Genomic DNA, 133,245 nt, shown 5'->3' on the forward strand with positions numbered 1-133,245 from the left:
TTAATTAGAGTCTGCATGACAGGTGTCCAAAGCAGAATTTAATGGGTAGAATTAAAATTAGTGACATGGTAGATTAGTACAGAAATTGTGTCTTCCAGAAGACAGAGGAAAGGGGAAAAATACTTTAACATGAGAGGAAAGATTATTATCTAGGGAATTCAGATAACTAATTATGAACTACAGATTTCCTAGGGGAAATAAAACAAACTATAGTTGGATAGAAATGATAATCCAAAACATGATGAGAAAATGGCTTTGAAGGCAGAAAAAAAATTACTGTCTTTGAGATGCAAAAGGTTCTTTAGTTCAGCCAAAAGTATTCTCAAAAACCTTACTAGTGAAATGTTAAAGTTACAAGGAAAAGTGAATGAAAATCAACATGAATCTAGCCAGAAAAAAAAATCTATCCAAAAATGAGCAAAATCAGACAAGATTTCAACTTCTTTCCATAGTGGTCAATGCCAGAAATGTTACAGGGTGGAGATGACAAGAATTTGAAAGGAAAAAAAAATCTATAAACCACGAATATTGTACTCATTTTTCATCTCTTCAGGCAACAGAAGTTCATCTAAACACAAAGACAGATACCTACTATCTGAGGACTAACTTTCCTTGGCTTAAGTTACCTGAAATCAACCATGATTTGAAAACATTAAACAGAAACCTTCAGCAATAAGCAATTCATAAAATATGAGCACAGACTGTGAGTTCTTTGAAGTCAGGGGCTGTCCTATGAAGATGTAGTTTTCAATCCAGCATCACTTCGATGTTTATTGGAAAGATGCATCTCAGGCATAGTGGGTTAGAATTTACATCTTATCAAGGTCTGCAGAGCATCTGTGAAGGCACCTTCAGATTGTTGTTGTTGTTGTTTTTTATTTATTTTTTGTCCATTGTAGGGCTTGAGCTCTGGGCCTGGGCACTGTACCTGAGCTGTTCAGCTCAAGGCCAGCGCTCTACCATTTGAACTACAGTGCCACTTCAGGTTTTCTGGTGGTTAATTGGCAATAAGAGTCTCATGGAATCCCAATGTTGTTTTGATTTGCATTTCTTTTATGGCCAGAAAAGTTGAGCATTTCTTCATGTGTCTATTGGCCATTCTTATTTCCTCTTCAGAGAATTTTCTCTTTAAGTCTTTAGCCTACTTATTTATCGGGCAGTTGTTTCTTTGAGGATTTGTTTTGGGGGGCTTTAAGTTTTTGAGTTCTAAGTATATTTTAGATATGAGGACCTTGTCTATTGTATGGCTAGTGAAGATCTTCTCCCAATCAGTGGGCTTTCTATTGATCTTGCTAGCTATGTCCTTTGCCTGAAGAAGCTCTGCAGTCTCATGCAATCCCATTTGTCCAACCTTTCTTTGATTTTTTTTGTGTGTTTCTGGGTCTTTATTAAGAAAAATTTGGCCTGTGCCAAGGAGCTCCAGATTTTCTCCTATTCCTTTCTGTAATGTTTTCAGGGTGTCTGCTTTTACATCGAGGTCTTTGATCCATTTGGAGCTGATTCTGGTGCAGAGTGATCTATAAGAATCTAACTTTAGTTTTTTACAGGTATTTAATCAATTTTGCCAGCACCATTTGCTGAAGCTGAAGCACTCTGGAAAGCAGTATGGAGGTTCATCAAAAGACTTCTCATAGAGTTCCCCTATGACCCAGCAATCCTAATTCTGGGCATTTACCCAAATGATCACAAACAAGGCCATACTAAAGCTACCAGCATAACTATGTTTATTGCAGCATTATTCACCATAGCTATGATATAGAACCAACCCAGATGCCCCTCAGTAGATGAATGGATCAAGAAAATGTGGTATAATATATACAATGGAATTCTATGCTTCCATCAGAAAGAATGGAACCGCCTCATTTGTTAGGAAATGGAAATATTTGGAAAAAATCATATTAAGTGAAGTAAGTCAGACCCAAAGAAATACAGGTCCCATGGTTGTCCTTATTTGCAATAATTAGTATACATCTAGAATAATCTTATCAGATGATCAAGAAAGCTCAAAAACTATGTAAATATGACCATATATAAAATGATGCTAAATGAAATGAACCTCAAGATATGAACACAAGAGGTCTTTCTCTGTTGTTGTTGTTTAAATGTACCATGTGATTTTCTTTTGTTTCTTTTGTGTATTCTTCCCCCTATCGTATATTCCCTGTTGTCACTCTTTTTGATTTTGGTATCCTACATCTTGTATATACATTTATCGAATTTTGGGAAGCGAAGGGGAATGACAAAATGCTGAAACAAGAATACAGGATGACCCATTGCAACAATGAGACTCACAAGACACTCAGTTGGAAACCAACTTTACATCTTTGGGGGGGGGCAGAGGGGAGGGAGGATAAGGGAAGTGCGGGAGGGAAGGGATAGTAGGATAAAAACAAAGGAGGGGGTAACAATGTTCAACAAGAAATGTACTCATTACCTTACTCATGTAACTGTAACCACCCTGTGTATCATCTTTACAATAAAATATTTTTTTTAAGTCTCAGGGACTTTCCTGCCCAGGCTGTCTTTGCACCACGATCCTCAGATCTCAGCCTCTTGAGTAACTATGATTACAAGTGTAATCGTAGCATCCGGCACTTTCCATTTTTAGTGTCAGTGGTAGGAGGAACAAATTATGTAAAATTTCTTCAGTTGTGACTTGTCAAAATACCTCTATGTGAGAGAGCTGAAAGAGACTGGTTACTTGATTTAGAGAACACCTGCTACCCGACAGTGAAAAGAGTTTGGCAGTCCGGCCAGCCTAACGTGAAAATACAGGGAATTGTGAGGCCTGGGAGGACATGGCTCCATTGCACAGGGAATCTGAGTCAGCTGCAGTACAATTCTGCTAGATTTTGGCCTCAGCTGTTGCTTCCTATGAAACCTCTTGCTTTTTAAACGTTGGCAACCAATTTGTTTCAAAATTTTCTCCCAAGGTGTGATAGTTGATTTTTACCTCTACTGGTTTATGGGATACTAATAGCTAATGAAGCAAGAAGCATGATATCTGGATGTGTGTATGAGAGGGTATTTTTGCCTGAGAGTGGACTTGGTAAGAAAGCCCCCCTACCCCCAAGTAAGACAGAGAACAATGTGGCAGGGGCCAGGCATGGAAGCTAAGAAATACACTTCTAACAAACAAGACAAAAGGTTAAAAAAAAACAGGAACAAAGAATAAATCAAACAAAAAAAACCCTCTTGTTTCCATTTCTTGGAGTTCATTTTGATAAATATCATTTTATTTTGATTCTATTGCACATAGCTGTTGGGCCTTTGTGATCCTCTCCTAAGAATAGCCTCCTTTTGGTCTCACGGGTGAATGTCTAAAGACACGTATACTTTATCATGTTAAAGTGTTTTTTTTTTATTTTACCATCCAGTGTGTTTATTTGCAGATTTATCAGCACATTCTAGTTACCACCAATGAGGGAAACTGTCTTTGAGAAGGTAAGGAGGGGGAAGAGAAAGGGAGGGTCAAAGAGTAAACAAATGCAGCAGTGATATTCACCAGACACCATACTGAAAATGAATTATACAATTTATGGATGAGGAAGAGAGGGAAAAACTGGGAAAGAGCAAGGGAAGGGGTAACACCATTCAAAACACCATCCACAGCCCAAAGGTCTCAAGCCTTCTGCTTTTACTTACATAATCAACTTCTCTAGTTCTCAAGTTTTCTGATCAAATCAAGTTACACCACCAGTCTTCCTGGTTCTTCCCTTGTACAGGGTAAATCATGGGATGTCTCAACCTATATAATCAGGCAACCCAGTTCTCATAACAAATCTCCTCTTAAATATCTATCTGTTATCTATCTCATCTGTCCAGCTACCGATTATCTACCCATCTATCTATCCTATGTCTCTATGATCTATCTTATTAGTTCTACTTCTCTGAAAATCTTGTGCTGGGCCAGTAGGCAAAACACAGCACACGTTGGAGGGCAGATTCTATCATCTTAGAGGTGGAACAATTCTAAGCTGAGCCAATATTTTCATACTATAGTAGAAGAGGTTGATTCCAGTTTCTTGTTCTCAAATGTGTGACAGAGTAGGTCCAGTTTAAGTCATGCATTAATTTTCCGATCTTGTATTAGATACTAGGCCCTGCTGTGTTACAGAGCTTTAAAGACACTTCAGGTGGAAATACAGGGGTTGGGGGGCAGGGAGAAGAGGGGCAGGCTCAGGAAGTTTCCCTGGAAAGGCAATGAAGAATCTCTGATTTAATATCCAGATGTGTGAAATGCTTGTAAGCCCTGTGGAGTATTGAAATAGACACTTCCTTCAACACTAGGCTTGTGTGGGGAATGGGTCAGATGACAATGATCGTACTGAGAGTTTGTTTTCCTAAAAAAATTCTAAGGACCGCCTAAATTGGCTAGATGAAAGTAAATAAGAAAGAGAGACATGGGAAAGGTGATGTAACCATGCAATCCTGGGTAAAAGGAAAGTTGGAAGGAGGTACTGCAAAGGAGAGAGACAGGAGGCAGCAATGAATGGGCCAGCCAGTTAGTCAGCCTTGGGTTCTTCACCCACTATGAAGATAGCATAGCTCTGGATACTAATGATGTAACCGTGGATAAGACTGGTCAAATTCCTGCCCTTGTGATCTCCCACCACTTTCACATCACACGCGCTACAGTCCGTCTTTGCCTCTTGATATTGTTGCCTCCCATCTTTACATCATAACACCATCCTGTTTTTAAACTATGTTGCTCCAATGTGTTGGCATTTGACATCCCTTTACATTAATTGTGCTGGACTCTGGGTCTTGACAGACTTGGGTGTCTCAGAACTTGGGAACGTCAGTGGCAATCACTGTGAACATCATCAAATTTCCAGGCCCAAGTGGTAAGAGGTGTATCTTCTTGATCAGTTTTAAGTTGGACTCTGTCAAGGAATGTATTGTTTTTTCTCCTTTTCCTTAAACAGAATTGTTGTAAGGGGTTGCCTCCCAAATTTTGTCTCTCAGATTTCTAAATTCAAGCAGGAATCTTCTTGGAGTAGAAGTAGTCCTCTTTGGTCTCTGAGCATCTCTTGGTTGGAGATATTGCTTCATTATACCTCATGTTGGTAGTAACTTCACCTTAACTGTAGTCGGCACCTGTTAGGACAACAGAAATTCTCTAATAAATGGGCACAATTTCTTATTTGTATGAGAGAGTCATGTTTAGCTCATGTTCTTTATCAAGAAAGAATATCAGCACAAATGGTGGTTTGTGACTGACGAGAAGTCTTGGTGAATTTCCATTCTTTACATCTATAGGGGTAAATTTCTCTGAACAATGCCATTAATTATCATTGCATGGGTAAATATCTGCATTCATATGGGTAACAGTAAATCACTGAAATAATTCACCCATGGGGCATTAATAATGAGTGTGGTTACTTTTTCCGGGAATTTACTTTATTTTTCCCTTTAATATTTCTAGTATATTCAAATTACTTTAACCAGAGTGACAATAACAAAATTTGACCATGTCTGTTTAATATACCCACAAAGGCCAAAATGTCTACTAAAAGGGGGCTCATGGTGTCCGCACATTTCTTCTTATGGGAGGTTTGTGGAATTCATTCTATATATGTACCATTGTCTTATGAGGGAAGTTAATACAAGCTCTTTCTTTGTATGTCCTGCTCCTGATCCTGGGCTTTCTCATGTAGCATTGGTCATTCACTTCTGGAACTCAGACCTCCCCCAAGCCCTTTACCCAGCTTCTTTCTTGCCTTCCTTTAATGATTTCTTATTTAAAACATTTCTTAAGAAATGTTACTGGGGTTTTATTGAGCATCAGATATTTGGATGCAATTGCCAGTAAATTGTCATTACTAAATGGAAGAACCACAGATCTTGGAGCCTTTGAGCCCTGTTCAGCTAAGAGACTACAGTTAAAAGTCCCCAGTTAAGTACCTACCTTCCAGCTTTCTCTCTGTGCTAGTGGCACACAGGTCCTGCTCATTGATTGAGCAATCAAAAGGCTAAACATATAGACAGCCTTGAACTCCTAGACTGGTTGGGCCTAGCTGTCACCATAAAGAATATCCTCAGGGATTCCTAGGGTATAGTATCTGCTCTGATCTACTTTCCATGCTGCTTGGCACAGTGACTTGCATGTTGAGAGGCCTCAAGGCATTTATTTGCCAAACCTTTTAGTAAATAAAGTGTTTTCCCCCCAATGTCTCCTCTCCCCTCAGTATGGATCTGTCCACCCACTTCAGAAGACATTTCCTCTGGAAATTGTCAGAGGAAACTCTTCTTTCTTGAATGATTTGTTGTTTGCAAAGAGGGAAACAATTTTTAAGTAAAGAAGTATATCATTTTAAAGATAATGGCATAAATAACTGCTAATAAGACCATACAATTGATTTCTCTCAGCCCATCCTTCCTCGCAGGAAGTGGTTCATAGTGTGGTAGATGCTCTTGGTTGAACAGACACTGAAGGCTAGGCCCACTCTTGAGGACCAAAACATGATTAGTCTTAATTAGCTCAAGAAGATCATTCTGGTGGTATTATCTTTGCTAGCAATTGGTTTGGTAAAAGGATCCCTACCAATGGATGTAAAGAGGGTGGCAGAATAGGATAAGAAAGTTTTCTTGTTTGCACAGAGATGTCAATCTTGTTCTGGCCTTCAAGTTTTGGTGTATGAAGATAATCCAGTTAGGAGTGTTGCCACAATCTTTTCACCATATGGAGACAAACTACAAGACAATAGCCAATGCCCTCAGGACAGCAACAGCAGAACTCTGAAAAGAATAGGATCTTTGATCATGTTGTGGAGTCTCTAAATTAACCAACCCTGGACCTGCCATACCTCAGACTACTTCTCCTTTGTGAAAATTATACCCTTTATTGCTTAGGCCAGTTTCAGTTAAGTCTTTTGTTACTTAGAGCCAAAAGAATAGACATGAGAAAGCCAACTCTGATCAGAGAATGCCAAGTGTGCAAAGATCAAAAATAAGATGGGTGAACTGAAATGGTTTAAATGGCAAATAGTCTGTGGGGATCTCCAACAATTAAATCTTCCAGTAGCTGATCATGTTCAAATTGTAGGAGGTAAATCCATAGAAGAAATACTAATCTAAGTGTTTTGACTTTTTATTTTTCCAGGGGAAAGCTCTGGTGAATTTTTTGGGGGTGTCCCAAATTCTATCTTTTTGTATGAAGAGCCAAGTTGAGGAGTTATGCAGCGTTTTTTCATGTTGAACTGAAAGGAAGAAAGAATGTATATTAACCTGTGCACAGGGATTTGGTTGATACAAGAAGAGAAAACCCTTGTCTAGGCAGATATGGAGGAGGAAGAAGATGGAAAGGTACTGGTATTTGGTGCTTTGCTTCCTATCAATCACATAATTCAACACATCTAACATAGAACACTAATGAAAATCGTGAACCCATTTTAAATGGCCGAGTCTAAATTAACAGGTTTAAGTTTTTTTAAGTGTCTTTGAGGTTCAGGGCACTACGCTAGGTGCAAGAGGTATATCAGTGAACAAAACAGACATATCTACTCTCTTAGAGCTCATATTCTAACTGGGAACAACAAAACTATCCAACAACCATAACAAAGAGTTATTTAATTAGATCTGATACCTTTTAAAACAAATAGGAGGAAGTAGTCAAAGCTAGATTGGAAATAAACATACATACTTTTCACCACTCTACTCTAGAGTTCTGTTGTAGTTCTTTGACCATGGGAAATCTACAAAGAAGCTCTTTTCATGTTAGTGATAATGAACAATTGGGTCTGGGCCCTTCCTGAGGCAAAGGAGACCCACATGTGTGACAGGTCTTGAACATAATGAGATTCCCCCAGGAAAACATTTAAGGATGGCAAACAAGCCCCAGTGGAAGCCACAACTCAGCAGCACATCCTGGAGGCTGCGATTTTTCTCTGTGTTCTGAACTTGGCTTTTGGAAAAGAAAAAGACACAAATTAATTCCAAACGCCCAAGAAAATGGCTTGAGGAGTGAGCAATGCGTGCATCTGATTTACACTGGGGTTGGCTCCTTAGGGGGCTGACCATCCACTAGACCAGCGATCTACTTTACAAAGTTTGGGCAGTTGTAAATGCAACTCTTCCCATCAGTCCCTGTCTAACACTACAGAGACTTCCCGAAACATTCGTGTGTGTTTTCTTGTTCCCTTTTCTCAACTCAGAACCGGGAAAATATTCAATAAGTAAAATTACCCATGACATATAATTTTATCCACATTTCTCACTAACATTGTCTCCTCTAGACTTCAACAACTAGTTGAGGCCATCAGGAAGGGATTACCATTGTTATGAAATGTGTATAATTGATTATACGAGATTCTCATTAGCCTTGGCATCTGGCAGACTCCTCATGTGTCTGAGGGGTCATACACGCACACACGCACTCACGCACACACACACACACACACACACACACGTGTGAAAAGAGGTAAATAGAACAGTGCCTCCCACAGAGTAGGTAATCAGCAAATGCAGAATTGAGTTATCCATTTCTCTGCCCCATTCAGTCCAAAGAGAGATGCTAGGAAAGAGAAATGTCTGTAGATGTGAGAAGACATGTTGGTTGAGTGGGGGTGATCCCTCCTGCACCCATATGTAGGAATCTTGATTCGGGCCTTGGCCAATTATTGTAATTCCATTTTCCTGGCCAAAGTGATTAGCTCAGAGAAAGATAGAATCTTAAGTAAGCTAGTAAGGTTCTCCCCTGAGAATGGTTTATGCTATCTGAAAGAAGGTTTGCTCTTCTACCTATGCTAGCAAACTGATAGACTGTGAAGCTGGAGCTTCAGCAATTTCCCATCTATATGCTGAAAATGAACCTGGGGTTGAACCAGATGAAGGATCCCTTGAGAGGTTATTTGAGTCCCTGGCTATAGCTTCTCCTTCAGCTAGCTACACTTTGCCAGTGATCTGAATTAATGCATTTCCTTCTTGGCTTCAGCTAGGCTAAACTGAGTTTCTGTCACTTGAAACCAAATCTTTGTCAATATGCACAGAATATAAAAGCATGCTATCATTTATTGACCACCAACCATATGCCAGGCATCATACAGAGTCCTTTATAGAGTGTGTCTTATTAACTTTTTGCAGAACGTGTTTCAGAACAGCAAGCTAAGACACTGATAGAAAGATTAAATACTTGAACAACATCATCTGACCAGCAAGTGGTGTAGACTAGTTTGTGTTTTTCCTCCCTTATACACTGTCACTAGCATAGTGGGAAGTGGACTTGGGTTTTGAGTTACTTAGTAGTGACTCTTGGATGTTCATTTATTCATTTGGAAATGGGAATTAATAATAGCTCATGAAATAAAGTATATGGACAAGATTGGTATACAGTCCATACTGATTTGTGTGTGTGTGTGTGTGTGTGTGTGTGTGTGTGTGTGTGTGTGTGTGCTCATGTGTGCACATGCCAATACTAGAGCTTGAACTCAGGGCCTCATGCTCTTGCTTAGTTTCGCTCACAGCTAGTGTCCTACTATTTGAGTCATATCCCTACTTCAGGATTTTTGCCACTTATTTGGAGATGAAAGTTTTTCAGATTTGTCTGCCTAAACTAGTATTATACGGTAATCCTCCTATATGAAAGATATGAGTGTCCCGTATAGCCAAGATTATAGGTGTATGGCATGTGGTCTGATTCTTTTTTTTTTTAATTAAGAAAACAGCTTTATGTAGCTGTGTGCTGGTGGTTCACACCTGTAATCGTAGCTACTCAGGAGGTTGAGATCTAAGAATAATGGTTCAAACTAAGCCCTGGGCAGGAAAGTGCATGAGACTCTAATCTCCAATTAGCCACCAGTAAACCAGAAGTGGAGCTGTGGCTCAAAGTGGTTGAGCACTAGCTTTGAGCAAAAAAGCTCAGGGACAGTGCTCAGGCCCTGAGTTCAAACTCCATGACTGGCAAAAACAAACAAAAATTTGTGAATATGTAATTCACATATTGTACAATTCATAACTTAAAATATAAAATTCCATCATTTTAACATATGCACAAATATACCAATAACCAGCACAATTTTAGAACGTGTTTATCATGTTCCCTTTAGCGCTCACCCTCTCTCACCTTATCTTCCCACTCCCACCCTAGCCCTAAGCAACTACTGACTCTAAGGATTTCTCTGTTTTTAAACTTGCATAAGTGAAAACATGATATATCATCTTACGTGATTGGCTTCTTTCATTTGTATACAATTTTCATGGTTTATTAGAGAGAGGTACTTTGTTTTATTATAGGAAAGTCCTTGACTTCTGTTAGAATTTTAAAATCTTTTGAGAATTATATAGTTGGTCTGCAGTTGTGGTAAAACAGAGTTCAATACTACAGAGAGAGTAGGGGGAGAGAGAGAAAGAGAGACAGACAGACAGATAGACAGATAGACAGACAGAGACAGAGATGGAGATGGAGTCAGAGAGAAGAGAGGAGAGAGGGAGGGAGAGTAGGAGGGAAGGAGAGAGGGAAACTGATGAAAGTAAGACATCCTTCTTCCCTGAAAATATAAGTATGTAAAAGTTTCCAAATATTCCTATAGCTTTGGAATCCCATTCATAGAACTCAGTGTAAGTTTAAGTAATTATCACCAATTAAATGTCTTTCAACAGGCTGTTTTCTGTGTATATGTAATTGAAGAAATAAGCCTCACTAAAGCTGTATCTATAAGTAGACAACTTGTCAGGGAAGTTGTTGTCTACTTTTAGACAACTGGACTCAGGACCATGGAGTCTACTACCATCTCAGACAACAGCTAAACAATCAGAACTACTGGGCACAACACCATCATGAACAGCAGCTACACAGGTAGATCACCACCATCACCAACCATCCCCTAGATCACTGTCACTAACAGTAGCTGTGCAAGCAGGTCCACTGGGTATATCATCCTCACAATAGCAGCTTCACAAGAACTTTCCTTCAGGACTTTATAAAGATGAGAAAGGATTATATGTAAATGGCTCAACAGTGTATAGTAGACTTAAATGTGTACAGTTTGCTTATACCATAAGTTATTAATGATGTACAGAAGGTTCTGGTAAGAGTTTCTGAGTTCGCTTACTAGTTCCTGCTGTAACCCGATCAAGTATGGCTAGGAAAGTGGTCTCTTTTTTAGAGGAGTTGAGGTTCTGATAATCATTGAGATCCTTCAGACCAGCATTCGCATTCTGTCCTTAGAATGTGGCTCTTGTTACTACAGAAGAAACTTTTTTAATAGCATAGGAGCTCCTATTCAGATAATTGAAAATATTGTGTTCATTTTGGGTTTGTTTTTTTTTTGATGCTGAGGATAGAGTTCTAGACTTCGTCATGCAAGGTGAGTGCTCTATCACTAAGCGATATCCACAGCCTGAAAAGATGACTGTGAGAGGGAAGTGCGTGGGTATACATGTATTCATGTAGTATGTATGTATATGTGTGTACAAGTACATGTAAATATTTTATTTTTATTTACAACATATATTAGGCTCATCTAAATATTTCAGCTTGCTAACATTATTATGTCTAATGTTCAAAATTCTTTTTGGCATGACTATAACAAAATGTAGGTATTCATTTCATGTGAGGCATCTGATTATTTTTCTTGGACTGGCTGCAACTATAATGCATTACCTACAGATTCTGGGTTTGTTTCATTGCAATGAATCAAGGTCTAAAGGCATTTTAAGGTATGAGTGCAGAAATTTCCCCCTTCCAGTGGTTTTATTATTTTTTATTTTTGGTCCACATCTAATCTGACAACAACATTTTCTTTAGAGATTTGCCTCCTTCCAACCTTCCAACATGACTGTTGGAAACAGATCTCGTTTTACTTCCATGTTTCACTTCAGAATATTCAAATCATTCCATTATTACAGTAACAAAACCAAGACACTGACTTGATCCTTCGAAGTGGATTCAGTCTCAACTGTTTGAGCCAAAATAGTGAAGTATGTTAGAAACCAGTCTGCTTGCTGTTGGTGTTAAGGGAAGAAGGCATTGTATCTGTCCTATAAACAATATAATCATAGGTAGGGCTTTGACTTTTGTGTATAGGTATAGATTCTCTACAAAATATATATTTACTTTAAGAATCACAAGTCATTTGATATTTACAATACATACAAGATCCCCCTTTAAAGGAAGCCTCTGGAGTCTTTTTCTACTATCACTAAATTCCTCCTCTGCATAGCTGTTAGAAATCATGAAGTTGGCAACTTATCTTCCATGCATTTCTTCCTAACTCCTGCTCCCCCAGAGGCTGACATCTGAAATCAAGACTATCCTGGATAGAAAAGTCAGAGAGACTCTCATCTTCAATTAACGAGAAAGACCAGAAGTGGAGGTATGGCTCTAGTGGTAGAGTGGCAGCCTAGAGTGAAAAAGCAAAGGATGTCCAGGCCCCAAGTTCAAGCCTCAGTACCAGCATGCATGCACACCTATGCACACGCACACATTAATATATTCTATAATATAATAATATTAATATTACATAGTGTATATAATTATATATGTGTGCTAATATTATATATGTGGTTGTCCCACAGTTCTCTTGTTCTCTATTTCCAGTGCCCTGTCTGTGCTAAGAGTCTACCCAGACTTTGACACTTTCCTCTCTGTTTCCTGAAATGTTCTCTGACCCAGTCCAGCACCTTGTCCACCTGGCAGTCACTTGCACCTGCAAGTCTTTCTTGACATGGCCCTGCCCACCCTTCCATCCTCCTTTGGGTTAAATTTCTCTTCCTCTGCACTTTTTGCCTTCACTTTTTGTTTGATTTGGGTATTGGATCCAGGGTCTTGTGCACACTTGACAAATGTACTACCATTTAAGCCACATTCCTGCCTTTTTGTTTGTATTTGCCTTTTGAGATGGACTCTCAAGTCTTTGGTGCAGGCTGGATTTAAACTCACATTTTCCTGGCTGCGTCTTTCCTAGTAGTTGGGATTGCAGACCTGCGCTACCATTCCCACTCTTTTTTCAGTTCCCTGTGTATCTTTCATTCTTTTCTGCCTCCAATTGTCTGTAGCTTTCAATACATCGCTAGCACTGTTCCTCTTCTGTCATCCAGGAGCCTTTCTCTGAAATACAGCCTGAACACCCACCCCTCCTGCAGCACCCAACTGATGGAGCTTTAGGCTCGCGAGGGCAGGGATCATACTTACTGTGATGTGATCTGGACTCATCCTTAACATAGCCCCTGGCACACAGATGCTAACAATTATTCATTGGAAAATAAATGCACATGGCACTCTTCTCAGATGTATGTGTGTGTGAATGGGGACTCTGGGTAACAGAACCCTGGCTCTGGAGCTCTCAAGCAGTCTGGTTAGTAAGATATTTGTGGAAGGGAAGCCTGTTCATGTGCTTTCTAGATTATGTGATACTAGGGGCAGACAGCCTTGAAAGCTACCACGAATATATCTTTTCTCATTTCTTCCTATTTTCATCTCTTACGACGTTTGTGGTAACAGTTGAGAGCATCATGGATTTATTCTCTTGAGGGGGTCCTGGAGAGTTCCATCACTTAGTTTACATTTACATTGGCTACTTGCACCACCCACTGAAGACAAAATGCTATTGGCAAAAACAGCTGTGGCGGTATCTGTTGAAGCCTGGCATCCAGGCCAGCCACAGAAACGTCAGTGCTTCCTCCTTTGGCCCTTCTGGCTCTTCTGAAGCGCCCTTTGCCTGTCACTTAACTAATGTTGCCAAGGAAACCTGGGCTTTAGACACTTGGGACAACAGCTTGGACGTGGTCATTGGGATTCTTGTTCATAGCTGCACACGTTTTCTTTCTCGCTCTCTTTTGAACCTAGAACAGACAAGATGTTGTTTCACATAGCTAAAACAAAAAGGTTGATTATAATCAACATATAGAAGCCTGAGGATCCTGGAGGATCTCAAGTTTGCTGCCAGCCTGGTCTGCATAGTGAGATGCTGTTCCAGGTTTTTTTTATTTTTTTTAAGTTGACACATGTCCACAGTCAAGGTGAAATGACACTCATTTCAGCTCCTTGTGCTGGTATATGAATTTCTTTTGGTTTTCCCTGTTTACTTCTTTTGAAAGAATTTTTGTCATTAAGCATTTTTTAGTCTTGGTTTCCCCTTGATGTAATGTGTTTTCAAATGGCACAAAAGGAAATTATTAATAGAGTCACATACTTACTCGACAAAACTGGATTTTTCTTACTGATTTTTGGCAAACATGGAAAAATTATCTTAGTTTGGTAAACATTTTCATCCTTTCCACTGTTTAAATGAACACTAGTGATCGTGTCAATTGTCACACGAAGAGGCCATCTTTCAACAGCTGAACAAAGCTGTATTGGATACAATGATAACTTATTTGAAGAGACTAAAGGACAGAGACAGCATTATCTTATCAGCACACTTGAAGATGTGCTTGCTTGTCCTGATGAGAATTCGTCTCACCAGCATTGACATCGCCACCAGCAGTAATTAGCAAATTGTGAGTAGAAAGAGCTAGAGAACAAAGTTAGGAGACAAGCATGGGAAAGACAAAGACACAAGAGGCAAAGAGCTTACAATTCCATTGATCAGGTTTACTTTTCGATATTCCTGAGACTTGTACCTGATACCTGGCTATGTTCTCTGACCAGCTGCTCCCCCCTATCCTGGAAACATGACCACATGTCAGAATTACAGAGAATCCTTGGGCTTCCATCTCTTGCCTAGTCTTGCAGACTGACCTCTGTTTCTTCTACATCATTTCAGGATGCTCTGCTCTTAGGCTTGGAAGCTATGTGAAGCTGTGTCTTTACAAGAACAAGAAATTCAGGCTGGGAAGGTGGCTCAGTGGTAGAGTGCTTGCCTAGCATGCATGAGACCCTGGGTTCGATTTCTCAGTACCACATAAGCAGAAAAAGCTGGAAGTGGTGCTGTGGCTCAAGTGGTAGAATGTTAGCCTTTAGCTGTAGAGCTAAGGGACAGCGCCCAGGCCAAGTTCAGGCCCCATGACCGGACCCAAAAACAAAACAAAAAAACACCAAGAAATTCACAGAATCAAGTCTAACCTCATGTTTAAGCTGGTTGTTGAAATGAGGTTGCCTTGGTATACTCATTTTCCTTTTAAGGACCTATCAGTAACTTCCTGTATCTTCCCTTAAGCAGACATCCTTGGCTAAAAAGAGAAGCTGGTAATTTTAAAATAGCCAGATATCTGGTGATCTTTCAAAGGCATAATAGAGACCTGTGACACATTGCTATGGTGCTGGCCTCCGCTTATGTTTTCCATCTTCCTTCGGCAGACAGAAGAGCTAGTCTGGTTTATGATGAGTTTTGTGTATGTTTACTGGAAAATGCTCTGCTTTAAAGAGACCTTTCACCTCAACCAAGCGCACATTGCAGGAAAACGTTCTCCACTGACCTGTGTGTGCTTTAATGCGGCAAGATTCAGACACAGGAGGATGTGACTTTTCCACACGTTTGCAAAGCAGAGTATTCCATTTCTTCCCAGATGCCAGGCCCAAGTGTCTAAATAGATAGTCTGTTGCAGTGTTTGATAAGAAATGTACTCATTACCTTGCCCATGTAATTGTAACCCCTCTGTATGGTATTTTCCAATAAAAGAAAAAAGAAAAAAAATAGTCTGTTGGCTTCAATCAACCCTAGCTCTTCATCACTTGGTGATATACTCAACCATATTCACTCCTTTAAAGAATCAGGAAGTGATGCTTAGGTTAGAGCAAATGATCTGAACTACTCCAAAGGAAGCTCATTGCTGATTGGAGCTATTGTTTATGTTTATGACAGGGTCCACATAAACTATTATGTTTCAAGTTTAGTATGTGTAAGACATATCAGAGGCTCCTTGCACAAGCACAAACCAGACAGCTATTTCACTCAGTAACCACCCAAACACCCCCATCTTTAAAATACAAGAGGCCAACCTGCCCGTAACCTCCTCCGCAAGCGCTGTCACTTTATTTATGCATTTTCCGGTGGTGCTTGGTACTGAACTTGAAAGCTTCTTTTTATGTGTTCAGTTTGACAAAACAGGATGCAGAGAACATATTTGAGTGTAAATCTCTTTTCCTGGGTAGATATGTTGGAGATAAAACAATAGTTCAACCCTGTTGGTGTGGGGCATCCGTGCAGGTAAAATGGGTGTATTGGTAGAAATATTCCCCTTCCTTTGCTAGCCTATGTCTGGGTTTGTAGGTCTGTGTCTCAGTCATCAGATCAAACAGGGACCCACGGTTTATAAACAGTAAACAATGCCATCGAGTTTAAAAACTCCTAAAGGCAGGGAGCAAAAAGAGCAGGGCATAGAAGTCTGCCGTGGGTGTAAGCAGGGCAGCTGCATTTGGGAAATCTCCCTGGCAGCAGGGGTGTGGCAGGATGGTCATGTCCGTTGGGGTCACTCATTATTTTGCAGTCAGAAAGTGCCTGGTGAAAGGCTTAAGGAGAAATTCAATGCAGTTTGCTTTTATCTGCCTTGGCAATTGATGTCTATACAGAGCAAGCCCGGCTCCCCAAACACTCCAGCCTGTTTCAGATACACAAGATTAAGTAGCTAGTGACATTCAAGACCAATTGGCCCACCCAGGAGGACCGAAACCAGCGGAAAAGCTGTCGGATTTTGCCTTTTCTCCATTAATCTTGAAGCTTTTCAGTGGTGCCAGGTCACATCTCCATCAGACAAGCTAAGAAGAGTGTCTGACCGCCACTCTCCACACCCTTAACCCTCACACCCCAGAGTAACCCCTTCATTGCTGAGCTGGTCACTCCAAATTTGAGGGTTTCCCTTAAAGGCCAGAAACAACTCTTTGAAGAACCCATCACCTCATAACGCGGAGGGAAGCCGGACACTTACTTACAACACAGTTCTTCCTTCCAAGGATATAGCTATGTACAGAGAGTAATCAGCTGCCCTCCAGAGCCAGGGCCCTGGGCAGCCACTGAGGGACACAACAGTGTTTCTTCCATAAATTGGAAGCTTCCTTGACTCAAAGAAGCATGTCAGAAAGAAGGAAGAAGATCATGGAGGTTCCATGATCGAAGTTCGTATTTAAACAAGTGACCTGACCTGGGTGAGGGTTCACCAGTGAAGAGCTCAGGGACCTGACTGGAGTGGTAAGCAGTACCCCCTCATTCAGCGGAACCCCTGCAGAATTAGGATTTTGAAGAGCGCCAGGCTTGGCAGGTAGGAGGGGACCTGCAAAGGTCAAATACACAGAACTGAGGTCTCTTTGGGGTTTCTGCCTGTGGGCAGGGGAGAACCTTGCTGTGGTATTTTTCTTGTTTGGAGTCTTGGTCTGTCCCCAATAACAGGAATGTACAAAAGTGCCGGGCTCAGTTCCTTTAGCTGGGGGAGATTTATGCCAGCAGATATAGACGGATCTGCTTCTGAAACCAAATTGTGGCCTTCACTACAATCACTCACAGCTCATGTAATTTTAACACAAGCAGTCTCTCTCTCTCTCTCTCTCTCTCTCTCTCTCTCTCTCTCTCTTTCTCTCTCTCTCACTCACTCTTCTTGTCCCCCTAACACATACCAAAAAAAAAAGAAAGGAAAACAAGATTAAACAAATGAAAACTCATTCTTCATTAGGCTAGATCCTTCTTTGGGTGAGTTCTCTTGTTCCTATCAGTAAGTGAGTGCTTTCCACACCTCCCACCCATCTACTTACCCTCTGCCGACAGTGAGGGCTCAGCTTCGCCCACTTGCAGTGATTGGAATACAGGCCTCTGAATGATGTGGTCACTCAGAGTTGGTCACTTTCCACCAGTCCCTGGCTCCTTTATAGATCTTGTGTTAACCAGAGGAGTCACCCTGTGTCTCAGACATCCTGGTGAACCAGGCTACCACTGAGAGTTAAGGGCATTATTTAATGATATTAAAATGGTAATGAGCACAGGTACCTGTGCGAAGGCAGGCTAGCATTGAAACCAGTCTCACCTTCTCGTGGGAAACAGATATAGATATGCTCATCTTTGTGTCTGTGGACCTCTCTTTGCAAAGGAATATTAACTTCTAGGGAAACAAACCACAGGTGTAATTACATCTAGGCATAATAACATATATTGACCAACACACTTATCACTGTTAGATAAATTTCATTTTTCCTAATTGACTGTTATTGACTACTTCAGTAAAGAAACACCAGCAAAACAGTTCCCAGTACAAACGATGCATGGAGTTACATGCATGTTCTGACTAATGCACTCAGTATACAAAGCACTGAGGTTTTTGTTTGGAATGTAAATATCTAGCATCAGCATGAACCAGCCTCTACTATTACATTTGAGAAAAGATAAGAAGTTCCACAATGAGAGCCTAAGTCCTGGAGGGCAGGTGTTTCGTCTGGGAATTTAACAAAACAGGCTTTGTGTGATCAGTCTTTCTAGGAAGGACCAGCACTCAAGATCATAATCACGCTGTACACTGGGGCTGGCCATGCTTTTGACACCCATCCCTACAAATGCATCTGCCAAACTCTGGGGCCCAGGGAAGTCTTCGCCAAGTAAGTAACTGGTTTAGGAATTGAATTAAAGTCTAGTGAGGTAGCTGGCTTCTAGCCATAGGTGGTCAGTGACATAGGTCCAAGGGAACAGCTTTCATTGCATTCTTTTCCTTTAAAAGCATCAGTATGTCTTTGCACCCTGGGTTTAATTCAGAATTGGGTGAGTTCCACCTCCTATTAGAAGCAGAGGGGAAATCACACTTCTTGCCTGCCAGTACCTGGGGACAATGGGGGGACACAATCTACCCCATAGGACCCCTCCCGCTATGCTGTTATAAGTATTCTCTCTTACTTCTAGAGAGGAAAGGTGAAGGTCAAGCAACTTTCTTCTGTAGTCTCCATCCTCATCACAGCCCACCTGGAGAGGCTGAGATGTTCGATGTTAGGTAAACTGGCCTTTTTGAGTAGTGGTCAGTGGGTGGGCTTACAAAGGTCAAGACCAGTTACAAACCACCACCACTGGGTGGAGGGGTGGATGACAATGTTGAAAGAGGTGACATTGGCCAAGATGCATTGCTTTCATAAACTGTTTTTTTTTTGTTTTTTGTTTTTTGGTCCAGTCGTAGGCCTGACCTCTGGGCCTGGGCGCTGTCCCTCAGCTCTTCAGCTCAAGGCTAGTGCTCTACCACTTGAACCACAGCACCACTTCCAGCTTTTTTTTCCTGCTTATGTGGTGCTGAGTAATTGAACCCAGGGCCTCATGCATTCAAGGCAAGTGCTCTACCACTGAACCACCTTCCCAGCCCCTCATAAACTGTTTTGTAAAATGGCAATTCCTTTGTACAACTACCTAAATGTAATCAAACAAAACAAAATAAAACAAAAAACACCATCCCAAGCTCTCTAGACATTCTCAAACCTTGAGGATGTAAAGAAGAAGATGCTTTGCCTTAGAATTTCATGGACTAAGAACACATTTTCCCTCCCTCCTATTCATGTTAACTAGGTCTAGTTTAAATCATTTCACCCAAGGCTGATTTCTGACAGATGGAAATGATTCTCAGTACTAAACTCTAGCACGGTTACCTTCTTTTTCCATAGAATCTTCCGGAGCAAAAAACTGAGCATTAAATGTGGGGTCAAATTCACAAAACCCATACTTTACAAAAAAGAAGATATTCTCTATTCCTTGATTACTCCGTGTAAAATTTTGTTCCTTGTAGGAACACATGTGAATTTAAGATCAGTCAATCAGTGTTACAGTATACCTTCCTTAATAAAATCCAATTTAATTTAAGGCTTGCTTTTGTCTTACAAAAGAAATGTTGTAGGCAGTTTAGGTTTAGAAATGGAATGGTTGGGGAAAATGCAGAGGCCCGGGTCACCTGGTCACATGTTTAACTTTTTTTCGATGATTGTGAAGAAGTTAGGCTTTTCTAAAACTTGTCTCCTTTTCTTACATCCCATCTTGTTCTAGTTTTCCTCCTCCCCCTGCCCACTTTTTATTGACATCAATTAATTTTACAAGAGGGCTTCATGTTGACATGCCTACATGTGCATACAACATGTCTTGAGTATACTAACCCCTCCGCCCCTCTCTCATCCTCACTCCCCTCCGAAGCAAGTTTCTTGTTTCATTGTCACACATGTACATTCGGTATTTGGACCATATTCATCCTTCCTCATTCTCCAGTCATCTATGCTCCCACTAGTATCCACTCCAGGCCAGGACTTACTTTACATTCTTGTTATTCATTTTTGAGCATATGCTAATTGCTCAAGGGATGTCGCTGTGCTACTTTATACCTGAATATGCAGTTCTTGAATTAGACCCCCTTTCTTACTCTTATTTTCTCCATCCTCAACACTCTCTTTTTCATACCCCCAAATCCTCAAACAATCCTACAATAAGCATGGTCCCTCTCTTTCCCTCTCTCTCTTTATATTTTTAGGTAGATAGATAGATAGGAATATGTCTATGATCCTGTGTGTTTACATGTCTAGCATTCACATATGAACATTTGAAAACATGCGACTTTTATCCTTTTATCCCTTTCTTGACATGATAATTTCCAGTTACCTGCAAACGACATCATTTCCTTCTTTGTTATGGCCAAATAGTATTCCATTATGTGGATATACCACATTTGCACAATCCGTTCATTAGCTGTAGGGTATCTAAGCTGTTTCCAAACTTGGCTATAGTGCTGAATTGAACATAGGTGTGCAGGTGCCTTTATTGTATTCTGACTTACTTCCTCCAGATATATGTTTGAGAGTATCCCTGAACTGTATTGTAATTCTATTTTTTTACATTTTGAAGAAATGTAAAGTGATGCCTAGAGTGACCTCAAAGTCATGATCTTGCTTTGCAGTACCATTCTATTTTTCTCCCATTCTTAACCATACCTTCCACAGTCTCCTTATTCCATTTTCATCTAGCTCACAAATATTCAGTTCTTTTCCTTTCTCCTTTCTAACTCAAGGTGTCACAATTGCTAGAAGCATGTTCTACTGTTGACCTATGCTCTAGTCCTTTTTTGCACTGGTTGTTGTTATTATTATTATTTGACATAATCTCCTTTCCTGGGTACAGACCTGGAACATGGTCCACCTAGTTTTTCACTTCCCTCTATAGCTGGTATCCTGCCTAGCTAGGATTATAGGCATGAGCTACCAGTACCCTACCGCAAATGCTATTCTCAAGAATAGTTTAATGCAAAAGAGACAATTTCCAGCATTTCCAAAAGATTGCTGGAAAATGAAACATTTGTTCATAATTAAGCATGAATATTATAAAGCACTTAAAAGTACAATAGTTTCGTTGACAAAATTCTTTCAAAATAATTGACTCAGTTGGCTGTGGAGAAAACGTTTTGAATGGTGAGCAAGTCAAGAGGCCCAATCTGAGGCACCTCATAAGTCTGTACATCCCTGAATTATGTTCTTAGATCATCAGCAAACTTGAGTTTTGAGTGATACTCCTCTGGATTGTCAATTAATCACCTTTACAGAATCAGGCTTTAAAAAACCTTTAGGTAAACTGGGCACTGGTTACTCTCAAGAGACTGAAATTTGGGGACATGTTTCAAAGTGAGCACAGACAGACAAATCTATGAGATTATCTCCAACTAGCCATCAAAATGTCAGAACTAGAGGTATGGCTCAGAGTGGTAGAGTGCCAGTTCTGAGTAAAAAAAGCTGAATGAGAGCATGAAGCCATGAGTTCAAGGCCTAGTATGAGCAAAACAAAACAAAATAAAACATAAAACCCTTCAGGTAAGGTCTGAGGGTAGAAAGGTGATGAAGGTAATACAAGAAAGCTACCATATTCTTTCTCTCTCTCTCTGTATGCATTATGCATCAATATGTATATATAGTGTATGTCCCGAATTATTGTACTGCTTCATACAGGTTCAGAAGCAAGAAAAAGGATGTGCAATCTCATAATAGGCAGTTAGAATTACATAACTGAGTCTTCCCTTTGAATTGAATTTGCTAGCTTCTAGCACGCATGGAGAATGTCCAGCTCAAGGGTCATATAAGGCCCTCAAAATCATTTAGAACATGACAGGGCAGACACTATGCTTCTCACAAGCTGCCCTCAGCCTGTATTGAAAACATTGTGTGGCCTGCCAATAATGTTATAACTAACCTTGGCACAAATATGGTTCCCCACCCTGAAGGCTAAGATGTGGGCTCCATTGTAGTAACCTTCTTTTGCCAGAGCTTCTTGGTATGATTTTTCTCCCTTTGCTCTTTGTCTTTTTCCTGCATTTTTTTGGGGGGGGTCCGGTCATGGGGCCTGAACTCTGGGCCTGGGCACTGTCCCTCAGCTCTTCAGCTCAAGGCTAGCGCTCTACCACTTGAGCCACAGTGCCACTTCCGGCTTTTTTCTTTTTGCTTATGTGGTGCTGAGGAATCGAACCCAGGGCCTCAGTGAGCATGCAAGGCAAGTGCTCTACCACTGAGCCACCTTCCCAGCCCCCTTTTTCCTGCATTTATAATTTATTTTAGTATTCCTGAGTTTTCTTGGATGCAATCTCAAATTAAATACAGGAATTAGGTGAGTTAAGTTCTATGAAATAGCCTGACATCATTTGGTCTCAGGCTCTAAAGTCATGCCAAAGTGTGGATATAATTTTCAATAGCCAGTGGCACCCCTACCATGAAGAACTTGAAAGTTGTCTGTGTTGTTTAGAGAGAGGAGGGGTTAGGTAGACTCGGATGGTACTGGAAGCACTTGGAAACTTCTTTTGCTTTCCTAAGTGCACTTGAGTACCTGGAAACCTTTCCACAGAGTGGCACATCTTTAAGAATTGCCCTCAGCCTCACCTTCTTTGACAGCTTGCTTCTGTGACCCACTCTCTGATCCAGACTTCTTTCCAGCAAGAAATCCCATACTCCTAGTTGCTTCTCACCAGGCTGTCCTACCATCTTAGAACTGGAGTGGTTTGTGATTTGATGCATCTCAGGGCACCTTTGAGGAGTTTCTTCTGACCAACCTGTTCGCAGCTGCCCGCTTCCTGTTCTCTGAAGCAGCTGCTCTGGTGTCCTGGCATTGTTGCTCTGCTCACAGCAAACAATCAATCCCTTTTGCAGCTTCCATCCCAGTTCACAGTGTTTCTTCACTAGCCACATTCCAGGATCTGGGTAGACACAAGTGAACAAGCTTAGGAAGTAAATGTTGTCCTGAGCATGGATTGGAGTGGTGGAGTATCAGCACAAAGTGATACTCACTAGACACTGTAGAAAATGAACTGGATATCTTATGGGTGGGGATGGGAGGGAAAGACTGGGAGAGAGCACAGAAGAGGAGACCTAGTTCAAAAAGAATTGTACTCATTACCTGATTCATGTAACAGTAACCCCTCTGTATATCAACTCTGCAATGACAATTAAAAAAAAAAAAAAACTCAGTGTTCAAGGCAGCATCGTCTCCCTCAGGTGACCGCCTTCTAAGTAAGTACTTTGGAACCTGGTGTAGTTCCAATACAAGCCTCTTTACAGACTTGGAAATGCTTTTTTAACTTTCATCTTTTTAAATTGCTATTGTAAAGGTGCTTGCTTTTCAGGAGACAGGAGTAAGAACACACAGAGAATGACGAGACAGGTACAATTTGTCACTTTTGTCTATCGTATGTGGGAAGTGTGTTTGAGAAATTTCCTCTCTGAGCATCAAAAAGGGGAAGCTGGTCCACTCCCTCCACAGTCAGAGAAAGTCAGAGCTGGGTTTGTGTCCCTCAAATGTCACACCAGGTTTCTAAACACTTGTAAAAGTGCAGTGTAGCAAGTAGAACAGTGGGTGGAGGCTGGGTGACAGTTTACTGGATGAGCAGCTTTAGTGGGACAGTAGAACTCCAGCGCAGAAGCATTTGCCTTGCTTGTCTGCATACTCTTCCCCTTCTAGCTGCGGATGAAATGTACAAATGTTTGTGAGTAAAATAAATGATACTATGGAAAAGCACTAAAACGGGCACTTGCTTATCCACTGAAGAGCTCCAGGAATATTTTGCTTTCACTTGAAAGAGTAACAGAAACATGCTGATGGGATTTTTTTTTCTAAGCCAAATATCCCAAAGGATTTTACTTATCCTGCTCCTGCTTCCTTATTCCTGGAAAATGTTGACCTCGACATTGTTTTGGCTCTTCATGTTCACCTTGAGATTTTGCTTTGGCAGTAACTTCTTATTGTGGTTTAGCTGCAATGTCTGGGCAGTGAGAAGAAGTGATATTTGTATTAAGACTAATGCAAGTGATGGCCCTAGAACCAAGAAAGTCTACTCTTGCGTTTTTCCCACATACTTCTTCCAATAGGAGACAAAGGAATGAGAACTCTTGGAAATGTTGGGAGTTTTCTTGTAAGAGGAGCGGCATCAGCAACTAGGGATCTCAGCCCATTTTACTCCCTCTGATTCTTCGCCACTAGTAATCGCAGTCAATGAGCTGAGGATAGAAAATGTATTTCTTACGTAATCCTCAGCTTTTCTTTTAATAAAAAGCATACTTTCAACTGATATGCTCCATCATTTGGCTCATTGCAAAGGGAATATTCTGGTCTGTCCTTCAAAGTGAATCTTGCTGAGTTCCCAGGGCTCATAATATCAGCAGACATTCAAAAACCATCCTGGGTTTCCTTCCCACTACAGATAAACCAACAGCACTAATAGTATATAAAGCTATAGCATGATTATTTAAAATTAGTCTTTGTTGTTGTTGTTTGTTGGTCCTGGGGCTTGAACTCAGGGCTTGGGTGGCGTCCCTCAGCTCTTCAGCTCAAGATGAGTGCTCTACCACTTGAGCCATAGTGCCACTTCTGGTTTTCTGGTGGTTTATTGAGATAAGAGTCTCACAGACTTTCATGCCCGGGGTTGGCTTTGAACCACGATCTTCAGATCTCAACCTCCTGAGTAGCTAGGATTACAACTGTGAGCCACCGGTGCCTAGCTTAGTTTTTAACTCTGGGATGATTTTAAATTTATACAAAAGTTGCAAAGTGGTAGCTAGGTTTCTGGATGCTTTTCACCCATGGTCTTCTGCTGTTCATCTTCTATTACCATGGTCAGGTTTTTATTTTGTTTTGTGTTGGCTTTGTGGTACTGGTGTTTGAACTCAGGGATTTGTACTTGTTTGCTTATTGGACTGGTGTTCTACCACACAATCCAAGCCTCTACCCTGGCTTTCTGCTGGCTATTTTGGAAATAGAGGCTCCCAAACTCTTCTGACTGAATTGACTTTGAAGAGAAATTGTTTGGGCCTCTGTCTCCTGGGTAGTTGGATATAAGCATAAGTGATTGGTCCCTGGCCAAAGTTCAGCTTTTAGAACTGAGAAGTTAATATTAACAGATGACTACTAACTACAGTGCAGACTTCATTCAGATTTCAACACCTTTTTTTTCCATTAACAGCAACTTTCATCTCCAGAATCCAGTCACAGCATCACATTACTATTTCCAAGCCAGACAATAGTTTGTTATCCATCTATTTGCTCACTTAAAAAAATATCCGCAATGATCTCACTCTAATTAATCTTTTTTTGTGTTTAGGATTTTGAACTTCTGAAGTGCTGAGATAATGGCTGAGTTAAGTTCCTAGGAGGATCTCCATGTGTTAGGGCAGAAGAGCTGGGCTGAACATACATGGCAATTGATGGGGGAGTATAGAACTTTAATTCAGTTCCATTCTGTTTGGTCCACATCAGCTCCTGAAGTTCTAAGCATGTTTGCTTAGAGCCACTTGATGGAAGCTTTTGGGTATGACAGGAGAAGAAACCTCAAAAGCTCAAAAAGCTTATGCCCTTTGTTGAGACTTATTCCCAGGAAATGTTTAGCCACAACAGAGAAGACAGCTTTCAATTTTTAAGGCCCAGTGGTTTTATGGGGAAAATAATTTGGAAATTTTTTAATGCATTAATCATGTCACCTGTCAACTAAAGAGCAAACACTGTTTTTATTCAATTACATTTTAATTTTTTCCATTCATATGGATTGTTTGGGGGAAATAAATAAAACATGGATAGCTAGCCATTTTGTGAGATCTAGTCTATAATTAACAGGGTGCATGAACAACAGAAAGCAAGACAGTTTTTTGTGTGTATCAGCCTGTAATCATGAGAATATGAAATACTGCAAAAAATGACTGTTTCATTCATTGCTTTCAGTAGCATGGGAATTATCCTTTTTAGGGACAATAGGGAAAACTTTCTTTTCTTTCTTTTTGGCAACTGGATATGATCTTTTCTTCTTTGCTTTATTTAAAAACTATTCCTAAGACATACAACTAAAATTAGAAATTCATTGAATTGTGTGTGTGTGTGCGCGCACGCGCGTGCACGTGCACATGCACACTGTTACTATGGCTTGAACTTAGGACCTCTCTCTCTTGCTTGGTTTTCTTGCTCATAGCTGGCACTCAACCATTAAAGCCATAACCAGCCATGCTGGTCAATTGGAGATGGTCTCATGGGCTTTCCTTTTTGGGGTGGCTCTGACCACAATCCAGTAGGTCTCATGCTTCAGGGTAATTAAGATTAATCGTGAGGGGAGGTGGGGAGGGTATAGGAAGGGATGGGAAGGGGAAATAAAGAGGAGGGAACAATGCTTGATAAGAACGTACTCGTTATCTTGCCCATGTAATTGTAACTCTTTCGTATGGTATTCTCGCAATAAAAAAAAAAAAAGATTAATCGTGAGCCACCAGTGCCCAGCTAAGATACCTTTTCTGAGGGGAGGGGAGATGAGAGAAGATAATCATGAGAGTGAATATCACCAAAGTATGCTTCATGTATGTAAGAAGGTACTGTAATGAGACATACTATTTTGTAGACTCAATATACTGTACAGGAATGAAGAAAGTGTGCCAATGATGAAAACAAAAAATAATTCAGAAAATTAAAAAAAATAGTTTTATAAAGGCATAGTCAGCATAACATTAATCACAGGCTGAATTCTGCCTCTGTCCTAAAAGCCAGATTATCTCTGATTATTAGAACTGTACTATGGAGGGCTGGGAAGGTGGCTCAGTGGTAGAGCGCTTGCCTTGCATGCATGAGGCCCTGGGTTTGATTCCTCAGCACCACAGAAGAAAAAAAGCCGGAAGTGGCGCTGTGGCTCAAGTGGTAGAGCGCTAGCCTTGAGCTGAAGAGCTGAGGGACAGGGCCCAGGCCCAGAGTTCAGGCCCCACGACTGGACCCCCCCCAAAAAAAAGAACTGTACTATGGATTGAATTATGAGTCCAATTTATGTATTAAAGCCCTCCCCCCACCCCCCAGGGTGATGTGACTGTACTAGGAGATGAAGCCTTTGCGGAGGTAATTGCAGTTAACTGAGTCCAAAGGGTGAGATCTGAATCCAATGTTGACTCATGTTATAAGAAAAAGATACCTGGAGCACAGGAACAGAGAAAAGGCCATGTGGAGGGGGAATGGGGCTGTGGGAAGGGAAAGGTCATCCCCATCCATAGAGATAGACCCCACCAGAAGCCAACATACTGATACATTTTTCATGGGACTCTAGCATCCAGAACTAGGAGAAAGTCAATTTCCATTGTACTAGTCTGTGGCATTTTGTTATGGTGCCTTAGCTGACAAACACAAAGTCCTTTCTTTTCCCAGTTTATGTGTAATGTTTACCTAAAGAAGCAAAATATCGGAGAAACAAAGGAGGAGGTAACAATGCTTGATAGGAAATGTACTCATTACCTTATTCATATAACTGTAACCCCTCCGTACAGTATTTTACAATGAAAACATATATAAAAAATAAAAAAGAAGCAAAATAAAATTCAACAAACAATGGAAACAAACCAATCATTTTGAATCTGCTTGAATTCTACATACCCTGGAAAAAAGCAAAGCCAGATATGTGTAGAGCACCTCAATTTTACTTAGGTACCTTCACACAACAAACACTCTGAAGAGAACAAGAAATGTGCGCCACATTCAATCTTTGTAACTAGCAAGCTTATCATTTAACAAGGCACTGAGAATTATTTCACACACAAGATTTTGTCAACCCAGCGAGTGTTCTTCAGTCCAGCGCACCAATGAAGACAGTTGTCACTCTGTCAGTGATCCAGAGTCTGACTCTGAACTTTTCCTTGGTCATGATCATTTGGCCCAGTATATGTGCGGAATTTTGTACTTCCCTTCTACCATTAGCATCATTTGGATTCTTTCAATTCCATTTGCTAACAAAGAACTTTGCTCATAGACCAAAATTGTGTGGTCTTTAGAACAATGAGCCATGTCTATCACTGCCCCTGCATTGTAATGTGCTCTTCATAACTATATCCTAGAATTTTTTTTAAAAGGGAAATTTGAATTTCTTACTTTGATGGCCAGGATTGAGTTGGCATGGGGTCGGAACTGGTACAGTGTAGCTGGGATGGAATTCATTCCAGTAGCTTGCATTTGTGAATTGCCTTGTTCCCTCCTTAACAGGTAGGAACGTATGGTGTTCATTTTTGGAAAGTGTGGGAAGATTCTGACTTAATTGGTATTTGTTGTAAGCTTGCATTTGCTTCTTTTCAATTTCTCTTTGCCTGCCTGTGCTCCGTCACCGGAGGTACCTGGTACACAAATCTAGAGCCAAATCTAGCTCAGAGGCAGCTGAACTTTTGTTCTCAGAAAGGCCCTTCCTTTGGCTTTGTGACATCTCCTACAGGAAACAGATCTTTGCACTCAGTCCTAAATAAGCACCAAGACCCAGTTGTACACAATGTGTAAACTAGATTTTCTATTTATGAATGATGAGGCAGTTAAGGGGTACATATGATTTGAAAAGTAATTTTTAATCTATCTAAGCATATCTTTAATCCTAAACATGCCATTGTATTCACTCCTGAATTTCTATGTGTTGTTAGCTTAGAGAAACCAGCTGGATGTTCATATTCCAGGCTGGCTGGGACGATTTAGGGTCATGAGTGATCTGACAGTGGCCAGTGGCCAGGCAGATGGTGCCCACACCCCATCCCTTCTCATAAGAGGGGTGTTGGAGATGGGGCTAGTTTGGGAAGGAAGTTGGTAAGTAGGAAAGTTGTGAAGAGTAAAAGAAGGCTAAAAAATGTGAAGATGAAAGATGTTAAGAGCTAAATTAATATTTTTCAAAGGCATAAGCAACTGGAAATAAAATAAAAACATTTAACTGTAAAATACAAAACATATGTATACTGAATTAAAATAGCAGTTTTCTACATATCCTGATTGCAACATTCTGGATTAATTCATTGGAGCCAAATGAACTTTCCTTATTTTCTCTGGCCCTTTCATGCTGATGTCCTACAGTATACTGGGTCACCTTAGTGGATGTTTATGAAGAAAAGGGTGTTTGCTGATGTGAAGTACATTACAACTCCAAGGGGTCCTGGTCACAAAGCAGCTACTATATACAGTTGCCACTAGAAAGCAGCATGGAGGACTTAAGGTCCAGGCTCCAGCTGCAGATGATTGTGCTCAACAAACGTAGTTAGAGGATTTTGCTCTGTCATTACCAGGGATGTTAAAATGCAATTCTCACAGCATTACATGTCTCCAGTGGGACAGGTAGGGGTGAGTAAGGAAGCTGGACTTTTCTATTGTAAATAGAATTGCTGAGCACACTGGCAACACAAGGTGACTAAATTTAGGTGAAGTTATGACCTATTGTTTCCCTTTTGCCCCAGAGATAGTCCCTAGATTAGAGAGTCAACCTCTGGTCAGACATTCCAAGTTTTGGCTTAGGTCAAGGAAGTCACCATCTCATGTGCAAGCTGTCCATTGGAGTTCTGGAATGTTCTGCTGCTCATGAGCTGGGTGATATTAAATTCTCCAGATGGACATATTATCTTTGAACATATTATCTCTGTGTTTGATTAGATTACAAGTTTAACCATGTTTCTTCAAAATTTACCTAAACTAATTCTTTTTTAAAGATGCTTTGGGGTTTTTGACATGTACCATGATGAATGTATCATGTATTATAGAGTGCCTGCAGCAGGATCTCACCAGGGTCTGCAATCATAGTCTATAATCAACATGTTAATCATTTCTGCAGCAAAATACAGGATTATTTGCACTAGATTATGCTAAATAAGATCATAAATTGTCTTAAATCAGGTTTCCCTGGAGTTTCCTCAAACCCCCCAACCAGATATAGGTATCAGAACTTTCTGAATTTTGGCATTCACGTAGGATAAAGTACTATGTCCAGTTCTTATAACTTAGCTAAAACTCCTAGAGTATAATTTATGAGGGACTATTGAGGAATGAGTATTAAGTAAAGCACAGCATTGAGATCAAGAGACCCATAGTTTGCATCCTTGCCACCAATGAACTGGGACTTGGTACAAATGAACCCCTATTTTCTCACTTCTCCCAGAGAGGTTCTGAGGATGAAATAATTTATTACTTTGAACACAACTTGGTATATTGGAGTTTTGTTATCTTCTGATTTGTGTTAACTTGCATGTTTTATTGGTTTGTCTATATGAGAGAGGGAGTAGAGTTGGTGTAGAAAATGAGAAATCACCTGACAGAAGTCACTGGTCAAACTGTTCTCTTCCTAATATCTGTCCTACAGGCCTGCTCCAGATATGGTATTGGTTACCTTCTCTTTCTGCCTAAGTCTGTACTGAGACCACTCTATCGACAGACCTGGAGCTATCATTCCATTTACACATTAGATCATATAAAGAAAAGCCAGTTGAATTGTCCAGAAAAGGGAAATCATTGCTATTTGCCACAAAAGTTGGCTATGCTTCTGTCATTAATTTTTAGCAGTTATAGGTTACTAGAGACATGGAACACCAAGGATCTATCTTGTGATTAAACTATAGATTTATTCTAAGTGAATCTAGATGAATTGATACCAAAATGAAACGGAAAGTTATCATAAACTCACTCACTCATTTTTCTTACAGCCCGGGAAATTCTGTGCAGGATTTTGGAGTTTGCATGCCAGAAGTATGCTCTTACTCTTTGTCCAGGAGTTTTGTCTCATTTGTGACTCGTTGTGGTCACTGAAGTAAGCCACTAGTTCCCAAGTGAAGATGGCAGGAACAGAAAATTTCAGCTTCAGTCAGAGCCGTTTAGCAAAGTGACAAGCTAAACTGACTCTGTCTCATATACACACCAGATATACACGGCCTGAAGGTAATCTTTTACCATTTTTTTAAAAATGACTGAGCGTAAAACAAAGCTTTATGATATGGAACTTTCCATTTGTGGTATCATGTCAGTGCTCAAAAAGTTTCAGGTTTTAGCTGGGCACCAGTGGCTCTAGCCTGTAATCTTAGCTACTTAGGAGGCTGAGAATCAAAGCCAGTTCAAAGCCAGCCAGGGCAGTAAAGTCCATGAGAAATTTATTTCCAATTAAGCAGTAAAAAGCTGGAAGTGGAGCTGTGGCTCAAGGGATTGAGCAGTAGCCTTGAGTACATAAATCTCAAGGAGAGCCCCCAGACCCTGAGTTCAAGCCCTAGGACCAGCACATACACCCATACCACACACACAAACTACATGCACACAGATACGCATGCATGCATGCATGTATGCATACACACAGTTTCAGATTTTAGAGCATTTGAGGTGAAATTTTCATGTTAGGGATGTTCAATGCGATATGAATGTTTTAAATTCTTAAAAAATCCTTTTTGCAGTATTAGGGTTTAAATTTAAGCATGTTTCTAAGCTGTTTCTCTACCACTTGAACTACTCTACAGTCCTGCTTTTTAGCTAGTTATTTAGAGATACAGTCTAACAAACTTTCCTGCCCAAGTTAGTCTGGAATTGCCAATCTCCGTATCTAGCCCTAAGTACCTAAATTACAGACATGAACCATTGGCACTGAGATTTTTAGTTTCTTTTAGTAATAAACTGAAGAGAATTTACTTACTTTCTTAATCCTGCCAGATCTGAAAAGATGTTCAAAATGGAAGAAAAAGTGCTATGGCTTCAGGTAAGCCATTCTAAGCCTCGTTCACTTACTAATTTCATTGGATTTTTCCCTACAAAGAATTGCTCTAGGCTAAGTACTTGTTTGCCAAGTGTCGATTTTGAGAATATTCCTATAGTAGTATTATTAACCTTTGTGAAAACAAATAGAATTGTAATTTCCAGATATGCCTATGCTGTAGTAGTAGTCTCTGCTCCTTTTTCTGCTTGTTATTTCCTTGGTTTTGATGAATACTATCAGGATCATCAATTCAGAAACCCACCCACAAAAAACAATGGTCACCCCATAAGCAAAGAATCTTGTCATGATTCTAAAACACTGTATAAGCAAGTTGCACACTCTTAATAACTTCCAGGATTTTCTTGTCACAGAAAGATAGTTTCTAATGAAAAAAGAAAATCACTAAGTCACATTTTTTAAGGCTGTTTGGAAAGACCAACTCACAGTAACTCAACGAAGCAAATCTAAAACAGTTCTTCAAACATGTGCACGATACTAGGTGGGCCAGTTCATTCACGTCTTTACCATAGGCTTCTTTAGTTCCAACAGGCAACTCTATAACTGTGATATTCTTTTCTATCATTTCAGCTCTAAAACTGGGTAACACAGATCCCTAAGAGAAAACTATAAGGCAGTATAAACCTATTTATGGTTAGAAACACAATGGGCTTTTGTCTTGCTTTATAAGATTTTTCCATAGTGATAGTACTACCAAGATGCATTCTTACCAAATCTTGGACCTAGATTTTACTAAACTCTTAATTAGGGCTTTTGAGTTTGTGAAAATAATAGTAAATAAAAGAAGGAGGTTAAATTTGGAAGTAATTAGACAAATCCATGATGTTGATTTACTTAAAAACCTACCTAGTAATTCACAATAGCCAAATCAATATGCAATTTTTACAATTCAAATCCAAAAAAAATGTAACTGCATGAAGACATTTCAACCATAGGAGAAATTTGATTAAGGACTAGATAGTATAAAGTATCATAAAGGTAAAATGCTAGGATAGATGGAAATTGCTTTCAACTATACAAGAAAAATGCCAGTAACTGTAGAAAAGTATTTATACCAGTTTAATCAAAACACAGTATATGGGAACTCACAAGACTATTCTATTGTCATGGTTGAAAAAGTTGATAATACAAACAAAAATCCAACCTAAGGATGTGGCTCAGCATGAAGAGCATTTGTGTAGTATACACAAGACTTTGGGTTGGAGCACCAATCTTACAAAAATCAATCAATCAATCAATCAATCAATTGCATGGAAGAAAACACTATAGTCTTCTTCATAGACAAGCTTTGGTTTTTCATACTACGTACAGTCAATATGTGCATCTGGCATAGGTGACTTAAACTTCATATTCATTCTTTTTCATTCACTTTCCCATGAAGATCCATAACAAGTTGGATCATAACTTGTATTGTTTAAAAGAGATGAGCTGTGGATACCTGGTTTCCTGAGATCCTTACAAGAAAACTAAGGTTAAGATTCTTTGCATAAAAAGAGTAAAATTTCATTTGCAAGGATCGTACAATGAGAATGGTGAAAAACTGCTAGTTGACAAGGTGTTAGACTACGTTTCCAAAATAAGAAAACATATTAAAACATTCTTATCACAATTAGATTTTTTATAAACAAGACAGAATACTGTTTTGCATCATTCTGTAAATAAAAAAAATTTAAATGAAAGGGAAAGTACTAGTATCTTTGTTTTTTTTAAGTTTAAATTTTATTTGGAAATAATTCCAAATTCTAAAAAGCTACAAGAATCAGCTGGGTACTAGTAGCTCATGCCTATAATCCAAGCTCCTCAGGAGGCTGCATCTGAGGATCAGGGTTTAAAGCCAGCCCAGGCAGGGAAAAACATTACAAGAATCAAAATACTATAAGCCCACCAGTGTAATCATTCTGTCAATTTAACTACTGCTAACATTTTTATCCATTTAGTTTAAATTTCTCTCAAGTTCTTTCCCCTGTTTACATACTCATACAATGTGTGTATAGCTTTTTTCTGAACTATTTAAAAATAGATTGTATGTGTCACGTTCCTTTACTTCTAAGTACTTTATAATGTATATCCCTAAGTACACTTTTCACAACATTTATCGGCAATAAACTTAACTGAATACATTATTTTTATTTAATTTCAGTATTTCAATTTTATCAAATAGCTAATTGTGTTCTTTGTAACATTCTCTACTAGTCTAAGATCATTCATTCCATTTAGTTGGCACATCTCTTGAGCCTGTTTTACTCTGCATGTTTTCTTTGTATTTTAAGATGTAGAACTTTAAGTTCACCTGATGTTATATAAGCTCAGGATATCATATCTGGGGATATCTGAAGTTCATTTGACTTCCAGTGGCAATGCCGCTTTTGTTCAACTGGTCAAGATGTTGTCTGACCAAAATGAATACCAAGAAATTGAAACAAGCTTGAGGGAAATCAGGGCCAGGGGTGAAGGGAGAGGGGAAGGGTGGGCAAATGCAACCATAATACTCAATGTACATTAGACATATGTGAAAATAGAACTAGGAAATATTAGGAGATGGATGGGGATGGAGTCCATGGGGAATAGGACATATGGAATAAAATAGGTGACACTAATGGAAATTCGCTATACTCACAAATGAGCATGTTAAGTTCAAAATAAATTTAAAAATAATCAAGCTACTGTCATTCAAAAAAGACATCGTCTGACTGTTCATTGCCATTGTTATTATGTTTTCCCATGCAATCATTGGGAAGAGTCAGGGACTATGCAAATATCTTTTCTACTGGGGGAAACATTCTCACTAGGTTTAATCCATCGAGAAACCATGCTAGATCTAATATTTTTCAAATGATTTTACTAAAGTATAACCTAGATAGCACAGAATTAACTTCTCATGGTTGTTCAACTGTAATTTTGAGTTTGTGGCCATCATCATTACAGCTTTGAACATTTCCAACATCCCTCCGCAAATATGTACCTCGCTTTTCACTGTTTTCTTTAAACCTTTACATGTTTCCTGTTAGAATTTAAAATTTTTTCCTCTTTGATTTCTTCAATGATGCAGTAATCATTCATAAGTGAATTGTTCAATTTCTCTGTTTGAATAATTTCTGTTACTATTGATTCCTAAATTGTTCCCCATTATAATCTGATAAGATAGAAGAAAGTATTTTAAGTTTTGTGTATGTGAAGACTTGCTCTGTGACCTAAAATGGGATATATTTTGGGAATACTCCAGAGGCAGTTGAGAATGTGTATTCCACAGTTGATGGATAAACTATTCTACAGATGTCTGTTGAGTATATTTGACCTATGGTGCAGTTTAACTTTTTTGTTACTCTCCTCCAACTTCCTGCCTCTGGGTGATCTATCTGTTGATGAGTGTGGTGTTGAAGTCTCCACTATTACGCTATCTGGACCTATCTTGTAGTGTTGACGCGCAATGAGACCACTTAGTCCACAGTAAAAATGTAAAAGATTTTGAGTGAAAAGTGCTGACACCCAGGACCACACCTGGAGTCGGAAACCGCACCCAGGAAACGGCCCCGAGGGCCAGCCCACATTGGCTTTTAAGCATTTTGGGCTAGGGCAGGAAAAGGGGGAGCCTGGGTGTTGGTTTTAGCCAATGATTGTTACAAGAAATTCCCACCTTAAGTTAAAATTTTCTGCCAAGGTTTTGCTGTCTTGAAGCAGGAGAATAGAACAAAGGGTGGTGATGGGTCAGCTGGGTTAGGGCTCCCATTGTTCAGAAAACAGCAGAAGCAGAGTTACAGAGTTATAGGGTTCCGGAGTTATAATTACAGTTACTAGCTAACATACCTAGTTAGTTACCAGGGAAGTCTTATCCACAGAAAATACACTTACATTTATATATTAAAATCATTCATTATCCATTTTACACGATCCAAGTCAAATATTATATTCTATCTTTACTTCCTCCACCATATCAATCTCTTCCTTATATCCAGTAGCATTTGTTTTATAAACTTAAGCACACCAACATTCAGGGCATACGTATTGATAATCATGTGTTAATAAGATGTATTGATAATTTTTTTTTAAGTTTTTAGTGGTACTAGGGCTTGAATTTAGGACTTCATACTTACCAGGTAGGTACTCTACAACTGAGTCATATCATTAGTCCTTTATGCACTGGTTGTTTTTGACGCAATGTTTCAATTTCCACTCAGGCATGTGCTTGGATTGTGAACCTCCGACTTTAGGCTTATCTCCATTGAGAGGAAGTCTTGTGAATTTCCTGCCTGGGCTGGCATAGAATTAATCTCAGCCTCCCATATAGCTTGGAATGACAAACACATGCCACTTTACCCAGCTCTGGGTTGAGAGGGATTTGTGAACTTGTTTTTTGCCTGGGCTAGACTTGAATTATGATTCTTCCAATCTTACCTTCCAAGTTACCAGCATATAGCCATTGCATCTTCTTCATGTGTTATTCCCTTTGTTAATATTTAGTAACTTTCTTATTTCTTCTTGCTAATTTTGGCTAATATTAGGTATGAGTATAGCAACTCTTTCTTGCTTTTGATTTCAACTTGCTTAATGTTATTGTTACAAGCCTTTCACTTGTCTCTTGGAGACAAACAACAGCTGTATCTTGTTTTTGAATTCCATCAAACAATCTAAAACCTTTGTGGGAGGAGGAGTTGGAGGTTAGGGCAGTGCTGGGATTTGAACCCAGGGCCTTATGCTCACTTGGCTTATTTGCCTAACTGGTGCTTTACCACTCGATCAATGCCTCTATCCTGGCTTTTTGCTGGTTTTGAAAATACAGTTCTGTGGACTTTTTTCTGCCTGGTCTCACTTTAAACCACAGTCCTCTGAATCTCACCCTTCTGCATATGTAAGATTACAGGCATGAACCTTTGGTGACTGACTTCAATCTACATATGCTAATTGGAGAATTAGGACCACTTATAACTATTATTGAGAGATATTCACTATTTCCTGTGATTTAGCTGGGCTTTTGTACAGGTTGATTTTTGTTTGTTCTTCTTTTCCTCCCTTGTTCCTGTTAGAAATCTGCTGCTTTTCACCGAACTGAACATTTTGATTCTTTCCTAAATTTTTGTTAATCTACTTATTATAAAATTTATTTCTTGGAAGTGGCACTGTGGCTGAAGAGGCAGAGTGCTAGCCTTGAGCTGAACTGCTAGGGACAGAGCCCAGGCCAGAGTTCAGGCCCCACAACTGCAAAAAATAAAAATAAATTATTTCTTCCTGAGCTTTCCTGTTTATAACTTTCTTCCTCTCCTGTGTGTAGGTATCTTCTTCAATGATGGCTTAGTGGTCATAAATAAGTGTAGCTTTTGCTTATCTTGAATGATTTTTATTTATCCAACATTTCAAAGGATAATATAGCTGGATATAGTAATCTTAGTTGGCAGCTGTTTATTCTCAGGATTTGAAATAAATTATTCCATGTGTTTCTGGCTTTTAGAGTTTGCACTGAGTGGCCTGATATAATTCTGATTTTGCTTTTGTAAATGAGTTGGTATTTTTCTCTCATAACTTTATATATTCTTTCTTTGTTCTATAGTCAGTATTTTAGCTATAATGTGACATGGAGAGGTTTACTGGTCATGTCTATTTAAAGTTCAAAATACCTTCTGTATTTGGATGTCCATATCTTCCCTAGATTTGTTAATAATTTAACTGAATAGATTTACTGTGCTTTTAGTTGGTTTCTCAGCTCCTTCTTCTTCCCCATACAGTCTTAGATTTGATGTCTTGATTTTGAAGAACAGAGAAATATTTCTCATGCAGCACAGGCATGTCACAGGAAAAGGCAAAGTAAGTATTTCAGCCCATCTTTTGGGTACAGACATGAAATTTGGATTTGAGAAGAGTAAGAAATGGGTAAGTGAAAAATATGCATGATTGTTAAACAGTTGAAGTCACAATGTGACTTGGTTGATTGTTTCCACTGTTCTGGTTCTGTGAGAGGCTCCAAAGAAATAATTTTCACTGTTTCACTTGATTACTCCTACTCCAAGATGCCTCCTCATCATTTGAGGTAACTGTCCTCACTTCAGAGATGATCTGTCCAATGAAGCTCTGCTATTCCTTTCTTTGGGAATAGTGTTGGTTCCTGTCCTAAAGATGTTTTGGGTCAATCTTTTCTTGATTTCAAGGTGGCTCAAAGCAAGGGTAACAGATACAAAATGACAAGGTAATCTTTACTGTCCACATTTTTTTTTCCTTTGGTAGGTTGTAGGGTTTGAACTCTGGGCTTGGGCACTGTTCCTCAGCTCTTCAGCTCAAGGTAAATGCTCTACCTCTTCAGCCATAGTGCCACTTCCAGTTTTCTAGTGGTTTATTGGAGATAAGAGTCTCACTGGCTTTCCTGCCCTGGCTGGCTTTGAACCATGATCCTCAGATCTCAGCTTCCTGAGTGGCTAGGATTACAGGCATGAGCCACCGGCACTCAGCCTGTCCTTATTTTTATCTCCCAGCAGAGTTGAATTAGCAAGATGCTAGGCATTTTCTAGCCTGGTTCTCTAATCTTCTCCCTGTTTCTCCTGTGAATTAATTCTGAAGGCTTCTGTACTTTATTTCAGTTGTAGTCACAGAAAAATCTGACTTCATGGTACCAAATTTGAGTGTTAGTCAACTTTCTGTTACTGTAACACAATACTTGAGGAAATAAACTCATAAATAGAAATGTTTATTCAGGCGTCTCTGTTCCATGGTTGTATGTCATAATGGAGAGAGCATGACGGAGCAAAAAGATACTCAGCTCATGGGCAGAAGGAAGAGTCTGGGATCCAGATACTCTCTTTAAAGTCATGTCCCTAAATGACCAGAAGACTTCCTACTGTTCTTCCTATCTTAAAGTTTTCACCACTACTCAATAATCCCAAGCTGGGGGCCAATGTATTAACACTTTGGGCCTTTGGGGATTATTTAAGCTCCAAGCTATAACACCCATCAAAATGGGTTGAAGCTATGATGTAGTTTTGTTGTTATTATTCTTGTCTTTCCTCAGATACATTAGGAAATTTCTGTTTATGTAGATATACAGATTGACCTACACACATAGATGTATACATTCACATATATATTTTAATAATCAGTTTATACATATTTTAATAATCAGTTTATACTAATACATTCAATATCTAGGTCATCCCATTGAAATTCTCTTTTTTCCCTATTTTATATTTGTATATTTCCCTTTCCTTAATTAACAGTTTAGCTCTCCTAAAATATCAATACACTTACTCAACTGCTCAGATACAATGAATAAATCTAAATTTCAGATTTTTTTTTGTGCCTATACTGCTACCACACTGCTGAGCACAGGTGGTTCACACCTGTAATCCTAGCTACTCAGGAGGCTGAGATCTGAGGACCATGGTTCAAAGCCAGCGTGGGCAGGAATGTCTGTGAGACTCTTATCTCCAATTAACCATCAGAAAACCAGAAGTGGAGCTGTAGCTCAAGTAGTAGAGTGCTAGCCTTGAGCTGAAGAGCTGAGGGACAGCACCCAGGCCCAGAGTTCAAGCCCCATGACTGACAAAAGAAAAAGAAGAGGAGAGAAAAACAACAACAAAAAATACCACCCTTTCAATTAATTTGTCTAAAATTCTCTCCTGCTTTCCAACCCTATCCAGTATTATGGACATAAAATAAAAAAACTAATGTGTTCAAACTAACTTGAGTAAGTTTTTTCTTCCTCTTCACTGATGGTATGTTTTCATTTAAAATACATGTTGAACAGTTTTTTTGTTGTTGTTATTTTGCTTCCTCCCCCATCTCCCCTCTTGCTGTACCTTGTGCATCTTAACTTTATCTGTTTTGAGGAGGATAAGGGGGAGCAGAGAAATGGTGAGACTCACTGGACACTATGTTGAAAATGAACTATACACTTGTGGGACAGGAGTGTCAGGAGAGAAAAACTGGGATCGAAAGCTAGACAAAAAGTAGGCATAGTGTCATCTAGCATTCTCAACAGAAATGCTCAAGAAATGAGTGTGGTTTTCCCATAGCCTCAGAAAACATGTACTGTTTGCTTTACTGCCCATCAGATGGTCACTAGAATAAATTCATATTCCCATGCATAGATATATAAACAGAAATCCAAATCACACCAAAAAACAAATGCTTCATCAAATAAGGTATGCTAAGAATTTCATTTTGTTTGGCTTTTATGCAATTACGGAAAACTAAAGTATCCTATTCTCTGTTGCTTGCAGATGTCTATTCTGAGTAATACTTCTTCCAATATTTCCTCACTTTGCCTTGCTCTACACAGACCATCCTGGTTATGGTACAAATGATTATGAGAATGAAAAAAAAATCTGACTTTTATATTATTCTGTATGTGACTTCTAACAATATATTCCCAACTAAGCAACCAATTAATTCAAGCACTTTAGATACAGTACTGATTTCATATGTTCCATAAATTTACTTATAAAGACAAAAAGTATTTATTGTAAGGAAATCTTGAACTTTACCTGTACTTTGCTATGCTGGTGAGAGTGTGTGTGAGTGCGTATGTGTGTGTTACTGGGGACCAAACTCAAGCCCTCATTGATGCTAGCCAAACTTTCTATCATTTAGTTGCATCCTTGGCTTATTGTAGTTTCTGAAAACAAAACAATGATAGTAACAACAAATACTAATGGAGTTAGCTAGTATATGCTGAAGAAATAAAGAATGAGAAAACATTTCACAGTCTCTACTGAAAACCTAATTTAGGCAGGTACAATCAAAAGAGGGCAATATAATTTTGTGAAACTTTGTTAGGCAGGTGGGCTCTACATTCACAAAGCATCCACTCTTAGATTATGTACTTTATGATGGAGAACTCTGATACATACCACTGTAACAAATGACTATATTTAACATGACTGGAAAATGATTCTGTCCTCAGAAGGGACTATTTGAGAAGGGCATGTTATTTTATGTAGAGGGAGAATATTCTTAAAGTGTTCAACTTGACTAAAATAATGAGCTAATGACCACAGAAATCCAAATTATAGAAATTCTACAAAATGCTAACCCTGGATTTTAAAAAGAAAAAAAATGCATGATGTTATTATGAAAAACAAGCACTGAACTGCTTAAGATTAGAGGGGACTGGATTCATTTTATTATTATTGATGAAATCCTGGGTTTTTACAAATTAATATAAAGAATAATATTAGAGCTAGTTGTATTGGCAAATGGCTATAATCCTAGTACTTGGCAGGTAGCAGAGGCTTATAAATTCTTGAACAGTCTGGGTCATAAAGTGAAATGTTATCACAAAAACAAAAGGAAACAACCCTAAAAAAGTCAATAGTGGGAACCATTTGTCTATTAGTTTTTATTGTAAAAGGGTAATTGTAATGTATAACAATACATTTTTTCTTAAAAAAATACATCCTGAAATATTTAGATATCATGTTTACATTTGTGTGTGTGTGTGTGTGTGTGTGTGTGTGTGTGTGTGTGTGTGTGTGCAGTCCTGCGGTTTAAACTTGGGGCCTGAGTACTGTCCTTGAATTTTTTTGTTCAAGACTAGCATTCTACTACTTGGCCACAGCTCCACTTCGGGCTCTTATTGGTGGTTAATTGGAAATAAGAGTCTCACAGACTTTCTTGAACTGGTTTGCGATCCTTGGATCTCAGCCCCCTCAGTAGCTAGGATTACAGATGTGAGGCACAGTACCTGGGCAATGTCTACACTTGTATATAATGGGAAGTAGGAGGACAGAAAGAGAATCTAAGAAAATGTAAACAAGTAAACTTAAGTGAATTTCCTTTAAGTGTATGTTCATTTTCAAACTTTTTTATTTTTGTGATAATATAGTGATATAAATTGGGAGAAAATGATATACATTATTATTACTAAGTACAAAAATTGACACACATTGTCCACAAAATGTGCATCATGTTTTTTCACGATAATAAAATATCCTGGACTAATTATTGTTAAATGACTTGAACAAATGAAAAGCCAAAGCTTCTCATCAATTTGTTAGAGATTCCATAAGCCCCAATATTGTTTCTTCAGCCCAGATCCCACCCCTAATCTCAAAGAACAGTTGTCAGTTTCTATATTGCTGTTTCTCTGCCCTTAATTTTGTGAAACTAGGATTTCTCAAAATCAAATGTAAGGCCAACAGGAAAGTTGAAGCTAACGTAATCCTACAAAGCCAAAAAGGGTATATATGTAATTTAATTAATAAAGTAAAATTTTTAGATTTGCTAAAAGGTAGCAGGCTTTCAGCAGAACTCAAGTGGTTTTATGGGAAAACTGAATCAAAGTTGAACTCTATGCATCTTAAGCATTAGCAGTTTTTCCTCAAAAGATGATTACCTTGGAACTACATACCCACTGATGCCAAGTCTATTGTAGGTATTTACGGGTATAAATAATTATACTGCATTTTATGTTTGGGTATAATGTGTTTTGATTTTTGTTTGTACTTTGGTACTTTTTGGCTTGTTTCTTTTCTGATCTATCACTTGCTTAGGAGCATTTAAATTTCTACAAATTTTTTAATCTCCAATATTAATTTCTAATTTCATTTCAGTGTGGTATGAAAGGGTACACATACAAAACCACACATCTGTACAAAATATATCATACATGAGGACAGATAATGCATAGTTTTATATAAATTTCAAACTTACATTTGTTAAGATCTGTTTTGTAGCACAACATATAGTCTACCTTGAAAAATATTTCAGATGCACTGTTGGTTAAAAAGTTTTGTCACTGGAAACTGGTGGCTCACATCTGTAATCCTACTCAGGAAGCTGAGATTGAGAATCATGGTTCAAAGCCAGTCCAAGTAGAAAAGTTCCCGTTAGACAATTATCTCCAATTAACCACAAAAACTGGAAGTGGAGTTATAGCTCAAAGATGTGGAAAGCTAGCACTGAGCAGAAAAGCTTAGGAACAATGCCTGGGCCCTGAATTCAAGTCCCATGACTGATAAAAATATCTTGGTGCTGGCACAAAAGCAGGCCCAAAGATCAATGGAACAGACTAGAAGACCCAGAAATGAAGCCATATATATACGTACAGTTGACTGGTATTTGACAAGGAAGCCAAAATTACACAGTGGAAAAAAGATAGCCTCTTCAATAATTGGTGTTGGGAAAACTGGACATCCATATGTAGAAAATTAAAATCTGTTTGTAACCATGCACCAGTATCAGCTTGAAGCCGATCAAAAACCTGTGTCAGACCTGAAACTTTGAAACTACTGTAAGATGGAGTAAGAGAAGTGTCAGAACTTACAGGCATAGGAACTTTTTGAAGTCCCGGGGCTACAGTAAATAGGAGAGAGACTTGACAGATGGAATTGGATAAAAATAAAAAGTTTATGCACAGCAAAGGGCATAGTTACTAAATTATAAAGACAGCCAATAGACTGGGAGATACTGGCAATACACCTGACAAAGGCCTAATAGTCAAAATAAACAAGGAGCTCGAGAAATTAATCCCCCCAAAGGAACAAACCAATAAATAAATTGGCTAAGGGAGACTTCTCAGAAGTAATAATGGCAAGGAGACACATGATGAAGTGCTCAACATTCCTGGTCATAACAAAACAAAATTAACAACTGCAAATCAAAACAATTTGAGATTCCACCTCACTCCAGTTAGACTGGCAAATGAGAATTAGAACTACAAATGCAGGCAGGGATGTGGGGAAAACTGCACTGTTGCTAGGAATGTAAACTAGTACAACCATTCTAGATAGTGACCTGGAAAACTCACTCTTTGGTATTTACCCTGAACATTAAAAGTCAGGATATGGTACAGACCCACTTGCACATCCTTCACTGCTGCACTATTCACAATAGTCAAGCTATGAAAACAGCCAGATGACCTAAAACAGATGAGTGGATAAAAAAAAAAAAACAACGTAGTACAGATACACAGTGGAATTTTACTTATCAGTTAGAATAAGATTATGTCATTTACAGGGAAATGGATGGAACTAGAACAAATCATTTTAAGTGAGGCAAGCTCCGAGAGACAAATGTTTTCTCTCATATGTGGAAGTCAGACTTAAAATACAAGTAGACATGATAACTTACACAAAACTCTAGGCATTCACCCATGAACAGTCAGACTAAAGGAGATTCCCTTGGGGGAGGAACCCAAAGGCATAATTCTGCTAAACATTTAAAATACTATTTATTGAAAAAAAATCCAGGAAATGGAAACATGGTTTTTGTTGTTGGTGGTGGTGGTCATACTTATTTTTATTGTCATTTTTAAGGCAGGGTAAGAAGGAGATGCAGAAATGGAGGGAGTAAAGGTGCACAAATGCAGTTGTGGTATTCAGTATATATTAAGAAACATGTGGGGGAAACTGGGGGAAAGTGGAGACATGTTCAGAAAGAATTTTACTCATTACCTAACTTATGAAATAACCCCTCTGTACCACACCTTGATAATAACAGTAACATATTTTGAAAGCTCTGTATGTATGTATGTATGTTAGATCTTTTTGGTTTTGCAATTCAGGTATAGTCATTCTTAATTAAATTTTATTTAACTACCCACTGTTAAAATATACTGAAACTCCGTTCTACTCTTCCTACTTATCCCTCCCCCCTTCAGCTCATTATTTGTTCTCTATATTCAAGTGCTCTAAACATTGTGTACATGTACATATTTTTAATGGTTATGTCCTCTTGAAAACTGATTCCTTGAGCATAATGACCTTTATCTCTACTCTCTTTCAGTTACCATCTACATGGAATATCTTGTACTTTTTCACTTTCAGCCAGTGTGACTCTTTAAAACATACAAGGGTCTTGCAGTCAGTGAAAAAAGCTGACTCTTAGTTTATTTTTGTTTATAGAACTAGTCTTTTTACTTTAGTTTTTAACATTCAAGGTTATTAATGATGGGTAAGAAATTACTACTACCATTTTGATGTGTGTGTGTGTGTATTGTGGATTTGTCTTCGTGGGCTGGTTCTGAACTGAGATCCTCAGTTACCAGCTTTCTAAGTAAGTAGCTGGGATTATAGTCATAAACCACAGGTGTATGGCTTTCTGATAGTTTTAAAGTCCCCTTTTCCTTCTTTCCTCCCTTCTCTCCTTCCATTTCTTTCTTTCTCTGTGGCTCTTTTTTAGCACTTTGACGTTTAACCTTTGTAGTAGTTATACCTTAACACACTACTTTATTTAAATGCATCTGACCTCTATGCTTTCACATGTATGCATGACAATAATTATTGTCCTTTTCTTTACACTTTAACTTCTGTAAGCATTTCCTATAATGCAGGTCTAGTGGTAATAAATTCAGCTTTTGTCTGGGACTTTTTCTCAATTTCTGAAAAATAGTTTTGCTTGGTATATTTGGCTGGTTTTTCTTTGAACACATTGTCATCACATTCTCTACAAGGTTTCTGTTGAGAAATCTGGTAGTCTTAATGGTAATTCTCTTATATGTGGCATGATGCTTTCCTCTTGCTACTTTAAGTTTCTTACTTTTAAAGATAGTTTTGTTACAATGTGCCTCCTGAAGGATGTGGGGGTTGACTGGAAGAATTTTGAGATCTTAATATGTCTCCCAAGATTTGGAATTTTTCGAGTTGATTTTTGCTGTTAAGCTCTAAACTGTATTTTTATTTAACTGACTTCTTCAGCTTCAATATTTGTTTTGTTCTACTTAATGACAGCAATGCTTGTGTTGAATTTTTCCTTCAGATCATGAATTGCTTCTTTTTTGTTTTTTTTGGTCAGTTGTGGGCCTGGGCACTGTCCCTCAGTTCTTCAGCTCAACACAAGCATTCTACCACTTGAGCCACAGAGCCACTTCCGGTTTTCTGGTGGTTAACTGGAGATAAGAGTCTCATGGACTTTCCTGCCTAGGCTGGCTTTGAACCACGATCCTCAGATCTCAGCCTCCTGAGTATCTAGGATTACAGGTGTGAGCGACCAGCACCTGGCTCATTCAATTTTCTTAACATCATTAGAGTTCTCTTCCTGGAACTTTGTAAGTTTGCATATCATTAGAATCTTACTGTTCCTCTGGGCTCCAGTGACTTACACCTGTAATCCTAGCTGAGATCAGAAAGAACATGTTTCAAGGTAAGACAAGGCAGAAAAGTTCTAAAGACTTCCCAACCAACTGCTGGGCATGGTGGTGCAGGCTTGTCACCTCAGTTGTGGGAGTCTGAAATTGGGAGGCCTGAGGTCCCATGCTATCCCATGTAGAAAAGTTCATCTCAGAAGAAAGAATCTGAAAATAACAGTTCACTCCTGTTATCTGAGCTATGATGGGAAGCCTAAAATAGGCAGATCACAAAAGTAACTAGTGCAAAAAAATGGTCTAGAGTTGTGGCTCAGTGCTAGTGACTTTCTAGCAAAGGCAAAGGGAAATTTAAACTCTGGAACCACGCACACACAGAGAAGAAAAAAAATGTTTCTTTGGCATTTCTTTGCTTTTTAATGTTTCTTATGTTCCATTAAGAAGGAAAAAAAATTCACCTGCAGATGAGCCTAAGTATGCCAGTTAGAAAAGGGGTGGTGGTTCCATTGTGTACAGCAGTTATGTCTGTGAAGCTTCTTCAATTGTGGTCAATGTCAGTAATGACTGTGGGCACCTCAGTGGTCTAGGAGCTACAGTGCCTCTAGGTAACACTTTAGAGATCTTTTTGTCCTTGTTTTCCTCATAGGCGGAAGTCATAGTTGAGGGATGACTTTTGATGTTGGATCTGAACTTTTAGACAGCCACAGAGGCTCTGAGGTTGAGGGAATAGATGTCCAGAACAACTAGATGTAAAGTCAGGTTCCTGAACTCAGAATCTGTGAAAAATCCCAAACATCTGAGGCTGGAGTCCCAAGCCACTGAAAAGGCTAGATTTGTTGCCCTTAGGTACATACACTTCAGCAGCTTAGGCCCAATGCAGTGAGATGGAACCCTGTTTCTCACCTAAGAGGGCAGGAGACAGCACTGGCATAGCTTAGTTTCAAGGGAAAAAGGGTATTGCAGAAGGTTGAGATCTTTCTCACTTTTTGATATAGACATTTATTGCCATAACAATTCCTCTTAGAAGATTTTGCTGAGTAAGTTCTGTATGTTGGGATACCATTCTTTCCTCAAGGTATTTTTTGTCTTTTTTATTACTTCTATTACCCATTGGTCAGTCAGAAGAATCTTGTTTAATTTCCGTGTATTCATACATCTTGTAACTATGAGCTATTAACTTCTTCACAGCTAATTCCATTTACCCTCCATTTGAATAAAATTCTAATAGTTAAAGCATGTACTTTTTCAAGTAAGTAATTAAAATGTATTTTTCAAGTAAAGCTTAAGATAGCTAACACATAAATTCTAGTGTCTTCATATGTGTAATTATACAAACAATTCACTTGTAAAATAATATGTTCAAGCAATATATTAGAAGTTAAAATAAATATGAAAGAACAACTTTATCATGACAATTAGTAAACATTAAAATCCCTATTCAAGAGTTTCTCGTTATCTTTCCTAAAATATTCTCGCTGTAGACATGGAAGCATTTGCTGTCCCATCTCACTCTTACAAACGCCATTTTTTTTATTATTTGCATTTAACAATATAACATCATTCCAAAAAGTTCATATATTTCCTGTTTATTTTTGTTTGTTTTTATCAGTCCTGGGGCTTGAACTGAGGGCTTGAGCACTGTTCCCTGAGCTTCTTTTGCTCAAGGCTAGCCCTCTACCACTTGAGCCATAGCGCCTCTTTGGCTTTTATGTGGTACTAAGGAATCACATGCAGGGCTTCATGCATGCTGGGGAAGCACTCTACCACTAAGCCACATTCCTGGCCCTATCCTGTGTTTTAATAGCTATATGCAATTCTATGAATTTCCATCCCTTTTTTAATAGACATTTAAATTATCTCAACTTATTAACTTATAGAAAGAATTCTGCAGTAAATCTTTGTTATTGGTTTCTGCATACAACTTTAGGCTCTTAGAAGAAAAGTAGATTTTTTTTTTTAGAATTAAATAAAGCATGTATTTAACATTTGAAAAAGGACTGCCAATGTGTTCTCAAAACCAAAATTGTACACATTTGTACTCTGATGCATTTTCTTGAGATAAATGTGCTTTTTGGTTGGATTTACCAAGTCCAACTGTGCACAATGTAACTTTTGAAAGATCAAAGGACAGATTAACAATGGAAAGAAATTATCTGCCATTAGTCATCCATATTTCTTGTAACAAGGATAATCAATAGTATGATTTCTGCAGACAGACATGGGTGACATGGATTGAATTTTGGACCTGTGTGAGTTTTTAAGTATTTTAACCCTTGAGTTGTTCTTTTTGCAAAAATGAAGGAAAATAATAGTTCCTACTTTATAAGAGTTATGAGGATTAGTATTCAAAGTGTTTATCAAAAGATCCTAACAATAGCATGTGCTTCCCTATTAATCATTTACTTCATATGGTTTGAACAAGAACACATTTACTTCTAGTTTCGAAGTATAGTTTCAAAATACCCCAAAATGATCTAAATTTTATTTTGTCTGAATCAATTCTAAGAATAAAAAAATCTTTAGAGTTGAGCATGGTGGTGAACACTTGCAATTCCAAAATTTGAATAAGGTAGAAGGTTCATGGATTCAAGGCCAGCCTGGATTATTATAGCAAGAAGACAAAATTCACTGAAACCTCACATTACCATGAAAAAATTAGAATGGAACATAATTCGACCAGTTTGACAAAACCTTTGAAAATGCAAAGTTGTAAAACTTAAAAGAGAAAGTTAACAATATGGAGATTTAGTTTTAGGTTAATCAGATTTAATATGACAGAATAAAAGAATTTCTAAGGTTTTAAGCAGTATTTTAACAATGAGGGCTGATAGTTTATAAACAATTTTAAGTTAGGGATGGCTGAAAAAGCAGCATCAAACATCAAGGCTGAAGCTGATTTCAGTACAAAGCTGATTTTAAGTACAAAGAGTTCCTAGAGGTATGATCACCTCAAATCTTCTCTATATATAGGAAATTTTAACATGTTCAATTTGAGACATAAAAAAAACATTTAAAATAGAAATGGTACAATGTATCCGAGGTTTGAAGGTCAAATTTATTAGGAGATTAAGAGATGTATTATACATGGACTATAAATACTGCACAGCTGACTTTATTCACAGTCAAGCTAAGATAATAGTCAGTGCCAACCTATTTTGTGGACACTCTGGTTCTTTTGTTCCAAGAAAAGTTTGCACCATAAGACTTGGACTTGGGTTTTGGAACCTTCTTCTCTTCCACGTCATAGCTCCATCCTAGATGGGGGAAAAGAAAAAAAACCCAAACAAATGAACAAACAAAAACCAAATCCGAAGAAACAGAATTAATGCAGATACTTTAAAAATACAGAAATTAAGAGGCTTTATAATTTAATGTTTATTTATCAATAAGAGTAACTGTTACCATATCTGAAATATAAATACTTAGTAATTTGTTCCCTTAAAACTCTGAGTGGCAAGAGTCCATTGCCCGAAGATGATTTATCATATCTCAAATTAAAGATAAAACTATGATTTAATGTTTCCTAAGTCAATATTCTTTGCTCTGTTAGTGATGACTATATATTATTCAAAACTTAGATTTCTCTGTGACTTAGCAAGTCTTTAAAAACTATAATGAGAAAAACTAGACACTATAATGTATCTCACTGTTCTAAAATCTGCTGTCTTTACAAATAGCTTGGAACTCATTTGAAATAGGAGGGAAAACACAAATCATAGCTGGACTCAGTCATGAGAAATTACCACATTCAACCTCTTTACTGACAAAATTTCCAGAAGGTTCAACAGTTGCTTCAAGGGACCATCCTATTAGGTAGAATCATGAAAAGTACTCCATATCAGTGCCAACTCTTAGACTGATCAAAAGCCCACTGTGTGATCAGAATCTCTGGTGGGTAGCTAAACTAATCTTAAAAAGTTTAATTGCAGAAGCTTTACTTGTTATGCACAGAAAAGCTTCACTTGTTATGCACAGAAAATTTTAAGCTACTAGTCAAAACTGTCTATTCTTTTCTGAGAATTTTTAATAGTCTCTACAACCTTTTCAGTATTTTATAATTCTGAAAACTGGATTTATATATGTCTACCTTCTGGTTTAAGTCCTGTTCTTCAGTTCCCCTAAGATAAAGGTAACAACTAAATCAACATCCCCTTTCTTGAAAAGAGTTAAGCAACACCTGAAACTTAATCTTCTAATATCCATTTTCCTAGTGGTATAATTTATCACATGCTTTTCTCTCAGGATTTTTCAAATAATCATCTTGAGAAATAGTAATCCTATATAAAATATCCAAACTGAGCTTTATATTGTCAAGAATAAGTGAGCTTTGGATTTTAGAAGTTCGAAAGAATTTTAGTGATTCTTTATGAGTATAATGCCTGCTGCCATGAAGCTTAGATATCGACAATTCCTCACCTGGAATTAATTACATTTTGTTATAAAAGTAAAACCTACAAAACTCAAATCATCAAGGCATACTACTGTGATTTTTCCAAAAAAGGAAAATCATGAAACAAAGGAGGAGGCAACAATGCTTGATAAGAAATCTACCTTGCCCATGTAATTGTAACCCTTCTGTATAGTATTTTCACAATTAAAAAAAAGGAAAATCGTAACATTTAACACAATATTCAAGTTAATCTTACATTCCCACTGCTGAACACCGTGCCTTGAGGAACCTATATAACTATATATGTATATATATCTATATCTATCTATCTATCTATCTATCTATATCTATATATATATATATATATATATATATACACTAGTCTCACTTTGCATGAATATAGAGGTTACAGAACTCCCAGGCAACTTTGGCTAAAAGGACAAAATAAAGAATAAGAACACTTGAAAAGACATCAAATATGTACTTAATGATAGGCAAGTTACATTAATGACACTAATCTTTTCTATTTCCCATTTGAAATCTGACCCTAAACAGGAAAAATGTAATATATTTATTTCTATACTCTATGCTTAGAGTATAGAAATGTAGGAATGAAACTGCAAAATGTCTACATTTCTATCGAAGAATATCTTTCAATTCCAACAATCTTTTTTTTTTTAAAGAAATAACCCAAACTTGTGTTCTGGGGGGAGGTCCGGTCGTGGGGCCTGAACTCTGGGCCTGGACACTGTCCCTCAGCTCTTCAGCTCAAGGCTAGTGCTCTACCACTTGAGCCACAGCGCCACTTCCGGCTTTTTATTTTTTGCTTATGTGGTGCTGAGAAATCGAACCCAGTGCCTTGAGCATGCAAGGCAAGCGCTCTACCACTGAGCCACCTTCCCAGCCCTTAAACTTGTGTTCTGAAATGAGGTTTTGGGAGTTGCCCTCTGTGAAGAATGTATATATAAAGGTATAGTCTACGACAATGGTCCCATATGTTGTCTTACAAGGATACTCAAAACCGGCCCGTGTTCTTCCTAGCTGTGCAGCAGAAGATCAAAGCAACTAAGTCCAAGGCAGCTGCCCCAGAGATGGGATAAAGCTCCTAGGCCTGCCATCATTTCCCACTGTGGAGAATAGCCATATGGCATGGATTAGCCACAAACCCAACCACTAACACCTAAATGACAAGAAGCTGACTTGCTTTGCTGTTTCACACATTGGAATGCTTTCACAAAAATATTTTGAACTTTAAGCTCTAGTGTTAGAGAAGTACATCTGGTAAATTCTTTCAGCAAACTTAAAATGTGATCTGTAATATTCAATGCCCTCCCTCCCCACCAGAATTATGTTCGTTTGTTTTATAGATCTCTATACTGTGCTTGGAATATTCTGTTTCCTATTATTTTCTTCTGTGTAATCTTTCAAACACAAAAAATGACTCCAAACAAAATCAGACCACAATAAGTAACCTATAACTTCTCTAGAGACAGAAAAAGAAAATCCCACTTATTTTTATTTATAGAATCATTTCACTTATGGATCGGTAGTGAAGAATACAAGGTGACACTCATCAGTTCTTGTATTGCTTCTGGTAACCTAATTCTGTTCCTGTGAAAGGTCCTTCTCCATTAATGGTATGATCACAAATCTTGATGCGCACAGTTAATAATTTGTAAGTACCACACAATATGAATAAACCAGCATAAATGGAATTGACTGCTAACCAACGCATGGAATCAGAATAGCAAAGTTTGGGGAAGTTAAAGTAAGTTCATAGGTACTTGGAATGTTTCAATTCTTCACGAGGTTGTGTACTGATGTCATACTTAGCTGAAAGCAAACTGTAACCCTAACTTATAATTTAACACCAGGAAAGAAAAAATAACAGCTTTTTCAAATATTTCACAATAAAAGTCCTTCAACTTTGAAATTGCTCAGTACCTAATATGGGGGTGGAGGACAGAAAGGAATAAAGGCACTATTTCTTTCAGAAAATACTATGGAATGTGTGCCATATGATTTCTGAAATGTTGACAAAACAATTCTATCCATAAAAATCAGATATGATTCCAACAAACAAATAAGGTGAAAACATGGGACACTTGAAATATTCATTAGCTTAAGTGTCTACACTTGCTATAGATATGACACCTTGAAAAAAACCTCAAGCACATTGGATGTGATCATTAATTTAAATCCCTTTAAATTTTTTCTTTACAAATAATAATATATCTCTTCAAATAGTAGTATCTTTTCAAATATTATTACATACAAAGCAGTAATTGGAACCACACTATTCAAAATTTGTAACAAAACACATTGGGATATTAATTAATTATTGTAGCTTTTAGGTTGTCAGAATATATTTTGTCCCCTGGGCAAAAACTGCACACAATCAAAAGTCATTCCCAAAGATTTTGATACTATTCATTGGAGTGTAAACTATATATAGGGATTTCCTGAATTCTATTTAACTTATCATATACAAGAAACTACACTAAGTTACCACGTATAATTCTACCACTATGAGAAAAAATTATTTCAGAGTTCTAACAGGAGACCTAACGAATAATCCCCTTTCTTCCCTCCTTCTCTGTCCTCTGTCCTTCTACACTCTAGGACAAGGGATTGGAAAGAAAGCTAGGGAGAAAAAAGTCTTTATAAATTGTAGGTATTCACAAATCCTCACTTGTCAATTTAATTACTCATTAAAATTTATTTGTAACCCCAAAATTAATACCAGTGATACTTCTGTGGTTATTTATGACATGCACAGAATGGAAAACAATTGAGTTGCCCAACATGCGCATTTCTAGCTGAGGTCAAGCAAGGTAATGCTCTGCCTTGTTGAAGCTCTCACACTGTAAACAAGTGCACTTTTCAAGGTCTATTTAGAGGTGCATTTTTGTTTTGTTTGCTTCTTGATGATTTCATCATTTACAATGGCCCCTAAGCATGGTGCGAGAAGGCTGATGTGACAATACAGTATTTATAAAGTATATAAAACACATAGTACTGAAAGAATGTGTAGAGGCTTAAAGGAATCCAGCTTGTCATTTTCCTCGAAGTAATTGTTCTGTTATTTGCTATATAGTGTATAGTGTTCCTAGTGACTTTATAGAACACAATTGTCATGAAAAAGGTGAATGGCTATAACTAGCAGATATACTAATTCTGTCCTAACAAACTGATATAACTGACTCTTCCCCTACACCCCTTGTAAACTCAGTTTTGCTTCCATTAGTAATTTAGTTCAACATCTCTTTTCTTCATATACCTTTGTGTTATCTTGACTAATGGTTTGAACTGTTTAAAACATCTGCTTAGCTCCTTTGTGTCACATGAGCAAAATAAGTTCTTCAAAACATGTTCATTTTATAAGTCATGTTCGTATTTTTTCTGGACATTTTCTCTCAACAGTTTTGGAGGTGTTCATGGGATATCTAATATAAACTCACTAACCAAAGGCAGGCAAACTTTTCTACCACAGAGAGAGTAGATCTACATGTAAGCTCAAACATATCTTTTCTGGTTGCAAGAAATAAATCCAAAACATCAAGAGAACATTGCTGATTCTGTTTTTCTAATTTTAATTTTATGACTTATTTTGAGAAGTCATAATCTGACCACTGATGATCCTAATAAACAGCATAGTAGCTTACAGAGGCCTTATTCTCTACTCCACGAGGACAAATGATTCTGGTTTATAAGTCTTTTCCATTTTGAATTCAAAATTAAGAATTTGTACTCAATGAAAAGACAACCTTTTTGCCATGAACCAGTTAAGTTTCTGTGTTTATTAACCTAAGGCTGAAAGTCTAGAATTGAAGTTATAAACTGTGTGACTGTACATCATCAACATGTCTATAATTCAGAAAAACCTTTACTTCTTTCATTGTGTGCAAAGGTTAGCATTTTTCTACCTCTGGATAGCACTAATAAATTAAATTATAAAGTGTCTCCTTAAAGAAGTCTATTCTGATCTGCTCATAGGAAAAAAGGCTACCATGTAAATGGAATAACCTTAAAATTCTCAGAATTTCTAATATACATATTCTAGATTTTAAAAGTACCTTAAAGGAACTAAGACAAGCATTTCATGTTTGTGTAATGTAGGTAATCTTTGGTAACAACATTTAGTAATTTTGATTTAATAAAAACCAGCTATGTTTGCTCTGACTTATCAGTGTTAAACAGAAGCACTGATTTTTATTCTACTTATGTTCTTCGGCCTTACTGACGGCTAGTATTACTTCTAATATTTGTAGTCACGAGAAATTCTTTATTTCAGCAATGATTTTCAAGATTATTAGTTTACTAAGTTAAATATTACTGGATATTTACTAAATATCTAGATAATTTCTAAGAACAGTAGAATACTGAACCAACCAATATTATTAGATTCTGTCCTATTACTCAAAAGCATGGCACTTTGGCACTTGAGGAAAGAGAAGATAAAGAAAGGCCACTGCAGCTCTTATTCGCTGAATGGTCACAAAAGGATTTCCTGTCCTTCTGAAAGAGGTCACAAAGACCCTGTGTGTCCTACCTATATGCATGAAAAGGAGTGTCACAGAAAGATACAGAAGATAGCTGAACAAATAGACTTGGTTACTTAATACTCCCCCTACACAACCACACTTTTGCACAACTATGTACCACTTCATCAAATTTAGCATAAAACACACAGCCTTCCAATGTAACATAAAATTCATATTGAATACATTTTTGTGCTTTCTCTTTAATCCGTCCTCTGTTATAGTGGTCCTAATCAGGAACCTATTAATGGCTAAGAGACCTTTACACCCAATAATTACTAAATAAAAAATTAAGCTTATATAATCTAGTTTCCCCCTTTTATATTCTAGAAGGCTATTCCTTTGAGTTAGTTAAACTATATGCTCATTTTTATTTTTTCTGCTTTTTGTTTTTTGGTCGGTCATGGGGCTTGAACTCTGGGCCTGGGCACCACTGTCCCTCAGCTCTTCAGCTCAAGGCTAACACTCTACCACTTTAGCCACAGTGCCACTTCTGGCCTTTTCTGCTTATGTGGTACTGAGGAAATGAACCCAGGGTCTCATGCATGAGAGGCAAGCATTCTACCACTAGGCACATTCCCAGACCTTCAACATGATCATTTTTGCCACTAGGAGAACCTAGACTATAAGGAATACACACAACCATAGAAAGTAATGTTATATATACTGATGAATTTCTATTAGTCAACAAAAATGTTTATTGTGTAATTTTTCATTATCCTGGTTTTTCTATGAAATCAAAAGTAATTTTGATTAAAAGATGACAATTATATACGTGAATTAAACCCTACTAGAAGTAATAGTGACATACAAGTTATTATTTCACATGGAAGATAGTGAAATAACTTGGTAAACAAGGTAACAGATGTGATTTGCTTATTGTTGGAAAAAAGGAATTCTTAATGTTATAAAGTAGGATGCCTGCACCAGAAAGAGAAAAACAAATGTAAAGGACTAAATCTGAGTTGGGATTCAGGGAGTTATATGAGATTTGAAGGGAAGGAATTATATTTCCCTTGAATTACATTTTTTGCATTACTACATGCAAAAAATAAAAACCTATAACATCTCTTCAAATATTATTAAGGCTTGCTCTATTTTGTTGGGCTTTTTGTTTCTTTAATTTACTGTATAATATGGAAAGTAATTCTTATATCTAATCTTCCTAGGATACAAAAGTCCTGGCTTATCACAATAACTTTAGAAGCTTTCTGCTGACTTCAAGTTTTTGGTCAGTTTATATATGAGCAAAGGTCTTTTACTATTTTAATACTCTCTGTGTTTCTAAGTTTTTTTTATGACTTTCATTTCTTAGTCAGCTATGATCCATCCTATACTTAGCCTAATGCCTACTTTTGGCAACTTCTGATTTATTTCTGTGGTACTAGAGCTTGAACTCAGGATAAAGGCACATACTAGGTAAGTGCTCTACAGCTCATAACTTTTGATTTTTGCTTTCTCTAAGCTCTTTGAGCCACAACACCACTTCTAGGTTTCTGTTGGTTAAGTGGAGATGAGTATCATGGACTTTCCTGCCATGGTTGGCTTTGAACTGTGATCCTCAGATCTTAGCCTCCTGAGTAGCTAGGATTACAGGTGTGAGCCACCGGCGGCGCCTGGCTATTATATCCTAAATGTTAAAAAATGAAAGGCAAAATACAACAAACTTTAGATTCCACAGATGGCCTCTGGAAAATTCAGAGATATATTCTTTCACTCTGTGAAAAAAAATATTTAATAAATAAACTAGGTTTAGGTATAAACTAGGTTTAATAAATAAACAAGGATGAGGGGCTGGGAAGGTGGCTCCGTGGTAGAATGTTTGCCTTGCATGCATGAGGCCCTGGGTTCGATTCCTCAGCACCACATAAGCAAAAAGAAAAAAGCCGGAAGTGACACTGTGGCTCAAGTGTTAGAGCGCTAGCCTTGAGCTGAAGAGCTGAGGGACAGTGCCCAGGCCCAGAGTTCAGGCCCCACAACCAGACCGCCCCCCCTCCAAAAAAATAAATAAATAAAAAAGGACGAGCTGCTGAAGGAAAGATGTCAAGAAAAAAAAAATGCTTAATTACCCTGAGGTTAAATTTGATGGGTAAAAGGTGAACAAATAGCTCTGAGATTGTGTCTTATGAGATAAATTCCTAGAATATCAATATCCTCATTGTCTATGATACATTCCAATTATCAGAGATTAAGTCTTGCATCTTTAAGGCCACTAAATATTAACTTAAGAATCTGAACTTCAGGAACACACAAACAGATACTTGGAACCTACTCTGGAGTTGGTTTATTGAATAATCTCTTTAGTTAATGTCCTTCATAATTTTGATATATTCTTGGTATATGTTTGGCACATTCATTTCTCAAGAATTTTTTCTCTGTAGCCTATTAAAAAATAAAATATAGCACTTTGGCATGTCAGACTTAAACTGAGGCTCTGATGCTATCTTTCTGGCGAGCTCCTCACCTTCTATCTTTTGTTCCTTTTTATCCCACTGAAACCAAAATTCTTCCCCCAAATCTGTTCACAACATTGAAAATTCTGTTCCTCTTAAATTAGCCTTACAATGATTGAAATGTTATTCTGACTCCCCTGGCTTTCTGTATAAGAGCTGACCATAAGGATATTCTGAGACTCTCCTGGAAGGGAAGCTGACCTCTACCCAGGAGAAGTACACACTGAGTAGCAATGAATCTGAATACACAGACCCCCCTGGATTCCCTTTTGAGATTACAGGCTATATTCCTTTAGTTTAATCACATTTCTACACAGCTACCAAATTTTCATCAAACAAAAGCAAATGTTTTCATTGGGTCTTTCAGTCTTCATGCTGTGTTATGTAAAATTGTGTTGTTTTCTTGGCTTTGATAGTTCCCTGGAAGTTCTTTCAATCAGCTATAGGCCAGACTGCTTCCTTTTTAACAAATACTGTCAACACAGAGTCCCATGGAAAAGAACTGCACCAGAAAATTTGGGGGTTTGATACCATCAGTTAATTTTAAGACCATATCACTGGATTAAGTAGGGGTTTTCAGGACTGTAGTCAAGAAGCAGATAAATTTGTGATCCAGTGAAACAAAAATTATGCAAGATTAAATGAACCGATGAGTGATAACTGTAGTTTTATGTTTAGAATAATAATGATACAGTTTTGTCTTTGTCAACATATTAGAAAGTCCTTTTTTCTTCCTCTTAAAGTAGCTAGATAACACATTCTAATTAAGTAGTCTGCTTTGCAAATTGAAATATTTGTGTTCCTTCTATAGAATTTAGTATTAACTACTCTTATTTTCATGGCAATTAAAGTACTTGTATAAATTCAGTAACAATTTCATGTATTGATTATGGCACCAAGGCCTTACCTAGAATGACATGTTTGAGAATGATGCTCATTTGCACATATGAACAGATACTTTTAAGGAATTCAGCTCTTCCAGAGCTAACACAAATCCAGGAACAGTGACCTGGCACCCTGACTTACAGAATTCTCAGCTTTACAGGTAACTCTGGGTTAATTTGGGTATCTTAAGAAGGGCAGATATACTCAAATTAATAGGTATTGAAGAAGAAATCTGGTGGTGAGATCTTAGTTTGGGCTACTACAAGAGACTGTGGGATTCATTATGAAAAGGTTCAGTAACACAAGCTTAGAAAAGTTTGACAGAGTAACACTTTTGCATCACTTGTGTAACTAACCAAGGACAATGGCATACCAATCTCATCATAAATAATCTTTCTTCAAGATTATTTTCCTATCAAAAAGGGAAGAGGCAAACACTTTTAGTATCTGTGTGTTTTGAGGGGCACACTTGGAAGGGCTAACTACTTGGGAGGCTGAGGAAGGAAAATGACTTGAGCCCAGGAGTTCAAGATTGGTCTGAATAGTGACACCATATTTCTAAAGAAAAAAAAAATTGAGGGGGGAGGAAAGAAAAAAAATTTTAAATAGAGAACTATATACTACCTCTAGCATATCTCTTCTCTTCCGCCTTCTCAGATTTTTGGCTGTTTGGAACTCTTTATGCCAGCAGTGGGCTTGAACTCATGAACTCCTACTCTTAGCTTTTACTGCTCAAGGCTGGCACTCAACGACTTGAACTACACTTCCATTTTCTACAACTCTTTTAAAGTTATATGTATAAAAACTCCTGTCAGGTGTCCTACTGTTCTGTTTTAACTGATACCTCTTCCCTAAGAAAAAGACCAATTTTTAATCTTCATTTTCTATTCACTTAAAATTTATTTTGCTTTTATAACATCTGCTTTGTTTTGTTTAAAATAAATTCTTTCACTTATATTTTGTACCTTTAGGAGAGTCAAGATTCTTACTTTGTTTCACAAGTTGACTTTTAACAGCTATATGGAAGTCACATTCTCCTAAGAGGTTAAGGTAGATAGAATAGATGCTACTCAAAGTGTCCACTTCTGGGAGAATTCAAAGTTTTGAATTCCCTCTTCCAACTGCCTCTTTTTAGGATCCTCGGCACTATTTTCTTCTTGGCTTCTACCTTCTATTATTTCAGAAGTGGGTTTTCCTCCCCAATAGACCTACTTTTTCACAGTTTGTCTTCTATCCTTCTTATTATGGAGAGAAACCTTCCTTTATTTGAAGAATTTCAAAGAGTTTTTTCTTTTATTGTGAAAATACCATAGAGAGGGGTTACAATTACATGGGCAAGATAACGAGTACATTTCTTATCAAGCATTGTTGCCTCCTCCTTTGTTTCCCCTTCCCTTCCTTCCCATACTTCCCTTCACCCCCCACCCCACCACCCCCCAAAGTTGTAAAGTTCGTTTTTCTGACATAACGACTTGTACATCTCATTGTTGCAATGGGTCCTCAAAGAGTTTTTATAACTAACAACACTGAGAAAAAAACAGGAGGTAAAATGCTATATTTGAGAAGAGTCAGAAAGTTGCAAATCAGATCAAACAGGAGTGAAAAAAAATTCTGGTTTTTATTACCATGTAAATGGTAGTAGATTTTAGTCTTCTACCATTCAAATTTTCCACAGCTGTCTTTCACCACCTCTCTCCAAGATATAGCTTCCTCCCATCCTTCACAAAAACACAAGGAAAGACAAAAGCCACTAGGGTGAGAAAGGTGGACCTTTTAGTTCACAAAGCACTGAAGTAAGGTTCATCTACATTTCAGAAGAAACACCACATGTTCCTTTTTTTCTCTTTTCTTCAAAAAAAAGGTTGTCTTTGAAGAGTTCCTCAGAATAGAGGCTAAGCTTAAAGGGAATAATTAGGGTAAAGCCCTGGGTTAAAGCTAAAAGACATCACATTCTTCATAATATTCTTTGCTTTATAAATATGTTGAGAACTGGGAGATTTGGTGGAGTAGATGATAAGGAAAAAGGAGAAACAAGAAGACAGAGCCGTTCAGTCTCTTCTTCATTTCCCACTACCCAATTTCAAAGAACCAGCCTTCGTGAGGAACTGAGGTGTAAAGGGAACTATGTTAAAGAAGACAGAAGAAGAGGGAACTCTGCAGGAATTATCAATAGCAGAAGGAAGAAAACTACTTTTTAGTTTTAGAGGAAAGGCATTTGCTTATAAAAAGATCAACCTATACAACATCTTATTTAGTGAATACATAAAAATAGATGACTAACAGAGGAAAATTTTTTTTTTTTGGGTCCGGTCGTAGGGCCTGAACTCTGGGCCTGGGTACTGTCCCTCAGCTCTTCAGCTCAAGGCTAGTGCTCTACCACTTGAGCCACAGCACCACTTTCAGCTTTTTTCTTTTTGCTTATGTGGTGCTGAGAAATCAAACCCAGGGCCTCATGCATGCAAGGCAAGCACTCTACCACTGAGCCACCTTCCCAGCCCCAACAGAGGATTTTTAACATAGGTTTCTCATAATGATTAACGTATGTAGATATAAAATTCTACTTGTCCTTGATATCAAGTAAGTTTCTAAAGAACTGCAAGGCTTAACAAGTATAAAATCTGAAGCCACATGTGGTGACTCAGGCTATTCTGGAAGCTGAAAGGAGGGGATCAAGTTACAAGGCCAATCCAGGCAGAGAACTCAAATTAACCAACAAAAACAAAACTCAGTGGTTCATAGCTGCCATGCCAGATACAATGGGAAGCATAAATAGGAGGATCACAGTTTGAGGACTCAAAAATAATCAAAGGCAAAGGGCTGGAGGCACAAGTAATAGAGCAAGTTGCCTAGGAAACATGAGGCCCTGAGTTCAAACCCCAGTATAAAAGGTATCCAACTTTCCAAGTTGGATAACATTTTCCTATTTCATATGTATGATACACATACATATGATATATCATAGTACTCTATACACACCCTAGAATATATATCAACAGACTACTAAGACTATATATATATAGTATATTGCTAAAGACCTTAGATCAGTGCTGTATAATAGAAATATAAGATGAACGACATATTTAATGTTTTCTAGTAGCCATGTTACAGAAATGAGTGAAAAGAAACAAGTAAAATTAATTTGAATCATATACTTTACCTAGACCAAATATTTAGACTATTCTAATTTCAACATGTAATAAAAATTAACAATGACTCTTTGTATCAGTTATTTGAAACCTACTGTGTATTTTACATTGACAGTGAATCTCAACAAACTAACTAAACACATTCCAAATGCTAAAGCCACATGTGGCTAGTGACTACCATACTGCACAATGTACATTTAGATGATTGATTTTTCAGTTCTATCAGCTTTATACTATCAAAGAAAATGCTATACTTGGAATCTAGACTTAGCACTAGCAATTGATAGTGATTCATCTTGAGCTCTAGATCTCAATATCCTTACAAAAGAGTTCAAAACAGGGAGCGTACATTTAGAAACAACTCAACATTATAAAAGGTTCATCCTTAAGAATGTTGACATACATCACCGTGTTCACCCAAACCTCCCCTAAAAAGACTTGTCAGAAAAACATTGTTCACTGTACTTTGCACAGGAACCCCATCCCATTGTTGCGCAGAAAGTTACACCTCAATAAAAAGTACTTAAGCATGCTCAGCACTTTAAACAAAGAAGCAATCTCAGAACCCCCTGGCCTTCTCTGGCATATTCTTTGAATTTCCCCCTGGATATGATTGTTATGGCTTGGATCTTACATGTACCCCAAAGACTCATATATTAAAGGCTTGGTTGCCAGCAGGTGGCACTGGTGGGAAGTGGTGGAACCACTATGAGGTGAAGCCTATTTGAAAGAACTTGTGTCATTGGGGCCTTGCCAGCCACCATGAAGTTTCTTCCACCACACATTCCCTGCCATCATGTTCTTCTTTATCACAGGCCCAAAAGCAACTGGGCCAAACAACTGTGGACTAAAAACTCTGAAACATGAGCCAAAACATCTCTCTTTTTGTTTGTCCAGGTATTTAAGCTAGCTAATGCACTAAAAGCAATCCCTACAGGAGAACACAATTTTCATGACCCTTGCCCTTGGAATTCTATCATCCGGAGAAGATTAAGTGTATCATAGGAAAAGAAGCTTAACATTGGTGTCCACCATACTCAGACTTTGGCAAAGCCTATCCATCACCTGCTATCTCAACTTTATCTCCACAATAGTATAATCTTTGTTCACTGTGTATTTCCTCTCCTCATGAACCTATAAGCTATCACCACCTCCCCTTAAACACTGAGCTCTTATTCCTTTCTGTAGCTTAGGAAAACTAAGATTCCCACCTCCTGGACCTTCTGTTCATTTTATACTTTATTGTCTGTTCATTTCATAGATTCACTTCAAACCTTCAGAGGGCAAAAGAAAACTACAATTGTTAATCATTTTTCAATAGTTTTCTTCAGACTTTAATTAGAGGCTATTAACAGCTCTACTAGGAGATAAAAGCTACATTAAATTAAAAAGATTTTTAAAACTTATAAATTATAACATAACTAAATTTACTATTCAAATTCACCAGTATTATACATTAAAAGGTAAAGATAAACAAGACTTGGTACATTCACTGGGAGGCAGGATAAAATAGTATAGTTTGAATATGCAGATTAGGCCTTAAATACTTCTCCCTAGAGCCTAGCCACACAACACTGGCATACAAGAATACTCTGACCAACTGCAATGCCAAAAAAATAAGCTATAAAAATATACTATAAAGGTATTAAGGAAGAAATTATTATAGAAATTTTGAGGAAGAAAGCAGGAATAGGCAATTGAGTTATGGGAAAGAAAAAAAAAGGGATCAGGAATAAGGGTACAACTATGTTAGACTGACTGCCTGACAATACCAGGCCCTGATTTAAATACCTACCAAAACAAAAATAACAAACAAACAACTAGAAGCCAAATAGTATTTCCTATGAAGGAGCAAGCAGTAATTACTCATGTTTTGGGAGCCATGTGGTCTTTATTACAACTATTCATTATCATGGTAGCAAAAAAGTCATCACAGACAATACATAAATGAATGTGACTGCTCTCAAATAAAAACTGATAACCAAATTATATGTATGTAATCTTGTTGCTTAATGTTACTTATGTCTGAGTTCTTTTGTTGTCATCTTTTATTTATTTTTTAACATTTAAACAAAAGGAAAATGAGAAAACTTATTTTCTGGACATTCGAAGTATATACATTATGTTGTTTTATAATAAAAAATGATTTTTTGTTTTGTTTGAAAAGCAAATATTTAATGTCTGTAACTCCATAAACTTTGCCAGATTTTACATTCCCACATTACCAGTGCCAACACACTACTCTAAATATACAATTGAGTAGATGATTCATTGTGTTATAAGGTAAGAAACTCTTGAGTATCACTCAATCCAATTTTTCAGGTCAAAGATGAAAACATAGGTTTATAAGAGCCTAAATGTAATGAAGCATGCTTTATTCAAGTTCTCCTATGAGACAGACAATGGAATTCGAATTCTAGTTACCTGAGTCTTAATCCTGCAGTCTTTACATTACTAGTTGGTGTTGGGTGTTTTCTTTTGTTTGTGCCTTTTAGAAAATTGCTTAAATTACCATAACATCAGTTCATCCCAACTTCCAAAGCACAAGTTCACAAGGAAATCAAATTAATCAATCTGGGGAAGAAGAGTTAATTTTTGTATTTCTCACCATGTTTATATACACGCAAGGGTAAATCAGAATGGAAGGGATTGCTGAAGTGTTTGGAAAAGATCCTCCACTCTTTATACTTTAATACTGTTTATTTAGATCTTTCTTATATGGTATGTGTAAAAGCAAACCTTTATCTATTTAAAAATACATAATGCTAAACAAAAAATAAATCTGGAGATCAAAATCACCACAGTGCCAGGCGCTGTGGCACACACTGTAATCCTAGCTCCCCAGGAGGCTGAGATCTGAGGATTGTGGTTCTAAGTCAACATGGGCAGGAAAGTCCATGAGACAATAAACCATGCAAAAACTGGAAGAATGTCTACTAAGAAATCTTTCCCACCTTAAGTCTTAAGGATTGTAAAAATTCAGATTTTCTGTATTTTTCTTACACAGTGACTTCTATGGTTTTTCATTTTCTAAGTCATTGTCCACTGAACCTTTTCAAGTTATATTTTCTATTAACTTTTATACTGCTACCCAAATTATTTTTCATAGTAACAATCAGATTGGAAAGCCACCTGATTTCAACAGTATATTACACCTACAATTTACAGGCAATGGTCACCACACAGTCCTGTGACCACTTAGAGGGAAGCTAACACCAGGGATTTAATAATTAGATTTCCTGTTACTAAACTAATATTACAAACCTTAAATGAGTAATTTTCAAGGTGTCAGACATAAAATATGGTAGGCTAAAAGGATGGAAAACATTAGAACTGCTTAATGATAATGATGTTACTGATTGATTAAAATATTTTCATTAATAAAAATACTATTTTGACAGTATTATTTTAAATCAAAATAATAAAGACTACATAACCACTTTGAAACAATGATTTAATTAAGAAATTGCCAAAAATGTCAATATAAAATTGTACTTAGGAAATCTTTCTTAAGAGAAAGGATGTTAATAAACATAATAGGATATATTTATATACTATTATTTACTGTCAGGCCCTATCCTAATCACTTTGTTTTTTATTAACTCATTTAATCTCACAGTGAATCTCATTTCATATATGAAGAAAATGGAAATAGAACATAATTACCTACCATAGATTTGAATCCAAACAGTCTAGTATTAGACTTTTTTTCTGGCATGGTGCTGGGGTCCAACACAGTGTATACTAAGCACACGTTCTATCATTGTCCTATATACTGCCATCTCTTACCCCTAGAGTTTTAGATTCTAATAAGATATGTAACACTAAGAAGAGAAGAAATGCAAATGTTTTAAATAATAATTTCTACAGTATGTTGACATATATGCCAAATATGTTACAATATAGTACTACTACTAATATTGAAATTTTTATAGTGCCTTATAGTAACAATGCACTTAAGACATTATTTCATCCAAACAGATGAAATTCAATTTGAACAACTAGAACTTGAGTGTCTTTATGTTAAATAAGAGTTTGTCAAATATTATACATTAGTGACAAATACACAGTAGCATGCATTTCAGTCTAAGGGAACAAAAGTAGAAATACCAGATGAAGAATGGAGAGAATGAGAACTAATTATAACCAGGTGTCTGTTATATATAGAAACTACTTCATAAGATTTATTATTTTAGGGCTGGGAAGGTGGCTCAGTGGTAGAGTGCTTGCCTTGCATGTCCTGGGTTTGACTCCTTAGCACCACATAACCAGAAAAAGCCGGAATTGGTGCTGTGGCTTAAGTAGTAGAACGCTAGCCTTGGGCTGAAGAGCTGAGGACAGTGCCCAGGCCCAGAGTTCAGGCCCCAAGACCAGCAAAAAAAAAAAAAAAAAAAAAAAAAATTCTTATTTTAATTATGAAGAAACATTAAATCCATTATGGAATTACTCCAAAATCATAGAGCTTCTAAACAGATTAGAATCCGAACTGGCCTGGCTTCATGCCTTCTTCTAGTACATGTGCTGGCAAAACAGTAGAAAATGAGAAAAAAGGATATTTCCATTTCCGTTCATAATGAGATAGACATAAACCAAAGGAGTAATACAGTTATCAGTGGGGGTAACATGGTTATCTGAAAAGCTGACATATTCTTAGGCTTTAGTATAATTGTATTAGTAAGATTATATTAATTATCCAAAAAGCAGCAAATGTAGACATTTAGGCTTAAAGGAAAATTTTAGAATAAGTAATTAAAGAGCTGTTAAACAATAGGCACCAGATTTGAGCTCAAAATAAGAAAAGTAAATAATAGAGATGTCAAAACAAGAATAAATCAAATTATGATATTATCTATCAAATGTTAGTGATTTTTGCAGGGGACTTAGAATAAGGCATGTGCTAGATGAATGATCTTATTCCTTGCTCTACTTCAAAGTACAGTTTGTCTTTTACATGGGACATTCTGTATTAGATTTTGTTTTTTCAGGGAGGTATTCTGATATAGTAAAAAAAATCTGAAATACTGAATTTATCATAATTAATCATGATTATTAAAATTACTGAATTAATACATTGAAGGATTTATTACAAACTGAGTGTCAGTGGCCCATGCATATAATCCTATCTGCTCAGGAGACTGGGATCTAAGGACACTGGCCTTAAGTAAGCCTGGACTGACAAATTAGTTAGACTCAAATCTTCAATTAACTAGCAAAAAGGTAGAACTAGAGGCATGCCTCAAGTGGTAGAGAACTAGCAATGAACAAAACAGGAAAGAAAGAACACAAGGCTCCTCAGTTCAAGCTTCAGTAAGGGCACAAAAAAATGAATACATATATATGCTTGGTGAGAATGGCTCACAGTTGGAATGCTAGCTATTCAGAAGGCTGAGATCTGAGGATTATAGTTCAAGGCCAGCCCAGGTAGGAAACTCAGGGGTAGCACCCAGACTCTCAGTTAAAGGACTGGCACAAAAAATAAGATAAAATAAAATAATGTAAAAAATAATGAAATACTACTTTCAACTCAAATACTATATTCCTAAATGATTAAGAACATAAAATATCTCAACTCACTTGCTAAAACAAAAGGAATAAAAAAATAAAGAGACCAAGCATACCATTTTTTTCTGCGAAGGCAATCGCATCTTCTTTAGTACTGAAAGTTAGAACCATGTTGGACAAAGGATCAGCCCTATAAGAAAGAAACATTTTCCAAGATTTAACATTAAGCTTCAGCCACACAAATTAATATTTAAAATAAAATGATCAGAAAATAAAGTCACTATAATGTTAAATAAGCACACTATTCGATGAATGTTGACATATTACATATAATCTTAATTACTCAGGAGCTTGAGATCCAGACAATGTTAGTTGGAAGCCAGCCTGAGTAGTAAAGTCTGAGACTCGATACCTTCAAAAATCAGCACACGCAACATGTACTGGTTTGGGGGTGGGGCCCAAGTGGTGTAGAGTATCAGCCAATCAAGCAAAGACAAGTGAAGGCCTTGAGTTTAAACCCCAGTATATGCACAATAGTAGTAGTCTATGTGGTAACTGGCCAGGCTTTAAATATTTTTCTTTGTTCCATATGTTTCTATTACTACAAAATGATAAAATGAAATTTAAGTAGATTGACAACCCAAACTACAACCAAGCCATTAGTTTGAACTACAGATTCCTTAGTTAAATGATGAACTTATTATGTTGGTAATGAGACCTTCTGTTTCCAATTCCAACAATATTAATTATGAAGTATTTCAAAATATAATTGTGCTATTTCTACAAATGTTATGATGATTCTGTGAGCCATTTATGTAAGTATAGGAAAGTAAAAATTCTTTACTTAGTCTACTACTTAGTCTAATAAGAGTTTAAGACATGTTATCTCAAAATATGGCATTTTTGCATTTGAGAATAATCAAGAGTAGACTCTCTGGTGTTTTCTTGTCTTTCTTGTGTGAAGCAGGCCGTAACAGAATTCTCTGACCTTCCTCTAAAGTAGGCTTTCAGATCCCCATTATGAAAGTACCTACCCTGTACCCAGAGGAGGAAATACCTTTATCTCTGAAAACAAGGATGTAGTCAAGAATCATGGCTAAGTTCCCTCAGCATATACCATTAGAGTACAGCCTCTTTGTCTATCATATTCTGTTCAACTGCATCAAATGTAAGTTGAGGGGTTGGGAAGGTAACTCAGTGGTAGAGTGCTTGCCTTGCATGGATGAGGCTCTGGGTTCCATTCCTTAGCACCACATAAGCAGAAAAAGCCGGAAGTGGTGCTGTGGTTCAAGTGGTAGAGTGCTAGTCTTGAGCTGAAGAGCTGAGGGACAGCACCTAGGCCCACAGTTCAGGCCCCAAGACTGACCCCTCTTTTTCCCCACCAAAAAAATGTAAGTTGAAAAACACTGATTTCTCTGTATTTTAGGTTTCATTTAAAGGCTTCCATATCACATAAAACAACAAATAAATTAGTATGCTATTCTTTTGTTAAGCTATCATATATGTACCTCATCCATGAACCATTCATGGATATGAAGAAAACATACTGCTTTTTCTACTTTATAACACTTTAGCTTACCTGACCTTACTCTCTCTTCCCTCCTTTCCTCTTCTGAGTCAGGGTTCGATTATGTAGCCCAGACTGGTCTCAAACTCTTGATCTTTCTACCTCATCCTCAAGAGTGACAGGAATATAAAACTGCATTAACATGCCTTATATACTTATATAAAGTGATTTGCCCAGAGTATACCTTGAGTAAATAAACAATGGTTTATCACCATACGATGCTGAAAATATATTACTACAGTGAATCCTAGTATAGATAAAACCCCATTAGAATCTTGTAGACTCAAAATGAATAAAGAGAACACTTAAATTTTGTGGTATAAAGAAAGTTATACAGGGGCTGGGAAGGTGGCTCAGTGGTAGAGCGCTTGCCTTGCATGCTTGAGGCACTGGGTTCGATTCCTCAGCACCACATAAGCAAAAAGAAAAAAGCCAGAAGTGGCGCTGTGGCTCAAGTGGTAGAGAACTAGCCTTGAGCTGAAGAGCTGAGGGACAGCACCTTGGCCCAGAGTTCAGGCCCCATGACCGACCCCCCCCCCGCCAAAAAAAAAGTTATACACACACAGCTGAAGTCTCTAGATGCATGTGATTTACAAAATAACTATATGTTGCCTGAAACATGAAATCTTAAAGGTATCAAAACATCTACAAACTGCTTATGGTTCACCTAAAATAATTCTATTCAAATTGCAACATAGAAAAAATTTTAAAATAGAAATATACTAACCCTGTCCCCCCAAAAAAATCCCAAGAATGAATTTTCTAATCATAGGGTTCCTTCAAATTAGCTAACTTTTGAACTCAGATGCCAGCACACCTCAAGCAAAATACATATTATAATATTTTACTTTAATTTAAAAATACATAAAAATAATACTAAACTATTAATACCATTCACGCAGTATTTCAGGCTAATATAGAGCTTGAATCTCACTTACAATACTTATAATTCTTATATAAAAATAATTTCATTTAATTAATAGTATTTAAAATAGTATTTCTAAGGTTTATTTGTTGAGTCACACTCATATAAATATATATGCGAACATATTTTAAGAAATACATTTGTGGTACCTATGTCTTTGGTTACAGTGAAACCTAAAGTATCAAAAGTTTGAACAACAGATGAAAGAAGTGACATTGATCAAGATGTATTATACTCATAAACTGATAGGTTGAAATGAAACCTCTTTATACAACTGCTTAAAGATAATTTTGAAAAATTAAAAGTTAAGAAATTAAACTTGTCTTTTCTTTTCTTTTTGGTGCTGATTCTGGGGCTTGAACTCAGGGGTGGGACACTGTCCCTTAGCCTTTGTACTCAAGATTAGCACTCTACCACTGAAGCCACAGCTCTACTGCTGGCTTTTTGGTGGTTAACTGGAGATAAGAGTTTCATGGATATTCCTGCCTGGTCTGGCTTGGAACTATGATTCTCAGATCTTAGCTTCCTGCGTGAGCCACCAGCATAAAACTTAAATTTATCTATTAAAAAAAAGTATTTTCAAAAGAAAAATCTACATTGAAAAGGAAAGTTGAAAACAAGATTCATTTTAAACCAAAGTACTTACGTTGAAGCCCAACCCATCAAAGGATTTTCCCATCGCTCTCTGGTATCAAACTCCATCTTCCATTTCTTTGTGTTGTTTACACCAGACTGCATGTTATTTCGAGCAGGAACAAATATCCTGACCTTTCTAGTTGTAATATGCTCTTTTGGAACACCAGTTAATGCCGTGATATCCTACAGAAAACAAGCACACAAACATGTTTCAGCAGACTATATATTCAGTGATGCAGTTTTGTTACTCTTTATACTCATGTAATTCTATCCAAATGTCTGTAACTTGGGATAGACTTTCTGGCTTATTTACTACTATCCTTACCTTACTACTCCCTTCCTTTCCCTTCTTTCCTTGATCCCTTCGTTCCTCCCTTCTTTCCATTTATTTGCTGACTGATGGTGGTAGGGATTATTTGAATCTAGGCACTCCTGTACACTAGGAAGTAGTTGGCCATTGTGCTACATCCAACCCGCATTTCTGGAGAGTTTGTTGGCATAAGAACCTGTTAGTCAATATACTCTTATAGTGTGAGCAGATGTAACTCATCAGACAAGAAAAAAAAATACGCTAAAAGATTATTAAAAGTAAAGGAATACAAGAAGCAACTAAATTTTAAACAGAAGAAAATCCAAAAACAATTTCAGTTAGCATTTTATCTTCCTTTGGTGAAACCTACTGAGCATGAGGAAATCTGATCTCAAAGTCTAATTTGTTAAGCCAAAAAAGTTGTATGGTTTTTGCAGAAATGTGAAATGAAAACAATGGTAAGTTTTTTAACTACAATTTTGTATATTTTTATCCAACAATGTTTGTAAAATACTTTATTCTAACAAAGTAAAATCATATTAGGATCAACCATATTATTTTAATAAATAACACATTTTAATAAATTACGCACTTAAAATCATCAAGGCTGAAGGTGTCAGTGAGAGGACAGCTGCCTAGCATGTGTGAGGCTCTTTGAATATCAGCTCAAAGTCAAGAAAGACTTGGCATGAAAATGATTAAATCAAAACTAAACAAAAAACGAACATTTTCACTTCATTATTATGTACCCCCTATTTCAAGCTCTTTATTTGTAGTTTTAGTCTACCAATGCTATTAACCTTATCATTAGTATGAATATAGTATGAACAGATACTGGGGAAACACTAGGTGCATTTGTGAGGTATCAATTTTTCTACCTACAAGAACAAAAATAGAAATCTTTGAAGTTATTGAATTGGCAACCAATAATCTACTTAAAACAATTATCTCTCCACTTGCATCAACTAGGTGTGGTTACTTTGTCATAGCTTGTCTATTCAGAGAAATTATCAAAATAATCCATATAAATATTTACACAAATATAAAAACTTCTAATAGGTGCCTATACTAGTTTAAGTTTCTATATATCTGTGGTGAGTAAAAATAAATACAATTCGAACCAGAACTTTTTAATGTAAATTTAAGGTTTGATGGGTAATTTCTAACTGCCATGTTCAACTAAAATTCTAAATATTATTAGACTTTAGTGGTCAGAAACAATGCTCAGGGGTACAGTGCTTGCCTACCATGCACCAAGGTCCTCGATTCAATCCCCAACAATACCAGAAACAAAAAGAAAGTTATTACATTTTAATGACTGAGTATCTAAAGCACAGTCCTATATTCAATGGCTAAAAGTAACTCCATTCCTTGCAAAGTCCTCAATGTTTAATTCTCCCTTTGAATTTACGATTGCATTTTCAATCTTAATATTGATTTATTGTTTAATGCATATATCACTAGATTAATAAGTTTTATTTCCTAAGTATAGTTGAAGTAGACTATAAACTAACACCAAAAATATGTTATAGAATTGTGGGTTGGGACATCTTCTCCAAATTCCACTGCAACCTCTCCATTCTGAGCTAAATTCCTAACAAAGAAAATTGTTTATACAAGATGCAGGGTACCGGAATCAAATACAGTGAAAAAAGGGGTTATACCAGGGGGGAAAGAATATACAAAAGAAATAAAAGAAATCACATAGTACATTATAAGTACTTTAAAAACAACAGTAACAGAAAAAAAAACCTCTTGTGCCCCTATTTTGGGGTTCATTTCACTTAGCTCCATCTTATAAGGTCGTATGTACATAGCTTTTGACCTTTTCTATTTGTCTGGTAAGATTATCCTAGACGTATACTAGTTATTGCAAATAAGGAAAACCACAGGACCTGTGTTTCTTTGGGCCTGCCTTACTTCACTTAGTAAAATTTTTTCCAAGTCTTTCGATTTCCTAACAAATGGGGTGTTGTCATTCTTTCTAAAGGACGTATAGAATTCCATTTTGTGTGTGTGTACGTGTGTGTGTGTGTGTGTGTGTGTATGTATGTATCTCTCTATATATACACACAACATTTTTTTGATCCATTCATCTACTGAGGGGCATCTGGGTTGGGTCCATATCTTATAATGCTGCAATGAATGTAATTGTGCTGGTAGTTTTAGTATGGTCTTGTTTTTGATCGTTTGATTCAGTACCCTGTACCTTATATATACATTTTTCTAATTTGGGGAGGGGGAAGGAAATAACAAAATGCTGAACAATGAGATGTACAAGACATTTTGTTGAAAATGAACTTTACAACTTGGAGGGGAGGGAAGAGTTGAGGAGATTAGGAGGGAAGGGATGGTAGGGGAAAAACAAAGGAAGGGGTAACAATGGTCGAGAGAAAAATGTAATCATTACCTTATGTAACTGTAACCCCTCGGTACAGTATCTTTACAATAAAAAATATTAAAAATTGTTATTTGACTGTTCTTTAACTACATGAAAGGAAACATTAAATTCTTAATAAAGGTTAACCATGAAAATGAGATTATAGTAAATATTTGTTTTATTCTTCTGTATTATGATGCATGACAAAAATATTTTAATAACAAAAGCTTTGAAAAACTCAAAATAATATTTCTCTTTTTTTTTACTACATGTAAGTAAAAAAAGGACAGAATGACTTTTAGATTGAGAAGTCGCTCTAAAGTGGCTATAAAATGTTGCTAAGTTCTTTATATTCTAAACTCATAATTACCAATCTTTCATGTAACTTATTGATATCTACCCCCAATTTATTGTTGGCATTCAAGCAATGAGTTTCTGAATTTTAAAATATACATTCTCTTGCCATAGAATCACAGTTTTTGCCTGCAGAAGCCATGTAAGGTACTGCAGCTCAATTGAGTTGCCTGCCAAAGACAGAGAATAAAAAGCTTGGCATCTCTCACATACTTGACACCTAAAGGGCACAGAAGCGCCAAGATTTCTGGTCCCTGTAGACACACTTTCAGTCTAGACAAACTGATTTCTCACACTTTAAAAATGAACCACGACACTCCATTGTTATCGTTTCATCCAACCAGCTTCAGTTAGTGACAGAAGAACCTATTTGCTAATGGACATTTCAATAGCTTAAAGTTCCTACTCCAAGTTTCCATTAAAACAATGTACCACTTGAAAAGCACCTACACTCACTTCTGTCTGAAGTGCTTTCCTCTCCCCCTAGGTTCTCATTGAGCTACCTGTGACTTAACTTCCACCACTAACTAAAAACACCAAAAATAGTTTCAACTCTGTTGATTGATGGTATTCTCTATAACTTATACACACACACATAGATTACCTGTGAATTTTCCAAAAATCAATATAGAAATGTGTTGAAGCTGTCAACAATGAAATTACTCATTGGTAAAACAATTTATAAATATTAATTCATAAATCATCTACCATTACCAAACAGTTAAATCAAACATGTAAGAAGCCTTCAAGCTGGCATCGAAGAACCTTAAGCCTCACTAGTTAATAATTATCTGTAAGTTCTAAGAAATTCTTTTAGCTTATAGATAATACATATGGATTTACTAAATTTTTAAGTAGACTTTTAAATAGTTGGATCAAGCATGAAATTTATGTTTCTATTATTAATGAATGTCATCCTAACAAAGTTTCAGAGACTACCTTACAATATGCTATTTTATGAAATAGAAATTAGTAAGTCAAATCATAATTCATGAATCAGGCACTTGATAAAAATTTACTACTGCAAAGATATATTTCACAGTCTAATATCCAAATACTTTATAGCATCATCTTTCCCTACTTAAATTTTGGAGGAACTAATACTTGAACTTTTATTTCTGGAATTTAGTTAAAAGGAAGGTAACTTTAAAAATCATTAAGAAGGTATGTGCCAGTATATGTATACAAATTTTGTTCAAGATACTAATTTTCATTATAAAATATTACTTTTATATATAAAAACTATGATTCGGTTATCAACTGTCCCCATTTATCTTGTGTGAATCCAACTTTTTCTTTTTTAACAAAGGAAGCAAGGAACAAGCAATGGGAAGTTGGTGTCAGAAATGCAGAAAAACCTCCCAGCAAGCTTCTTGCAACCACCCAGGATTTAAAGTCTTGCTGCCCCTCTCCTTTCAATGCCAGAATTTCACACATTTCAATGACTATTATGACTTCAAAGAATCAAATTTTCATCATTGTCCATCATCTGCCCATTGATTTGTATAAAAGGTTCTTCTGCATGCACCCCAAACAAAAGACTCCTTACTTTTGTGGTTATATATCAAGTTTAAAAGTTTTGTTTGTGACAGTTGTGTCTTTGGTAAATTAGGGTAACACTGAAGGAGTGCAGCTGCTCTGCAGGAACCTCCTTTCTGGCACTATTTCACTTAAATAAAAACTGAATAATTAGTTTCTGCCTTTATTAAACCACAAAAATGCTATGCCCTTAGTAATTACTTCCAGTTGCCCCACCCACTTAACCTTAACAGTTTACATTTGTCATAAAGAGAAATAAATAAAAGGGTTCTGCAGTTCTGGATGGATTTTTACTAGGTCTCTTCATATATATCTAGCAAAGTAAAAAAAAAAAATCATCAGGCTTTTTGGTAATAAGTTAACTAAATTGTTATTTGAATGGATCAATCTTGAAAATTTTAAATATTGAAATGTTAGTAAGTAAAAATATCCCTTCTAGAAATTTGTTCTGTTACAGGCTAATAGTTACCAATTATCTGTTTAATTTATTTTAGAGCTTAAAATTGATCTAAATTTGATTATTGTGTTTATATTCTACTTCAACCATGAGAGAAGTGAAAAGAAAAACAATGTTAGATCTATAATAATAAAAACAAATCCTTAAAGCTAGGTGAAGTGGCACATATCTGCAATTCCAACACTGAAGAAGCAGAGTAAATTCAAAGCCTGTCTAGACTTTGTAGTTAAAATCATCTTTAAAAAAGAAAAGCAGCTAACAAACACTCTTCTTTTCAAGTAATGCATGCATACTTTGAACAAGAAACTTATTAAAGGTGTAAAGTTAAGGACAATTTAGAAAATGTGTAATGACTGTTACTGACAAGTCAACTATCAACCTCAATCCCTGAATCTGGCAGGGGAATTCAGGCAAGATGTGAATATAGTGAAAGTGACAGGTAAGTTTACTGGAAAGGAATATGGCAGAGAAAAGAAATTTTTTCATGGCACTGATGTTAAGAGTAGACAGCACTTCAGTTCAGTATCTACCATATTCAGGGTACACACCTGAATTAGGTTTAGTAAGAATTAGGTAGAAGAGACAAAAGTATGCATAGTTTAAGTAGGTACAGCCTGATTGGTCATTATTTCAGTTCTGACTGTAAGTTCCCGTTACAAATATTCTTTCAAGAGACAAAGTGGAATACCTCTAGGTTACAAATATTGGCCTTTGGGGTTTGAGTACTTATGGAGATTGCCTATAAGAAATTCCTACTCCTAGATCCAAGCTACAAGGCTGATAGCACCTTTGACTCTGTATGTCTTAATTAAAATATTTTCCAGAGACTTTATGATCTTGCCCTACATGTTATGTCCTTTTTGTATGTAAAATGTTTATCTTGGACAAAAACAGATTTTTTAAATTTATTCAACAGACTTTTCAGCACCTAGTCATACATAACACAGTGGACACAATGCTTAACAGTACAAACAGCTTCTCTGTTTTCAAGAGAATTAACTATTCGAAATTTTCTTAAAAGGACAGGATGCGGGGCTAGGGGTTTAGCCCAGCGGAAGGGTGCCCGCCTGGAGCGCGCAAGGCCCTGGGTTCGGTTCTCAGCCCTGGAAAAAAAAAAAAAGGACAGGATGCACAAGCAATGGGAGGTTATATCAAACTGAATTCTATCCCACCTTTCTTAAAAGTTATCACTAAAATCCTTTATGAAGAAAGTTATGGAATTTTCTGAGGGGCAATGAGAAGTCAATTGTTTAAACTCTGTTGTAATCCTCCACACCTCTAAAAATGTTCAACACAACCTACTCACATCATTATTTAGTAGGATTAAATCAGAAAAAAGAAATAAAATACATGATAAATGCCACAGGGGCTAAACAAAATAAAAATGGAGATTTGTCTAGGTCTTAAAGATAGAAAAGTATCAGAAAATATCAGACAAACGAAGGAGGCAGAGATTCTTTGAAGATATTAATCATGTTTAAATGATGCTATTAAGCCATTATAACAGTATCAAAGAGAAAAAGTTAATATATCCATATACTTAATGCTTTATGAACTGTTTTTTTATTTGAGTTAGCTCCCAATAATTATCCGTACAGTAATGATAACAAAGTTATTTTGCACAGATTACTTACAAGTAATATAACATCATTGTTCCCAAGCAGTTATCAAGTCTTCTTATTTCTTGTTTTAATAACCTCATTAGTAATCTATTAAGTTGTGGGCACCAGTGGCTCATGCCTGTAATCCTAGCTATGTAGGAGTCAGAGAGCTGAGGACTGTGGTTCAAAGCCAGCCCACGCAGGAAAGTCCATGATACACTTATTCCAATTAACTACCAAAAACCTGGAAATGGAGCTGTGGCTCAAAGATGTAGAGTACTAGTATTGAGCAGCTAGGCCCTCAATTTGAGTATAATTTCTTAGCTCAATTGTTTATATGAGAAAATAAAATTATTACTTTTTAAGTACAGATTACTGCAATGAAAATCTCAGTAACAATTCTTTGAGGGTTAACACTAAGATTGTAATTAACTGAAAAAAGTTCTAAGAATTTCCATGGTCTCTGATATATTATTCAATTAGCTTTCTGAAAGAGAAATAATCTACTACAAATGTATAAGTAGGCCAATTTCTCCATATGTAATCTTAAGTCAGAGAAACATGCATATATTGATTAGCTTGACTTTATTCAGTGTTTCCATTCAAAACAAAGGAGAGAAATTGTTTCATTTTTTACACATAAGAACAACTACAAAAAATTAACAAAATTGGCCTAATTAAATTCCTCTTAGAGAGCTACTGACAAAAAAAAAACAAGAATGTAAGGAAAGGACTCAAAATGTAATTAACTACTCAAAAATATTCTAGAACATCATACAGATGTATGATCCTTTATACATTGTTTAGAAATGGCAAATCTCTTTACATGTTTAAGTTATGAAGCTATATTTTACAGTGTCAGAGGTCAGAATATATTACCCTAACACATGACATATTAACTGGATACCAGTGGCTCATGCCTGTAATCCGAGCTGCTCAGGAGGCTGAGATCTGAGGATCCAGGTTTTGATCCAGTGTAGGCAGAAAAGTCCCTGAGTTTCTTATCCTCAATTAACTAGCAAAATACCCAAGTGGAGCTACACTTCATGTGGTAGAGTCTAAAGAAGAAAAACAAAAAAAGCTGAAAGTGCCCAGGCCCTGAATTCAAGCCTTAGTACAAGCACACACACATACACATACGTACATACACACACAGATACACACACACACACAAAATGACATATTAGAATTCTATGATTTTCCGTTGAAGCACAGTCATTAAAAAAAAAAATCCTGATCTCACCTGAAAAACAGATTCTAAGGCTCTCTCATTCTAGAGGGATCCTGTTTTCAAGATCCCCAGAGGGTCAAGAAGAACCTACAAGAAGAATCTAAACAGATATCCCATACGGAATCTGTATGGGATCAATGATATTTGGATCCACTGAGGCAATATACCTTTGTGAGGAAGAGTTCTGAAGAGTCACTGTTAAAGAAGGTGAGTGAAAAAATCTATACATAAAATCAAACAATGAGGTAGAAATAGTAATGTGAAGTTCTAAAAAGCTAGTGTAGGGATATTTAGAGTAGTGATATTAAGTCCACCTATGCAACACACAATACCAATTACTTAAATGACCAGACTGATCAGCCAGTAGCTGGCTATAGATAGATACTTTTTTTTTTTGTCTTTTTCTTTTTTGTACTGGGGATTGAACCCAGGACGTTGCACTTGCTAGGCAAGCACTTTGCCACTGAGTTACATCTCGGCCCTAGATAGATACTTTTTAAGAAAAATATCAAAGCCAGGCAGGGGCTGATGGCTCATGCCTGTAATCCTAGCTACTCAGGAGGCTGAGATCTGAGGATCACAGTTCAAAGCCAGCCAGGGAAGGAAAGTCCGTGAGACTCTTATCTCCAATTAACCACCTGAAAACTGGAAGTGGCGCTGTGGCTCAAGTGGTAGAGCACTCGCCTTGAGCTTAAGAGCTCAGGGATAGTATCCAGGCCCCAGAGTTCAAGCCCCACAACAGACAAAAGAAATTAAAAAGAAAAAAGACAGAAAGAAAAGTATCAAAATCATTAGACAGGGTAACACAAATTGTATAGAAAGACTGAATATCCAAATATAAAAAAATAAAGTTGTATGGCAACTTTACACCATATTAAAAATAAAAATTCATCAAACACTTGAGCTAAAGGTATGGCTCAAGTAACAGAAAGTCTAGTAAGCCTAAAGTCCTGAGCTCAAAACCAGTACTGCAAAACAAACAAGCCACCTAAATGTAAGGGCCCAAACTATGCAACTCTTAGAAAAACACATCAGGGAAATAATTCCTTTTTGTTGTTGTTTTTTTGTCTTGTCAGTCTTGGGGCTTGAATTCTGGGCCTGGGCACTCACAAATAAGTTCAAAGTAAAGGGATGGCATACGATGTACCATGAAAAACTAAGAATTAAAAAAAAAACTGGAACAGCTATCTTAATATCAAAGAAGACTTCAGAACAAGTAGTAGCACCAGGATAACGGTTCTACCATTGTCCTATTATAAAGTTCCTTCTTTATCCTTAAAGTCCTATTGTAAAGTTCCTGCTTTATCCTTAAGTGACATGAGTTTACGTAAGTAGACAATATGATGACTGCCTATGACATGGCCTAATGATGTACCTCTCAGAGCAAGCCCTTACTATTTACATGACGCATGACTGAAAATAGGCATTACTATTAAAATCAGTATTAAAAAACTTTAATTACATACAAAGACCTAATATACTAAGTTTAGTAATAATATAAATAAGGTCTACAGAAACTCCGGAATAAGACATAGATGTAACTCAGCAGCAGAGCATTTGTTTAGCATTCACAGGATCCTAGGTTTGATCCTTATCACATACACACCAAAAAAAAAATTACATTTCTACCACTAAAAACAGATTATAACTATCAAAAGGATTCTTTTTTGTTAGAAGGTAGTAAGTACAGTGGAACTATCTATTATAGAAATGCAAAATTTCAAAAACTATGTATGAGAGGTAAAATATCATAGATTAGTTAACTGTCTTAGACATTGGAAAAGATAAGTTACATTATTTTAAAAAACCATTAACAACTGTATCTATTTTCTGTTTATACACAAAGGAATGCGCAGGACTGACAAAGCACTGTAACTGAGGCCAATATTTTGCTCCGAAATTCCCTAGAACACAATGTCGAAACAGCAGATATACTCAGAAGAACAGTGTTCTCAATTCAGAATCAACTAAGGATAATCATGAAGATTTCAGGTTGATTCTTTCTTCAGACAAATGATCAGAAAGAAGGCGTTGTGATCTCCTGTTTAATGCAGGTATTCTCAAAGAAGTCTAAAAAGGCATTTTCATTTTAGAAAATGAGGACACTTAGAAAAGTTAAGCTTTGAGGTACAGCTAAAAGACAAGACTATACACCTAAGGCCATATTTGCAAATAAGTCTTTTTTGCAAATGTCTTTTTTTTCATGATTTTTTAGTTTAGTGTGAAAATTTAAAGTAATATAATAATTTAAATATAAAGTATGATCATACTACAAAATATAATGTGAATTTTTAAAATAATGTAGAATGTTTTTCTTTCCAGTTAGTAAATTTTTCTGAAAGTCCTATATACTTTTTAAAGAGTAAAAATAAAAAACATCTATGGGGCTATTTTCCATCTCTCCCCTCTAGTTGTAATGTAGCTCTCCAGTCATTTTAGGAGAAGAAAAGGAAGATGGAAAAAGAGAAAGAAAAAAAGAACCAGAAGTATAAAGGAAAGAAGAGAAAAGGGAGGAACAAGAAGGGAGAAGGAAAGATAGAAAAATGGAAGAGGAAAGGAACCATAAAAAGTTGTTTTAAAAAATGCAAGAAATAGAGAGAGAAGTACAAAGATAAAAGCAGACAAGGATTACCACCAGTTAAGCCACTGGCAGAAGTAAAGGTACAGAGACTACACATATCTGTGTTTGTCAGCACCTATCAGATGGACAGCAGCTCAGCCAATTTTTCTCTCTTTCCTTTCTTTTTTTCTCTTTTCCTTCTTCCCTATCTGTCTCTTCCTTCCTTCTCCTTCCCTCCCTTCCTTTTTTTCTTTTCTCTCTTCTTTCTTTTCTCTTCTCTCCCTTCCTTCCCACTCTCCTTTCTCTTCTTTGTCAATCCCGCCCTCATTTTTCTCCCCATCCCTTATCTCCTTCTCTCTTTCTGTCTTCCTAGACCATTTTCAACAAATCTGTTACCTAAAACCCCATTGGTGGTGGTAGTGTTTAGGCGGGGGGGGGGGGGGAGGGGGAGTGTGTTAATAGGAACAGGAAATTAGAAATGGATAATGTTTTTATACTAAGGTTCCAATGAACTGGGGCATGGCTAGTGGTAGGATAAGCTTACCATGTACAAAGCCCAAGGTTCAATTTCTAGCATACACACAAAAAATAAAAAAAAATTAAGTGTTCCTCAATAAAAAATAATCAAATTGTTTTTTCACATATAAAATCAAAAATTCAAAAATAAAAAATTGGGCTTTGTGAAACCCACAAAAATTATTTAATAAATATCAAAAAGGATATTTGAGTAAATTAAAATGATAAACTAATGATCACTTTCTTTGAGTTGTTCTGAAGCGATAATATTGTTATACAAAATATTTTTCCAGGTTTTCTGATCAAAGTCAAATGAACTCATTTTTTAAATATAGGTTTAAAAACTCTATAAAGAATTCTGGTAGCTAGGTATCAGTGGCTCATGCCTATAATCTTAGCTACTCAGGAGGCTGAGATCTGAGGATCACAGTTCAAAGCCAACCTATCAGCTGTACAGCAACTCAGCCTGTGAGAAAAGTAGGAAAGTCTGTGAGGCTCTTTGGATGTCAAGTCTCAAAGTGCTAATTAAGTTTCAGTTTTTTCCATTAATAGATTATATACTCAGTAGCCAGTATAATAGAGGTAAGTCAGCAAAATAATCTGATCCTCAGTTCTTTGATTTCAATTAGTCTTTCCAGAGCAATAGTTGGGGCATTTCTGTGTCCTCTATTGCTCAGGGAACATTAAAATTAAAATTGTCTGTCTTACCAGAGCATTAAAAATTTTTATACTCTTATTAACAAGCAATACAAAATACTTTACAAGTTAAGTATTAAACAGGATATGGCAACTGAACAAAAACCCTATCCACACATTTTGAGAAATGTATGGCTTACAAAGAGGTACAGTACACTGCATACAGTAAAGATACCATAACACTGCCCTATTTTTAAGATAAAGTACCCATTCTGTAAATATGAACATTTGCAAGCTTGCAGATAATAGTTTGAAGAGTAGAATCAAAGTAGATAGTAGGTTATATAAAATCAGAAATCCTAAGCACAGAACAAAATCAAAGCCTGCTAGTCTCTAACTCCAATGTCTACATTTTTCATTCTTCTGCTCTAATTCTATTCCTTGAGATATATGACACATAAAAGAAAAAGAATAATTGTCACCAAAACATGCTGCTACTATTTCCCTACCTCTTCTTACACCTACCTTCATTGAGAACTATCAAATTATGGACATGAATGATAGTATCTGGATGAATTTTTAATTTTTTAAATTATCTGATAAATTGACCTAATAAAAAATAAGCTACAACTCTAAAAATATTCTTTACTGAGATCAAAAGCAAAAACTTACATTGAAATACAGTACAAAATGAAGTACTAGGTATATGTGTTTTTCAGTATAAATTTAATGATCAGCTTAGCAGTCAAATAAAAAAAGACAAGCAATTTGCAAGGAGATAATATACAGCTTACATATTCTGTATTCACTAAAAATAATAGACTAACAATGTATTTTCACATATGTGTAATCTTTAAAATACAAGAAAAACCTTTATATAAAATCCAAACAAAACATTATCATTTCAACTTTACTGAAAGCCAAAGCTCCTACATAATAATATGCAAGAATTTTAAATTCTTGAAAGCAAGTGTCAAGTACTATACACAATTTCCATACACAGCAGGTAGTAAAGCAAGAAAAGAACTGACACAGTTACTTTCCTTAAAAGAGACATACAATGGGGAACTGTTATACAGCTCTAGCATAGTACAGGTCTATGCATTAAAGATGTTGTGGCTATTTAACAGTTTAAACCTTTACTGTATTTTGCTAATTGCTATATAGAACTTTAAAGCTTTTGAAAGATAAAACATTCCAGTCAGTTCAATTCTTCAGCATTGTTCAAGTATTCCAAAGAGGAACAAAGAAGAAAATAATTCTGCTTTAATTACTGAAAAATCACAGATAATAGAGATTGTTGAATACTGTAGAGGAAGGATCTTTTGTTCTTTAAACAATTTAAATATAGAAAGATAATTATCTATTTTAAGGTTTAATAGTTCTTGTCTGCATATATTATCAATCATAACATTCACTTCATTCATAAATATTTTTAAATTCTTAGTTTTATACAGTCTGATAATATGTAAAAATATTTTAATTAAGTATATATTAGAAAACAAACACAAGATTTGCATAGAATTGTATCTAGAAATAATATGTGATAATCTCACTTGTTTAATAATCACTATTGTTAAATGAAATGTCAGATAGCTGCACTTATTTTAAAACTGCTGTCATTTCTGTGTAAAACATTTCCAATTTAAATAACCCAACAATTCTATTTTGATAAATTTTCAATATTTTCACAGTATGTCATGTATAAACACAAAAACAAACTTTTATTAGATCTTATGCTTAAGTATACACATCATATAACAGAAACATAAATTGCAATTCAATAATCACCTAAGGATATAAGCAATCATTTGTAATGTGATTAAAATTTTGGTACCTAAGTCTATGCAAAAAATACAGAAAAAAAAAAAAAAACCTTTCACCTTCACTTAAATCTTAACATTTTCATTGCTCCAGTCTTGGTTATTTCTCAAAATCAGTACCCTCTCCCCCAACATACATTTTAGTACCAAAAAAAAGCTGAAAAGAATAGTTATTTCACACCAAAATGTACTTTCAAAATCATTATTCATTCTTCTTCCTCAGAATTATAGTCAAAAGTATCGCTGTGATCCTAAAGGATATTCATCAATTACTTGTTCAGTAGCTGACAGGAGGTTCATAGGATGTATACTGCAACACACCACAGTTGCTTTTAAGATATAAACTATACTGTGTTTTTTCAGTGTTTCTATGTAGGCATTCTCTTTTCTCTTTTAATTTTAATACTCGTATCTAAGTGGAAGAAAACAAGCATTTGTATAGACTAAAAAACCTGAAAAAACATCCATATGTAGTGAAAGTTTTACAGAAAAAAACCCACATGCTAAACTGCCACCATGGTAGGTTCTCAAAGGCTGCTATTCTTTGATGTAAAATGAAATACTACTTAGTGAATAAAACATAAAAAAAAAATCCCTGTCTACCCTTCAAAGAGACATATCCTTTGACCCAGAGCTCCAGACTAAAGCCTTGAAATTTTTGCACAAGAATGCTGTGTGAGTAAAGTCCAGACAAAACAGACACTTGAGATGCTAGAGGGCTGTATAACCTCAATGGCAGACACTACTTATAATCTAGCAGAGATAGCACTGCTATACACCAAAAGAAAGTAATCTCACCAAAAGAAAACTGACTCCTTAAAAAAAGAAGCAAAGAGTAAAAGTAAATGTAAGCTTTTAACAGAAATTTATCTTTTTGTGAGGGTTACCTCTTAACGGTCAGTTTTTAAGTTGGTACAGTAATATTAATAAACTCATGCTGTTAGCACCATGTGGTTATTACTCAAATAGCAATTACCTATTGCAAGTAATAAAGCTTAAACTGCTGCTGTTTTATTGTTATTTGGAAGAAATTGTTTTAAGCAATAAAATACAACAATTTGGCAACATTAAGGAGACTTACTGTTTTACATGCATACCTAACGTTTAATAAAGATAACGGAGACTACTAAAAATGTCCAAAATGTTAGGATTTTACATTAACAGTAGTGTATTATAATTTCTCAAAGTTTTAAATGAAATCTACCCTTTCCTACTCTGTATACAAGAAAGATTTAAGATTTATAAAATGCCAAATGAAAGGTTTCCTTTTCCATATGTATTTAAATTGAAGATATATGTACAACCATAACACATTTGTAAAAATTAAAACAGGTGGTGCTTAGTTTTCAAGTAAAATAATAAAGCACATACATTAAAATAATTTATTGTCAATGAAAATATAGAAGCACAGTATATGGCACGTTAAATGCTCAAAGCATTTGTTGAATAAGTATAGGAAGAATAAAGGAATAATAACTAGTCAACATACTTTTGCCAAAAAGTAATACACAAATATCCAAGCTATTTAACTCATTTTGTATTATTTTCACTAAAATTTTTCACTAAATTTTAAAAATTCTTACATTTTATGAGAACACATCTCTTTTATTATTATTTTTAATGCAGTACTAAATAATGTAGGGCAACTGTAACAATCACTATATTAAAATGAGGAACAAGAATGATTTAAAATCAATTCAAAAGAACACCTGTAGGTCTAATTTTGTAATTTTTTTGGGGGGAGGGGGAGTGCCTCTATTCAAAATATTTAAAGAACACTGCAAATTTAACTTCTTTCTTTCAAATAATCAAAGGGAATATAAAAAAAATGTTCATTGGACATGGGTATTCACCAAACGTACTGAAAGGAGATTGGGGTGGGAGTATGCAGAAAGGGGAAAAAGTTGCCCTCTTCATAAAGCACAAAGGCAAAGACATTCTTTATCCAACCTCTATGGTATAGCTCCTCCTACAACAAAAACCAAGGGCCAAGCAAACAACCATTTGTAAGCTTTCCTTATTATCTATAGGAAGTATTGTGTATTTGGAAAAAATAATAGTGCAACCTACAAAAACTTTTTTAAGAGAAAAAAAAACTTGTGCTTCTACACATTTACAAAATTAAGATATGGTATCCTATGTTTTTACTATCTCATTTTTTTATTAATGAAAAGATTAGTTTATCTATGAGAAGACATTTTTAAATGACTGATTAAAAATGTACCATATACTCAGATATAAAATGTTTTATTAATAGTAATCTATGAGTTACTATAATTTTTCCCTCTGAAGATTTGTTTGCTAACAATGTCAACATTGTATACAGTGCCAAAATGAGAATGGATTCATTGTACTAAAAAAAAAAATCCCACCTAGGAAGACTTTTTCCCCTTTATATTCTATGCCAAGAAGAATGACTATGTGTATGTGTATGTAGTCAATATACAATTAATACTCAGAAGAAAACAATTTTTTTTAGTAGTTTTGTGTTTTTTCCCTCCAGAAAAATCAATACCAGTACCAGCACTCAGGGCCTTGCACTTGCCAATCAAGTGTAGAAATACTTTTTTTTTAATTGTGAAAATACTGTACAGAGGGGTTACAATTACATGGGCAAGGTAATGAGTACATTTATCAAGCATTGTTGCCTCATCCTTTGTTTCCCCTTCCAATCTCCCTCTCTGCCCCCATGCCAAAGTTGTAAAGTTTGTTTTACCACAAAACATCTTGTACATCTCATTGTTGCAATGGGTCCACCTGTATCCCTATTTAAACAATTTGTTTTTTTCCCTTCCCCTCTACAAATTATACCAACATCAAACACAGTGAAAACAGAGGTTATACCGTTGGGGAGGGACATACAAAGCAACAAAGAAATACCGTATAAATATGTTAGAAACAATAGCAAGAAAGAAAAAAATATCTGAGTCCTTATCTTGGGGTTCATTTCGCTTAACATCAACTTATCTGACCATTTCTGCACAATTTTTTATTTTTATTTTTTTGTCGGTCGTGGGGCCTGAACTCTGGGCCTGGGCGTTGTCCCTCAGCTCTTCATCTCAAGGCGAGCACTCTACCACTTGAGCTATAGCGCCACTTCCATGCACAATTTTTTAAATATACTGGTACTAACATCCACAAAACACCAGGGAAATTCCTTTAATTTATTATGAAAATTTCGTTAGTTTATTGCATGCTAATATAGTAAATTCTGCATATATATATAAAAAACAGTTAAAAACAGCTTTACTTAGTAACATGGTCTTTCAGTGAAACATGGTCTTTCAGTGAATCTAAAATAACAGAAATAATACCAAGACACACTTAAAATGGCAGAAAGAGTATCACTAGATAATGGTACATATGAAGAATTATCTGAGATTTTAGCTGTCTATGAAATCTGCATAAGTATCAGAACTTCCATTTTAAATGATGTTGTTATAAATGTTCTGATTTTTAAGGAATGGGGCAACAACTTTCCTATACACACCCTATATCACATTGCAGTATCATAAGAAATCCTCAAAACAACATTTTATAGATTCAATGATACTGGAAGGTAATCAAAGTAATGTGAAATAAATCAAAGCCCTGGGATGTTTAGCTCAGAAAATAGAAGACTTAGGAGATTGTTTATTTTTTGGTCTCAAAAGTCCTCTTAAAAGTTACTGAGACTTCAACAAGGTTTTGTTAATAGATTTATAGAAAGGTATTTACCACATAATACATTTAGATGAAGTAAAATTAAATATATACTTAACATATAAGCCTGTTATACAACATAAGTAACATTTCAATGAGAAAAAAACTATACTCTCAAAGGTAAAAGTCAAGTGAAAAGTGGCTCTAATCTGCAGTTTTGAACATTTTGTTAATATCTAGCTTAATAGAAGACAAATTCTATTATCTGTGCTTACATCCATACTACTATGCTAGGATGTTTTGATGTACCATATGAAAAAAAAGCATCATCATACAGAAATCTACTTAGAACCAATACCTCAATAGATTCAATAGTTTCATATGTGATTATATTAAAATATAATGTTCTGTATTGTACTTTAAATGAAATGCTACCAGTGCATGTCTATACATTGGTCATATAGAGAATACTGGTTCATAGAGATATGTGCATCTTCCAAGTGTTAATATAGTACATTACTGATGTCAAAAAGACACATTTTTGGGGGCTGAGATCTGATTATCACAGTTGGAAGCCAGATCAGGCAGGAAAATCTGTGAGACTCTTAGCTCCAATTAAGCATCAAAAAAGCCAGAAGTGGAGCTGTGGCTCAAGTGGTAGAGCACTAGCCTACAGCAAAACAGCTCAGGGACAGCACCCAGGCCCTGAGTTCAAGTCCCAGTACCAGCACCAAAAAACAAAAAAAGGATGAGGGTCACATTTGATAGTGTCACCTCCAATTCCATTATAGTCTTCTTTAAGTACTAAGGTGTCAAGCTTAATCACATTAGTGGCAGAATCAAGATCTATGAAACTTAGAATTTGAAACTTAAAGTTCATCGTTCATTTCTGAGAAAAATGCCTGCTACATTCTGAAGACCAGATAACCATCACTGATCCTCTGTTGCTTTTCAGTGAAAAGTTGTATCATAAAAAGAGATTAATCCAATTTTTAATAACTATAAAGTATACAAGAGATTTTTCTTAATATAATCACTGTACTCTTAGATGTAGCAGAAGTGTTTTATGCATACTTCTGTTTTACTACATGTAACATAAAAAGATGTGCACACAAAGTTGAGATTTTTTTAATTAAAAAAATTCAGGCACAAATAGATTACAGCTTTAATCTTTACTACTAAGAGGGTTGAAACATGGAGGACAGTGATCTGAAGCCAGCTAAGAAGAAAAGTCTGTGAAACTCTCTTCCCAATTAACCAGCAAAAAGCAGAGCTAGAGGTGTGGCTCAAGTGGCAAAATAAAACAAGCAAGCAAGTTGACCACATGAGGACCTGAGTTCAAACTCTAATACAGCCCCTTAACATATAACTTCTTCATTAAACTGAAAAAATTAAAACTTTGACTGAAAAGAAAGAGGATATAATGACTAGTGACTAAATGCCTGGATTTGTACTAAAGTGCCAACAGTTTTACCATGATTACTTTGTACCATTAGTGTGACACAAATCAAGACACAGGATAATTATGAAAATAGCTGGACTTTGGAGGCCTAAAATAGTCTTGAACACCCTTACAGATCATCCTTTAAAAACCACTAATTCTGGAACCAAAGAGCTGGCTTCAAATTCAGTAAAAAGGGACTTGTCATGTAGAAAGCAGCATACTCTCTCTATGTATTACTAAGGTAGACTTGAAACCAATGGATAGAAGATGCAAAAAAATAGTGCCCTGGTGGTGGCTCACACTTGTAATCTTAGCTACTCAGGAAGCTGAGATCTAAGGATTGTGGTTAAAGCCAAAGTAGGCAGGAAAATCTGTGAAACTCATTTCTAATTAACCACCAGAAAACCGAAATGATGAGGTAGCTCAAAGTACTAGCCTTGAACAAAAATTGCACAGGGACAGCACCCAGGCCTGAGTTCAAGCCCCATGACCGACAGGAAAAAAAAAAAAAAAGAAGATGCAAAAAAGTAGGTTAATATCAAACTTTAAAAAAACCTTCATCATCTTTTCAAAAATTAATATAATAATATACAGGGAATGTTGCTTTTTATTATACAGCTCTATGATTTTTTTCTTTCCAAATAAATACAAATATAGATAGGTTTAACAAAAGAATTACCACCTCAAGCAAGAACAGTTAGATCCCTCACCAAAAATACTCATGTTCCTTTATTGTTAACCCTGCTGAGCCAACCCAGTCCTGACAACTACTGGTCAATTTCTGTATTTGGTAGCCTGCCTTTTCTAAGATGTCAAATAAATGAAATCGTACTATATGTATACTGTAGTTTTTTAATGCACTACACATTTTTGGTTAAATTTTACATATGTAGACAAGTACCTCTGTGGCTTAGGTTATAATCCTAGAGTTTGACATCTGAGAATCTTGGTTGGAAGCAAACCTAGGCAGACAAATCCAAGACATTCTTATTTCAATTAATTTGGAATCACAGGTACGGCTCAAAGTGGTACAGTGCTAGCTGTAAGCAAAAAGAAAAGCTCAGCAAGAGCATAAGGCCCTGAGTTCGAGTCCAGAACCACACACAACCCCCACACACAAATTATATATGAAACAAATATAGATGAAAGGGTTTTATAATTTGCACAATTTGTCAAAAGAGACTTGGTTCTCCTTAAGAAACAGTTTTCTGTTGCTGATCAGTATTATGAAGAACAGCCTCAAAAACAAATGAGAGTTAAAAGTTAAAGTTGGGAGAACCAACAATAAATTTACACTATGTTTCCAAATCTCACGCCTCTCATAAGGCTCTCCTGAAGCTAACAAATCTTTGTGTGTTCTGACCCTACCACTGAACTCTTGCAGCTGAGCTTTCACCTGTTTTATTATTTATTGGATTCTCATGTAAAATTTCTCTGGAACCAAACTGTTTTAAAAATTAAAAAACAATTAGTCACAATAATGAGTAACCTATGAAGTTATTCTCTAGTATTGAATACGTAGGATCCATTTTCTGAAAATAGAAATAATCATTAAAACTATCTTCCAATTAATAGTTCCCAGACATCTACATTAGTTTTGAAAATATATTATCTATCAATATCCAGTGAGATCATGCAAATAGCTAACTCCCTTAAACTCAATTAATACTCTAGATTCTATTCTATTTCAGGTACAAACATGCAATTACCTAATTCAGGATGGCTAATCAAAATAGAATACTGGGGATAGAGTTAAGCCCTGGATTCAAGTCCCTGTATATTCAACAACATACATACATACATACACAAATATACTAATCTAATAAATTAGTTTATACGACATGATAGTGACATTAAAACAGTTTCCAGCAAAGTCCCAGTGGCTCATGCCTAAAATCTTAGCTACTTGGGAGGCTAAGATATAAGACTGTGCTTTCAATCTAGCCTGGGCAGGTCCATGAGATTATCTCCAATGAAATACCAAAAAGCTGAAAGTGGAGCTGTGGCTCAAGTGGTAGAGCACTAGTCTTGAGCACAAAAGTTCAGGCACAGTGCCCAGACCCTGAGTTTGAATTCCCAAGACTGGCTCAAAATAAATAAATAAAATACTGTTTCCATATACTTCAAAATACTCAGTTATTTGCTTTATATAAGCTGATACTTCTATCATTAATGTTTGGCTATAAATATCTCCATTTTTTTGGTTCAAAATACAATTATAATTCATGCTAATTATTCAGTGTTGAGCCTCTGATCTTGTCATTAGGGCTATATACTCTTCTATTAGAACAGGAGTAGAAATATGACATAAAAATCTATCAGCAGTATGTTACCTACTGAATTATTTAATATTTTGAGTATAAAACTGAAGGAGTAGCTAAGACTCAACATTTGAAGATTACCTATTTGTTTTAATTATTTATGCTAAAATCTGAATTGACTCTGGCTAAAATAAAATACTGACATTTTGACTGGTAAAACTTCAAGAAAAATGACAACTTGGGGGAAAGCATACAACTAAATTCATCAAAAGAATAGATATTTTATGACACAAAACTAAAAACATCACAATTAACCACTCTGGTCTGTTTCATAGCAGCTTGTTTAGAGCAATATGTTGACTTGTTTGATCAATTGTTCATTCTTTAGCAAGAAGAGAACTAAAGAGCACTATTATGGGACTTTATAAAATCTTGAGATTTTATAGTGAGTAAACCATAATACTAAAACAATATGTCAGCATCTGGGGCTTAAAAAAATGGCTCTAAGAAATATTGAAACAGTGCTCTCATGTATCAATAACAATGTATGTATGTATACATACATTTCTTTTGAACTAGAATAAGCAACTGATGTTTGATTAATATTTGAAGAATAAATGCATAGTGATTAAATGAAGACCTGGCTAGTGGGTTAAAAGCATAAAGACAGTGTAAATAAGAACTCTGATTGCTCTGAAGAAGGACAAAGAACAGAATAGGCTTTGTGGAGGTGGAGCACAGAACACTGTACAAAAGATAATGGTATATGATAAACCTAAAAAGGCAGGCACTAAATCATAGAAGACCTTAAAGCCTATATTAGAATTTTAGTAGTTATCCTACACCAACAGAAAACACCCAAGGATTTTATAGAAGATAGAAAATCAGCACTTTGAAGACTATTCTAAGCTGGGGGCTGATGGCGCTTAACTATAATCCCAGCTACTCAGGAGGATCCTGGTTTACAGCCAGCCTGGACAGGAAGTCCATGAGACTCTCTTAGCTCCAATTAATCAGCAAAAAACAAGAAGTGGAGCTGTGATTCCAGGGGTTAGTTCAAGCTCCAGAACTGGAACAAAAAAAAAAAAAAAATACAAAACCACCACCAAAAAAACCCACAGCTATATTATAGCTATCCTGAAAAAAGTGAATCCGAGGAATATAAAAAGATTAAAGAGAATGGAAAGATCAATCAGGTGACTACTGTCAGCAATTGGGGTAAAGCTGATGTACTCTAGACCAAGATGATAGGAATGTTAAAAAGAAGCTTAAGGGATAATATGAAGCTAAGAACCAGTTGGCCTTTGGAATAAGATGTAAATTTTCGAATTTTCTGATTATTTTTCCATGTATTTATTTATCTAGATCTTTAGTGGTGCAATAGGAATTCAAGTGGGACCTATTACTTAGATTGTACTTACAGGCTCAAAGCTGAGTGATGTAAGACCACACCATTAGAAGGTGAATAGTGCTAGGGATACAGTTCAGTGGTAGAGTACTTGCTTAGAAAGGGAGTAGCATGACTATATACTTAGAGTGATGTAAGACCACACCATTAGAAGGTGAATAGTGCTAGGGATACAGTTCAGTGGTAGAGTACTTGCTTAGAAAGGGAGCATGACTATATACTTAATAATTATAAATCAGATATAAAACTCATTTTATATGTATTTATATAAAAATAATTATAGTTATATAAAATTTATTTTATATCTATTATTTTATATGGAATATTATAAGCATGATTATACTGTACCCATTTCATCACAGATTTATGCTATTGTACAATCTAAGCATAAATACTGAATAACATTTAAAGTAAAAGGACACATGAAAAATTCTGAGTTACTAAAATTCTACCTTCCGTTGATGGTAAGTTATTGCTTCTCTCTCTCTCTCTCCCTCTCTCTTTCTCTCTCTCTTTCTTTCTTATTTTTGTAGTTCTAACATTTGAACTCAGAGCCTCAAGCTTGCTACTGGCACATCAATTACGCCCCCCAAGCCCCCTTTTCTTTTGCTCATTATTTTCAAGATAAGGTCTCACAAGCTTTTCTATCTGGCCTTGCCTTGAAAATCTATCCTTCCACTCTTACCCTCTTGACATAACTCAGATTACTAACATTAGTCACCATTGCCTGGCTTCATAATTTTAATTTCTTAATGTTTGTATATGGCAAGACTTGCATGTAATATTTGCATATAATATTTAACACGAATTATCTCAAATTCAACTCAAATTCTTCTTCTAGGAAGTCAGAATACTATAATGAATATCTATTGTACAAAAATAACACTGAAGATAGAATCACAGCAGCATGTAGTAGAAAGTTCTTACCAATTTTTCATCAACTGTTATAAGTTGCATGTCTCGAGTTTGATCCTGTGCCAACTTCCATGGGGATATGCTCAGCAACCTGCAGTAGGAAACTTTAAGTTAAAAAGTGATCCATTTAATGAAAAAAGAGAAGCAGACAAGTCTTACATAAACAAGCTACTTCAGCAATATGTATCTCATTAAAAAGAAAGGAAAAAAGAGGCACAAAAGTCCTTGTTCTCCTCCAACTGGTTCTTGTCTGCCGAGTTTTTGGAGACTCTCACTTTAGAGTTCACATCAGGTGGCACTTCATGTGAGTCTAGAGGCTCTCTGTCACATAAAGGCTACCGTGTGTTCTGGAATGCTGATTCCTAGATGATGGTATCAGAAATGGAGGGTAGAGAAGAAGCTAAATTATATATTTTTAAAAAGTGTCTTTACTCCCATCTCAAACCCAAAGTATTTTAATTAATGTTATAGTTTAATTCTACCCCTGGTTGTTGAAAGAGGACAAAGTCTGGTTAAAATAAAAATATTACACTGGCAATAAAATGGGCAAAGAATCTTGCTCATCTATATTAGAATATTTCCATCTCATCACACATTACTTAAAACTAGCAGTTTATTCAAGTATGAATTGTCAATTCATGTACAAATACTTAAGTAAGTTTGGATAAATCAACTAATCATAGGATTTGTAAACAAATATTCAATTATCTCATATTTTATAGAAATGAAAAAAATCTCCTATTTGTGTCAAGCTGTATGTAAAGGTGATAATATTTAAAGACAACAAGAGAACTGGAAATCACAAAATCACAAGTATTTTGATAAGAGAAGTTTTTAAGATTTGGTAGACTACAAAGATATAAGAATTCTCAGTTTCTGAAATAATACATTCATATAATTTACTAAAAAAAATACCCTAGGTAAGAGTACATATATAAAATGTGTTTATAGTTTATATGCCAGTAACTTCTCCCTAAACAAAGAGCAATTCATAAAAGTATCAAATCTCAAATGGGTGGGGGATTCCCTCTAATTTTATGTTCTTAAGGTAACAATAAAAATCCAGACTCAATTATGAACACAGTAATAATTTTATCTACAACAGGATGTAGCTGAATGGTAATAGACTTGCCTAATAATGTACAAGGCCCTTGGGTTAAATCCCCAGAACTTTACCTCCCCATCTACCTAAAATACATAATATTTTCAGTCAAATGTAAATGCGGTAGTAGGAAAAAATAGTTACAATATAGAATTATTATAAAGCAATATCAAAAATAGGTAAAAGCTTTTACAAATCTATAAATAGAAGGTAATTTCTAAGTTTTAAAAGACATAAAACAACAATAACAAAAACAGGAAAATGACCTGTATTGACATTTACCCAAAATTAACTTATAAAATTGTTAATAAGCACATAAAATTATGTTCAGCATTTCTAAGAAATCAAGGAAATACACAAAAATAACAAAGGTGAAAGGGTATAAAAAAGATATATGTTAGTAGAATTATTGAAATTGGAACTTTTGAGGGAATCCACACAGAGGATTTTTTTTTTTTTTTTGTCGGTTGTGGGGCTGGAACTCTGGGCTTGGGCGCTATCTCCCTGTGTTATTCAACTCAAGGTGAGCACTCTACCACTTGAGCCACTGCGCCACTTCCGGTTTTCTAGTGGTTAATTGTAGATAAGAGTCTCATGGACTTTTCTGCTTGGGCTGGTTTGGAACTGTGATCCTCAGATCTCAGCCTCCCAATTAGCTAGGAATATAGGCGTGCGCCACCAGCACCCGGCAACAGCGATTTTTTGAAAACCTTAAACACAGAATTACATGGTCCAACCATCTGCACTATTGGGTATATACCCACCCAACAGAAGTGAAAGCAGGGTCTTGAATAGATAATTTACAGTAATATTAATGACTGCATTATCTAAACTAGTTAAAGGTAAATATATCCCCAAGTTATCACATTATGGAAGTATACATGCATAAATGATTATTGTGCACATTAGAAAATGAACGTTAATTTGGTAGAGGTGGAAGGAGAGGAGATTGGAAAGTTATATAATACAGTGTCAGTTTAAGACGATAAAAAGTTCTGGAGATGGGTAGGGGTAATGCTTTTGCATAAATATGTGTATGTACTTAAGTTCAATAAATTATACTTAAAATTATTAAAAAGGCAAATATAATGTATATTTTGTTAAAGCTAACAAGTAAAGAGGCTAAGTGTGGGAGCACATGCCTACCTATATCCTAGCATTTAAAAAGCTGAGGCAGAAGACCCTGAGTTTAAGCCTGCATGCACTAGATAGCAAGACCCTGTCTCAAACAAACAACAACAAACACAAGAGTATGTCCTGTGGAAAAAGTGCTGCCTTATGCTATAATCAGAAGATACACAAGTTTGTCAAAGTTGAAGGTTTATAACATTGCCTAGAGAAAGTCACTTCATATATGCACAGAGAAATATTATTATATCTGTATATATTAATCATCTCACAAAAATTTTTAAGTCCAGAATAAGGCTTCTAAACTCCAACACAAGTATTTTTTTTGTACCACATCATACACCAAATTTTCCAAAATTATATATTTTTTTAGAAACATCTACTGCATTGTATTTGTTTTGTTTTTTGGTTGGTCATGGGGCCTGAACTCTGGGCCTGGTTGCTGACCCTCAGCTCTTCAGCAGAAGGCTAGCCCTCTACCACTTGAGCCACAGCGCCACTTCTGGCTTTTTCTGCTTATGTGGTGCTGAGGGATGGAACCCAGGGCCTCATGCATTCAAGGCAAGCACTCTACCACTGAGCCATCTTCCCAGCCCTAGTGCTTATTTATATAACACAAAATTAGGTGCTTTTTTTTTTCAATCTATCCTACCAATTAGCATCTTTGTGATTCTTCAGACCTTGCACTGAAACCACTGTTCAACACATTTTGCATAAACCGGTGATTCTGAATCTTCCTTTGTGCGTAGATTTATATTATCAGTAGACATAAGAATATTCTTAAATATACTTATGAAAATGTAATAAAACAGAAAAGCAGGCTTAAATGAACTACTCAAAGAACTAGTGAACGTTTTTGGTTATTTCTCATTACCGCATTTTCAGTAATTCACATTTTAGTGTCAAGATCTTAAATTGGTGATAGAAAGAACACTTGCCTAGTCTGCACAAGGCTCTGAGTGTGAACTTTAGCATAGAATGGGGAATCAGGGAGTAATCTTAATTCAATGAAGATAGGATTACTACAGAAGTTCTTGGCATCCTTTACAAAAAAATGTAGTAATTGACCATTAATAATTCTGCATAGTACTCATAAGGTCTAGTCATTAGGATTGTACATTAATATTCTATTTTTCCTAATCAAAAAGATTATGCTCCCTTGGAGGAGAAAGTGTGGCTCAAGTGGTAGAGCATAAGTCTTGAATGAAAAAGCTAACCTACAGAGCCCAGGCCCTGAGTTCAAGCCTAGGTCCAAGTATCCACGTGCACATGCATTCACACACACACACACGTGCACACACGAATACACACACACACACACACACACACACACACAAGATTATATTCCCTGGCCATCTCCAAAGTTAAATTTAGGCATGCATGCGACTTATATTAACCAATGAAATATAAGAGGAGTTGACAAGCCAGGCGCTGGTGGCTCACGCCTGTAATCCTAGCTACTCAGGAGGCTGAGATCTGAGGATCGCGGTTCAAAGCCAGTCCGGGCAGGAAAGACCGTGAGACTCCTATCTCCAATAAACCACCAGAAAACCGGAAGTGGTGCTGTAGCTCAAGTGGTAGAGCGCTCGCCTTGAGCTGAAGAGCTGAGGGACAGCACCCAGGCCCAGAGTTCAAGCCCCATGACCGACAAAAAAAAAAAAAAAAAATAAGAGGAGTTGACAGTAAAAGTTTTAAGTCAATGAATAATCAGTTGACTTCTTTCCTCTGCAACCAACAGTGCTTAGTAGAGATCGCCAAGTGAGACAACATAGAAAGTTTCCAGTTGCTCTACCTGGCACAGGCAGCATTAACAAGAAATACGTCTTTATTAATTTTTTAAATTTTTTGCAAGTCCTGGGGCTTAAACTCAGGGCCTGGGCACTGTCCCTGAATTTCTTTTGCTCAAGGCTAGTACTCTACCACTTGAGCCACAGCACCACTTCCAGCTTTTTCTATTTATGTGGTACTAAGGAATCAAACCCAGGGTTTCATGCATGCTAGGCAAGCACTCTACCACCAAGCCACATTCCCAGCCCAGTCTTTGTTAATTTTTTTTTAATTTTATTTTTAAGGTGATGTACAGAGGGTTACAGTCACACAAGTAAGGTTATTTGTTAATTTTAAGTTACAAATATTTTGGGGTTTTGTATACTGACCAATATAGCTTCATAATCAATTGTCTATTCGTGTTCTTTTTTTAAGGAATGCCATTATGAAATCCAAGGTTTTATGGTGTCTGTCTTAACTGACAGTTTAAGTTCAGAGTGTTCTATCTTGACAGTGTACTATTTTCAAGTGAATCAAGATGTCACTTTCTAAAATCTGTATTTTTTTTCTTTTCTGGTCGATTGTGGGGCTTGAATTCTAGGCCTGGGAGCTGTCCCTCAGCTCTTCAGTTCAAAGTTAGTGTTCTACCACTTGAGCCACAGCACCACTTCTGGTTTTCTGGTGGTTTACTGAAGATAAGTCTCACAGACTTTCCTGCCCAGGCTGGCTTTGAACCGTTATCCTCAGATCTCAGCCTCCTGAGTAGCTAGGATTACATGCATGAGACAACAATACTCGGCTCCATATTTTTTTCTTAAGGGCAACGTGATTTATTTTCTTATGCCTCCACACCGGGAATAGTCAAAGATCCATTAAATGCTTTGCTTCACAAAAACTCTAATATTTCATCTTGCAAAGCTCACTTTCTAATTTAAAATTTTCTGAAATATTATGCATTTTATTTACATTTTAAAATATCTCATTTTTTGCTTTTTTGTTAGGAATCTTTTTTTGTTTAAAACATCTCTGTACAGCCATAACATCACTGAGATTATGATAGTATCATAAATATTTTTAAATAAACAATGATTAAAATCACAGAAAAAATGCCAAAACTGTAGGACATGGTATTTAAACAGACTAACAATATTGCATCAGCAACAATATTACATCAAAGATAAAGCAAATCTGGCTTCATTGGCATAGTATTTTTCAAATACTATGATGATCACAAGATTAAGAATAATAAGAAGAATCTATCTAGAAAAAAAAATCATTACCATTTATATTTTTCACTTCACAAAGCAAACTGGAAAATATCCTGTAGTGACTGACTTAAGAGCTAGTCAGATCATGTTAAAATTCCAGATCTGCCACTTAATGGCAATACGAACTTGAACAAACTACTTCACAACTCTACACTTCAATTTTCCTCATCTGCAAAAGAAAGGATAATAATACCTCATAGAGTTGAACTGAATAACATGTCACTGGCATCCACTGTCTAGTGTGGAAAGAAACAATGTTCATTTCTTTCCTTCAAGTAATAAGCAGGACCAATCTATTTAGTGGCAAAGCAAAAGAATTCTACAAACGATACATAAATACAAACTTATGAACAAACATAAACAGCTGACTTTTTTTCATCCCATCAACTACAAAGAACTACCTGATCACTGCTCTGTTGCTGTCTTCATTCTTTCTCATCTGGGCTAATACAACATAGACAACTATCATTTACTTAATCAAAACTTATTTTCCTTAAAAGCATCCTCTTTCTAATCAAATAATTAAAATCAACCTATGCCACTCTTATGCTTAAAATTCATCATTGATTCAGTGTTGTCTTTCAAAAAGGACATATTTAAGAAATTACTTCAAATGCCTTACCCAAATGTATGTGTACATTTCTTCTTTTGTGGTAGGGAGGAGAAAAAAGAAAAAGAAAGAAGAAGAAGGAAAAAAGAAGAGGAGGAGAACAGGTGAGGAAAGAGTAGGAAAAAAGAAAGAGGAGGAAGTGGAAGAGAAGGAGGATTCTGGCTGGTCTCCAAGTGGCCATAGTAGTACTAGAGCATTCCAAGTGCTGGGAATTTCTTGCAAAGCAAGGAAAAGACAGCAAATTATTAATAATGCTACATTAAATGTAGGTGGCTTGTTTGTGGATTCTCTGTATTAAATTTTCATGCATGTGAAAATTTCAATAAAAAAGCTGAAATCAAAATGAAAAATATGAATACATGCATATTTGAAAAAATTAGGAAGAATATGTTATCTTGAATATGCACAAATAAAACTTCAAGCATGAAAAATTATTAGCAATGACTCTGGTAGTGAGTGAGTAGATGGGGTAGAGAAAACAGGGGACTGTACAGAATTTATTTCACAAATGGAATTTTGACCAAATCAGCTATTTAAAATACTAGCCTGAAAAGTAATGTGGGCCCAATTTTTGTTATGGAACATGGATAATGTGAAGATTAAATATGTCAATGAAAACTTTCATAAGGGCCTGGAACTTGATTTGAGCAATATTACCTAGATGTTAATGTGACAAAAAAAAGAAAGAAAGAAAGTGCCAGACACCAGTGGCTCATGCCTGTAATCCTAGCTACTCAGGAAGATCTGAGGATTGTGGTTCAAAGACAGCCTGGGGGTAAAAAACCCGTGAGACTCTAATCTCCAATAAACTACCAGAAAACTAAAGTGGTACTGTGGCTCAAGTGGTAAAGCACTAGCCATGAGCTGAAGAGCTAAAGGACAGTACCCAGGCCCAGAGTTCAAGCCTCACGACCACCAACACCAACACCAAAAAAAGTTCTTTATATATATACTAATGTGTATGTTAATTTAAAATTATACTTTAATACATTAATTTACACTGTAGAGAAGTGGCTATTTAGGATATGAACTTCATTTGAAGTTGATATAAAATATTATTTTAGTCAGTGGTGGGGCTTGAACTCAGGCCCAGGCATGGGCACTGTTCTTGAGTTTTTCTGCTCACAGCTAGCCCTCTACCACTTTGAGCCACAACTCCCCACTTCCAGTTTTCTGGTGGTTAATTGGAGATAAGAGTCTCAGGGACTTTCCTGCCTAGACTAGCTTCAAACTAGAATCCTCAGATCAGAAGGCTGAGGTTTCCTGAACTAGGATTACAGGCATCAGCCACAGGCAGCTGGCAAAAAAATAAATTTTTAATTGTCATAAATCAAGATTGAGATTATTTTTCATGATCAAATAATGGTTATTTGAAATAAATATTGTTGGAGGAAAACCTGTAAGGATACCACTGCACAAGGTCAGGAGTTAGCAAGCTCAATAGCCTAGATTAACACTCAAGAGCTCCCTTTGGGCATAGGATTTTTGCTTTGTGGAAAACATTACTCTCAGACCTTGCCAGTTATGTCACTGGAGTATGGGTTTTATTTAGCTCACAAACACTCAGAGGAACTCTAAACCACCATCATAGGACCTTCACAGTAATATATGGATGATTATTATATGGATGATATGATGACTCATGTCACCAAAACAGTATATACTATTATACTATATAGATAGGTTTCTAGTTTAGACAATAGGTTGTATATGGGTTATAGTAACTAAGAAGGAAAAGAAGAATGGTGAAAAAGTCATATTCATCAAATTGTTTGTTATTCTGAGATTAAGTAGCCTGGGGAGAGCCAAAGTAGAGTTGTCCTGATTAGACCTAAGTGTCTAGAATTCATGAAAAATATTCAGAATCACATCTGAAGTAAAAAGAAGTCCTAAAACTAGTGTTCAATACTGACTAAAGTCAGTTAAACAAAACTTACAAAGGGTAAAAATTCCTGTAAATTCTTTAGGCAGGAACCCTTTGTCAACCCCTGTACCATCTCTTACTAAGTCATGATCACAAAGTATAATAATGTGGTTACCAACTTGTAAATGTTTTTAAAACATTCTGTACCTTTTTCTAATTGTTTCATATATGTAGTATGTGTGTATTCGATTTATTAAGAGTGCATATGATGTAAGTAAACTATACACATTTAGACATTAGTGAAAACAGATGACAGATAATGAGATATAAGAGTGTACTAGTTTCCTATACCTGCTATAATAAATTACCACAAAGTTGGTATATTAAACCAACCCAAATTTATTCTCTGGAAGTGAGAAGTCAGAAATGAGTTTCACAAGACTAATACCAATGTGTCAACAGTTTGTTTTCTTCTGAAGGCTCCAGGGCAGTAGTTGTTCCTTGTCTCTAATTTTGTGCAAGAATTCCTTGGTGTACAAAGATCTGCTTCCAACTCTACATTGCCTTTTCTTAAGTTTTCCAGGGTTGTTCTTATAAGGACCACTTTAATATCATCAAGCTTATCTAGATACTCTCAAGATCCTCAACTGAATCATATCTATAAAGACCTTTTTGCCATATTGTAGCATTCCCACACTTTAAAGCTTGATATCAGTATACTTGGGGGACCACTATCGGCCTGACAGTATACAAAGAATAAAAGTACTGATAATTCTCTAAAACTTAAATTGAATGGTGGGGTCACAACAATTTTTGCTATTATACTACCTAGTGTATATGTGTATATAAAATACCATACAATTTAAAGCATTTGTAAAGATGTCAAGAATTATAAATCAAACTCTAAAGAAACACTGACAGTTCAACAAATGAGCAAAAGATGATAGTATCAAAGGGAATTAAGAAAGAAAAAGGCCAAAACAGAAGTCAAACAAAAAAATATATCGAGTGACAAAATAATCAGTTTAGATTGTAAAAGTTGTATAAGAAAAGGACTGAGAAGAGGAGTCCATTCAATTTAGCAACAGGGTCACTGATGACCTTGATGAAAGTTATTTCACTGGAACACTGGATACCAAAGATAGATTACTCTGTGTTGGCAAATGCATGAGAGGTCACAATCTGGAAAAAACCAGGTGCAGAAAATTTGTTTGCATACTCATGAATAGAACACAATAAAAAAATAAAACCCAGGATATTCTAATAATCTAGGATGAGGAACTGATGATGTAAACCAGTGGTAGTGATTAACTGGCAAGCACAAGCATAGTGATTAACTGAGCATGCCAGACCTATAGTTGTATAAAACTATAACTGTCAAGTGATCATCTAAAATGTTATCATTTTAATGAGATAAAATAACATACATCAAGTAATTACCTCAGTATGGAAGTACTCAATAAATGATAGCTGTTAGAATCCTTACTAGCACCCCTTGCCCAAAAGGAGATTGTTTAGTTTCATGAGTTCAAGGAAATAATAGATACATTTATTGCTTAGGCCATGTTTCTTTGGCCAAGTTTTCATTTCAGCCATAGCTTAAGGAGCAGACTGCTCTCACCTTCCATCATCCCACCTCCATTAAACACATGCTTCAGGGTTTTCGAAGCACCAGTACAGTTCAAACTGCAGAAGAGTTGACATTTTAGTCAAGTCTATCATCTTTTAAATGAGCAATACTGAAAAGCATGTTGTATGTTTTTTTGTGAGTCCCCAGTAAAACTGAGCCTCTACTGCTGATAGCAAAACCATAATCTCATTCCCAGGGTCCTTACTTGTACTTGCTAGATTCTTAAATAAACCACTGATAACATGTTCTCTCAACCTCCAGAAGAAGCCAAATAAGTCATTGTCCTTCACAAGACTTGGAAAAATGAAAATCTTAGTCTTTATTCTATACTGCTAACACTCAATGAAGATATTTCATGAGTATATACTGTGTATATACTCTATCATCATATATTCTACTATATATATATATATATATATTCTACTATCCACAGAAATGTAGCCCTTTGAAACTAGAAAAGAAACAAAAAAAAAAATCTGAGTGAGAACAAACTTCAAAAAAAAGTCCCAGGAGGCCAGGTGCTGACAGCTCACTTCTGTAATCCTAGCTACTCAGGAGGCTGAGATCTGAGGACTAAAGTCAGCTAAGGCAAAAAAAAAAAGTCCATGAGACACTTACCTCCAAAAATGGAGCCATAAATGGAGCTGTGGTTCAAGAGTTGAGCACTAAGCTTGAACAAAAAAGCTCAGGGCCAATAAGGCCTTGAATCCAAGCTCCAGAATAGGAACAACAACAAAAAAGGTTCCAGAATTCATTAGAAAAAAAGATGGACTAATACATTCACACATGTTCCCTAAATATACCATCACATAAAATATTACTACTCTCATTTTTTCACTACTCTCATTTTTTTACCATGGGACAGTTTTCATCATATCTGACTCCTGAATTACAAACACTCAATATATTATAGTAAACTCTAAAACAGTTTAATCTGAATCAGACCAAACATTTTACTGAGGACTTTTCTTTTCTTTATGTTGTAGTTCTGGGGTTCAAACCTGGCCTTGCACATATTATGGATACTCTTTAACAATGAGCTATACCATCAGTCCCTCTCCAGGATTTTTAAGCTTGGTATCAAAGAAAGATGTTTTTCAGTCCCTGCTAGAAATAAAACTACTAAATGTAGACTTTCTTTTGCTGGTTTAAAACTACTAAATGCAGACTTAAAAAATACTGTATGAGTTATTATATTTAAGCAATTTAAGGAAAAATGGCTGGGTGCTGGTGGCTCACACTTGTAACCACAGCTATTCAGATCTGAAGATCACAGTGCAAAGCCAGCCCCAGCAGAAAAGACCATGAGATTCTTATCTCCAATTAACTACTCAGAAAAAAAAAAAAAAAAAACAGACGTGGCGCTATGGCTCACTTGCTAGCCTTGAACACAAAGGCTCAGGGATAGCACCCAGGCCCCCAGGACTGGCAAAAAGAAAGAAAAAAGAAAATGAAAAAAATGATCTGAATTAGTAACTGCCACTTCTGAGCAAGTTGCAGCCTTGTCTCATTTGTCAGAAAGGTTTGACACAAGAGATAGTAATACTATTTATGAAATATTATTTATGGAACAGCTACAAACCCATAATCTATGAATCTCCTAATAATGTAACTGATTATATGCACAATATATCATATAGGGAATGTATATGAGCATACACATTTCTACAGCAAAGTCACCAAACGTCAAGATAGATGTCCAGCCTTCATTCATATCCTGTCAAGGAAGAATTACAGTTTGATAGTCTTCAATGTATTTTTTTCTGCCTCTCTACCACTTACAAACACTCATCTGTTTTCTGTGGAGTAGGAACATGATGACCTTTACTGAGCTTGTCCACCAAAGTGGAAATAATGTCTATACAAACCAAATATTACTATAATTTCTGCATTACAATTAAAATCCAAACAGTTTCTGGAAAATAATCAAAACCCACGCCTTCAGAATAGCTTCTCTGAAGCTACATCAATACTTAAATATGGTCAAGACTTGAATGCAGATGTGGCTGATTAAAAAGCTAAACTTTAAATCTTTTCTTCACAGAAATATAGTCTCTAGGACTCACTAACAAGGAACAGTTATTCAAGCATTTGGATTCCTGAGATAACAACGAATCCAGGCATCCTTTAGAGTAGTCCTTTCTTCTGAATAAGAGACTTGTGGATGTGAAGGATGACACTACACAAGCAAATGTAGTCTTGATTAGAGTGTCTAATTTGTTATCTCCATGAATGAAGTTGCAAATGATGAGGGGTAATATGCTTTACCTCTAAATCTTTTAATGTATTTCTGCCAATTCAAGAACCTTCTGCAGTGAGGTATTCGGCTGCACTCTACACAATAGCAAACAGGCCCACATGTCCACAGCTAGTTGTCCTAGACTTCAGATGTCGACTACTACATGGCCAACTAGGAATTGATGGCTTTCTGTGAGCAGGAAACTGCCTTTGTCTTAGATTTTCTGGAGTTCTTCCCAGCCTTACCAACAGTGATTTCAAATTCTGGAGAAACTCAAACAAGCAAGGCTAGTCAGACACACTCCAAGATCTCAATCACCTACTCCATCCCCGCATACTGATTCAAACTCATACCCATCTTTTATTAAATGCCATGACAAAAACACTAGTAATTTAAAACCCTATTTTTGTCTCATTTCCAAGATTCTGGTATTTGAAGTCCTCTCTCCCACCAGAGTTGAAAATCAACTGGTTAAGAATTTGACCATTTAAGAAATTTTAAGTCATTTTAAGATGACTTTAAATCCACTCAGATATGCTAAAATGTAAGAAAGATTAAAATACTGATTCTAGATAAAATACAGTAAATACATTTGACCCTGTCTCTCCTGTTGATTGCAAATACAAAATCTGGACAGGATGTATGCAGCAGCTAGCTATTTGTAGGCTCTTAGTCAAACCAGAATTTGAAGTGTCACTAAATCCAGAGTGAATTTACTTTTTTCTTCCCCTTAACAGTGTTTATTATCTATGACACACCTGAAAAACCAAAATGAGCATTCTCAAGGACTTCTCTCTCAGCAGAGAGATTGTGGAAACTGCCTATTTATCTTTACTGTCACAAACTATGAACTAACCATAGGCAGTCCTGTGACCATAGGCAATGGCAATATGAAAATCGACCAGAGCCAAATCTCTGAAAGACTTTCTCTCCATTCATTGACTGAAGTCCTGGCTCTGAGAAAATAAGGCAAATACCCCCTACTTTTTCTGTTTTTTTGTATCTCTATCCTCCAGTTCCTGAGCTCCTACTTAAAATGTAACATGGAACTGCACTGCAGAGCAAGAGAAGAGCCACAAATTTCAAGATGGACACTGTAAGCCCATGAAACTGGATTTTCAGAAAATAATAGAATTAAATTAGAATTTTTTTTTAATGAAGAAAATCTCCAAATACTTGGAAGTCATGCAAAATGTTCCTATTTTACCAATCAACTTACTTTCCATCCATTCACTCATCCAGCAGTGCTAGAGGTACAGCCCAGGGCCTAACATACCTACTAAGCAAGTGCTTGATCACTGAGCTACATATGAGACCTAAATAATTCATCAATGAATCACAAGAAAAGTTTAAGGAAAATAATAAACTATTCTGAACAAAATGAAAATAAAATTCAACGTATCAAAATTTGTGAGCTAAAGTTAAAGTAACTCAAAAGAAAACAGATGAAGAAACACTTCCAAGTTCATTTTCAGTACAGTATCACCTTAATACCAAATCTAACGATACAGTACAAAAAAAAGTAAAAGATGTAAAAATCCTCCAAACTTTAGCAAATCATATGACAATACATAAGAAGAATTAAGGAACAAAACTAGATGAAATTCTTCTGAGAATGCAAGTTTGGTCCAATATCTTAAAATCAATATAGTCTATTATACTTAACAAGTCAATAAAGTTAATGCACAAAATGAACTGGAAAAACTCTAACAGCTATTCAAGATAAAAAAGTTAGAAGTAGAAGGAAATTTCCTCATCTAATATAGGGAATTTCTACTAAAAGCAGAGTCTTTAGCAAAAGCAGAATGTTTTCTCTTAAGACTGGTCAATATCAAAAATTGTCTTCAGACTTAATAAACAGCCTCTTGGAAAAAAAAGAAATGAAAGATCTAGAAATTGGAAGGAAAGAAAGAAATTGCTCTTATTCACAAATTACTTGATTATCTATTTAAAAAATTCCAAGGAATGTACATAAAATTTATAAACAAATGAATTCAGCAAAGTCAATACAAAAAATCATTTATGTATTTGTATTTCTATATTCACCAAAATACAATCAGAAATGAAAACTTAAAAATAGTGCCTTTTTACTTTAATGCTCCAAAATTAAAATACTTTAAGGGTAAATCTAACAAAACATGCAAAGAAATTAAGTTATAAAACACTCATGAAAGAAATCAATAAATGACTCCCCCCCCAAAAAAAATAAATGTCAAACACAACATAGTTACTAATCGGAAAACAAAGTAAAAATGTCAACTCCCCCAAAGTAACCTACAGCTTTCAATTAGTACTAATCATCATCCCATTAGGATTTATTCAGATATAGACAACTTGATTGCAAAGTTTACATGGAAAGTGAAAAGCAAGGTATGTGTGCATGTATGTGTTTATGTACATAAAAATTGGAAAAGTCATAACTACTTAAGACAAACCATATTTAATAGAAAGCTACAGTAACAAAAACTATGGGGTACAGATAAAGGTATTTAGACCAGCAAAACAAAGCGAATGCAAAAACAGATTCAAACAAATACAACTACTGAAAAAGGTATGAAAACAATTAAATAGGCTGAGGCATGCCTCTATCGTAGAGCCCTTTTCTAGAATGAAGGCGCCTTTAGATTCAATCACCAGCTGTGTAAAATAATAACAATAATAAGAGGGAAAAATATAATAAATAGCATTGGAATAAAAATCTATATAAAAAATTACCTTTGACTCACACCTCATATTTTATATAAAAGATGACTTAAAATGGATCAAAGATCTAAATGCAAAAGATAAAACTTTGAAAGTTTAAGGATAAAATATAGAAAAGATAATTGGACAAAGAACGCTTAGATACATAATGATAAAGATAAAGACTAGTAAATTGGTAAGAGCATTTATGTGATGGAAATAATGAAAAGCTACAAAGTGGGGGAAGAGGGAGTGGTGAGCGGGAATTACAAACCACATTTCTGAAACATTACTCCAAAATATACTACCTTGCATGATAAAAAGCAGTACAAACAAAAAGATCTCTGATCTCCTGTCCTGCTTCTTGGAAATAGGTTATAAAACCTAAGAAAGATTTTCCAGACTTCCCAGAAGCAGATCTACAGGCTCTTAATGTAAAAGGTGCTCTCCCTCTAGCAAGAAAGGAACATCCCTTTTCTTCTGAAGGATACAGAGAAGAACTGGAACAAATAGCCATACAAAGTTTCTCCCAGTTTACTGCCACTTAATTTAGATCTCATCTTTTTGCCCTGGCTATCCAAATTTCATCAAGCCTAAACATAAAATATGCATGTTTAGCTGTGACTCTAGGTCTTCATTTCTTTATGAGAACTTCCAGGTAAGGTAAAACTTACACATAAGGGCATGCTTTTCTCTTGTTAGTCTGTTAATTTTGTATCTTTTTCTTTTGGAGTCTGTTTTTGTTTTGTAATGGAAGCTCAATCACAAGCACTGGTTAAGCAGAGAAAACGTTTTTATCCCCACATGACAAAGGACTTTGATCCAGAATTATTTAACAACTATCATGAAGAGCAATGAACAACTAACCTCCAATTTAAAAATGGGTCAAAGACATGTAAGGTGAAAACAATTCCAACATCCATCAACTCTTCAGATAAATGTTGTTAAAGCTCATAGAATTTACAAACTTTAAGGTCATAAAATACAGTATGTCCATACAATAGATTATTCATCAATAGGAAGGAATAAAGTACTAATACATTCTACAACTGAGATGAACCTTGAAAATACAAGTTGGCCATAAGAAAATCACCAACTATTGACTGCATTTTTATACAATGTCCATGATTGGCACATTTATAAAGACAAGGAATAGAATAGGGATTAGTTAGGGATGAGGTAAAGGGAGAAAAGTAGCGTGACTGAAAAGAAACAGGGTTTCTTTAGGAGTGATAAAAATATAGAACTTTATGTAGTTATGGTCATACAATTCTGCTGTTATGCTAAAAACTGTCAAATTGTACAGTTTACATGAGTAAATTTAATGATATTTGATTTTTATTAGCTCTTAAAAGGAACACTATTATGCACCTACTACAATGGCTGAAACAACTAAGATGGGGATGCAAAACAACTACAATTCTCATGTTTTTATAGTAGAAAACAAAATAGTACAACCACTCTGAAAATTAGTTTGACTTTTTTGTTTTGCTTCATTTTAAGACAAGGTCTCAACTAGGTAACTGAGGCTTGGCCTCAACTGCATGATACACCTGCTGATTTTACAAGTATGTTTCACTATGCCTGGCTTGACAGCTTCACACAAAGTTAAACATATTCTTTAGCTATGACTCCCAAATCTTCTCAGGTATCTCTCAGGTATCTCTTCTAAAGAAATCTAAAGAAATAGAATCATGGGCTGGGAATGTGGCTCAGTGGTAAAGTGCTTGCCTTGCATGAATGAGGCCCTGGGTTCTATTCCTCAGCACCACATAAACAGAAAAAGCTGGAAGTGGCGCTGTGGCTCAAGTGGTAAAGCACTAGCCTTGAGCTGAAGAGCTGAGGGACAGTGCCCAGGCTCAGAGGTCAGGCCCCACGACCAACCAAAAAAAAAAAAGAAAAGAAAATCATGCAAAATCTTGGGTACAAAGTTTATTTTATTGTAAGCTGGGCGCCAGTGGCTCACGCCTGTAATCCTAGCTACTCAGGAGGCTGAGATCTGAGGATCGCGGTTCAAAGCTAGCCGGGGCAGGAGAGACCTTGAGACTCCTATCTCCAATAAAAACCACCAGAAAACCGGAAGTGGCGCTGTAGCTCAAGTGGTAGAGCGCTCGCCTTGAGCTGAAGGGCTGAGGGACAGCGCCCAGGCTCAGAGGTCAGGCCCCACGACCAACCAAAAAAAAAAAAAAAAAAAGTTTATTGTAACTCCATTTTTAAAGTTTAAAAGAAATAATCCAGAAGGCTGGAAGAGTAGCTCAGTAGTAGACTAGCTAGCAATCTAAAATCTCTCAGTACTGCCAAAAACAAATAAATTATCCAGATACTCTTCAGCAGATATATGGATAAAAAAATTAATAAATCTACCAATGGATTATAACAATCATTAAGTAGTATTAAGTAAATAGTACAAAAATATACAACTTAGAAGAATCTTAAATGGCATTATATTGAAGAAAATAAGCTGATTTGTCGTTTATATGAGTCCGTTTATATTACTCTCAAAATTACTATATTATAGATATACAGAAAAGCCAAATGAAGCCCAGGACTATAAGGAGGTAGAGAACAATAGTATGAGAGATTCTTTAGGGGGGAGGGAGAGGTTAATGAAGCATTTGATATTTTGTACTTTGATTATGGCAGTGGTTATACTCATCTATACATCAGTGAAAATTCTAAGACCTAGGACATGGTATGGTAATTTATACTTATAATTCCAACTATATGAAAGGCAGAGATAGGAGGATCACATTGCAGGGCCAGTCCAAGCAACAAGAAGTTGATAAGATCTTATCTCAGGAGAACAAGTAATGTGTAGTGGTGCATGCCTATGATCCTAGTATGCATATCCTGTAATTCTAGCTACTTGGGAGATCAACTTAGGAGTATCATAGACAGAGACTTGGCCCCAGGTTAAAAAAAAATGTGAGAGCGTATCTGAAAGACAAACTAAAGCAAAAGGACATAAGCATGGATTAGGTGGCAGAGTTCATGCTTTGAAATCAGTCTTTAGTACAAACCTAAGTATTGCCTCTACTGAAAATTCTAAAAATAATATACCACAAAGAAAAAGATAAATATTATAATGATTTGTCTGATGGAAGCACAGAATTCCATTATGTATATATACCACATTTTCTTGATCATTCACCTACTGAGGGGCTTCTGAATTGGTTCCATATCTTAGCTTAGAAAAAATAAGTGAAGTAAGCCAGGCCCAAAGAAACATAGGCCCTGGTTTCCCTTATTTGCAATAACTAGTATATGTCTGAGTCAAGCAGAAAAGGTCAGGTAAGTTGATGTTAGGTGAAATGAACCCCAAGATAAGTATTCAAGTGATTTTGCTTTCATGCGATTGTTTCTAACATATTTATAAGATGATTTCTTTGTTTCTTTGTATGTCCCTCCTCCACGGTATAACCCCTGCTTTCACTGTATCTGATGTTGGTATAATTTGTGGAGGGGAAGGGAAATAACAAATCGTTTAAATAGGGATACAGGTGGATCCATTGCAACAATGAGATGTACAAATGTCGAAAAACGAACTTTACAACTTTGGGGGAGGAGGTGGGAAGGTGGGAAGGGATAGGAAGGGGAAACAAAGGAGGAAGCAACAATGCTTGATAAGAAATGTACTCATTATCTTGCCCATGCAATTATAACCCCTCTGTATGGTATTTTCACAATAAAAAAAAATAAGTTGTCTGTTTCCTTCTTTCTTTATTGCTGGGAATTTAACCCAGGGCCGAAGATCTGAAAAAACTAGAAATAGAAGCAACATATCTCAACATAATAAACTGTATATATGACAACTGTACAGCAACATCATACTAAATGAGGAAAAATGTTAATCATTTTCCTTAATATCTGGAACCAAGGTAAGGTATCTACTCTCTCCACACCTATTCAATATAGCACTGGAATTCCTAGCCAGAACAATAAGACAGGAAAAAAGGGGGAGAAGGAAAGCCAAATAAGGGAGGAAAAAGCCAAAATACCCTGTTTGCAGATTTTATGACCCTATACTTAAAGGACCCTAAAGATTCCACCCCAAAATCCCTAGGTCTGATAAACACCTTGGAGATTATAGCTTGTCCCTGGCAACCTTTCTCTGCTTTCTAGCTGACATGAGGAAAGCAAGTTTTGCTCTGCCATAACCTATCTCACCACAGGTCCAAAACAATTAAGCAAGCAGATGATGGACTGAAACCTCTGAAACTGTAAGCCAAAACAAATCTTTCCTCCCTTTTAAGTTGTTTCTATCAAGTATCTGTTTCTATCAAGGCATGAAAAGTCTGACTAGCACTGGGTATTTGCGAAAGCTAGCAGAAATTCACTATAACTCCTCAAGAGTTAAATAATCAATAAGCAAGAATTCTACAAGTTCCTAAATAAAAAATGGGACTGGATATTACAACTTAAATATTGTATGAATCTACACACCATAGCTTCTAGAGTTACTAACCTACATAGGTAAAAATAGTGAATATACAAAATTGTATACCTTCCAACAAAAAGTATCACTTTTCCATGTATAACTTTAACTTCCATTTTTAAAAGACCAAATAACTATGAGATCTTAACAAAAAACCAAATCAAGATATATTTTATTTCTCCAAATTGCACGTGTAACACAAACATTAAGAATTAAATTCAAATTACTAATGTCTACTGAAGCTTAATTTCATTAAACTAAAAAAAAGTTATAAATTTCATGCAAAGTTCTGTAAGTATACTGAAAAAAAAAAATCTCCAAAAAGTTTATAGTGTTTTCTCCATTCAAAGAGTGGTGGTCCTCAAAAGACTCAAAACATCTGCATTCACTTTAAAGCTCATCAAGACAGAGTGACATTTTTAGGAGAAGCATATGGCTCGCTGAACAGTCATCTAGAACAGGATCTTTTGTCTAGTAAGCCCTATTGAAGGACCATTTACTTATGTATGGAGTGGTTGAATAAAGGAAAGAACATATTTCTGAGCCCTAGAAAACACAAAGAAATGGACTCTTCATCTAGCTTTGTTAAGGATACAGCAAAACATACTACAAAAGCAGTCAGATCTTTTCTCTCAGAGACAGTGAGAGTGCTCCCCAACATTTGAAACAATTCTATGAAATCACTGAAACAAAAGGACTCCAAAGAAGCAAGAAACTTTCTTAGAGAACTATATCCCGCCAAAGACCACCTCTCTTAAAAACACATTTCCATTTTAAAGGATAAAACACTTTCTTAAAACTTTGAAGGGCAGAGTTCAACAGCTGTGGTATATTAAACCTGAGCCCTTCCAAAAGGAAGAACAAGAGTCTCTAGAGAGGAGTAATAAGGCCTGCTTTCTCCAAAATAACCAAAATAACTTCTTTGCCTTTAAGAAAATATTTTCCTCATTAAAAAAAAAAACAACAAAACAAGACTAAACAAAAGTCACCTCTGTAGAGTGGAAAGCACAAAACTTAATTAGAATAGGAAAATAAGCAAAAATAGAAGATATTTGGTTTGATTCTGAAAATCTCTCTTACGCCCCTGTCAAGGAGGGTGGTGATAATTTTTAAATCTTTCAAGATACAACATGAAAGGTACTGGGAAAAGCAAACAAATAAACAAAAAAAATACTTTTCAGGTGTAGATTCCTAAGCTAAGCCTGTACCTATACTTACATAACCAATTATAACCAAGGCATTTAAATTTGGGATGCATACAAAATGTGACTCTAATGAACAACAAACATTTGAAAACTCACAAAACTAGAGTATGATCCCATTTTTTAAAAAATTTTGTCTAGGGCCAGATGCCGGTGGCTCATACCTATACTATAATTCAGCTATTCAGGAGGCGAGATCAGAGGATTGCAGTTTGAAGTCAGCCCAGGCAGGAAAGTCTGTGAGACTCTTACCTCCAATTAACCACCTGAAAACTGAAGTGGCACTGTGGCTCAAAGTGGTAGAGTGCTAGGCTTGGGACAGTACTTAGGCCCTGAGTTCAAGTCCCACAACTGACCCCCTGACCCACCCCCAAAAAAAAATTCTGTCTAGGGAGTGCAAATGGGATCAAACAGCTAATTCCTAAGAACACTGCATTTTAGTTACTCTCATGAAATGAGAAAACAAAGTAATTTACTAAAATATTCAGATATTTAGATGAAAGCCACTATAATAAACTATATAATGTGCAATAAGATTTTATCAAAATCTTTGAACTCTGCAAACAAAAAGTAAAGTTACAGTCTGGTCCTGGTGGCTCATGCCTATTTAGCATCCTCAGAAGTCTGAGGTTGCAGGTTCCAAGCATGTCTAGGCAGGAAGTCCCTAAGACTCTATCTCCAATTAATCATCAAAAAGCTGAAAATAGGCTGGGTGCTAGTGGCTCATGCCTGCAATTCAAGTTACTCAGGTGGCTGAGATCTGAGGATCATGGTTCAGAGACACAGAAGAAAAGCCCATGAGATTCTTATCTCCAATAAACTATAAAAAAATAAAATAAAAGCCAGAAGTGGAACTATGGCTCAAATGGTGTGGAACAATGGCTCAAATGGTAGAGCACTGGCCTTGAACAAAAGCTTAGACCTTGAGTTCAAGACTGGTACAAGAGACAAACAAAACAAACAAACAAACAAAAAAACCAACAAAGTTTTAATTAAGTAATATTCATCATTTAAAAAAACCCAGCATACTCAGTTACACTGGATGGCTAAATCAAACTATTACCTAGCAGTGTAAACTTAAAAAGATTTCATTTTGGTACTTTTTTCCTCATCTTTAAAATAGTGATAGGAACACCTGAGTTTGTAAGGTTGCTATGGGTAATTCAAGAGATAATATCAAGGAAATTCTGGACACATGGACTAATATTGTTAGAAATAAATGTAGCTGTTATTTATTTTTGCTCAGAATAAATATAACAAGAATGATATTCAGGTTTTACCAAAGGGTAATAATTTTAGATGCTTTTCTATTTAAAGTTAACTCTACATAGTGAAGATAACCTGAGTTCCATCTGAATGCTAATATTCACTCCATCCTCAAATACAGTTCTTCCAGCAAGTACTACACTTGGGAATCAAGTTGTTCACCTTTCTCTACAAACCTTACATATTAAAATTTCAAGTGAAGCTGGTCACTCTAATTCTAAAGAAGACTTCATGTTTTAATAAGCATCCTTTTCCAAATAAACTCATCTCCACATCTTGGATGTGGAAAATTTGAATACAAAAGAAGAACCAGCCAGGCGAAGGTTGACTCAAGCCTATAATGCTGACTACTCAGGAGACAGATCTGATGTTTGTGATTCAAAGTCAACCTAGGCAGGAAAGTCATCAAACTGTTATTTTCAATTAACCACCAAAAGTCAGAAGTGGAGCTGTGGTATAAATGATAGAACACTACCCTTGAGCAAAAAAAAAGATCAGAGATAGCATGTAGGCTGTCCAAAAAGAGGAATCAGAGCACTTGCCAAAGTATATAAATACAATTATATTTATGACAACTTCAATCCAGAAATTTAACAGGGTTCCAGGTGAATATTCTCAATTCAGACCACTGCAAATAATAAGGAAAAATACGCATTGCATACATTTTTATTCACATTTACCTAGGTTAGTGCTTCTCTGGCTTTCATTGATCAGTCTAATACTGCCTAAATATCAGAATAGGAAAACAGGTTTCCTGCTTTTTCTCACAATCACTCTTCACTAGATAATATATTTACCCATATATGTGATAAGTATTCACATGTAAATGTGTAAATCATAGTATACTTTAGAATCTCTGAGGTCCTACTATGCTATGAGCTATGTTTGAAGCAAATACAAGAAAGATGAGATCAGATTGAGTTAAATATATGAATGTTAAAATGAATGAACACCACTGCAGTAAAAATGCTGAGTCCAAAAGGGTAAAACAATGCAACAGCAATACTCCCAAGACACTATGTTGGAAATAAACACTACAATTTGGGGGAGAGGAGAGTGGAGGAGGGGTGGGGGAGGGTGGGGAGGGAAAAGTGGGTAAAAAACAAGGGAGGGTGGGACTGGGAAGGTGGCTCAGTGGTAGAGTGCTTGCCTTGCATGCATGAGGCCCTGGGTTCAATCCCTCAGCACCACATAAGCAAAAAGACAAAAGCTGGAAGTGGCACTGTAGCTCAAGTGTTAGAGTGCTAGCCTTGAGCTGAAGAGCTGAGGGACAGCGCCCAACAGAATTCAGGCCCCACGACTGGACCAAAAACAAAAACAAAAAAAAAAAAAACAAGGGAGGGGTAACACTGTTCCACAAGAAATGTACTCACTACCTTCCTTATATAACTGTAACCCCTCTGACATCCCCCTTGTAATAAAATTTAAAAAAAATTTTTTTAAATCCTGAGTCCAAGTATTGCTGCTTTGAAAGAGAGTGCCAACTTATGTGATTAATTGCCTCAATAGTTAAATTTGGGCCTGGTGAAGTAGCACACACTTATAATCTAGCTCACACTTATAATCTAGCTATCATTCCTAGCTTCCTAGGAAGTGAAGATGGGGGATGGACGTTTAGGAGACTCTATCCTAACCAATGGCTGGGCTCAGTGGTACACACCTGTCATCACAGCTATGGGAGAAGCACAATTGCTGTGCTACTACAAGCACTTTATGCCCAGCACAAGTAGAAGAATGGCAGTTCGGGCAGGCCAGGGCATAAATGAACCTCTACCTCAAAAACAACCAACACAAAAAGAGGCTGAAAACATGGCTTAATTCCCAGGATGGGGTAAGGGTGGGATTTAAATTTTTTCTAGAAAATCCCTTATGGGAAAAATTAATAAATGTAGATAGCCAGTTTACGTGTCAGGCTCTATCTTAGGAAATGGTAAGTCACCTTCCTTATTTCAGTAACTTTCCTTCTCTTTATCTATACATTATTTTCTTTTTTACTTTCTTGCTTTTTCAAGTTTGTATTGACATATAACTAAATTCAAATGTTCATGTAGTAGCTCCTGGCTTCTTTCCATTGACAGTTCCTTTTCTTTGGTTCCCAACTCACTTTATTACCACATGCCTGCCTTACCAATCCCACTCTCTTGTATTTTACTCAAGACATTTGAAATGTTATGCCACTTGCAAATGTCTTTTTAAGTATTACAATAAAATGAACTTTACATGTGGAATTAACATTATTTGGTTCTTTTTCCATTCAGCCTTTCCAGATCCTCATTATTCTCAAATTATGATGATTTTTTTTAAAGTCCTTCCAAACAATACGTAAGGAAAAGGAGGCAAAAATTTCCTCTAAGTAAGATGCATATCATAAATTCTCTGGGTTGAAAAAGCATAAAATTTAAAATGTGCTAGCTTGTATTTAAGATTATTTTCCTGGGTTTTTAAGTTTTCAAGATACAAAAGGTCATCATAATTTAAATTTTTATTTTCAAATCTCTTACAGCATATAAGCAAGCAGAAACTATTAAGTCTATATAATAGTAATCTCACCAGTTTCCCAAAATCTAGTATCATCTAACTCCAACCACATAATTGCTGTGTCTTAAAGATAGACATACAAAGCTGGGAGCTAGTGACTCACACCTGTAATCATAGCTATTCAGGAGACTGAGATCTGAGGATCAAGGTTCAAAGCCAACCCAGGCAAGAAAGTCCATGAGACTCTAACTTCCAATAAACCACTAGAAAACCAGAAGTGGCACTGTGGTTCAAGTGTAGAGCGCTAGCCTTGAGCTGAAGTGCTGAGGGACAGTGCCCAGGCCCAGAGTTCAAGCCCCCCACCACCACAAAAAAAAAAAAAGAAAAAAGATAGACATACAAGATGGGGTTTGGTTACCAAACACAAGTGGTTCTCTAGAAGTAGTTTTCAATTCTAGGCTACTATAAGTACATTATTATTTGGGGATGCAAAATTAATTCCCCTAATGTCTAAGGAAAAATAAAGTATACTGATGCTATATTAGCAGTAGGTTACTCAGTGGAGTATTTTACCTTAGGAAGCACCTTGCTACTCCTCATGTTCCCCATATGTAGAACAGTTAAAAATTTATCTTTTTCCTGTCCCCAACATTAGAACCTTCATTTTTCAGTGACTCTGTTATATATGCATTGGTCTACTATTTATTGTATTCAGAAAGCCTTTTACAGATCCCAGACTCTTCTACTTAGGACACTGTTTTCAGGCCAAAACACCCACTGCCTTAATAAAATTCCCCCACAAGAGTCAGTTCTAATTAACTCTTACTAATTCTGCATATCCTCTGTATTTATTCAATGTAACGCTGAATAGGTTCTGTATTCAAGTTTTAACTACCCACTTTTCTGGGGGATGGAAGGAGCCTTTCATATTTAGTCTAAAATATTTAGTATAGTCTCCAAAACATGCAGTAGACAATAAAACTCCTGGTTAATACTTACACTAACAAGTTGTGAGAAAAAAAGAGCGATAAAATATATTTAGTACACGAAAATGCCTACTCCGTCTAAGTGTGTCTATCGTATCCTTCCTATATTGTATTTCAGGAAAATTGAAGAGAAATATAGAGATGTAGCAAGAAGAAAAAAAAAAGGAAAAAAAGACCACCATCACAAAACTGCTGCCAGGCAATACAATAATAACCACCAATGTCTGAACTACAGTAAAAATGGATGGGAAACCTGTCCAGTACTACCACCAGTCTTAAAAAAAAAAATGTCTTTCTAAGCTTGAAGGCGTAGTGAGGGGTAGAGAGCTCACATCTGACGTTCAAAGTCCTGGGTTCCATGCCAGCCACCCCTCCATCTCGGAAACATAGAAAGAAAGCAGAAGTAAGATCACCTTCCAGCATTGCCAGTCGTGGTGTTATGCGGGGGTGGGGAGGGGGGTAGCACACCCAGGTGAAATTCCTAAAAAGTTTTCCCCCTTCTGCAGACTGATGAAGAAAAGGAAATAACCCGGCTGTTCGGACACGCACCCGATACCAGACGAGCCCACGGACGGACGGAAGGGCCGGGCTGACGGGGAACAGGCGCGAGGCCAGCACCGAGGCCCGCACCCGAGGCCTGCACCCGAGGCCGGCACCGAGGCCGGCACCGAGGCCGGCACCCAGGGCCCGGGCACCCGAGGCCGGCACCCAGGGCCCGGGCACCCGAAGCCGGCACCGAGACCGGCACCCAGGGCCCGGGCAGCTCCGCGCCGGCACCCGAGGCCGGCACCGAGGCCGGCACCCAGGGCCCGGGCAGCTCCGCGCCGGCACCCGAGGCCGGCACCGAGGCCGGCACTCAGGGCCCGGGCAGCTCCGCGCCGGCACCCGAGGCCGGCACCCAGGGCCCGGGCAGCTCCGCGCCGGCGCTCCGGGCCGCCTCGGCCCCGCCGCCGCCTCCCTCCGCGCCCCTCGCGCGGGCCCGCGCCCGCACGCCTCGCCCGGGGCCCGGCGCCCCGCGCCCACACGCGCCCCGGTGCGCCCGGCCTCCCGGCAGGAAAGGGTCAGCGAGAGGACGCCGGCCCCGGGCCGCCTCCGCCTCCTCCTCCGGGATTCGGGCCGCACGGACTCCGCAAAAGCGGAGGGACCTGAAAGCTTGAAGAAGAAACCTGACAGTTCTGTTACCTGGACGGAACTCGGGACACCGCCGCGGCCGCGGTCCTCGCCGCTCCGGTCCCCAACAACGCCTGCCTCAGCGCCGCTGACATTGAGGCCGCCGCCATCTTGCCGTCGGCAAACACCGGGATGTAACGACGGGTCCGCGCGAGGGACTAACTTCCTTCGCTCTCAAGCCCGTGCAATCCTAACGCGCTGCAACCCTGGAGTGCTTTGTTTTCCTTTTAATACTGAGGTTTAGACAGGAGTTCAAAAGTATGGTTGAAAGAGATAAGAAGAAAGATGCAGAGGCCAATTTATTTAAAAAAAAATTAATCATTGTTAGTTAGTAGGGCTGATTATTTACACTGGTTCTGAAAAGACCAAAAGAAAATATTTGAACATTTAAACACCTGCAACTCATAATTTTTCAAAGAGCACAGAATATCCGGGGCTGGGCTCACTGGCAGAGCCCGAGGGCTCTTTGAGAAACCAGACTAGTACTTTCCCAAAGTGTTGCCAGATTCAGTTTGCAAGCCCTCAGATCAGAGCTGTATTTAGTTTGATGTTTTATAGTTATGATGATAATATTTTTCCACACGAAAAATCTGGCCTGGCAAAGGAGTTTTCTTTTTCTGTCTCCTTCCTTCCTTTCTTCCTTCCCTCCTTCCTTTCTTTTTCTTTTTTGATGTAAGGACTTGTATGAAACCCAATGGAACATAATGCTTTTTAAATGTTTAATGTTGTTTTTGATACACATAATTGAACATATTTTGAGTTATGAGTGTATACTTGATATGTGTATACATTGTTTAGTGAACATAATATTCAGTGTTAAGGTTACCAAACAATAACATCTTACTCTGTCCGGAATGTGTGACCATAATCCATAAAAACACTACATCCTAAATGGGTGACTATAATCCATAGACATCAGGATTATTATTGTCCTTATTATTATAATTGTTTTGGTACTAGGACTGAAACTAAGGCCTTGTGCATGCCATAAATACATTCTACCACTAATACATGTCTGTAGCCCTCAAAATATTATTCATTCTTAGTACATATAAAACAAATGTTGGGAACATGTTTGAATCGTAGACTGCTCACCTGAAAGAACAATGATTTACTATGGATTATAAAAAATGAAATGGAGGTTATTTTGTTTTTTAAACAGATTTGTTTGAGAAAGAATATTCCTGCTTTCAAAACCAAGAACATGCAAACATTAATTAAATTATAACGATTAAAAAGAGGATGAAGAATAACTTGATTCTGTATTATGACCAACTAAAGGATTTACTTAGAAGAAAGGTGGAAAAAAGAAAAAGGTAAGAAAATCTACATGAAGCAAGGCAAGTGAGAGAGACAAATGGCCAGAGGGATGTTTTTTCTTCCAGCCTTTTCATTTTGAAATGATGGAATTATAGGAAATTACAGATACAATACAGAGAGGTTTTGTGTACCTGTCACCCAGTTTTCCTGATTGATTACATATTATATAACAAAAAAAAACAAGCTCAAAGCTAAGAAATTGATGTGGATAGAGGGTACAGTCCTGTGTAACTCTATCACGCATGTCAATTTTTCCCCTATCAAAATGATAAAGTTTTCCAACACAACAAAGTTCTCCGTAGGGCTACTGTACCTTCTCAACCCTTGGCAAAGGTTATTTCCATTTTTATAATTTTTACACTTTGAGGATAGTCTTATGCAATGAGTGACCTTTTCAGATTGGCTTTTTGAATTCAGAATAATGCCCTTGAAATCCATCCAAGTTATTCCAAGTTAAAAGTTGGCCCTTCCTTATTACTGAGTAGTATTCCACGCTATGTACAAACCACAAGTTGTAAAGCATTTACCTACTATAGCACATGTCATCAGTTCTTATTCAGAGCTATTACATGAGCAGCTATGTACAGGTTTTTGTGCAACAAATTTTTATTTTTCTGAGATAAATGCCTCAAAATGAGATTGCTAGGTCACAAGCTATGTATTTATTTAGTTGTTATTGTTGTTTTCCAGTACTGGAGATCTACCCAAGGTCTCAGAAACATAGTCTTCTACTGAACTATATCCTCAGTATCCTAATAATTTTTTTTTTAAAAAGAGACAGTCTTACTATACTGTTTAGGTTGGCTTCCAGTTCATTACCATCCAGCTTCAGCCTCTTGGGTATTGACAAAGCTTTTCATTCATTTAATGTCCTTAAACTTTATTTCTCAAATGATATTCTGAAGAATGCTAATTTTAGAGTATAATAGATGTTCTTGAAACAATGATTCATGTTAATATGTGCCTAACTAGGCTGTTTACAATGTCCTTGCAGCAATTCTTAATTCCTCTTTTTCATTTATTGTTCACTTAGTTTTTCAAACAGATCCAGAATTTGACTCTGTCTCCTGCTTCTACGCTACTACTGAGATCCAAGTCACTACAACTTCTTGGATAGATTTGTCAATAACCACTTAACAGTTTCCACACAGCAAACACAGGTATTGAAATAGAAGTCAAATCAAGTCACTGTGTTTTAAACACTCCCATGGGCTAAAGACCTTATTACAACATTTATACTCTACACAGTAGCTGGCAGTATAGCTTAGTGGTACACAAAGTATAGTTTAGTGCACTTGCCTAGTATGAGTAACCGTTGGGTTTAGTTCCAACACTACAGAAAAAAAAAAAAACATCTTAAAAGGCTCACTGACTTCATTGATTGCTCTTGTCACCGCATTCTAGACTCATTCATCTCTCTGATACTTCTGGAATATACCATCCACATCTCTATCTGTAGGCCTTTGTACTTGATGTTCCCTATGCCTAAGATCTGGAATATTCATTTCCTATCTCCCTCCCCACAGAGTGCCTCATGGGTCTTTGTTCATAGGTCATCTTCATAGGCTAGCTCTTCCCAACTGCCTTTGTCTACAATCTTGACTCCACCCTAGCTATTTCAACATGTCTTTCCTGCTTTATTTTTTTCTACTTATCGATTTTATGTATCACTGCCTTATTAAATTTCTATGATTAATATAAATGGTAAAATAAGAGCAAAAAAAATCCTTTCATAAATACAATCAGTCTTCCTCTAGCTTGGACTTAACTTTTCCTTACCTTCACAGTAATGCTTCCAGAAACAATTGTTGTAACTGCAATAGATGTTGGTCAAATAAAGAATTCCTTACTTAGCACTCAATAATTAATAAATTAAACAATTTGATTCTCTCTTTCACCTTTTACTATGTTCCCTACTGGGTCACGTATTCATTCTGGTCTCCAATTTATAAAATAGCACCTTTTAAAAATCCGTCCAATGGCTTACCATATCCCTCAGGATGAAGACAAAATTCCTAATTTGACAGGATCACATGGTCTGATCCCCATTTCCCTCTCAAGCCCACTTTCCATGGTACTAATAGGCTGTCTTTTTTCCTGACCTTGAGCCTTTTATAGGCTATGACTTACTCTAGTGCCCTTCCTTATCTCTTTTCTAGTTTTTCTATTTTGCTCTTTAAATCACATCCTTGAGTTACTTTCTTTAGACTTACTGCATGTGGTAGAATCTGAGTATCTTACAGGCTCTTCCAACCTTCCATTTCCTGGCTGATGGAACCTAACTCCTTCAATAGACTAAAATTCTTATATACTTATTTTTCATGAGTTCTTGAAGCTAACACATGATCATACACAAGGCCAGTGGAATCAGAAATATCTTCTGAGATAAAAGACTTCTGGAGAGAGAGAAGGAGAGGGAGACAGAGCCAGAAACAGAGAGAGACAGAGACAGAGAGACAGAAACAGACAGACACAGACACAGATATAGACAGAGAGACAGACAGAGAGACAGAGAAACAGAGACAGAGACCGAGAGACAGATAGAGAGAATAAAACAAGAGAATAAAACTAAGAGAGAAGCGCTTGCCTTGCATGCCTGAGGCCCTGGGTTCAATTCCTCAGCACCACATAAGCAAAAAGAAAAAAGCCGGAAATGGCACTGTGGTTCAAGTGGTAGAGCACTAGCCTTGAGCTGAAGAGCCGAGGGACAGCATCCAGGCCCAGAGTTCAGGCCCCACAACCGGAAAAAAAAAAACAAAAAACTAAGAGAGAAAATGACATCAATGAGCCAACATGGAACCAACTTAGTCTTTTTTTTTTTTAATTGTGAAAATACCGTATAGAGGGGTTACAATTACATGGGCAAGGTAATGAGTACATTTCTTATCAAGCATTGTTGCCTCCTCCTTTGTTTCCCCTTACCATCCCTTCCCATCTCCCCCCCCCACCCCTGTCTTTCCCTCCCACCTGTATCCCTATTTAAACAATTTGTTTTTTCCCTTCCCCTCCACAAATTATACCAACATCAAATACAGTGAAAACAGGGGTTATACCGTGGGGGAGGGACATACAAAGCAACAAAGAAATCATCTTATAAATATGTTAGAAACAATAGCAAGAAAAAACATTTGAATCCTTATCTTGGGGATGGAACCAACTTCTAAACCAACTCTGATCAAAATACCTATAGACTTCCTGTTACATTAGATAATAAATATTAAAGACTTTATTTGACATACTCCAATCCATAACACATTTTCCTATCCTTTTAAACAAGAAAAGTACTCTAACTTCTGTGACGAAGTCAACTCTGTAGCCTTCCCTAGGATGATATTCTCTTTTCTAGCACCTCCTTTGCTTTGGATTTAATGCAGCATAGTTGACTATCAAGATATAAAGAAGATTAACTGAGGAGAAAAATTCCTATCTGTTTCTGTAGATAATTTTTTCTGGAACCTACCCTAGTTTACCCCTTCCCCTTTAAATTGTGTCAAGTTCTTTTTATGTAGAGCAGGCCTCTAATTCACAATCCTCTCAGCCTCTGAGTGCTGGCATTACAGCTTATACCTTTATACATGTCTCACCCAACCTTGTTGTCAATACATAATTTATTTAGGAACAAGTGAATGAAGCTAACTGGATGTTGTACATAGGGCTTCCCTCTTGCTAGACAAATTCAATTAATTGATTCATCTGTAAGCCCTTTTTAAAAATTGATTATTTTTTTTCTTGTGTATTTTTTTTCAAATTTTTTATTGTGATTAAGTGGTTACATAATTTCCCAAATTTCACAGTATTGTGGGATAATGATGCTCAGTTAAAGTCACAAACACATTCTAACTTTCCTGGAGCAAATTGTCTATCACGGTTTATAATATTTATGAGTTCGATGAGTTCGATGAGCTTTGCGATACAGTTATTTCTTCCACATTGGGTGGTATGTACATTTCTTTTGTTTTGCATAGTATCAGCTGTTCCCTCTTTCCCACTTGTTCCCTCCCTCTCATCTCTGCTATTAAGTTGCTTAGTTCATTTTGGTCAATGTCCAGTGCAGCTGATGGGTCCCACTGCTATATGTTTTTCCTTAATTCCCTCTAGTTCTGTGTCGTCTTCCTAGTTCCCCTTTCGGTGTACACATATATACCATACATGTGATCAACAGCATGAGGCTATTTAGTAGTGATTCGACCAGATGAGTGGAAGTCCTTTGTTTCTTAAGTCCTGTTAATTTTGTCATATCCATAAGTGGATTTAACATCCACTTATCCAAAGGTATTCAGAAAAAGTATTTAATCAAAGATAAAATTTTAGAAACCTTTGGATATCTCCATCAAGAAACTGTATTGCTGGCAAGAAACCTGAAACATAAATCTACCTTTTACTAACTTTGCGTTAAAAGTAAAAATAATTATCCCCTTTTATTTCCATAAGTGTTACATTTCAAATACTGGATATTTCAAATACTAGACAATGAATTGAATAGGAATAATTTGTTGTGTACATTTATTCTTTTTAATGATATTCCCTAAAGAAGAGATTATATCAATAACTTTAATAGAATAGCTAAGACTGAATGCCATTTTATTTTTCAAATAGGAATTGTAAAATGTGAATCAGCTTTTTGCTTGCATTTCATGCATGGTGGCCAAAAGAAACATTTAGCTTAATCTTTCTGATGGCATGTGAAATTTACAGTGGATCTGAAGTTGTCTGTTTTTAATTTTTCCCCTTACACATAGGTCTTTAATAAAACATCCAGAAAACCTTAAATTAAAACCAGACATTTGTATTAGAAGTTTTACATACACTCACTATAGACATGACAAAATTCCACCATAACTTACTACCTACAAACAAAAATTTTAAATGGCATCTTATTTTTCATGGCTACTTTAATTTTTAAAAAATTGAATTAATTCCTTATCAATCTTAAACTGAAGGTATGGCTTAACATGTAGAATGCCTGCCTAGCAAGTACGAAGCCCTGAGTTCAAACCTTAGTTCCCAGTTTCCAGTTCTCTCTCTCTCTTTCTCTCTCTCTCTCTCTCTCCCCTCTCTCTCTCTCTTGTGTTCTCTCTCTCTCCCTCTCTTTCATATACACAAATCCTTATCATTCTGAAAATATTAGCTTGACATCTGGCAGGTTGCTAAGACTTCATCAGCCAATGAAATAATTTCTACCTATAATAAAGAACTTGAAATCATTATTAAAAACTACAGTCAAAATTCTTGGTTTTCCCACATCAATTTGATCATATGTCTCTTCATACTCTCGAGTTTCAATCCTAAATTTTCGACCAGTATATGCCATTCTCAAACTTACTATGTAAAAAAACAAAACTAATTATATTCCTTCCCTCTTTCCTAACTCCAAGCAAATCTGTTCCTCCTCTCCAATATTCTCTCTCTTGGCAAAATACTACCATACTTCTTCCAGTAGAAGATGTCATCAACTATAAAATGCATCATTATGTTCTGTAACTATTAAGAAAGAAAAAAATGCAACAGCTGAGCCAATTGTATATCTTTATTTTAGAGGTAAAATGTGGGCAAATGCACATATCAGAAGAAATATAGTAGCTATTTCAAGTTTTCTCCTCTTTTGTCCTTAGGAATAAAAATCCGTTTTTTTTTTTTTTAATTGACCCCTGGAATGAAGACTTGTCCTTCTGTCTAAACCTGCTGAATGTTAGGATTACACATGTGCTCCACTACATCTGGCTAGGATAAGCTTTCTTTTTCCTTTTGTTTTTCAACATGACTACAAATAGCCAGATAACTAGTTTCTGGCCAATGAAATAAAAGGAAATGTCATACAATAACTTCTGAGCAATTTCCTTAAAACATAAATAGCAGTTATCTTTCATGTTCTCCCTTTTATTTCTTCCATTTGTCTTCCTAGGTGTGAATGTGAATATTAGATCATGAAGACAAGATCTATTCTCTATGGTAAAGGAATGAGGAAGTAGGAGGGGTTTGGTGACTCAAGCTCTTCTTTAATTTATCTTTAATTCAGTCCATGGATCTTACACCATTTCCCTGTTCTCCATCCCTCCCCAGATAAAGATTAATTTCTTTTTTTAATCCAGATTAAATGCTGTGGTCCCAACTATGATCTTTTTTTCTTTAACTCACATTTGCTTGCTTCTTTCACTTTTTATGCACAGCAAAATTAACACATATGTTATATTCATCCAACACATATGTTACATTCACCAACGTACATGCAACTAAACATAATTGGAGAAAAGTCCTGACCTTTAGTGATTTGTCTTATTTGGCTATAAACCTCAGGTTAGCACTATTGCTACTTGGTCAGAAATTAAACTTCCTTGCATTCTTTTCTTATTAATTTTATCACTTTACCTACATATCTTTTCTTTTTGTAGGTCATGAGGCTTGAACTCTGGGCCTGAACGCTGTTCCTCAGCTCTTCAGCTCAAGTCTAGCACTCTACCACTTGAGCCACTGTACCACGTCAGTCATTTTCTCACTTTAATAGATGGATTTTCCCCAATTTCTTCCTCCTCAAGCCTCTACTGCTGCCTCTCTTATGCTTACTTCTTGCTGACTTCCTATTCATGGGAAAAATGGAAGTGATCAGAAGAACTCTTGTTCTGAACTGACACTCAGCAGCTGTAGTCACATAAAATAACTTTCTTCTCATTACTATAGATCAACTATTCATATTTCTAGTTAAGGTTAATCCTGCCTCTTAGGCAGGAGAAGCAACCCTATCCTTGACCATCTTTCCCTTTTTTATCCATAAATCTCACTCACTCTTGGAACATTGTTTTTTACTTACAGGCATAGTGTTGTTTTCTCCATTAAAATAAAACAATTTAAAAACAATCTAAACTTATTTTGGCCTAATTTATCATGTCAACTCCTGCCCTAACTCTGTAACAACATTCCTCTAATTCTCTCTCTTTCTCCCCACCCTGTGTGTGTGTGTGTGTGTGTGTGTGTGTGTGTGTGATGTGATCCTTCTGCTCCATTCTCTCTCTAAGGACACACCAGTCATGCCTCACCTTTAAGTTAGCCAATGTTCTTCATGTTTCTAAAACCAAGATTTGATTATCAGATTTTATATTATTTGACCTATCCTTTGACACAGTAGACATCTCACTCTTTAATGCAGTTGTTTCACTTGGTTTACAGAATATCATGCCTAGTTTTCCTACTACTTCATTTGAATGCTCCTTTTTAAGCTCTACTACTGATTTTGCCTTCTCTTCCTGGCTTGATGTTGGCAGGGCTAAGACTCAATCTTAGGTCTTCTTTCCTTTTCCCTAGATATCTTCATGACCTTCAAATTGCACATATATGCTTGGTAGGGTGGTACACACTATTACCCCAAAATTTGGAAAGTGTAAGCAAGAAGATTGCAAGTTTGAGACCATGTAATGAGATCCCATGTAGCTGGGAAAGAACATAGGAAAACTAAAATATGTCCCACTATTAGAGAGGCACAATGATGTTCACATCATCTTTGCCATTATCTGCAACTCCTCTCTTTCGCCCAATAAATTCCTTTGTCTCTACCAACAAAGTGAACTACATATGAACACGTCTTATCACCTCTGTAGAGGGCACACAGAAACAGGCTACCATTAATTCCACTTGGATTGTTAAATGTCTTTAATATATCTCCCTTCTATCCTTCTCCTCTACAGCATATTTTCAGTATACCTGCTACAGTGATTTTTCTCAAAATATAAGGTAATTCATAGCAAATGAATTACTTTGTATTTACCTCATATCCTTGTTCAAAACTCACAGTGGGCCTGTGCACAGTATCTGATTTGCGTCTTTTCCTCTCTTTCCTTATCTTCCATTAATTACTCTTTCTCTTTTCACTCTGATGTTTTCTTAAATATGCCAGGCATGTTCTCACCTTAGGGCATTTGCATAAATTAGTCCTTCTGCTATGAATATATTTCCTCTACAAATCAACATGAGTATTCCCCTCCTGTTTTTAAGTCTTTGATCAAATGCCACTTTTTCAGCAAGCTTTTCCTTGTTGTATTAGTCAGTGTTCTGTCAGGAAAACTGTCTGCTTTAAATATTTTACACAGAGGATATTTAACAGAGGAAAATTGTTTATTCAGGAGGTTAAATTGCTGAGAAGACAAACCAAGAAAATTATGAATCAACTCAGATATTAAAATCAGTAGGATGGGACAATAGCCTTTAGGACAATAGCACCTTGGGCCATAAGTGGTGTTGCCAGAACTCCAAAGCTGGGGTATTTGATAGGATCTGATATGATATGAGGGCTGTTCAGCAGGAGTTAAGTTCAAATAGGAGGAGGATAATCAAAGGGAATTAGAAGCATGGGGAAGAAACTGCAAGCAATACCAGGGATAAACTCACCCCATATATATGGCATAAGAGTTAGGATATGTAGAGAGCTGGGCGGCGCAGCCGCACCTTAAAGATGGCGCCGGCTTCCGCCCTCCGCCTTCCGATGGCGAGTGCTCTCTGTAGTAAACAACTCCTTATATGGCTAAGGCATAGAATCTGGCTTGCTTCTGCGCACCTGGACCTAATTGGTGGTTCCCACATGTCATATCAGGGTTGGCTACCCAGCGGGTACTTAAGGCTGTGTGGGATTCTCCCCCGGGTCAGTCAGAAGAATGCTCAAAGGTCCTGACTAAAAGTTCTTTTTACCCTACTCTACTTTCTTGTCTACATAAGCTATAGAAACATACTGTGGCTATAGAAAGGGAAAGTATTGAAATTATAATGTGAAGGAAAGAGAATCATAGGCTGTCTCAAGAACTAAGCTACATTTAGTAGGGGAAAGCTAGGCAGAAAGTAGAACCAAAGCCAAATTGTTCCATAAAAACAAGTCAGTGAGGCTTCCAGTAACATACACTAGATGCAGCTGCCTAGGCCTTACTGATAGAACAATTGCTACTGCTATCTGTGAAAACTATATCCACCATTGCCACTACTGTCACTTGTCTTGACAATAGACTTCTTTACTTTGGTCTCTTAGTATTGACGTTGCCTTGTCCATAATCCAGGGTAAACGTATCTGAGTGCTTGAATTTGAGCATATTTGTTCACTTACGTTAGCTTGCAAACAACAATCAGATTTTTTTCCAGTCATTTCCACATGGTTCAAATCTACAAATTCAGTAGAGTTGTATAGTTATTGTTCAAGTTTTTGCAGACAGTCTTGCACATGTTTTGGTTTTACATCACGAATCACTGTCTTTCCAGCTACTCATAGCATTTTCCTTCTTTGGGTAATGATCAACCTGTAATTCAGAATCACCAAATTCCTGTTTTCAGTGGTGGTTCACTTGCAACATGAAATGTGTACTGATTCAAAAAATGATATAAAATTTTTATATAATGTCTCTTCCTGATGGGTGATTTTCCTGGACAATGTTTCTGGGATCAAGGTTTATTCTAGCATCTGGCTCAGCCTTCTTTCAGCCTAAGTTTTCAAAGTCATCATGCATTATATCAGTTGGCATAATGGAGAAAGGAGCTTAAAAGATCATGTATGAGAGACTTTCATGGGCTAGGCCTGGCAGCAAAGCACTTCCTATTAGATAAACACATACAAGTAGCTGTAACTCAGATGCATAATTACACCTAACTGCAAGGGATGACTGTATATATGACTAGCTGTGTTTTGGTGGGGTGGGGTAGGGTGAAACAAATAGTCTGCCATTCTATAGCATGGAAGGGACAGCATTGGCTAAATTGTTATTTGTCAGTTATTTGTCAATTTCTAGAAAAAATATAAATTCCAGTAGTTAAGATAACATTGTACATTTGAGAATGTACGTGGTTGATAGTGTTGGAATGCCATCTCATCAAATAATACAAACCATATAGGTCTTATTCCCACAAGGGCCCAGAAACCGTTCAACATTTTTTCTCTACTTTCCTTGTGAATCATTTGCAGAGTCAAGTATATCACCTCTCAAATCTTGAGAACTAACTTTGCTCTTTTGACCAATGTATTGGTTTTTACAATAAATGTAGAATAAGCATAGGATATATAATAAAATAATATATCATATATTATATATTATATAATAAAACAATTAGTATCATTAGTCACACAATTAGAAATCATCTGGTCTACTCCTTTAACGTTCAAATAACTGTTTTGTATATACTCCATTGTTAACTCTGGGTGCTGGCAGTTAATAAGCATGAAAGGAATATTTTTAAGAAGTGAAAAAGAAGCAGCCTTGGGTATAAAAAATAGCTATACACAAAATTACTACATTTTTATTGTTAATTCGGCTTTTGAAAAGTTTCTTTTAATGTCTGATTGTCATCAGTTTTTGTAGAGTTTTTAACAATGAAGATCATGATAAAAGCTGTCAACAGGTTCTTTGAACAGATTTGTGTTTTTAAACTCTTAAAACCTAATTACGAGAGAAGCTAATGATTTTTGTTTGATTAGTCTCCTCCTTCCTCATAAGCTCTGGATTACCTTTTTTAGGCATCAAAAAAAACTGCGCAAGACAATTCACTAGATTATATTACTAGAGAGAATATTAATTTCTGGAAGACATGAAGATTACAAAGCTTGCCTTGAAATCATCAGTCTCGTGGCCCAATTGCAACAATTGAGGAAAGCAGGATGGAGCAATCCCATGCCACTAAAAGGCTTAGCATACTAATGGCCCTTTGACACTACCAGCCATTCAGAAATCAGACTTTGTCATGGTGAAGAATAGACCACTCACTCCCAACAGGAAGCATTGCGAGGCAAATGTGACAGTAATTCCCTGTCAGATAAAACTGAGGTATTGTTTTGGATTCCATCATATTCTAAAGGAATTACCCAGTCATAAATTTAAAATATTCTTTCTCTACCTGTTAGCTACTTGTTTTTAGAGTTAAGTATTTGTGGCAGATAAAATGTGTATTTAGATAGTAGATGTTTTTGGACAGGTTGCAGAAATTAGAATAGAGCTACCTTGCTATATTTTGGTAATCTCAGTTTTGCTAAAGTTTACAAATACAGCTAGGGAAGAGGAAAGCTAATCAAGATTCAATAGGTTCTACTTTTAATTAGCTAGTAGGGAGAAAACAGTGTGAGAAAATAAAGGGAGAGAAGAAATAATCTGCTTCAATGTTACTTTTCTCTGTATTTACATACTCCTAAATGAACTGTGTTAATGTGCTACAAAACACTTGAAACAATTCAGCACAAAGGCCAGCATAGAAACTCTATAACAAACAGTCCTTGGAAACTTAGAGAGGTAAGGGGACTCACACATTAACACATCAAAACTAATTTGAAGGGGATTTAATTGATCTGTGGGTTGTCAAAGAAAGACTTCAGCTTGGAAATTACAAGTGGTTGGCTGCCTGCTCATTACCTTCTGTTTTTTCTTTTGAAAAATAGAAAGTGGAGATAGAATCTTGTGTTTTATGTTTGTATTTATTTATTATTTCCATGTTCACCATGCATCTTGTACCTTATTTTGCCCAATTATCTTTTGTGTGAATCATTTTTCAAAAGGGGAAATATTTATTTCAGGGTGATTATCTCGTGTTCCATGAAAGAGGAAAAAACAGGTTCAAATCAGGGAGACTTCATCAAAGAGGGTTCTAATCCCTATTGTGTCTGTGTATTCTTCCCATCAGTTTCAAGAATGTGATAAATATCTCTTTGAATCAGGCTTGGGCACTTACTTTTTCAGAGCTCAACAATTTAAATGTGGTGCAAAAACAGGATATTCAGATACAGTAATTTATTTATTACAATGAATTTCTCTCGAGTGTAAAAAAAAACTTACTTGGAGTTCCTTTAGAAGTGCTTCTCTGGCTAAAAGTTGATTTTTCTTCAATCACTTTTTATTTTGTTGCACTGTGATTTGGAAGTGGAAGGAAAGAAAAAATGAGATCATCTCTTGTGAGTCTGTATATTTCACTGAACCCAAGGAAGTGGATAAATTGAAAAAGAAAAAGGTTCCATTTACCAATGAAAACATTTCCCAGACGATCAGCTCCCAGCAACATTCTGCAAAAGCACAAGTTTACAACATGGATTTTATTTTTCTTATTGCTCAGTTTCTACCAATTCAAAAAATTAATTTATAAAAATTAATTCTGTCCTGATGTTCTTGCCAAATTTCCACATGGTTTTTATTTAAGGTTCACCAGTTGGTATTTTTATTCCTTTATGGCTCTTTTTCTTGAGATATATGGAATATATATTTTCCCCTTTTGAAACAAAAGGAGCGATCACAGTTATGGGTAGAATCTGAGTTATCTTCAGGCTTTATTATAAGTTTCCTTAAAATATTTTTGAGGATTGTGAAAACATTGTTTGGGGGAAGAAAGTTTTACAGGGTAGCATTATTATTTGCAGGACAGACATACATTTTAAACCTTTGATATCCTGAGAGGGAAAAACTCTTCTTCTGAAAATTAATTTGCTATTTTGAATGATTTGTGGATAGTAAGGCTCTATTTATTTAGTAATGCTTATAAACATTTAAATTTTTATGAAAAAAACCTCCATATACTAAAAGTATGGTAACAACAGAATAGCAATATGATCAACATCATACAAAGTCTTTTATTGCAAAAAAAATGGTTTAGCTTTATTCTTAATTTTCTTTTTGGTGTGTCAAAAATCAAAGCACTTACTGAGTACTTAATGACTATGTTTTACTTACCCTGTAGGTCTATATTTTTCTTTTTTTAAATGTTACTTTAGTTTTAAGGATTTGGATACTGGAAAGAATGGTTTTGTTTGGGGGAAAAAAACTACTTTTGAAGTAATGTTAAGTAAAAGCGTGTCTTTCTATGACTTTCTCCTCATGTGGTTTCCATCCTTGCTTTGCCATTTCTAGCAGGTGTTGAGAACCCCTGGGCAAAGCTGGAGCCTCATTTCATAGGAACAGCTGGTTAGTTAAGGATGCTGACTTAGTACTCTGCACTTTTCAGGCTGACTTCCTTCTGGAAAGAATGATTTTCCCCATCCTCTCAGCCTAACAGGCAACCAAAACTCTAAGAAAAAGCTTCATGTTGGAGCTTCAGTCATGAGTCATTTGCAGTGAATATGCAGATCACATGAACAAATATAGGAGTCTCAGAACTCCTAGCTCTCCTCCTCCTCCTCCTCCTCCTCCTCCTCCTC

The 133,245-nt window shown here is 36.5% G+C and overlaps 1 protein-coding gene across 1 annotated transcript; it reads right to left on the reverse strand.

The window, feature by feature from the left end:
- Window positions 1-48,878: 48,878 nt before the first annotated feature.
- On the reverse strand, window positions 48,879-118,942 carry Ndufs4 (NADH dehydrogenase (ubiquinone) Fe-S protein 4, 18kDa (NADH-coenzyme Q reductase)). The gene is made up of 5 exons (XM_013018659.1): window positions 118,806-118,942; window positions 92,979-93,057; window positions 69,900-70,072; window positions 66,878-66,951; window positions 48,879-49,098 (listed from the first exon to the last, which is right to left on the reverse strand). The coding sequence occupies exons 1-5, from the start codon at window positions 118,901-118,903 to the stop codon at window positions 48,995-48,997; spliced, it is 528 nt and encodes a 175-aa protein (XP_012874113.1). The 5' UTR covers window positions 118,904-118,942; the 3' UTR covers window positions 48,879-48,994.
- Between the last annotated feature and the right edge of the window lie 14,303 nt (window positions 118,943-133,245).

Source organism: Dipodomys ordii, unplaced genomic scaffold (genome assembly GCF_000151885.1).
Source record: "Dipodomys ordii isolate 6190 unplaced genomic scaffold, Dord_2.0 Scaffold41, whole genome shotgun sequence".
Taxonomy (NCBI): domain Eukaryota; kingdom Metazoa; phylum Chordata; class Mammalia; order Rodentia; family Heteromyidae; genus Dipodomys; species Dipodomys ordii.

Bases quoted from the DNA above. Each gene is read 5' to 3' on its own strand.
- Ndufs4 (XM_013018659.1), bottom strand. From the start codon at position 118,903: ATGGCGGCGGCCTCAATGTCAGCGGCGCTGAGGCAGGCGTTGTTGGGG. The intron at 70,073-92,978 runs GTAAGAACTTTC...TGTTTTCTGTAG, and splicing joins TAACAGTTGATGAAAAATTG to GATATCACGGCATTAACTGG. The intron at 66,952-69,899 runs GTAAGTACTTTG...TCTTTCTTATAG, and splicing joins TTGATGGGTTGGGCTTCAAC to GGCTGATCCTTTGTCCAACA.